The sequence below is a fragment of the Passer domesticus genome, chromosome 1 (assembly GCF_036417665.1).
Source record: "Passer domesticus isolate bPasDom1 chromosome 1, bPasDom1.hap1, whole genome shotgun sequence".
Classification (NCBI taxonomy): Eukaryota; Metazoa; Chordata; class Aves; order Passeriformes; family Passeridae; genus Passer; species Passer domesticus.
The window spans coordinates 19,387,296-19,528,488 of NC_087474.1; the positions used below are offsets into that span (position 1 = coordinate 19,387,296).

General features: G+C 37.6%; 3 protein-coding genes across 5 annotated transcripts; all 3 read right to left on the reverse strand.

Annotated features, from left to right (window-relative positions):
• Nucleotides 1-531: 531 nt before the first annotated feature.
• LOC135293960 (macrophage mannose receptor 1-like) lies at nt 532-31,870 on the reverse strand. Of its 2 annotated transcripts, XM_064408670.1 has the most exons (30): nt 31,682-31,870; nt 29,518-29,916; nt 28,092-28,265; nt 27,015-27,179; nt 26,610-26,726; nt 26,228-26,371; nt 24,702-24,884; nt 24,355-24,509; nt 23,461-23,574; nt 22,647-22,762; nt 21,692-21,840; nt 21,064-21,266; nt 20,563-20,684; nt 19,736-19,823; nt 18,908-19,052; nt 18,409-18,444; nt 18,151-18,320; nt 17,211-17,278; nt 15,459-15,559; nt 14,092-14,234; nt 13,034-13,148; nt 11,805-11,953; nt 10,201-10,303; nt 9,145-9,377; nt 7,516-7,681; nt 6,370-6,522; nt 6,004-6,120; nt 4,418-4,585; nt 2,489-2,530; nt 532-2,081 (listed from the first exon to the last, which is right to left on the reverse strand). In XM_064408670.1, exons 1-30 carry the CDS (start codon nt 31,740-31,742, stop codon nt 1,843-1,845), a joined length of 4,338 nt encoding a protein of 1,445 aa, XP_064264740.1. In that variant the 5' UTR covers nt 31,743-31,870; the 3' UTR covers nt 532-1,842. The 2 variants fall into 2 exon arrangements, with proteins under 2 accessions (XP_064264740.1, XP_064264749.1); XM_064408679.1 differs by lacking the exons at nt 28,092-28,265; nt 29,518-29,916; nt 31,682-31,870 and adding an exon at nt 27,538-27,653.
• Nucleotides 31,871-35,611: 3,741 nt separating this feature from the next.
• Nucleotides 35,612-87,813, reverse strand: LOC135293972 (macrophage mannose receptor 1-like). Its single transcript, XM_064408687.1, has 30 exons — nt 87,373-87,813; nt 83,246-83,647; nt 81,633-81,806; nt 77,859-78,020; nt 74,715-74,828; nt 72,523-72,669; nt 67,971-68,153; nt 64,801-64,958; nt 62,087-62,200; nt 60,671-60,786; nt 59,199-59,347; nt 57,577-57,776; nt 56,860-56,984; nt 55,711-55,798; nt 54,658-54,802; nt 53,390-53,431; nt 53,109-53,272; nt 52,126-52,193; nt 51,054-51,154; nt 50,402-50,544; nt 49,597-49,711; nt 47,553-47,722; nt 45,418-45,520; nt 44,308-44,537; nt 43,072-43,237; nt 42,576-42,728; nt 41,623-41,739; nt 39,998-40,165; nt 37,430-37,489; nt 35,612-37,037 (listed from the first exon to the last, which is right to left on the reverse strand). Exons 1-30 carry the CDS (start codon nt 87,431-87,433, stop codon nt 36,787-36,789), a joined length of 4,389 nt encoding a protein of 1,462 aa, XP_064264757.1. The 5' UTR covers nt 87,434-87,813; the 3' UTR covers nt 35,612-36,786.
• Nucleotides 87,814-107,105: 19,292 nt separating this feature from the next.
• Nucleotides 107,106-138,401, reverse strand: STAM (signal transducing adaptor molecule). Of its 2 annotated transcripts, none has more exons than XM_064408708.1 (14): nt 138,353-138,401; nt 125,182-125,266; nt 118,632-118,707; nt 118,451-118,546; nt 117,766-117,912; nt 117,404-117,494; nt 116,247-116,439; nt 115,782-115,876; nt 114,491-114,579; nt 112,881-112,968; nt 110,420-110,474; nt 109,925-110,078; nt 109,228-109,403; nt 107,106-108,112 (listed from the first exon to the last, which is right to left on the reverse strand). In XM_064408708.1, the coding sequence occupies exons 2-14, from the start codon at nt 125,247-125,249 to the stop codon at nt 107,863-107,865; spliced, it is 1,578 nt and encodes a 525-aa protein (XP_064264778.1). In that variant the 5' UTR covers nt 125,250-125,266; nt 138,353-138,401; the 3' UTR covers nt 107,106-107,862. The 2 variants fall into 2 exon arrangements, with proteins under 2 accessions (XP_064264778.1, XP_064264771.1); XM_064408701.1 differs by lacking the exon at nt 138,353-138,401 and adding an exon at nt 136,173-136,331.
• Nucleotides 138,402-141,193: the final 2,792 nt, after the last annotated feature.

Below are 141,193 nucleotides of genomic sequence, written 5' to 3' on the forward strand. Positions count from 1 at the left end.
CAAGCCAGACAGAAGGGTCCTTTATGGAAGTGTTAGAAGAGTGGATTAAATCTTTTTAATCTGCTCAGTGCTGTGAGGATCTCAGCTAAAAAACCTTATCTACTGGTGCAGTGCACTGTCAGAAGGACCTACATACCACAGCACAGGCTCTAGAAAGGAACAGCAGAAAGGATGAGAGACCTGGAAGATGTAATCAGTGAAATGCAGACAGCAGAGCTAGTGTTGCTATCAGCAAATATTGAGAGGAGATATGAAAGAGCTATCAATATATAAAATCTGTCTCAGAAACTACTAGTTCAGACCAGCACACAAGTACTCTTAAATTGCAACACTTCCATTAGACAAGTAAACCCTTCAAATGTTGCAGATAAAGAAGCAGTGAGACATAATTTCACAGATTGGTATGCAGCATTTAAGAGCATGCTAGACTAGGAAAAGTGGATGCTCATTTGTGTATAAAATTAAAGGCCCCATCCCTCCTTTCTCTTTTTCTGTTATGATTAATTGTTCTGTTTAAGAAGAGACACACACTTTTACTTAGAATCAGCCTTTTAATTCCCATTTAGTGAACAAATGCAGAATAAAAACTTATTTACATGTTTTTCATACACACACAAAATATTTTTAACTTAAACACAATTAAAACATGTCAGAAGATTAAAATATCAAAAAGTATCAAATTAAATAAGGACATCCACTGCACTAAGAGCTTTGAGCCATATGGTTGTTTGCATTTGGCATAAAAGACACTTGGAAAGTAAAAATTAAAAACGCCTGTATGTGAGCCTATTTTAAGATTTATGAAGCCTGAGAATATACCAGTAGACCAGTATATGATCCAATGTCATCAGCTCCATCATGATGGAAGTCTAGAATGAGACTCAAAGGTTTAAAACAGACTTGGACAGGGAGAATTTGGTTAGAAATTAGAAAAGACATTCTAAAGGTAAGTTTCATTAGGCTTTGACAAATTGGCCTAAAAAATTATGAAATCTACACTGGCATTGGAGATATCAAGAATACTTTTTATGTCAATGTTCAGGTGTGAATTAAATATAATTTCTCTTTCCTTCCCGTCCTTTTGCAGCATCCTTTGATATCCCTACTTGACTGTTTATGATAAACCACTATATTCACAATACACTCCCACCTCTCATCACAGTTGATCTTTCAATGCATATGTTACAGAATTACAGCAGAAGAAATACAATTTACACTTTGCCTTTCATCAGTCATAAACAGAGGAGGAAGTTATGTTAATTCTGATATTATGGGCAACACAAAGAGTTTCTGTGATACCTCAGTAGCAAAGAGAAGACCTGGACCCACAGCACTGGAGCAGGTTGCCTGGCTGAAGCTAGGACCTGGTCTTGCCTCAAACAGGGATCTGCACCAGGTGAGCTTGGACATCCTGTCCAGCCTGTGCAATTCTGCCAGTCTGTGCTGGACATCAACAGGACACTTTCATGGTACCTACAGGTCTGGATATGCTTTCTGGAACATGCTAAGGAGCATATTCTCATAACTGAATATGGTGAAAACAGTTCTTGTGCCTAAAGACGATGCTGGATGTGTGCGGCGGCTGGAGCTGCCTGAGTGTTGGCTGACACAAATAGCTCCAGGTCTGTGTGAAAGCTCAACAACCCTCCCAGGTACTAAAGTTTGTGAGCAGATTTCTGTATCTGCCTTGCAAGTTTGCTTGTCCCTGCTAGCAGAGAAAGCAAGAAGCAATCCATGCAAAATTAAATAGAATTTCCACAGGAGAAAATTGTTTTCCTTAAGAATTCTTGCATGCCAACACTTTAATTCTTTTCAAAATCAAGCCCAAGATTACCCAGCCTATTAAATTGTTGCCTGTTCATTTTCTTCAATATTGGTCACAAGACAATTTGATTCATGAGTTCCAAGGTCACCACGGTATATGGCATTGTCAAACCCAGCTGTAAACATCTGTCGATCACGTCTTCTTTTATAGAAACAATACAAGGTGAGGCCAGTGCCAGATAGCAGAAGGAAGACCAGTACAAAAATCATCCCCCCTAAACCACTTGAAGATGAAGCAGCAGCTTCGTTTCTTGATGCTGTAGAAGACAAAAGAGAACAATTGCTACAAATGCCCAGAGACTGCTGTGGCATACAACAAATATCTCCCTAAGCAAGAAACTGAGTCAAAACAAAAGTACTGAACAATCATAATAGCAGTTAAAATTGATGCATGTTCCAGCTAAATAATGCAAAATTTGGCTCAATCTGTTCTAATGAACATTATGTTGTACTACATATACAACTGGTAAGGAAAAAAAATAAGACATCCAGTTTGAGAGAAGTGCTCTCATTTTAAACTGATTTTAAAAAAATAATCCTTAAATTAAATAGGTTAAATGGGTACTTAAATTAAAGTTTCTGGGGGATATTCCACTTGTAAATAATGAATGGTTATAAACCTATTGAAATTTCTGGGTTTTTGGCTTAAAAGAAACCAACTTACCATTATTTACAGGTGAGTCATGGGTTGGCTCAATTTCAGCAACTTCAAAATTAAAAAAAAATATATATTATACAGTTTGAAAGTAACAGTTCAATGAAATAAATACTGCATAAAATAATCATAGAATCATAGAATGGTTTGGGTTGGAAAGATCATTTAAAGATCATTGAGTTCCAACCCCCCTGCCCTGGACAGGCACACCTTGCAGAGACCAAGTTTCTCACAAGCCCCTACCCAACCTGGCCTTGAACATTTCCAGGGCTGAGTACCCACAACTTTTCTGGACAGCCTGTCCCAGTTACTCACCACCTTCACATTAAAGAATTTCCTCCTAATATATGAGCTAAACACACTCATCTTTTTTATTTTAAAGTCCCTTGTCTTGTCACTACATGTCCTTGAAAGAAGTCTCTCTCCAGCTCTCTTTTGGGCCCCCATTAGGAACTGGAAAGTTTTATAAGGTCTTCCTGGACTCTTCTCTTCTCCAGACTAAGCAATCCCAGCTCTCTCAGCCTGTGCTCATACGGGAGGTGCTCCAGCCCTCAGATTATCTTCAATGTCCTTCTCTGAACCAAGCTGAGTAGGCTATTTCAAAAGTAGGTTATTTCAAATGGTTTAAAAATAACCTAGTTGAGTTTTTCTTGTGCTGGGAGCCCCAGAGCTGAACAAAGTATGTGCACATGAAAAATATATAAAAATTTATTTTTAGAAATTATGCTGAATCCATGAAATATACTTGCTAAAAACATTTGTAAAAGAAGAAAACCTCAGTACTAACTGTCATCATCTCACCATTGCTTTGAACACTTTTTATGTAAGGTAGATTGTGTTCAAAGTTTTTACTCTTCCACAGTATAAAGCTTAACACACACTTCACACACAAAGAATTCTATATTTTATGCTTCCAAAAATGAAAAGCACAGTTGTACTTATCACTTCAGCTGTATTTTTAGGCAGACTCCTTTTCCTCCCTCCATTGCTGGAGGGAGTTAATTGCTTGCTGGACTGACTGACTGGACCCTAAAACGCTCATGGATGACTCCATTGCCTACCCACCAAGTTCCACAGGCAGAATTGGTCCCTACTACATCAATTACATTTGTGTGGTTGGTCTGTTTGCCAGCAGCAAATGTGACCCATTCAAACTGTCTCCCAGCTGATGTGTGCAAACACAGCTAGGTCTGTGCACATACATTGACCCACAACAGCTGCATGTGTGCAGGTTTATGTCCTTCATGTTTTATGCAGTACTGCTGCGCACACAAGCAGGACTCACTCCAACCTGTGACATTTCACCAGATTTCTCATCAGCTGTCATCTAAAACATCACAGGGCCACAAGTAACCATTATAAATTAAGCACACCATGCTGTTTGGTTGTCCTGACATGTCTCACTGTGCCCCTGCCCGCAGAGAAATGAATTGGGCCCCATTGCCCACCCTCTGATGCTTTCTTCTTGCTCATCCAGCAAATCCCAGCTGCTTCACCATGGTGGTACTGTCCCCACCAGCAGCACCTGCCTTCTCTCTGCAGGAGCTCAGTGACTTTGCACTGCTTCCCCTCAGCTTACCTATGGGGACAGAATCTGCCTTTCTTCTCAGTGCTCTTCAGTTTAATCTTCTGTTCATCATCTACTGCTCCTTGCACTCTAACCATGAATCTTCTCTGAATTATCAACAGATAATATGTCCTTCCCTACCCCAGGGCCCAGAAATCTATGTTTTTAAACTGAGGGGAGGGAACAGTTACTCAGATTATTCTCCAACATTATTTCTCACCATTTTAAACAGAAATTACTCTTGTCTTTGATTCAGATGCACATGCATCAGCACCAATGCATGAAGCTACCAGTGCCTAAACGCTGATGACCTGATGTGTATCAACCCAAATCTTTGAAAATCACCTAAAGCACAGAAATTCAGAACTTACTTTTGGGGATTTTGCAAATAAAATTCTGGTCAACAGAGCAGTAATATGTCCTCCAGGTTCCGCTTGAGACATCCATGTCAACACAGTGTTCATCAAAAAGTACTGTAGGCTCTCCTTTGTCCCAGTTGACATATTCTACTGCACTTCTGTCCATCCATATCCATTCTCCTAAAATCAAACGTATTACCTAGTGAGTGAATGAAGTGGAGCATAACTTCTAGTCTACTGGCCACAATGACATATCAGATCAGATCTGGGATTTTTTTAGTTGATTTAAATGGTATCCCAGAGCACCTATTTCTCACTCTAGAGAACTTATTTCTCACTCTTTTAACAGCCAGAACTTTTCAGGGGGAAGTGTACCAAATGCAAATGCTCACAAAGTTAACTTTATTAGTGTTCATAGCTGTCACTTATATAAGGAAAACTTGTCCAGCTTCCCAGGGACCTTTAGCTGAAGCCTGCACCCAGGGCTGTGCCTGGAGACCTTAAGAAAACAGAGGACCTGTACCAGCCAGTATCAGCAGTGCCAGCATACAGAATGCTCAGGAGATTTTCTTTGTGTGTATATTCAAGACCAGTGAATGACTATTTTATTACAGCTGGATTAATTATCTTCGCAAATTTAATTATCTCACTCTTTAATCATCTCATCTGCTGACTGTCAAGCATCTCCCATCAAGTAGGAATAATAGCTGTCTTCCCTCCCTCTGTGTGGGCTTTTGTGGCAGCGTATCCTGGTGTATCCAGCTGCCTCAGTGCCACTTCCTCTGTCCCTCCCCTGCAGCTGCACCTCCCTCCTGCCCCTGCACTGTGCCACTGTAGGGGACAGGTCAGGAGCAAGTCCCTGCTTTTGTAGTGCTCATTTTCAGCTAGAACAGATCAGCCTGGCACACCATTCCTGCTGGTGACAGACACAGACTTGAGCAGAAGCTGGAGCCCAGTCTAGACTCAGTCTGGAGGTTTACCCTCAAAGTCTGCCAAGAAAAACTGGATTCAGAATTATGATCATATAGAATACAGTATCAAATTTGCAGTTACAGCAGTTTTAAAAAGCTCCCAAAAAACAAAAGAACCGCATTAAATATATTTGGATAAAAATGAAAAGTTCCACCAAAAATTTACAGAAAAAAGCACTGAAATTTAGATTAATAATTTTTTTCTAGGCAGCTCATATGAGATGCTATGCCCTGTGTTGTCTAGAAATAAATTTAAATTTAATTTAAAACAACATTTAATGATGACAACATTTTGCTTAAAATACTACAGTGGCTAAATGTTAAGTAATTTGAGGCAATAGGCAATAGGAAACATTTTTAGCCAACTACTGCAATGCTAAGCTAAAACCTTTTACAGAAAAATATACTCTAATTGCAACAATGATACAGAAAGCATAGACCTCTTGGTGGTTTATGTTTTTAATATATATGCAGAAAAGCTATTGAATGTTTATAAGGTTTTTTCACTGATTATTTATTAAATATTTAGCATATTTGTACTACTAATTAGTGTGTTAGTAGTGTTCAGTATTCACTCTGTTTACTTAGTATCTATTTTCATCTCAGTATACACTGTGAAATAATTACCATCAATATTTTTGAACAATCCTATCCAAAACTTTCTGAAGTCACTTGCAAGTGGAGACAAGTAAAGTAAGAGAAAATTCATTTCAGCCGAATCTTCTATGGAAACCAGAGAGGCACCTAAAAATATCAATTAAAGATTACATACAATTTCAGTGAGATTTTTCATTATAAATTAATTATCTCAGTAAAAATTCATTACATGCTCCATGATCATCATTGCCATATAGTAAAACTGCTTGATAATAAATTTAAATTAGGTGTAGCATATAATTGATACACACATTAAGTATTATAATTTGGCTCTGGATTAAAAAGCCAAACACACAAACAACCTGTAAAATATCCTAATTAAAAAAGGGCACTTACCCATTTGAATGCACATCATGGAAGCATCAGGCCAACTTTCCTCAGAAGTGGTGTGAACATAGTAACAGTGCCCACGGAAGGGAATCCAAGATCTACCACGCTTCGGTTCGGGACACTTCCCAGGAAGCTGAGGTGGCTCACTGGGGATTAACTCTATTAAGAAGACACACAGGTTTTAGTGGAGTTTTAAAACCTAAGGGAAATATGTACTCCTGAATCGCACATCAGACCTACAAATGTGACAATTATTCCAAGGAAAAGGAATATCCCATAGACTTAACTCATTACAAAGTATTGAATTAAGCTTGACAAACTAGTAATAAATTATCCTGGCTGGAGTTGGTTCTCCAGTCTGCTAAAGGAGCCTTACACCAGTCTAAGTGCAATTGTCTTCAACACTGCAATTTTTATCTAAAATTTGTGAAACAGAATGAGGAATGAGTCAGCATACATAAGGGATCTCAACACCACAACTCTGTGACTTGTGTCTAGCCAGTTTCTAGAAAAGTCAGAGAAGTTGTCTGTACCTGCCCTTGTACATCATGCATCCTAATCAATGTAAAAGCAGAATTTATAGCCTATTACATCACCAGATAAAAGCCAAAACAGAGATTAAATTAATATAAAATTTGCTGTGAATTATGGTGCAAAAATTATGAATTTTGTATATAATTTGCAACATGTTTGAAAATTGCATGAAATGTTTGAGCACTAAAGTATTTGGGCAGAAGCAACAAACTAATTGATTTGCCTCCTACACTGACAGAAGTTTCTTAACTCACAATATTTCAAAAGATACTTTAAGTGTGAAAGTATATCATTAATATATTTATAGTTAGGCTAAAATTGATTGATTATGTAGCTCTTGATAAATACGGATGCAAAAAACCACTATGGCATGTGGCATGAAATATTGCAGCTGTTTTTATGATGTGCATGTGTTGACTGGCCTGTGAAGTTAAGTGTCTGGAAATCACACAAGGCAGACTGGATAAGATTGGATCTACTCCTTAAAAATGTAAGAGTTCATCACAAGGCATACGCTGTCTATCACAACTTTTGCATATATGGAAATACTAAATTCAAATAAAAACATTAACTCAAATTCCAACCTCCCAAATAACATTTGTCCAATTCGGAACTTACCATTGGATTGCTTACAGAGTGATATAAATGTTTCATTGCATGATGCTGTCTTCCAAAAACCATCCAAATCTAAATAGACACAGGCTTTGTTTTTATTTGGTTCTCCACTGCCCCAGTTAAGATACCTGCTCCTCCTTCTATCTGACCACACGTATTGGCCACCAGTCTAAAAGCAAATCACAATTATGATTATGTCACATACAAGAGTTAGATTGGAAGAACATTAAGATCGCACATGATTGCATGCAAAAAGTTAGGGAAAAAAAATAGAATCATGGTTTCTTGCACAAGATTGTGTAATGAATATGTAAGAACTGGTCCATACTCCCACTCTCCACAGCAGGTAGGGCAGTGGTCCTACAGATGTTCAGCATGCAGCCTACATTATTTAATTCACACCATTCATCTCATGCCCTAAGTGGGCAAAGGGTCTTGAGGTAATAAATGTGAATATACAGATGAAGATTTCATCAAATGAGTCCACATATGCACACAGATCACGTAAAGATTGCAGAGAAACTATTCCTTTAACAAAGGCTTCTCTAGGTATTTAGAAAGCAAAGAGGAAAATCCGAGGTTTCACTGGAGAGAGAAAACTGATGAGGCATTCTTTGGGGTTGGACCACAGAACTCTGCTACCCGTATTAACTGTGCTTGTGGTAAGTTTGTGAGTCTTGCATGGGCCAGCTACCAGAGATGAGCTAAGCATGTATTTTATCAGTGGATTTCACCAGTGTTTGCAGAGGATAATTGACATTAGTCACACATGGCTTCTGCTCTCCCATCCTGTGCAGCCTAGATCCTTCCTCCCATCCTGTTCTTTGTGCCATTTCCTTTCCTGTCTGCTTTGAGACCCTTGGCCATGTTTCATTCCAGATTCCTGGCTAATCCCAGTTTCCCAGTGCTCTCACTGAGATGCAGCTGCAGTTCCTCTCACCTCAGCACCTGTGCCCTAGCTCAGACCTGTGTCCCACCAAGCTCTTGTTCTGCCTCTCTCCACTTGATTTCTGCCCAGCTTCAATTCCAAAAATATCCAGCTACATTTTATTTGTCCATGTTCTTTTTTACATGCCTCTGTTGATGCTTGCCATTTCAGACCTCTCCACTCTTAGCTGAGTTTGCTGTCAGTTTTACACAAGGCACCAGCTTCAGCTCCAACAGCCAGCCCAAGGAGTCCCCATTGCCAGAGCCCTGCTCTTTCCTCTATTGCCCAGCACGAGATCTTGTACTGCTGGGCTGTGACTTGAAACAAAAACTTAAACTCACAAAGAAAGAACTATTTTAACCCATTTTTTTCTTTGGTGTTCTCCACAGTGTGCCTTTAGAAACAGCACTGCTCCACCACAGGAGCATGTGGTAGACCATGGAGGGGGAAGTGAGAGCTTCATTGCTGCTTTTACCACTGAAGCCACTCAGGGCTGCAGCTACATCCTTGGTGGTCTTTGAAGTGTGGGCTCTGGCAGTTCTTGTTTACACTATGGGCAAACATTTAGATGTGTAAATCCCTTCAAGTGGAGGGAAATCAGGAGCCCTTGCAAGATTTTGATTCCTGTCACACATCCATGGATTTGACCAATAGTTTATCTAAGGTAATGCTGTGATTGTCACAAGCAATTGGGCTCGACTCACCATGTTGCTGTTAAGGCCAATCCATACAGGCTCTCCGTGCTTTAATATTTGTAGCCACAGGAAAGATTCAGCATAAGGATCCAGGATGCTGGCCAGTTCTGCAGACTGGTCCCTGCAGTTCTTCTCTGCTTTTTCCCAGCTCATTTTGTAGTTGATGACTTCGTAGCGGTCATCACCATAATTGTTAAAGCCAAACACCGGAACTGTGGGTTGGGAGTGCAGCAGTTTGGGGTCTGTAACAAGCAAAAGAACAACCGAAAATCTAACTTTATATTGGCTCAGACTTATAACACTGAGACACAATCTAATGTACTGGAATTGTCATGTAATGATGAGAAACTGCAATAACAAATTAAGATATGTCAAAAAATCCCTGCAATGATGAAATCCACATTTTCACGTACTGTGACAAAGTTTTCTAATACTTGTCAGAATTACCTTTCAGCATAAGTATCTGTGTCATGCCCAGAAATACACCTTGTAAGCACCAGACCTACCTAAATCATATTGTACCAATGCAGAACATTAAAGGAAACAATTTCTTCAAATTTTTCATTACATATTGGCATTCGTTGTATTTCTGACAAGGAAGAGGGTATGATAAACACACCATGAGCAAGCAGAGGGATGTGACTGCTGCTGCTGAAATGGTCTGAGAAAGAATGTAAAGGAAATTATGCAGGGCAGTTTAAAAAAAATAAAGAACTTGCAGTGTTTTTAATATACCATTAAAAATTCCAGTTTTGAAGATTGCAAAGACAATTCACTCAACCACCTTTAATTGCTAAAAATAGTAAACTAACTGATGATACATAGATCTATTTTTTGTTGTTGCTGTTATTTACTGTTCTAGTTTTTGAAATAGAAAAAATTAAGATATTTTCTCCAAAGAAATAAAATGTGTGGATCATCTTTTTAAAATGGTCCATAATGCATGTGATACTGTCATTAATTTCAGTTAGGTTAGGGCAGAATTACAGGAAAGTCACTTTTAGCACCAGTTTGAAATTACCACAATAAATCAGGTCTACTAGAAAGTGGTGAAAGAAAACTCACCAGAATTTTTTTGGCAGATGTAACTTTTGCTTGCTTTACACCCTTCATCTTTCCATTTCCCTGCCTGTTCAATAGGGTTCTTCATCAAAAAGACACAATCATCCTACAAGACAAGTGAGATTAAAAGAAAAAACTGTGGATAAATAGGAAGCATTCCTACTTCTTCTGGATACACTGACTCATGCATCACATACAGAGGAATAATATGAAGTTCATAAAACTCATACAACCAATGGTCAGGCACATTGTATGGCAATAAACCTTTGCAACTCAGCCCTAGGAAGGTCTGCCCTTGGATGATAGAGGGAGTTACAAGGCACAGCACAGAGGCAGGAGGATGTGTCTGGGGCTGCCTGGACATAGACAGCTCTGTGCATGGCCCTGGACGTGTGCCTGTGTGCAAGCTCCCATGTGTGTGCTAGCTCTGCCCCACAGGTCTGCTGCTGTTTTTCCAGCAAGTTGTGGGGAATTGCACTGAAGCTTAAATGGAGAGCTGAATTCCTCCTTGTGCCCCAGCTCAGGACTAGGAAGCAAAGTGGTCACTACAGTGTAGTAATGTAGAGGTAGTTTGCCAGAAACAACCTTTTGTTGGAGAAACTCCCACACCCTTCCTGCTGCTCTTTGGACCCTTTACCTTCCTCATTTCCTCCCACAGCATGGGAAGATGTGGCTTGGCCTCCTGCAGGGGGATGCAGTAGCTGTCCCACCTTGCCTCAGTATAACCCTGTGCTGCCTCCAAACCCCCTTCTGGCACTAGCCCAGGGCTTGCCTGCAGGAGACAGAAGCTGTATGTGCAGTGATTTCTGGAGGGGAATGGTCACAGCCTTCTGCAGAAAGCATAGGCCTGTGTGAGATGGGAAAGCCGTGGAGATTCCAAAACCCAGCTCTAGCCTGATGGTAGCTGTAGCTCAAAGAACTTTTTTACATTTTAACTGAATGTGAAACTATACTCTTAATGAAAAAAGAGAAACTTGGTAGAGCTAGCACAGGGGTGTAGAAACAATTCTATTGGGCAGTACTCTACATTGATCATTTCACAATTACTGAGTAACACTAAGTTTTATCTTACAATTACGCACGAAAAGTACAGAGATCCCAGAAGTTTCAAAGCACAGAGAAAGGATTTTTCAATATGAAGATTAGGGAAGCATAAAAATTAGAAAGGAAGACTCAGACTCCCTCTTTTGAGTATTTCATTTAATGCATTTACCTTGACAGGCTCAGTGCCAAGAAATGTCAGTGCGTGTAATTATCTGAGTATTTTCATCAAATCTAAATAACACTCACTGCATCCCAAAATGATATAGTTTATGCTAAGATTAATTTGAATATCCTGATGAGTCATGGTAAAGTGAGGGAAATTGCTCACATGTCTGAGTTTTGCATATTCTTCCAAACCTCTGTGTGAACTCATAGAGAACCAAATACAGAAGCTGAAAAAAAGTGTGTAGATACACCTCCCACAAGGATACTCTGCTTTTAAAAAGCAATGAGACAACAAAAATCTTCATAAAGGAAAAGACAGAAATACAGTAGTAGTTACATACGTTTTGTTCATTTACCAAGTTGTAATGTTCAAGTGACAAACAGAAATTGATGCTTACCATGCTATAATAACTTCGGGAACCTTTTGCCCAATTTGTGTAGTCTACTGGGCTTCCATCTGTCCACAAGTATGTGTGCTCCTGATTTATGTCATTCAGTCCAATCCAAGCATCAGTTGCAGCATTTTTTAAGAGGGACATAAGGAAAGCTGAAGGGAAAAAAGAAAAATTGTATTAGGAAGGAAACTGAATGCACTCTTCCCCAATGCCACAGACTTTGGAGTGCCTGAAACCAGGATATGAGTTTTCTCTTTATAATAAGGTGCCAATCTCATGACAAAAATAAAATTTATATCTATTAATGGATATTAAACATCAGTCATCTGAAGTTAAAATTGGAAAAAAGTGTATACAAATTCAAGGATGGGCAAATTTTTAATGAAACAGGAATTTATTTGTACATCTTCTATGTTGCTCATCATCTGAGGAAGCATGGAATATGTCCTATTACAGAAATTAACATGAGTACACTAAGACCTGGCACATAGAAATTGAGTCCACTGAGTGTGCACTTTCTTTTCTTCTTTGGTTAATCTTTTTTTATCCTGACTTAATAACTTAATTTCTGAACATGTATAACACAAAATAAACCTCACTTAGTAACCAAGTACCCATGAAGCAAGTATGTATGAATTTGTGGAATACCAGATGCTGCTCTCCTTAGTTCCTGCCAAGACTGACTTTACATTGAAATTATCTCCTTCCTCTGCTACAAAAAATAAATTTAAGCCACTAGCACTGATGGAGTGAGGTAGGAGATGGTCCATGTGCATTCCTCAGGACCTGAGGCAGCACATCTCCCAAGCAAACATGAGGCATCTTAAAACATTTGCAACACGCTGAGCAGCAAGACCAGCAGGTGCTGAGGTCCAGCAGAACGAGGGGAACAGGGGGAAGCTGGGACTCCAGCACTGGAGCCTTCTGCTGCCTGAGAATGTGTCCTCCACTGGCACCCACAGCATCTGGCTCAGCAGCTGGTGCCCAGTGATTTGGGTTTGGATATGACTCCTTTTATGTGCCATTTTGGCATAGAATCATAGCCTAACCAGAGATGGATGTCACCTCAAGGATCAGCATTTTTCCAAAGGTGCAATTCCTCCTTCAGCATAAATTTGTATTGATATGGAATAAATAGTTGCGTATATGGCAGAAGACCTAACATATTTTTAAATATTTTTTTCGGAAATTACATGATGTGCCATTATTGTCAGAACACTGGTACTTTATACCTTGCTCTTCCTTTTTGGATATAGTAACCAGATTTCCTCCAAGATCAATGCAGTTGTTTCGTGCAGCATGCCATGTCAATGTATCATTTTCATCAAAGCCAAAGACTTTAAAACACTGAAAAAGAGAAGTGTGCCAAATCTGAATCTAGATGCTGTTTTAATTTCTGATGAAAACATCTCTGTTTGTAACAAACAAAATAAACTGGATATTTTATGTAAAAGGGGAGGTTTGCTATTTTAACAGTACTTTTTAGCTTGTCTTTAGGTGTAAATGACAGAGAAGACCTGTACTAGAAAAAGAGAATAAAGCACAGTATTTTGGCATCTATTTAAAAAAAGGGATATGCCAGTCTATTGATCTCCGCAGAAAGGTTTAAATTGCATTAAACCTTCTGAGCATAATTCTGAGATGTGACTGTGAGAGGAATGCTTAAGAAGACCTCAGAATACAAAAAAAGGATATGTTATTGGAGCAAAATATCTCCTCTTCTGTTGCCCTATTTGCCAAACAGTATCTGGTTCTCACAGGAAAATCTCAGAAAGGAAATTATTCTGACATTATAAAGAAAGCCATGAATTTATAATTTCTTGTAATATGATCTTACGAGGTTTTAGTCATTATACAGATTTGTCAGAGTAAAGCAACCCAAATGTGCTACCTAAAGCATGCAACTGAAAAGTTCAGCAGTTAATTTGTGGAATAGTTAAGGAAAATGGAAGGTGGGAAGAAGTGGTATATAAACACTGAGGGAAGAGTTAAGGGAAGAGACTTTGAAGCACCTCTTCCAGGAGGTAAGGGAAGAGAGAGAGATTTTAGGTTGAGAGAGCACCATGAAATAGAAGACACTGAGTTTGCAATTTTTCCTCAGGACAGAGAGAGAAGGAAAAGAAGACAACAGCCACTGGATCTCAAACAAAGGATCTCTATCAAACTGAAATATTTTTACTCAACCAAATTTGTGATAACTAAAAACCCTGCTACAATTGAAAAGCTGATTCAAAGATTTTTTTCATTCTGCTGTTTTAAAAATACAGTATACTGACATTTCATACTTCACCTTGTTATCAAAGAGGAGCCAGTCTTCCATACACCCACCCTGTGGCGGTGGTGAAGTGGGAGCAACAGTGGGACGGACAGTGTTGTTAAGCCTTTCACAGATGAACAACTCAACACTGCCACAGTTGATATCATTCCACGTGCCTGGAAAAAAATTAGAATTAGAACAAAACAAAACAAAACAAAATGCAATCAAGACTGAGATTAAAAGCGTCCTTTCCTAAAGAAAATCTATTGTAGGGAGTAAAACTGGTTACAGCATTTGTATTTTTCTCCCCCAGGAGCAATAAGTTATTGTATGTCTGTTTCTTCAAAATATTCACATTTCCAGCAAAATTTAGAATATAAATAATTTGTCTAGAAACAGAGATATTTCAATATTTCAATATTTCAAAATCATTGCACTGACAAAAGGGAGATTTAGTTCAAATGCTTAAACCTCTCAGGTCTGTAAAGTCTCTGGAATCACTCTGTCTATATAAGGCACTCAGTCCTGGGTACCTTCCTACCTGAGCTTCTCACAGTCCTAGAGTTTTTTGTTATCTTTTCTGCCTATTGGAGTGTGATTTAAGAGGACAACATTAACATAACCATCCCCATTTTACAGATCAGGAATGAATAAGAAAATTACATACATTTCATTGGCTGCAATTACAAGTAACCACCTACAGCAGAATTTTTCACACCTAATGTTTAATGGAGGCATTGTCATTTAATTCAGAGAAGTTAAGGACATGACTCATCAAGGTTTCCAAAACAGGACATAATATTTGCTCCCCAAAAACATCCATATCCTTCCATTCACCTCTAAGAGAGCCTAGGAAGATCACCTCAGCTATAGATCTTGAGATCAGAAATGTTTAAAAGTAGAAGAGATTTAGCGGTCCAAAAAAAAAGACTAAGTTCTTGGCTAGCATAAACACAATTGCTTCCAGTTCTCTGTATTAATGGATGTTAAAGAATATTTTCTTTTAATTTAAATATTGTATAATATTGCTTAATAATAATCCAAGCCATGGCCAAACCCTCAGTTTTTAGGAACTGCAGAAATGAAAGCAGATAGCTAATATACTGGGGAGGCGGGCATTAAATGGACAGAGGTTAGAGGAGAAAAAATACTGACTGTCTGCCAATTGTCTGATGCTGACCTCATTTATTTTTTCACTTACCAATTTTCTTACAATGTGTTAGCTACATAGAGTTCAATTTTTTAAAGTACATAAATAAGAGATTGGAATTTATTTTCCTTTGCTTTTTGAACATTATGAAGCATCAGCCTGTTCAGTATGTTAACCCATCCAGCCTTTCCCACACAATCCTCCAGGTCCAAGGCACATTCTGCAGATTGAATCTTGTTACAGCACCCACCTGTATGGGTATACATGACCACACAGTTTTCATCATTATTTGCAAAATTGGGTTCGTTTGGAGCCCAGGCAACATAGTTCACTGATGTTCCATCCATCCACCTGAAAGAAGTAATTTGAGGGAATTATAAGTTGAATTAATTAATATTTCTTTTCAAAGGATACATTTGAGTTTTGTATTTTAAGTTTCACGTATCATAGCTTACGAACACGTTTTTCTCTGTTAAAAGGAAACCAAGACCTTCCACTTGGAATTAGTGAAAAATATTTTCATATCAACTGTTGTGCTGACTCAGACCAGATCTGAACAAATCATCTTTATTGGTGGTCCCAACCTTACTTGGTCTCTGAACATTGATGTGTGTTGGAAATGCACCAGTCTAGGACTGGACCTGGATTTCTCTGGGGCACAGAAACAGACACTTGAGCTTATTCTAGCAATTTCCTGGGTCAAAAGCCATAATATAAGATGTTGTAGGGTAAGAAAGGGTCTTGAACCATAGACTGGGAACTTCTTGGAATCATTTTGTTAGGCATAGGAAATCTTTAATGTTATTTATCTATTTGCTATTTTTCTCCAATTATGTATCAATTGTTTCCTAGCTTGGTGATTCACAAATTTATTTTCAAAAAGTAGCCAAGAAAAAAGTGAAAAGGTCTCAGTGTGCTGGAAGTCAAGTGATGAATCAGACAAGACTGACAATCTTCAGGCAATAACACCTCCAGGACAATCTAATGTTTTTCCAATTTTGGAGACAGAGTAAGTACATGGATGTTTTTGAAAGTAAATTACAAATTAGGAGTTCATCAGGATGCCTAGCTGCTTGCAAACCTCCTGAGTCAAATTAGAAAAAGCAGTACATAATAAACAAGGAGAAAGAATACAAAGCAAATGGTGGCACCTTCATCCAAAAGGGAAGAGAATGAGACTAGTGAGGGAACAAGGGAGGACTGGGAAAACAACGACCATCTGAGCAGTGAATGTGATGTAGAAAGCAGAATCTCCATGAGCTGAGACTACAGAGTCTCTGTGGTTTGTGGCCAACAGAGCAACCTGTGACAACAGAAGAAAGACTAAAATGAAGAGGCTGAGACTCATCTGACCAAGCTTTGAATCCCAAAATTATGTACTAGAAAAAGATGCAGCGGGAGAGAAGAATGCCACAGGAGATGTCTGCAACACATCCAAGGTTCCAGGGGACATATAAGATAATTCCAGGGCACTTTGTTTCCAAAAACAATTGTAGAAGAGTAACAACTCCATGTCACCTGCAGCTGCCATGCCCTCAACTCTGAGAGTACAACCATCTGGAAAACCAGACAAGGGCTCTCCAGGATTGATATTTCACCTCTAAAAACCCCTTTGGTGCCTCTCACTGCAGGTTTCCAGGGTTCTTTTTCTTTGATCATTTCAACATTAAGTAATACAAGTACTGTCTGGAATATGTTGGAGACCTCCAACCACATTTTCCTTTCATCTAACAAAGAAAATATGATGATGCCTGACTTACTGTGATCCAGCAGCCTTAGAATACAAAAGCAGAGTAAAGAATCAAAAGAGGTAGAAATAGATAGTAGAAATATGATAGGAGAAGTGCGTTGCTGAAGAGAAGAATTCCATTTCAAAACTGTGTGAGGAGATAAACCTGTCTACAGGTTGTGTCACTCATGGAATTTCAACTATCTCCTAGAGCCAACCATGTCAAATGTCAATACATTACGAGTCTGACAAAATTAATTTGTTTTTACTTACCGGAAAGTCCTGTCAAGGCTCACACTTAAGCCAATGTAGAAGTTGTTCCCCCAGTCTTTGTAGAAAATCTAAAATAAACAAACAAACAAATTTACTTAGCTGTAATAAAACAGATTTCAAGTAAAATAAAAAAAAGTTCCAGAAATGCTGTAGTTTCTGTTGGTTAATTGCATAGTGTGTAATGTGCAGGGAGTTGCTGGAATTATGTGCCCAAACTGCAAAAATGCATAATTTTCCTCCAATTTTCAGTATATAACTAGGGGAAAGAAAAAAATAAAAAACTAACACAAAAACAAAAACAACAACCAAAAAAATTGCAAATCATCTGAAAAAAAATGGAGGAAAAAAACTATGTTGAGAAGGCAAGAATGACCTCTTAGGCAGGCTTGTAACAATATTATTGAGAGTTTTAGGAAAACATAGTGAGAATTTGCTGAAAGCCTGCCAGTTAATTGTGGGGGTTTGTCCTTGATCATGTGGAGGAAAGAATGTAATAAAATTTTATTTTATTTGATTCCAAAACAGTATCTCATCACCAGGGCATTCTTTTCCTATAAGACAATATCCTAACTTAAACCTTTGCTGCAAATATGAGATCTACTTTGACAAAAAGCTTTTATTGAATTCTGTGAAAAGAATGAGTTGAAAAAAACATAATTAGTAATTGCAGCTTTCAGCTAAACAGAGCAAAGTCTTTGAAAGTTGCACCCTGAGAGCATTCCTGAAAGGAAGCTGAGAATTTTTCTATGTATAGCAAGTTATTAAAATAATGATTAAAATAAAGCTTTTAAGTAGATAAGTCAATGAAAGGATGAAAAGTGGAAGTGATTTTTTTCTTTTTTATGATGGGGGCCACTTTCTAATATTTCACAAACCAGTTGAAAAAATGTGCCTCAGTTCACAGAAAATGGTGCACTTTTCAAACAAGCATGTTTCTTACATATTTCCAAAGAAAATTTTTTTCAGTTTCATTCTCAATGACAACAAGGTCACCACCATTCTTCTTGCAAAAGCCTCTGGCTCTTTCCATAGACATTGCTTCTTTGCTGAAGTAGTATTCCTTGTGTTTGTATATGATCCAGTCATCCTCACCAACAACGTATTCATAACCTGCAAATGAAAACATTAATTACCTGTAATAGAAATTAACCTCATTACATGTTAATTAATTTTATTTCATTGGAAGCACAAGACTTACTGAATGTGGAATTAGGCTCTGGTTTCGGTGAGGTTCCTGCAATATAAATCAATATTTGAGTATATTATGTTTCTCAGCTGTCTCTCAATTATATTTACACAGTAGTTAGCATTTTAATTACAAATAATAATCTTAAGGGTTACTCAGTATATTAAGCTTATTTTTGTCACAGAATTTCTCAGAGTATCTGAAAAAACAAGGGCTACATTCAGCAAGCAGCATGTTAGAGCTCATTGTAAGTTAACCTTACAGAAAATGCTCATCTTTAGGCTGTTGTGTTTCTCTTCCCTAACATACTATATATACCTTCCAAACCTGCCTGTGTACTTCATGGATTAATTAATAGTTTTCAACTGCCTTTACTGAAATTATAGGTATAAACTATTTTATTGTGGTTGATGGCATAGCTGTCTCTAATACATGCAGGTAGTGTGATCTGACCTGGGAAGGAGGTTCTTATTTACCTCTAAAATTTGCTAAAGAGAGAAAGTTATCTTACCTTTTTTAATCTGGCAGACAAAGTCCAGCATGTGTTCACAGAATAAATCATTCCAGTTCATATTGAGATAGCCAGTAAACACACCACATTTTTCATTCCCATCATAATTATTTGGTTCTCCATGTGACCATTTTTCAAAATTTACCTGTAGTGAAAACACGACTTTGTTACTAGTTTCCTTTTAAAAGAAAACAGTCATTCTGCTAAAGAATGTACTTTATTTGATTTCATGGTCCATCTTGTTCTTTAATGCCAGACCTTTTAAGGAGAAGTGCATGACGCTTGAGCAGAATAACAATTCATCTGTGTGTTTATAAGCCATGTTAGTAAACCAGGAAACTCTTGCCCCATTTGTTACCAGGAGAGATTATGTTCTCCTGTTAAGCACTAAAAAGGAACATGTTTTCTGATTTCTGGGTTGTTTGTCCTGCTCAGATGTTCCAACCCAAGACAATCCATTGGTGCTGCCATATGCCTTGGGCCTGGCAGATCCTGATCTGCTTAAGACAATGAGGGCAGCAAAGCCAAGCTGGTGTAGGTGTACAAAATTATTTATTGCAGCAAATTACAAATGGGAATTTAGAGATTAGCACAATCAGACTTGCTTGAAACAGGAGCTAGACTACATCAACTTTTATTACTGTAAATGCTGTATTTTTGTCTATAACTATGAACTATTAGAAGATTTAAGACTAATTCCTACAAAGGAATCAGGTACTAAAGACTTAAGGTTACTTGCATTTTATATAGGAGATATAAGAGCTTTCTGCCAAGAGAGACTTTAAAAAAAAAGAGTCAAAAAGCTGGAATAACAAATTATTTACTCACTGGTGAGCCATCACTCCATGTAAATCCACTATCAGAGTCCAAGGCACTTAAACCCATCCAGTAAGAATAGTGAATATAACCTCTGTCTCTGAATGATTACAAATAAAGAGGATCAGGCACAGTATGAAACAGAGAAGTGGACTGTATAGCATTACATTATTGTCAACACACTTGATACTCTAGGTATAATTTGAGACAATCATATAAAGTAATCATTCAATTGTCATGTGGGGAAAACCAGCCTGGGACTACATGTGCCAGGAAACAGTGAAACACAAAACTTTATGGGAAAGATCACAAATGCCATAGGTCCAGAAAAACTGAGTTAAAAGAAAATATATGTAAAGGTCTTGGTTCCACTAAGTAGCTTAAGCATTCAAATTCAGACCTGCCAGCAGTCATGGACTTGATTTGACAAGCATATCCATATGGTCAGATTTTTCTTAGGCTTCCAATTTTCCCCCTTACTTAATCTAGGAAACCAGCGCAAAACATTCTTTTAATCAAGAGTATTTTATCTACTGATCAGCTACAAATAAGGCAAGAAGATCTGTTTTATCTCTTTGAATTAATTTCAATTAAAACCAATTTTGATGATACTTCTCTCAATTTTGTTTATGTTCAGGCAACTTTAGTGCAGGGCACCACCTTCCCAGAGGCATGTCAAGAAAACCTTTTGCTCACATCTTTTTGCCCATTTTTTCTCGCATTTTTACACCATCTTTGTAAAGTAGAAATTGATCATCAGAAATACTTTATGTCTTTCAGACAAGTATTTTTTAAATTTTTCTTTTTCTATTTAAATTATGGACTTTGCAGATACTTACAGTCTAGCTATCAGGTTTTGTTCTTCTTCACTGTGGATACATGCAAGATCTCCTCCAATAGTTCTGCAAAAATCTCTTGCTTCAAACCACGTTTGCATTTTTTCCCTTCCTCCCTGAAAAATCTATAGAAAGTGGGCAATTAAATACTGTATTAGATATTACAGATATTTGAAAAACACAAATATGGGCTTCTGTCTTGCTTCTGATCTTCTGGTCTCATTCTATTCCCGACTATGTAATTGTTCAACCATTCCACCTGTGGTTGTCTATCAAATTTGATTATTGCTTTTCCTGTCATCTCAGAATTCCTGTGGCTCCAAACTTCAGTTCGTACACATACAGATTTTTCCAACATTTTCCACTTGGGAAACGTTATCTCTGCTGGGCACGTTATCACAGACTGTCTGTCAAATAGGCAGGGTAAAATCTACCTCCCATGCATGAACAAAATATATTCTTATTTAAATGGCAAACGTTTGCATCCAGAAATGAAACACCTACTTTGAAGCAGAAGCTGCTCTGAGAAACAGACTGCCAACCCTCTGGGCAAAACAGGACAGGGGATGTCGTTGGAGGAGGCGGAGGGGGCGTGACTCCCTCCACCAGCTGCTTGCAGAGAAATGTGTTTGTCTCTTCACAGTTCAAAACATCCCATAATCCAGCTGAACGTCCTGTTGCCATGGCCACGCAGCCTGTCTCCTCTCCTTCATAAAACATAAAGTTGTTAAATCTTATTGGTGACTACACCTTCTCAAAATATCTGCAGCTTTTTTAAGAGTAACCTGTTCCCGCTGTGTTTGGACACCAGTGGCTCACAATAGCCCATATGCCTTCCTATTAAATCATTAAAAGATTTTCATAATGTAAGTTTCTTTTATGTTATTATAGGAGTTACTTAAAAATGCCATCAAACAACAAAAACCTAGTGACACCCACAGACATGTGCAGTCCCAAGTGGTCTTCTAGAAGGAGTTGCCACAATCCCTGATCAATTCCTTTAGCACAAATATAAAGCAGCATTACCCTTTTCACTGCTTTATGACAGAGAGTTTCTAAACCACTTTTTAGCTTTCAAACCCTCATCTTGTCATTCCCCAGAGCAGGAACTCAATGGCCCAATGGCACTTACCAGGCATTCCCACATTCCAGTGAGTGAAGGTGACGGGATCTCCACTAGCCCACTTGAATGTCCCCTGTTCTTCCACATCTGAAAGACCAACCCAGAAGTATTTTTCTGGTTTGAATCCAATTATGGAGGTCAGAAAAGCTTGTTCATATCTGTGAAGAGTAAGGACCAAACTATTGTATCACATTTTATCAGAATTTGTTCACTTATTCAAACAGTTGATGGTAGCAAATCTGGTAAATATAAGGTGATTTGTCAATATGTACAAAATGAAGCAAGGGTAATTATCTTACTTCTATAGTTGTAATTATCATGCAAAATAATTTTTCCCTTATATTTTGCCAAAGTAAATTATATCTAGAATTTAGGATGATTCTATTCATCTTTTAACTGTGCAATGAACACAAGCCAAACTATACTTAAGGTAATGTCTATATATTTCTCATTCTGTATTAATAAGAGATACAGTGATTTACTGAGCTTTATAATAAAGCTCAGTAAGAGCTTCTAGATCTTTAAATCTTGTAACTGTGGGGGAAAAAAATCTACTTTTATTCTAAAATTCTTCCAGACCTGGCTGTTGCAAAGAATTTTAAAAAAGGCTGAAAAGCTTGAATCCAAGAGAAATAAATAGTTCCATATTTATCTGTTTATTTTTAGTTCAATAAGTTTTAAAACAATCTGCCAATCTGTAGCTGTTGTGCAGGTGACCCAATTTTTTAATTTCCAGAGGCGACAACTGTGTGTGTAGTAACAATAGCCTGAATGATTGTATTGATGACCTAAAAGCCCCTGATGTATTTATGCAATACTTCATCAGCTCTACCTTAAATTTTCCTGGAAAGAGTGGTATCACACTAGATAGACATTATGAATAACTGCTAAGTAAGAAGAAATTTCTGTTTAACACTTCCATCCTTGTTATATACATTAGAGGACAAGAGTTATGTTTCCATACCTGTCTCTTACAGTAGCCAGGTAACCTTTGTTTTCTTCACAAACTTTTTTTGCATCTGAAAATGTTGTTGGCAACTGCACCAAGGAGTAACAGTAAAAGCCATGCTTTATCCAGCCCTGTCAGTGTAGAAGCAGAGATGTGCAGAGAGGCTGTCAGATTGCATGGCTTTGTGCACTTCCAAATGCCACACTAGTACCACACCACAAGTCTAAGCTGATCCCAAAGGCCAAGAAAGGAACCAAGAGGGTAATCAAACATTGCTTTTGTGACCATAACTCCATGGTTTTATCGCTTGATACAAGACACACCAGGGGTCTTTGCAAACAGTGACCCGTGGTTATGCCTTGGGGCTGGCAGCCACAACCACGTTGCAGTTCCCTGTGTAAAGCTTCCTCTGACTTCTCAGTGGATTAGCAGCTGTTACAAGAGTTTACAGTCTGCAAAACAGCCAGCTCAAATATTCCTGATTCCTGTGGCAGACTGATAGAACTGAGGAGGCATGCAACCCTTGACACATGTGTTGCACCCTGAAAAGATCGCTCTGCAGAGAGTGGCTTTTATGGGTGCAGTGATCAGCTCCACAGTAGGAGAGAGCTGAGTGAAATACACTTGTAAGGGAATAAAAAAAATAAGTCAAGCTCCAATTCAGTTAAATAAAGCAAAAGTTTCCCTATTGGTCTAAGTATCAATACTTATGAAATAGTTTTCTAGGCTCCACCAAGAACAGTCAAAATAATTTGCTTCCATTATAGTTATTATCATGGGAGTGAAAATAATATGCAATCACCTTTTACTGCTTTTGTTTTACACTTACTTTCTGGCAGCCTGGGTAAGTAATTTCAGCCTCCCCTGCTTCTTCAGCCAAGGGTTTCCTTTTACAGACGTAGCCAAATTTCATTTCACAAGCACTGTCAGCCCAGGATCCGTCCTAAGTATTGTAAAAAGAAACCATAAAGAGAAGTGAAAGCTAGAGACAGTTCAGGTCCAACAAGAATATCCATCCTCAGAAAGAACCCTTCAGTCTTCCTATGGCTGAGACTGTTTCAGCTCTCTTCCTTGCCTTGTTTTTTTTCTCCAAAACTCACATACAGTAAGGGACACATTTCCTCAGAGGTGTGAGAAGGTATCTATTAAAGATTCAGGGACTGATGAGAGCAGGAAAGAAACATTAGGTTCCTCTCTATTCTCACCAGCATAACATCTATTATGGTTGTATAACCAGATTACTATGGCAAGCAAATGCTTGATAAACCAAACATAAAATATGAAAAAAATATCTTGTGCAAGTTTTCCATAACATTACACTCTTTTTTTAATAATGAGTAGAAAACAAAATAAAATCTGGGTTTGTGCCTCCAAAGTAACTCTAAACCCCATATATTTTAGTAGTTTCAGAGAAAAAATGAGAATGTCTGTGCTCCAAGAATCTATTTGTCTATGATCAGTCATGTTCCATGTGGATGATGAGTGATTTCAACCAATTTCAGATGAGAATTTTCTCAGAGAAGACAAAGTCTCCATGCAGTGCACTGCTTCTGGTGCACCACACAGCTTCTGGTTTCGAGTATCCTTCCACAGTAAAATATCCTAAATTAAACCAAGTTCATAATTTTTTTTTTTTTTTTTTTTTTTTTTGTAATCATGAATGTTTTCATTTAGGAGGCAAAAAGACAGAAGAAAGCATGAAAGGGGGGGAAGGGATTTTTACCTGTCCTTTCATAAGGATGCAGTCTGCCTTATTCCAAGTGTGGGTTGGCTGTCCATGGTTCCATTTGGTATAAGTGACAGGTGTGCCATCACTCCATTCAAAGTACATTTGAATCCTGAAGTCATTTAGACCAATCCAGAGTTCATCATCTGGCTCTGGGAACACAAAGTTAATTGTAGGTATGGATATATCATAGAGTGGAATAATTACATCTCACACCTACTTTTGACTGAAGAACTTAAAAAAAAAAAAAGAAAACCATGGTTATAATAATTAAATGAATAGTAGCAAGAGCATAATCCCAGATTAAAAAAAAAGAAAGAAAGTGATCTTCCAGGAATACTCACTGTACCCGAGCTGTGACACTGTAAAACTGTACTCTTCAATATTATGAATGCTCGCCAGCTCTCCATCCTCTTTTCTGCAGGAAGACTGTGCTTCTTTCCATATTTTTGGTGTTCTATAAATTCGGTAGCAATGACCTGCATAGGCCACCCATTCCCTGGGGCATTTAAAATGCTTTGAATCACCTAAAAAAATTATATTATTAATGAGAAGTTATTTTTCAGTATTTTATTTACATCAAAAAGAAAGTTACCTGTACCGATATGAATTTGAAATATTGGAGTACATACTGAAAGAGGAGAGAAACCAAAGTCTGAGGGTACAAAGATTAAGAACAATTTTTTTCCTTCCTATTTGTGCTTGGACCTCCCAAAAAATTGTTTTACAGGATTAAGTAAATACTGAGTAATTTGGCATGCAAATGTGCAGGGCACAAGTCCACATCAAATCCCTCTCAGTGAGGCTCTGGGAACAGCCAGGTCCTACAGAAAAGGGACTCTTTTCCTACTCTGGGACTCTGAGTAGGAAGTTACTGAATTTTGTAGCTTTTTATATTTTTTTTCCTGGAAACAGCAGGTGCTCAGGAGCCAGTTGGAGCTCCTACACAGCCCAAATCATATCAATGTCCAAACACAACCACGTTATACCAGAAATGTTATACCAGGCATTCCAGCTGCACAGAAATGCCACACACTTTTTTCAACACTGATTTCTTGGTATGAATTCAGTATGGCCAGCCCATCTTGCATTGCTTGTAAAGTTCCCATGCTCTGCACCTACAGAGCAAAATGAAGAGGGGAGGATGTGTGCCCAGAATTGGTGTCTGGTCAATTGCTTTGTCTGATGCTCCCTGGGCACGGTTTGGACCTGGGCAAATTACGTTCCCCTGAGCAACATCCAAACATAGTTTGAAGGTTAGCAGGGTCAGAAAGCTGCCTGGATACAGCCAGAAAGTACAGGATATGCATGCTCCCCTGAGCTGTATGATCTCAGATACTCATATAGATTAGGAGAGTGAGGTGCTGTGAAGTTAGTTATGTGCTGGGAATTCCCAGTTAAGCAACTGCACACCTTTTTCTTTACATAGCTAAGACCTAATCTGCCTCAAGTAAAAAGAGAGCTCAACAGGGGAAAGGTTCCAGGTGCGTAGTCTGATTTTTTCCTTTCAGAATAGAACAAAAAGGGTCACAGAGAGCAGGGGAGCATGAACTCTGGCTCAGATCTTTTAGCAGGGCATAGGTTTAGAGTGTATATCAGATCAGAGGATATTTATCAGTATTTTATGGTCTGGATAACATGGCTAAACACCTAATCCTGCCTTCTTCTTTACCCTGGGCTCTTTTCCAAATGATGAACAGCATTTAGACATCATCTTTAAAATGAGCCAGAAAATTAAAATCTTCTCAGTATTTGACCCAGGTCAACAAGGGTAAGCAATGTGTTTTGACAATATGTTGCCTTTTCATGTATGACATCCTCACAACATTTCACTGATTGTAAAAGCAGCCTTAGCTTTTGACCAGCATACCTGAGGCGATGGTGAAAGAATCCAGGGAGGTGTTTCTCTTTTGGCAGATATATCCCAGTTTCCGATCACACAGCTGGTTTTCCCATTTGCCATTCCTACCTTGGAAGGTCCCACATATTTTTCCAGATTCCACAGAGGGATTTCCTTTAAAAAAAAAGCAACAGAATCCCTCTGTTAACAGTGAAACTTTTCACCTCTTCACAGGAGGGGGTGTGCATGACCTTTGCAGCTGCAAAGCCACAGGGGTGTTATTCTTTAGAGTGATAAATCCCAAGAGGTGTGACAAGGGAGCATCAGTGTGATGGGAACAGGAGAGGAGGAGAGAGAAGAGGAGGAAATTTTGACCCAGATATTGATCATCATTTAAGAAAAGTGCACTTACCTGGAGCCCAGTTGAGGTATCTGAAAGGACTTCCCCCAGCCCACTTCCAGCCACTGTCAAGTGCATCATAGAGACCAATCCAGAGCTTTGCATTGATGCCCAGGTCACTAGTGAGCCCTAAATGGCCAAAAGTCAGGTTTTAAACGCCACTGATTTAAGTTATTCAATAAAACTTGAAATAATATTTTAAAGCACAAGTGATAAAATTTTTTAGTATAAGTTAGATTATTTTCATTATTTTAATATAGGGTTCTGTGAGAAGAACAACTCTTGTACAAATGTCACTGGGACATATTTTAAGAGATAGATATTAGTATCCATGTTAAATCCTTGGATCTGACTTACGTTTTAAACAGTACTTTTTTCTTTTTCTTTTTTTTTAATTTTAGGGTATTTTTACTTTACCTAATAAATACATTTCTTCACGAAGGTCTGTGATGCTCAGTAATTCTGCATCCTGCTGCTGGCAGCTTTTTCTTGCTTGGTGCCATGTCAAAAGTGACTCTGAGTTTATCTGATAGCGTGTTTCTGTCACAGGATTTGTTTTCCAAAACTTTTTGTGGGTGGTGTCTATAAAAGATGATTCCAGCAATTTGACAAGATAATCATGTTTACTAACCCAGAAAATAAAATCTTTGCTGCAGACTAAAATTATATAACTGTGTGATTTGATAATTTTTACATATCTTTTTCCTCACATAAATATACTTTCGTTCATTCAGTATTAAAAATGTTTCAATCACATAAGGAATTGTTTATCCTTACAAACCTAATTTTTCTACATTGACCCTGTTCCTTTTTATTTATGTAACTCATCTACTTCTCTCACATTTCAGTCCACATTAACCCACTCATTGATAAATTCTATCCCTACAAGTATTTCTCTCTTCACCATATAGAAGTTTTGGTTTCCACACCCATTTCTTACCTTCAGACGCTCTTATGCTCTTCCAGACCACCCAATTAAACCGAAATTACCATTTCCACACAATCACATGTGAATAGGGGATGAAGGGCAGGGAATTTGTGTATGGAAGCACTGAAGGCAGGTGAAGGTCATTGCCTTCATTGTGTCCTGCACCCTTCCCTTCACAAAAGCCCTCCTGTTCTCTCCTCCATCAATTAACACAGCACAGTCACCTGATAAATCTCACCTCCCTCATCCAGTGCACTTCCTTTTGTCTCAAAACCCAGTCCTAGGGTTTTCCTCTTTGTTTACCCATCAGTCCCACTCACCACCCTCAGAATACTCCCTGTGAGTACCAGTCTTGGGGACACTGTAGGACAGTGGGAGTGCAGAGCAGATGGCTCATGTCCTTGTTGATGCCTCATGTCCCTGTTGCACAGCTCACCAGTGAACTAGGTGAGCCAGAATTCAGCTCAATGTCCAATGCTACTTCCACATCCCAAGAACATTTTGACCATGACAGTGGATCACACTTTTTCTTAACAGCTTTCCTGAGATTTTTATAAATAAATTACCTTTTATCGGGCAGTTTCCAAACAAATGGTCTTTATCAAAATCTGGAGAAGTTGCACACCAGAGGGAGTCTGCATCATCCTTTCCAGGGATGCATTCAGCATACCATTTCCCCTGGTACTTAAAAGGGAACACACAGGGTGCACCAAAGGCATTTCCTCCGAGGGTATAGATATCTATGGAGAAAAGCAGACATCAATACTCAACAGTCAGCTGGCATCAGATGCTCACCACAGTGACGCTCACAGCCAGTTTTCCATGGGCAAAGCTGAGTCATGCGGGGCTCAATCCACCAGTGCTTTGTTGTTCCAAACCTCTAAAGGGCTGTTGTGCCAATCAGGTATGGCTGTGGCACAACATTCAGAACTCAGACACTCAAACACTTAATTGGGCCTCAAACTAATTTCTGTTTAACTTTGTCATGGCATTGCTTTCTGGACTCTTGTGTCAGAGGTCCCTGTGACTCAGCTTTTCCCATGACATACATACTTCTGTCCTTAGATTATATGTATATATTCTCTTTTTTTCCCCCTGCATTGTTGAAAAAACTTGGAAAGGAGGTATCACAACATTTTTATTAGTCTTCATGAGAGGAATCTGTATCTTAAATTTGCAAGGACTCTGCTAGGAAGTGACCCTTCCATCACTCTTCACTCTAATTTGTCCATACAAAATTATGACAAACTTGATTCCTGTGCAACAGCTGCAGTGTACAACAAAAATTTATTCTATTGTTATTTAAATTCCCAACATACCAGTGTCACAACAGAAAGGAGATTGATCACTTTATCCTGAATGCCCTCTCTACATAGCCCAAGAGCCATAAAATTGTAGGAAAAAGAGGTCTTACTCTCTAGGTGTCTTTTTCCAGGATGATAAAGCATTGCATCCTAAACCATTTTGTACCATTTTTCCTTTTGGTTTTTTTCTACTTTTTGTTTTTACTAGGCCTGGAAAACACTAGGTAAATAATGTTAATTGTGGATTCATTCTATCTAAACTAGAAATTCACTTAGAGATTATTAGAGGTCAAACCAAACAAAGCCAATAATAAAAAATAAATATAACACAATCATCTCTTCTACAAATTGATCAGACATATTTTAAAACAGTCATAGATTTCCTTTTGTTGTTGTTGTACAAACAGAATTCCTATTCTTCCTTATGCTTGCATCATGGACCTTTGTAATTTTATTCTATCATTTGAAAGAATTGCCCCTTATAAGTTATGCAGAAATGTATACAGCTATATTTGCTGAAAAGTAAACAGATATATTCACCTTTCATTTCTACATCTTATTTATAATTAGTTCCTCTGCTGATGTCACCCTAAGAAAATGGTTGCTGCCTGTCAAGTAGGCAGTGTCATGCTTTGTAGGAAGGGGCAGTCAAGTCACCAAGAAATAGAGATGGAATTTCAGTACTCACCCTCATAGCGCTGAGAGCACACACTGTCTGCACTTCCATGGATTTTCCACCTGCTCCCTTTGCTGGATACTTTGGACAGCCTCATTTTCTTCCCCTTCCCCTTGCCATAGCTGAGAAACAAATCCTTGCCATAGGTTGCAAGTGTCTCATTTTTGCATTCCCACCACTGGAGTTCATTTGTCCTGTTGCAGGATTCCAAGGTGACAGCAGCCTCGTCGTCCTTGGCGAGCACTCCCAGGCACAGCTTGAGTGCCACGCTCAGCAGCTGAGTGGGAGAGACCCACCTGAACTTCTGAAACTCATCATGCTCATCACACGTGGTGGTTATGACTGAGCTGGAGTTCTGAGCTTGGGCACAGAGCTTGTTCTCTTCATTATAGATTGAAAATATTCCCCTACCTATAAAATAAAATTGTAATGCAAACACTTGAGGAGGGGTTTCTTAGGAGATAAAGGCAATTAGTTGCTATATGACAGTCTGCTACCAAAAAAAAACCAACCACCAAAACCAAAACCAAAAAAAACCAAAAAAGACCCCAAACCAATGAACAAAACCAAACCAAACCAAAAACCGCCAAAATAGTATATATAGTTCACAGAGAGATAAATCAAGCAAAGTTAATCATTGGTATGAAGGATATTTATGAAAATATTCTTAAAATGGAAAATCATAAGACCTGAAAATACAGCTCTTTCAAGAGAAATTGTTCTTCTTCATATCCCTTCTGAAACCACAGTGGTCTCAAAAAGCATGTCAAAATGACCTTCATTACATTTCATAATTTCTTCAAAGTTTCACAAAATCATATTTAAATGGGCTTTAATTCTGTATGGAAGGGTACTTTTTTGCTTTAGAGCTATTAAAAATTATTTACATACTCAAAATTAAATAATTTTTATATTTGGCCAAGAAAAACACTGGTTTTCAGCTCACCAAGAAAGTGTATTTTTCATTTTTGGTTAATTATCTAGGAAATTTTTAGCAGCTGGGCAAAAATTCATTTCTTCACAGAGTTTTACTTGTAGGCTTCTCAGGAGGGAAGCCACAACTTGCAGCATCAACAGTTCTAAGAACAGTTAAACTACACCAATGTCCTAAGTGCTATTAATAACTACTTTTGTAAATAGAAATGTGAGACACTGAACATCAGGGTTTTGTTTCTTAAAATCCACTTCAACAAAAAGCCTCCTCCAAATCTTCACTGTTTTTGCATCTCAGCTTGCATCCCTTTGCTCCCTTCTAGGTGACAGGCAACATCACCCAACTCACTCGGTTGTGCCATTGACCTTTACCCAAGGTTTCTTGCCAAGGCCAGAAACTTGTATTAAAATGGGCCTTCACAACCCTCCCACCCCAAAGCTGACAGGGAGTGCTTGAGCAGCCTTGGTATTGTTGCTCTAAAAGGCTACAGACCAGAACAAGCCAGATAATATTTTCCCTGACAGAGCTCTCTGGCTGCAGTGGTTCTTGGGCAGGTTGGCAGAGGATGGGATAGAGCTGGCTTGGTCTCACCCAGAAGCATGCCCAGAAGAAATTGCCTGTGGTGGATTACATCATTGATGCATTGGATGGTCCCTGTTGCCATTCAAGCAATAGTATTGGACTTCCAGAGTTCTCTAGCTAGGAACTTGCCATGGAAAAGACACAGTGTCATTTTTTTTTCCTCTCAGCAGTTGAAGGGTGTGAAATCTAATGGATGGGAGATGTTAAGGTCCTTCTTAAAGCTCTCAGTTTGGAAACGAGTTTTCAATATGCACTGATTGGTATGCTATGGTCTGAAAGAGCTGCCAAAAAACTCAAAGCACACATCAGCCAGTAGTTCTGTGCATTCTGAGAATTCGCTGCTTTGTACTGAACTCTTCTGGCCTCCAATGGGGTAAAGTTTTTGTCAGCTTTTGTCTGCATTCAGCTTTCTCAAGAATCAGCACTGACAAGGTTATGGCCACCTCTGCTGGCATATTCCTTTCACTCGTATACCACATTGAAACCTGGGTTAAGGAAAGAGAATGCCTATGCAGGTATCACCAAACTTCAAGTTGAACACAACATTTTCAAATCATATACTGTGACTAGATCTAAATTCACTGCCCACTAAGGGAGATAACTAGAACAGATGCTAAAGAACTTGAAAACCTCCACACTAAGCAGAGGACAAAGACTTACCAGACATTTGAAGAGATGTACTAATGGAGAGAAGAAAAATCAGCTGCAAGTAGAGAGACATGGCAAATATTTCACTCCTTTCTTCCCTTCACCTCGTATTGGTCCTAAAGACCAAGTCAGTGCCTTGCAAGAAAACCCCACTGCACTGAAATGGATTAACAAACCCTTTTTAAGACCAAACGGATACAGGGAAGTTCTGAGCTTCAAATAAGGAACTGTGTCATGTCACATGAGTAATTTTGAAATAATACATTAATGAGTAAACTTTGCTTCCTAAGCTAGTTTTTCTACTATATAAAAGTTTGCCATGGAAATATAAGATGTAACAGGTAAGATTTTAATGTGGATTTTTAAGACATACTTTATAACTCAGAACCATTATTTTTACCAAAAGGTGAGATTACTGTCTCATTTGCAGAAATAAATAAGAGAAGTAAAAAGGAAGAGCAAGATTTGTCTGTATCAATATATGATGAAAAAAGCCAGAGTGCACTGCAGTTTTGTGAAAAATCTGCTGGGACACCACACATAGTTACATCAAGTAACTATGACCCTGGAGTCAGAGAGAAATAGAATTTTCCATGCCTGAAATTCCACGGAAAAGAAAAAAATAGGCTGTAGAAAGTCAGATCTGCATTCTGCAGGAGACACCTATTATTTCTTTTGCTCCATTCTTGCAGGAATAATTACCCAGCTGACAGTAACCACTGAAAAAAATGGGAAAGAAAACACACAATCCTAGGAAGAAAAAAACCTGTAACTGGAAAATACTGCATTTTCAATTACTGCTAGTGAGGAAAACTAAACTGATGAGGAATACTGCCTCATTTTTCATCCCACTAGTCTGTGAAAGTTTGCACCCCATGAAGTGTACACCCTACAGGCATTCTGACAAAATTCTGATCTTTATTTGATAAAGCTTTCTCCATGATAGTTTAAAAAGCTCAAAAATCTTAGAGCACAGGGACAAGAAAAGGGACTCTGGTGGAAGCTTTGCATCAGTTTTTGTGTATGGACTTCGAAAATTTTCATTTCCCATACCTCTAGGAGAGGCTGGTGTGGCATACCTTCCCCAGTATTGCATCTGCAGCAAAATTGCTGCTGTTGCAGGTAGTGAAAAGCCTGGACACCCACATGAAGTTGTGGGATTTTGCTTCTATTACTCTGACTCAGATGTAGATGAATAACAGGGTCTGAAAATGTATGCAGGGAATTAGAGTAGAAAAAAGCCACAGCAGTGAGTGAGAATGGTGAAACCCCAAGGCCAGCAGACACAGCTAGAGCAACACCATGTAAAGAAGGGAGCCTGAAAAGGATACTGAGACCTGAGCAAAGTGGAAGAAATGAGGGCTGCTCCACAAAGCAGCAGAATCCAATTACTCACTAAGCTATGATCCATATAGAAGGATGGCTGCAGTCAAGCATTCTGGTACTTCCCAACACTAGAATGTTTGAGCATGCAGCCTCAATTTTCCATCTTTCCTTCCTTCCTTGTTCAGGAGCAAGACATACATGTCTTGTGATTCTGCTGTATAAAACATCTCAGAATATACAAATCTACCAGAGTGTAACAAGGACAATTATAACAGAGAAAAGGAAACTGGTTCTGTTCTGAACACAGACCAGTGGTGGGTGAGGGACTGGTACTGATAATCTGTTGAGAGAGGCTGAACAAGAGTAAAACGTACTGAAGTCAGCTTTACCTCAGTGTTTGTGTGTTTGAGCAGATTGCATCACAGCCCACAAAGCGGGAAAGAAAACCAGAGGACTGGGAAGATGTGCCCCAGGATCTGCCATTTGGCAAAGCACAGCCTGACATTTTAAAAGTGGCGAGGAACAAAAGCTGCTGGGGTTTGTGTTGAGTCAGCATTGTTCCTCTGGCAATCTCTGCTCCCAGGCAGGAAGTTACACTCACAGTGTGCAGATTCACCACCTTTCTTCTAAAGTCCAAACTTTTTCAGAGAAAAGGGGAAATGAGAATTAAACACAAGTGTATCAAGAAACACAGCAATGTGAAGAGATAAAACCTTACACACTATTGAATATTGCCATCAAGTCATTCCTCAGGTGCTCACAGAAATGGATGGGTGAGGCCATCTGGATTCAACTGGATGCTTCCCTATATTAATTTTTAAAAACCCACTTAAAATATGAAAGTAATTTTGTGATCATTTAGCCTGTTATAACTTGATATAAGATTTCAATCCAGAATCCCCACACAGAGGACAATCACAGTTTCCAAGCTTCCCTTGTTCATCATCTTGTTTTTCAAGCCATTGTGTTCCTTGTTTTTACAGCAAGTATATTTCAGAAAAGCAAGAACCCAATCCCTCTGTGAATATATATATGTATACAAAATACAGCCTGAGACCTCCCCTAAGTACTGTCATTTACTTGGGAGACAAAGTAAGAGGTCACAAGAACAACAGTTTGATTCTAAGGCACCTGACCAGCCCCAATATGAACAGCAGTCAGTAGTAGAAAATGGTTGAAAGATTTGGCGAAGGATCAGAATATGTAAAATATAAAATTAGTGTGCCCATATGAAGATGACTCATTTCCAGTAAGACACATTTCTTTTTTCCAGTCAAATAGAGAAGTATATTTTACTTATCTCTGTTCCTGGGTAAAAGCTTTCCATTTGATCTTATATTAATTAGATATTGTTTAAAGTGTTCAAGTTTGTTTGTTACTCTACCTTTTATTCAAAAATTTCTGTTATAGTTTGTATACAAAGCATCAGTGCTCATGTTCTGCTTATAACATGGAACTGTAATGATTTCCTGTGCTGTAAATGCTACTGGTTTTCTATCAATTTTTAATGGGAAATTTGATTCAATTCCGTTGTCTTGAAATAGGAAATACTGTAAGCCATGCAGCTTAAATTTCCCCCTCTTCTGAAAATCTTTCAAGTCTTTTTAACTTACACTCCTTCTAAAATGAGCAGGTTAAGCAGCTCCATCTTCAGAGTAGGGATTCTTATTTGAAACCTTCTCTATTTCTTCTATACTTGGTTGGACAGGAGAGCAGAACTGACACAGAAGCACCTACACCTTCTGCTAGCTATGAATAAGCATGGCATTTTTAACTCTCCTCAACTCAGAGAAGGTGCTGGATTTCAGGAAAAATAAATGGAACAGTGAGCTCAGAACAATCCGGGCTCCAGTATCTGGATTCCCTCCTTGATTCTTTTTAGTGATGTACTTTATAAGTATGGCAAAGAACCAGAAATGAAATACCCCCTCTATTTTTTTCTTCTTTGCAACCTTTGCATATGTGCGTGGGAACAAAGGTGATCTGGAAGAATGACTCAGTGTACAGATACCACTTTAAGATTGTGCAGGGCCCAGAAGAGGACTGAGCTCCTTTTAGGTGAGACTGCACCTGTTTGTTGCTTGCTCAACAGCCAGCACACTGAGGCTGGGATTCCAGTCAGGCTCTCTTGGCCTTTCATTGTCTGCTTCACATAAATTTCTATCTGGCACCATAACTCCCTATAACTGCAACAACATGACCCTTAATATCACAAACCACTCAGGAGCCATATCGGATGGCATAAAAAACCATTAGAGATACCAATCCTTGAAAAAAACATGCTTAAACAACTGTGCATTAAAAATGGAAACACCAGCAGGAACAGAGCAAGGAAATAGATGGGAGAAAGTGAGCAGTGCCAGAGAAAAAAGTTCCCAGACAAATTTTCCCATGTTACCTGCATACATCTGTAATTTCAGATTTTTACTAAATCACTCGATTCACATTTTTGTTTTGTCTTTAAGCAGATTTAATCCTGGGACAGATCCAGGGAAATATGGTTAATATAATACTTGATCACAACTTTTGCTGCAATGTCTCCCCTGTGGTATCATCTCCTTTTTCACTTTATCATGTTGAAGTGTCTTATACAGATGAGACTATAAAACGCAAACCTATTTTAAAAATCAAAGATAGTTATTTTTTTATTTCACAGAGCAAAATCTGACACCACAAAATCAATTCTAGCAAACCTTTGTAAGCAAGTGAGGAATCACACACCATTTACATTTTACAGGATCTACAAAAATTAGGACTATAAACTCCTTGGGGAATAGAAGATGTCCATAAATAGTAGCTGATTTAACCATTTTAGAAAGCAAATAAAATTAGTAGTAACTATTGCATTGGTAAAGCTAATTTGTTCTTTACTTGCACCACTCATCCCACAAACCTATGCTACTCATTGAGAAGCTGTAGAGAGCAGTACCAACACGTGATCACCATAACAGCAATGCAGAAACCTTCTGCTCCTAGAAACCTTCAGAACATGCACAGACAATCTCCCTCCCTCTCCTCAGTAACCGCTGCCTGATAAGAAGGAAGTTTTGCCATGACCTTCATCACCTCTCACCACCAAACCCGCTCGTGGCCAGCCAAAACTGGCAGCTAATGTCAACCACATTTTTCCACTCCAGAGGTCTGCCTCCAGATTTCACCTGATTAAATCCTAGAATACATAAACTGCAAGTACTACGTTAGTGGTTTTCTGTGTTGTATGAAGTTGTGGGAACTGAAATATTATAAAGGTCTTTTTCCCCACATGGCTCAAAGGGGAAATGTGCCCAAATACAGACTTATTCTCTAGTGACTATGCCTGTACTTAAGTCCACGGGGATACTTGAAAGATAAATTAGAAGGTAAAATTAGAAGATGTTTACTGAATACCTTTGAGTATCTGTTCAATAGCATGGTTTGAAAAAAATCTGATGCAGAAATATCAAATCTTATATATGTTCTTTAAGGGACTCTTAGATTTTACTTTATTTTATAAAGTTCTACTGTTCCATTTAATAATAGTCAACATTATCACTTTTCTTAAGACCCACATTCACCAATGTGATCAGCAAATCCTGAGACCTGAAATCTTTTACTTTATATAATGGCTACAAAATAAAATAACTGCAGTGTATGACATTACACACACACAGAAACAGGCTAGTACAGTAATTGCACATGAGAAAATACCTTTGGCTTCATTCTAATTGCATAATTTTTATAAAACAAGGCACATTTTATTTTATTACATTACATTTTATATTACATATTACATTACATTTCCTTTTGTTACATTACAGTGTTGCATGTTCATTCTGCTCTATGTTGGTCACAAGATCCTTTGTGTCACTAATTCCAGGAACTGCATCACCATTAAAATACAAATTATTCTCAAAGCTGTCATTTGTTGGCAAACAATTCTTTCTTCTTTTGTAGAAGAGATATCCTGCAAGGCCACTTCCAACTAGGATGATGATACCAACAATAACTATAACTCCTGTTTTGCTGTGGTTTAGGGTAGAAGCCTTCTCATCTTTTGTCATTGCTGAAAACAAATAGGAAGACATCAAGAGAATGCTACAGAAGTCTTTATCTGACTACTGGAAGCAACTTCTTTAGAATGCATGATCTTTTAAGAAAAAGGGGATCATTTGTTTCAATGTAACAAGAAGGAGAAGTAGCAACATAAAATAACTTGATTTTAAATCACTAATATTTCATGCCATATCAAAAATTATTATTTTTTTAAATCTGCATTTGTAGATGCACCCAAATAAACTATATTGTGTACTACTAGGAAACAGTGTCATCCTAGGAAACAGGTGCAGTACTTGGGTGTAACAGAAAATTTAAGAGGTATAATACAAAATAGAATATTTTCAGTTTATGATCTTATGCGGGACTATTTTATCTCTACTTGAAAGACAATATTCTTACCCATTGTAGAGATTTCAGCTGGTGCCATTTCAGATGCTAGCGGCATTTCAGTTGCTGGAACTTGAAAACATTAAAAAATAATTATATTTTTGTATTATTTATTTCTACATTATTTATTTTTATATTTTGGAACATACTGAAAATCATGATTAGACAAATATATGGTAATACAAACCACTAAATACTGATAACACCTGGGTTTAGTTCATACAAAGTTATATACACCTAAGGCATAGCACAATAGTCTAGTGTATTCTGGTCTCATATGTAGCAATTTACATAAACTAGCAAAAAAGGAATATCAAAAAGCTCCATGAAGACTGATCCAGACATCAGAGTGAAACCAGAAGAAAATCTGTATAGTATCTTGAGCATAGACATGGTCAAATATAATCCTCAATATAAGTAAAAATTCTTCCAGTACTTGTTATATAAACATAGAAAGTGTAATAAATTTTGTTTTCCAATAGACATTGATGGCTTACCTGCATAGACACTTGAAATCACTCATGAACTTCACAGTGCCCTAGCAGGTATCACATCTGAACTAAAGGGTTTGTAGCTCATTTAAATTTTAACATCAGCACCATTAAATCTGGCTTGGTGGGTAAATGGGCCATCATTTAAGATGAAGGTCTTTATTTTGCCATGTGGATATAAAATCAGTTTATTATTAAATCTTGAATCAGTACATCATGTTTCATTGTGAAAAAGGTAAGCTCAGGAATTTAAACTATTTTTACCCCTCCCCACTTGCATCTTTTCCATAGTGCTGCCCGGTGACAGAAGAGAGGGTGTGGACACCGCTGTGTAGCACAAGGATGTTCCCTCTGAATATTAGGAAATGCTTTTTCATTGTGAGCATGACTACACTGGCACAGGCTGCCCAGGGAGGTTGTGAATTTCCATCCCTGGATTGCCACTAGCCCTTATAAAGTCCCTCTCCAGCTGTCTCCTGAGCCCCCTTTAGGTGCTCTAAGGCCTCCCTAGAGTCCTGTCTTTGCGAGAATGAGCATCTCCTCACTTGTGAAATAAAGTTAGATACATTGTGGAACAGACCTGCTACAGAACTCTCAAATTACTGTGGCAAAAATTAACTCAACAAATGAAACAGAAAACATCTATTCTACGGGAAGACTTCCATCATGTTTTTGTGTTTCAGTCTCTTCAGAAAACAGCAAACATAGCCAGCAATAGCCAGTGCAACTCTGTAAAACCACGCTTCTAATGCTCCATTTGTTGGTCTGTAGCTATAACAGTTTGTTTAAATTCTGCACATGGAGCATTGTCACAGTTCTGAAAAACTATGCCAAGAAAAGCTGCATTTCTATGACAATGTCGGACTAGATTTTGTCCTGATTTGGGGTGAGTGTCTATATAATCCTTGCACTGAAACTAGAATTAGGTTGAATATTTGGCACTCCAGATTAGTAGACTAAACTGGCCAAAGCTAATCCTAGAAAAAATAACTAGCTTTCATCTGCTTCAGCTCTTTGGTCAGCATCAAAACAGGTGAATGCCAGTAGCAGCACAAATAATTGAACTGAATGGTCAAAAAGGAGCAGTGATGATTTATTTTAACACTTGGTGCCCACATCTATGAATTTTCTCAATGACAATACAAAAAGATTGATAAATGGACTCTGAAAGGGTGGATATACTGAGATGTTGCAGTACTTCCTGTAAAAGACACAGTCATCATTACAAGCATTTGAGTAAGTAAGAATAATTTTGCATGAGAACAAATTTACAGAAAGGATAGCAGAATTTCTCTCGTTTCCAGTATTGTAGAGGAAGTTAATATGTTGCAGCTACACATTTCAGCCTTCTTAGGAAGCATAAGTAAGATATTTTGCATGTATTGCAATATATGCTGAAAGAAATTTTTATGATGACTTTTAGGAATACATATACACTAGATGTTCCGACTGTCAAATGTGCAATTTCAGTTATTTCAGGACACCTTCAGTTCAGCACATTCAAACTATGCTATTTGCTTTTGTTTTCCATTCATTCACCTTTTTACAACAGGAGGCCACAGAGACAAAAGATCCCAAGCTGTTAAATAATTCATGCTTTATAAATACTCAATGCATAGAAACACTACCTCACACATAGAAAACACATGCACATGAGACTGGCAGAAGGAAATAAACAATGGCTACTCCACAAGCAGATCAGAGGGGATACCCTGAGGAATATGTTTGCATATAGATGAGACAGATTTGTGTATATAAGGTATGGTCCTCACATTGTGATTTCTCAAAAATTTTTGATAGAAAACACACAAACTTGTCAAGTGTATACTCTAGGTACAGCCATGATATGAACACAATCTTTTAAATGCAGTTCTTAAGAGATTTTACTACTGTCCAGAACTACATTCTGACAAGAGAAATATTCCATCATTCTATCTTTTTTTTTTGGCATGGAAATGTGCATCCTTTTTCATTTATAAAACCTCAGAACATCCAGCTGAAACGCATTGTGTGTAACAGCCTTCTACTAATATTAACCTACAGAGAGCATAATCCATACATAAAATAAATTCACAAATGCAGCACTTACTTTTTGGCTTTTTACAAATATATCCTTTGTAGGAAGAGCAGTAGAAATTATTCCAATACCCAGAATCTGCATACATTTCAACGCAGTGCTCATTTTGCTGAGGAGAAGGTTCTCCTACATTCCAGTTGACAAAATTCACCGCACTGCCGTCTAGCCACAACCATAGTCCTAATTGAAAAAAACATTGAATATGGGGAAAAAATAATCTTAATTTCCAGACTTTCACATGCTCCATATTTATTGCCTTCCTGAGAAATTTACTTGTCACCACTTTTGGAGACAGACCACTAAACAATTTACTTCTGACAAAAGAAGTTGCTCTTAAGCTTTATGTAAATGATATAATATCAGTTCTTGGAAAACGGCAGACAAATCTGGCTTAAGGTGTTGCAAAGGCAAGACAGTTCCAAGAAGAATCTCCCACAAGGGACAGCAACGTGCAGTGTCAATTATTTATTCAATTTATAGAAATAAGGGATGTTAAAATATAACTTCACCAGAATGCTCTTTATTTCAGTAAGTTGTAGGAAGTTTTTGTGTTACTCTTTTCAAATCCCACACTGAAGTCTTTCTAGGTCCAATTTTATTTCATTTGTTTTAGAGTTTTTACTCATTTCCACAAGCTTTACACAGACAATTTTCCTTTTTATAGATCTCCTTCCAAAATCTTGTGATCACTGTTGCTCTGCTATGCTTGGGACTTTCTACTTCTTCCTTCCGGTTCCTTTTTTTTCCTTTCTTTTAATAGTGCTATTTATTTAGAATAAATGTACTCCTTGTGACTGTAAGTTGTACTCAAGCAAATTCTTAGACTCAGCATGAAAATTGTATTTTGATTTTTATAAGATTCTACATATTTTGCATTTCTTTGGGGGTTTTATTTATAATTGCTGACACCCTTTGTGTGAGGACATGGCAAATGAATACAATCTGGATACACACATAAAGGTATGAAATTTAGCTATGCAGTTATGCTGAAATTGCTATAATCACTATCTAGAATGGTAATGAAGAGCTGAAGAACTCTTGTGTTTATGGTCACTGTGAGAAGTGTGCTGTTCCACACTGCTCTAGAACCACTTTAAGAAACATTTTTTGTGTCAGCTGACCACATGAGTAAACCCCAGCTTTCCTCTATGTGTAATGCCTATAAATGACTACCCTTGAATTCTTTCCTTTTCCAAAAAATTTCACTATTTGTGGTCAAGATTCAAGCAATGTAATTGAAAAGTTGGTTTTTTCCTAAGAAGTCTGTAATTCAACTGCTTGGGTAGGTAGTTATAAAAATAATCTTCCAAAACTCAAGAAAACCCCACCTCAAGTCACCTGAACTATTTTGCAGCCCTGCCACTGACAGTTATACTGGTAATTTTTATCTGAACAGTACAAGATGTACTTTGAAGTCTATGATAAGGACAGAAATATCTATTTAATTTAATATTAATTGCATTAATGTGAAAGCAATAATCATCAAATATTGGATTTAATTAAAGCAGCCTCTTGCCTATTCTGTCTTGCTTTAACTTCTTTATTACAGAATTGTTATGTGAAATTTTCAACACTCATGTCAAAAAGCTTGCAGTAATTATTCATTAAAAAAAATACATTGAAAGTAGAGAAAGTACCATCCACATTTCTGTACATTCCTGTCCAAAATGTTGATGTTTTGCCTTCAAGTGGTTCAAGGCTATAGGTCAGAAAGTTGGCTTCAGCTGTGTCTTCAACTGAGACCAAAGAGGCACCTGGAAGATACAGGGAAAGAAAAATCTCTTAGAGATGTTTCACAGTGGAAAACATTTGCATTGTCCTGTCAACAAACTGCTTCAACAAAATGCTTCAACATGAATATCAGAAAAGAGAGGGGGAAATCTTTTCACCCATTACCAGGTGTCTACATTTGCCATGGGTTTCACTGGTGGGTTCTTATTGACCACATGACAATATATACTTCCAGTGAAGATAAAGCTATAATAAATTCTGCTGGAGAGCGAATGAGATCTCTGCATAATCTGATGGGAGACCAGACACCTATGTCACATTGCCACTAATGCCATAAACAGCTACAGATGTATGAGGTCCAGCATAATCAATCTTCATTCCTTTCCCAAAGAAGGAAGTTGAGAGAATGGAGCTGCACAACAGCCCTAGATTACTCATATATTATCCAGACTAAACACCTTTCACTCCAGTGGTATAAAACTTCAATAATCCAGGGAGAAATTAGATCAAGAATACAAAAGATACAAATTCCATTAAGCTTCAGTGACTGCTGAGGATGAAGCTCTTTATCTCCTATCAGGGTCAAAGTACAAGATTTCCATTTTCATGATCTTCACTCCAGGCCACACAGCTCCTCTCATGCCTGGTCCCGCATGCATGAGACAGTGTGGGCCATAGGTTTTCCATTACCTCTCAAATTAGGGCAATAATTGGATGCAACTGTCTTGTCCAACACTTGGACCATCCTTGAAATCACAAAAACACATAACACATGTTCAGCTTTCCACAGTTAGGAAAACAACTAGGTTTTGTTACTTGATACTTTTGATACTTGGTTTAGGAAAAATAGGATACTCACCTAGTCGAAGGCATTCTAAAGATGCCTGGGCCCAGTTTCTTGAAGATGAAGATTCAATGTAGTAGCAATGACCTCGGAAAGGGATCCAAGATCTGTGTCCTTCCGACTCAGGACACTTTCCTGGTAGCTGAGGGGGCTCAGTGGGAGCTTGAACTGATTAAAAATAGTTTAAAAAAACCCATGTGACTACTTCCTTACATTCACTGCCTTTTGATTTTTGCAGTTTTTGACATTGCAATTTTATTCACTAGGAGAATAGATAGCAGAGTAGTGTGAGTCTTAACTTCGCAAAATTTGTCTAACACAACTGATGTAAAGTGATAGCTGTTCACAGTCACACTAGCTCTTTCTTACTATGTGTTTGCCCTAACTTTAAAGTAGCCCAATTCAACCTAAGTAAATTCTAATGATTTCATCTATTTAGCTCTGGAAATAAACCCCAGCATCTCTAATGAGTTGTTTATTAAATTGCAATGGTCAGATTTCAAGTTCTTACCATCAGATTTTTTGCAAACAGAGAAGTAGCTTTCATTGCAGAATCCTGTCTTCCAGACTCCAGTAATGTCAAGATAGACACAGCCTAGTTTTTGCTTTGGCTCCCCTTCAGCCCATTTTGTGTACTTCATTCTCCAGTTATCAATCCATTCATAACGCCCATTGGTCTAAGGAAAAAAACATCAGCTGGAATGATTAAACTCTAGAAATCTACTCTGTCTACACAGTACTTTGTGCTAAAAGGATTGGGGTTTTTCTTAGAAACCAATAACAGATACAAATGGATTAAACTTTGAAACTTTTGTTGTAACAGATATTTATTGAAAAATACATCAGTGCAACAAGTACTTTTCAGCAAAAGGAATGCAAAGTGTCATTGAGTTAATGTTAAACTTAATAATACCTTTAATTTGAGATTAATAACAATTTTATTTGAAATAAATTGAAATTTATTGAGAGTGAAATTCTGATAACTAATTTTTGCACTAACTCTTTCCCCAGAAGTTTCAAGACATGTAGAATATTTTAGCTTGAAATACATTTAAATCCATAATCATTTCCCACCAAAGCTGGTTAACTCAGTGATTTATCCTGCTGATTAATGTTAGAGTCATCTTTTGATTTTTGGGAAGTGGTGTGCTATGTTCATATATTTGGGGATTTTTTCATTTGCTCAGCCAAACAGAGTGTGTGGAACAAGTGTTTGTGCCAAGAAGAATAATACATTGTACTTAAAAATGCAGAAAGTATTAAAATACCAAACAGCTGAGAAGGAGGAGACAAATAAAATTAAACCAGGTAAACTAATTATTTTGATAACTATCCTCAAAAATGTTAAAATATTCATAGCAATAGCACTTCTTATACTTCTCAAAATTAGGTATCATTATTAAAGTAGATGTTTTCTTCTGTAAATTCTAAAATACTAGAATTTTATATCACATATATATCACACTTATACCTGAAATGTATAAAGACATAATCCAAGACACTAGACTAAAATGCCTTATTTGGAAGTGCAGAGTGGAATATCATAGAAAAAGTGTGAAAAGCATGTGAAATATATACAATTTAATCAGATTAATAGAAGTGGAAGGATTTCTCTGACAGCATTTTAAGTATTTAGGTCTGAGAGGTAAGTAAATCAGCTAAAGTAAAGAGCGATTATAAGACTTTTCAGTTCCTGACTTGTCCATGAGAGCAGGAGCATCATGTTCAATTAGTTTAATGTTCTTACCACATTACTGTTGAGACCAATCCACACAGGCACCCCATACTTTAATATCTTCAGCCACAGGAACGAATGACTGTAGGTGTCTAAGACACTGGAAAGGTCAAACTGATTTTGTTTGCAGTTTTTCCGTGCATCCTCCCATGTCATTTTGGTGTGGATGAACAAGTAACTACTATTCCCATAACGGATGATGTTGGATGGGGATGAAGTTGTAGAAGGCAGAAATTCAGCCTCTGTAAAACAAACAATGAATAAAGACCTACATACTTGTTCAAAAGGGGAGCCTGATTTCACTGTAGTTGCAAATAGAACTAAACAAAAGTCTTCCTTATTTCATATTCCCTGGTTTATAATCAGCATGGGTAAGATGCACTAAGCTTTAAGCCAGCAACAATAGTAAAATTCAATTACAAAGCTGTAGAAAGTAAAAAGAGCTGCTTAAAGCAAATTCTGATAAAGAGTAAAGGAGCATTCTGTAAAATCATCAAGAATAGTATTACTGAAATTATTTAGGATTAGGTCTTTTTTTTTTCATGAAATCTTTTTTCATCAAATGAAATGGTTTGCAGAAACTGTTTGGTTTCCCAAAGATTTTTTTCCAAGAAAAAAACGGCTACAATAGACCAGTCCTTTAGAATTACTGATGATAGATGTAAATCTTTTTAATCTGTTTTTTGGAGGCAATTTTTGTCAAGTTCAATGCAGATGGGTCACAGTTTCATTACAGACAGTTTATGCTACATGTAGAAGCTGGTATTTTCCATGAAATATTTTGAAAGCCAATGTACTCAGAAAATTAAAAAAACTATGGAACAAATGTCATATCAAGGGTCATACTAGACACAAAGATGCAGATACAAATTCCAGCTCAGGAAAACAGCAACACAGCATTTACTGGGAAGGGTCAGATGAGAGCAGTGACTAACTGGACTTCTGACACATTTGACTATTTGACTCTTTTCTTCCCGCCTGAAAAACAATTTGTGTATTTATCTTTATTGGAAGAAAAATCATATTTGAACCCACATATTTAAGCAATTTCCGGGGGGGGGGGGGGGGGGCGGGGGGTGGGGAAGAAGAAAAATGTTTGATTTTAACTAGAAAGAGAAGTACCTGCATTAATTTGGCATATATATCCTCTGTTGTTATCACAACTCTGATCAGCCCACTTTCCTGCTTCCTTAACAGATTTGTTTTTCATGGCAACACAATCAGCCTCGAGGCAAAGAGATACAACATCAGTTAAAAATAGCTCCAATAAGCAAATATGAAACTTTTGACTTTTGACTCTTTGATTTGCATCTTCAGACACAAGTAATGCTGTGATTTTAGTCTCATATCTTTGTAACATTTGAGAGCACAAGTTTTAAGTTACACAAGTGATGTGGAAGTTCTGTTCTTCTCACACTTCAGAAGTTTCCTTGTTACTTTCTGTTGCATCACTTGAGGTGTGTAAGAGGAACAGAGAAATTCTAGTATCCGCAATCCCCAGGCATACAGCATGGAGAGGAGTCACAGAAAATTTATAGAGAAATTAGATCAATCATTGTAGAAAAGACTGGATAACTTTGCCCCAGAAATAAAGCAGAACCTTTAAAGTGCAATGCAACAATTTATTGTTTCAGGCTGTAATAGTACACACAGCAAAGTTAGAACAGCTCCTGCCCAAAGGCAGCCACTGCTCTGTCAGTACCAGCCTTAGTGTGACATTTCAACTTCTCTGACATGGACTCAATAACCAGAAATTAGATTAGCACATATTAAATAAACAGGGATTTGTGCAAAAGCCTGTAGGGTTACAAGTGGCTTTGTGCAATGAAACATCCATATTTATTTTACTGTTTACATTTTTGGGGTTTTTTTCTGTTCATGAGAAGATGTTCAGATAATTACTTCATTTTTGGGTGAAAACAATTTGGATTTCAATCTTTCAAATTGATCAGTTGTGTACTAATTTTTACTGACTATGACAATATTTTTTGCTATGATCAAGTAAACTTAAAAATATATAAAATTTAAGTAAAAGGGACTTTATAAGTTGTTACATAAGACTTCATAAAATCCTATTACTTGACATAAAAAGAGACAAACTTTTTTTTTTTGAGAAGTAGGATTTTTTAAATATTTTGCTTTATAAATCCAAATTCTACCTAATTTTCTTCCTTATTTAGAGATTAGAAGCTCACTAATGCTACTTTCAAAGATACAGAACAGGATATTATGCATAAAAATAAAATTTCTACATTAAAAACATCATTCAAGAGAAGTAGAGCTAGCACTATAAAGTGCTGTAGTTCCAGAGTACACACACATGATAAGAGAGAAAGGAACTCTGCCACCTATCAGATCAGTTTGTTTAACAGAGAAATAGAGAAAGCGATTTTCTGGTGATTCGGGGTTATTTCCATTTAAAAATTGCATAGCTGTCTTTTTATAGACTCATGTCCTTTCTGCAGCTGTGACTGGCAGAATTTGCTTATTTGCTTTACAAGTAAGACACCTGCTTCAGGGGAATGTTTGTAACTGCCCTATTGCAAACTGCATGCCAGCTGGGAAACCTGCGGAGCTCCGGCACAGCTGCCACCAGAGGACCAGGAGGATGTTCTCATTGTTGTGCTTTTGGGAAAATGCCACGGGGCAGGAGAAGCACTGCTCCTTTTACACAGCCCATGAGAGAACACAAGCTGCACAGAAAAGCTGTATAGCCCTCACGAACTGAAAACTGAAACAAGGCTTTTTATGAGCACTCCACGGATCCTGACACAGGCACATACAGCCAGCAACTGCACAGGGCTGAAAAGCATTCACTCCACCTGCATTTATATCCCACATGTGTACAAGTATCAAAGTAGTAACTCGAGCAGTGACATACCTAAAATCATCACCAATGCATGAATTCAGGCTTAGGCAAGGTGAGTATTGATCTTTTTCCCTAGTATAACAAGTGACAGGACAAGAGGAAATGGCCCAAAGTTGACACAGCAAGATTGGATATTAGGAAAAATGTCATCACCAAAAGAGCTTTCAGGTGTTGGAACAGTTTGCCCAGGGAAAAGTGTTTAAGTCACTGTCTCTGGAGGTATTTATAAGATATGTAGATGCAGCACTTAGGTTCATGGTTTAGTGGTGGCCTTGGCAGTGCTGTGTTAACAGTTGAACTGAACAATCTTAGAAGCCTTTTCCAACATAAATGATCATATGATTCTATAAAATCAAATTTCAGTGAACAATTTGTGATTGCTATTTACCTGGCCGCTATACGCGTATAAACCCAAATGTCCCGACGGGAAGCCTTTGGCCCAGTTTGTAAAGTAAACCCCTGTTCCATCTGTCCAGAGGAACCTCATTTCATGATTTATATCATTTAATCCAATCCATGTCTCAGTGGCAAAATCTTTTAAATGGAAGGTGAGGAAAGCTAGAAAAAAAAATGCAAAGAAAAAGAGAAATAATTTTAATACAGGACAGTTGAAACATTTGGCCTCACTGAGATTGGTGATATTAAATACTTTTTCTGAAATACAGAACACTCCATTGCTGAAAACACAAGCAGGTGAGATGAAAAGGAGATGAATGCTGAGTTTGCTTTGGGCAAAACACTTTATCTGTGTATCTAAGCTGGTACTGGAATAAACCCCAAGACCATAACAGAAATTGTTTTTATAATGTCCCAAGACATTAATCCTAGTTCAAGACATTAACAGCTGTGGGAATCACAGACATTTTTGGTTATCCCACAGCAGTGGTTGCCCCCCAGTGACACAACAGCACCACCGAGCTCCTGCCATTTGTGTATCTGCATAAGCAGTGCTGCTCCAGAACCATGAGAGTGTTTCCTCCCTCCCTGGACAGCTGGGCAACAGCCTGCACTGCCTTGGCAGGGAGAAAAATACACAAGAAACATGCATCAAATGACACTTAACAAGACTATTAAACACAAACAAATCAATTATCACTGCTTTGCACAGTCCAGGTGGGTGCTGATGTGTCTTAGCTAAAGGTGGCTAGCTCACAAATCGAGCAGGCTAGGTCAGCTGATATTCATCCATTATGAATTATATTCGACCTACTAATCCATGCTACATCAAATGTGGTGATAAAATGAATATACCATGGCTTTTGCCAACTGCTGCAGTCATGGTTATGAACGTTTTTTCCTCTGAAAAGAATAATTTCTGCCTGCTCTGTTAATTATTCACCTTCCGTCAGCATTTTTAAATGTATGCAGCTTACTCCTCCAGAAATGAAACCTGTCGATTTTTTTGCCAAACATTGGCATTGTTGTCCTGCCAAAAACTGTAACAGGAACTTGAGCCTTTATGCCTGCACTTCCTGCAATGATAATAGTTTTGTTCTAATAGCTCCATTCCTCATTTCTCTTTTACCTAGATTTCAAGTCCTGTGCATGAATTAACCATTGCAGAAATAATGTAGAATAAGAATATAACTGTTTGAAAAAATGAAAGCTTGATTCTGCATCTCGTCACAAGTGGAAAACATAATTAGTACTAAGTTCTTATCAGCAGTTTAAATTAAAACTATTTAATTGCTCAGACTTCAATGCACTGTTTTACAATGGTTGAGTTTTCAATGTGCTCTCTTGAGTTCACAGACAGTAAATTTTTGCAGCATTCGTTTTTCATCACATTCACATGTAGGATAAAACAATATGCCTTAAAAAAGGGTCTGTCAGAGTCAATCTAACATCTATCAAGATCTTCCCCCCTTTTTAGTTTGGTCGTGTGCCTTGTTTATCCAAGCATGGAACAGCTTTCCCCCCTCTCATCTCCCTGAGGCATGGGTGCAGCTCTTGGGTTCATTGCAATAAGCTCCTCCAGTGAAAAGAGTGGCACTCCTGTGTGGAGAGCTCTGGCTATGAGTGTGAGCACTCAAGCCTGTTTCAAGTTGCCCACAGGCAGGTTCTCATTATAAGGTGTTATACTTGATTTAAAAGGAAAGCCATGCAGCAAGTTAATGCCACCTAGTGAAACCACATTGTTTGGAATGGAAATTGCAGGGTCCAGCTGGCATCATGTGCAAGAAATAAAAAACACTGCTTTGGCTGCCAGGACAATATACGCATATATATATATCTCTGAGCCAATACTAAAATTTGGTAAATTCAAGTGAAGACCTCATTGTAGATTTCTAAAAATTATATGTTTTAGAACAAAAATCAAATATGCAATCATTATTCAAATCTGTTTGTATTCAGACAAAAACCAAAAACCCCAGCCAGCCTTTAAGGATTAAATTCATCTCCTCTAGTTGCTACAAAACTGTGCACAGTACCTTGCACTTGTTCATTAGGGATCGAGGCCAGGTTTCCTCCTAAATTCATGCAAGCTGTTCGTGCAGCATGCCAAGTAACACGTTCCTCTTCTGTAGATCCAAATATTTTGTAACACTAAAATATGAACAAATTCACTATATATTATCTTCACTCCAATATCCCTCAATTGATAATCACTGTTTTAAACAAAGCAGGATGGGAAAAAGGCAGTAAAATAATGCATTTATCTGAAAAAATACATTCAACTTTCAATGAGCTTTTGTGTTGGTCCTAGTTCTATATAAAATTAGAAGTCTCACTAAAGTGTTTTACTCAACGACTAGATTTGATCTGAAATCCCTAGAAAATTAGCAAATCCTGACTTTTCTGTAAACAGCTAACAGTGCTAAGTTATGCATGACTGATCTTAGTCTGCCTGATTAATAATTTTATTCTACAACACATACCATGTTAGTAAAGTTAAGGAAGAAAAAATGTAGTCAGTAAAAAGGATTATGGTTTGCTTAAAAAAACACCAAGATCAAGGCATCAGTACTGACTAAATATGTATCAAAACATCTGAGAAGCTGACTAGAGAATTGTCTTTCATCAACTGTGACTGAACTTGCTTCATTAGAAGCATCAGAAAAGCATGTTTCCTGCAAAACAATGGATGGGCAAACAAAGAAAAGCATGCATGTATCATAGCTCTCTGCATAAAAATAACATTCTATTTTAATAAGAAACAATATGATTTAAAAATTCACTTGTTTTCTATTTAATGCTTTGCCAAATATCCAGCAAAGACCACAATTGTTATGGTACCTTGTTACGAAAAGAAAGCCAAGTTGGACGACATCCTCTTGGACTTGAAAATGTTGTTGGAGGAACAGTTGAATTAATGGAACTGTTGTGCCTTTCACATATGTAGGGATTTGGATAGCCGCAGTTTATATCATTCCAAAATCCTGGGTGTAAGATAAATGGGGAACTGTATGACAGCACATCTCAAGTTTGTTAATGGAAATCTGTTTCAGTCATTCTCACATACAGTGCTTTTAGTTGAAAGATAAGATCAAAGCTGTCTCTCAGTTTATTATCATTCAATATCAGTGTCTAGGAAAAATATGCCACTTTATACATACTGTAATTACAGAATGTTAACAACTTTGTAGAACCAGGTACTAGAAATTTCATAGTGACACATTAGGTCAATTTTAATAAAAAATATAAACAAGCAATTACAACCATAGACCGCTGGCCACAGACCTCTATCAGGTCTTCCCCATGTTAGGCTTCAGATAAGCACAAGAGTATGAAACTATTAAGTCATGTAAGTAATATTATGGTCTACTTAAATTACTTTTCCTAAAGAGAAAAAAGAAAAAACAGGAGGAAACGGTGCTTCTCAGAAGAAAAAATGTTGTGATGCAAACACACAAATAATGAAATTCATGAAAGCATATACAAAACTCACCTAAATTCTTATACATAACAACACAGTTTTCATCATTATTTGCAAAGTTAGGTTCATGTGGTGCCCATGCCAAATAATTCACTGGAGTGCCATCCATCCAGCTTAAGAAAAACAATTAAAAAATGCTTCTTTAACATAAAATAGAACTTCTTTTATGTTAAAAAGTAACTTTTCAATATGCTTAATATAGCTTCTCATAGTAAAATGTACAAGGTTTTTTGACCCAATTGCCTCTTTACTAGTTACACTAAACTTACTCTCTGCTCAAAGACATACAAGGTGAAATACCAACATTGAATAAGCTGAACATCCATGTAGATTAGGCAATGAAGAACAAAATTGTAACCAGGAAAATTATTAGAACACATCTTTCTAGTGGTCTGCAAGTGACACAGGTGCCCAGGCTCATCCTTCAGACACATGCACAAGGTACTTAAAAGTATATTCATCTTAGGGTCCCTAAAAAACCAGCAAGGCAGAAACACCTCATTTTCAGAGGCTCACCTAACATCCTAATTATCCTCTGGATGTCCCTCACTGTTACTGTGGACTATAAGGAGAACTGAGAACTACTAGGCATCTATCCTGGCACTTCAAACACAGACTGAACTGAATCCAGGCCTAAATAAACATAACCTGTCAAAAACAATGTGGTGCTGCATACTGACATTCAGAAAGGCTTGCAGAAAACCTGCTTGACTTCACAGTGCAACAGCTATCATTGTTCTAGAAAAAGAAAATAGGTTTCATTTGTTCCTTTATTAGAGTCTGTTCTCAACAGTTAAGGATGGGTAAAAGAACATTTTTACCTACAAAAAGTCTTATATATTTACAGTTAGAACATCTATTTATATTTTCAGTATAAATCACGTAATAAAGGAAACTAGAATTCCTGAATAAAAATTCAAAATACATTAGCTGTAATGTAATTTTTTGTCTAGCTTTGAGCAAATTCTATTTAGGAAACATGCAGCATTTCTTCTGGATAATCTAGAGCTAAATTAAGATGTAATTAAACCACTTGGGAATACAATCATTTTTGAATTATGACTCAAAATTGGGTATTACCTACCTTGTACGTTGGTCAATACTCAGTTGTAAACCAATGAAATATGCATCCTCTTTGCCATTTTTCAACATCTAGAATGCAAAAAATTAAAATTGTACAAATGCCCTCTATTGTCATATAAACCTATTATGTTACTGATGAGTAATATACCTCTAACTGACAGAGGATATGAACTGGATATATTCTCTAGCTACAACATTTAAGGTAAAGCAGCTCACAGCTGACAGCTCACAGTCAAACTTCACCATTGGCCAAAAAGTGTGGTCACTGTATCAGCACCTCCCACATTTTACTCAAAAGCCACTGAAATAGCAGCTATTGCACAGTCTCTGCAGTGGACTTTAGCTGACTAATTTCTTGCAAAGACAAGCCCCTTACTACATTTTGGATATATATTGATACATGTCCTTGTGTCCTCTCACTGTCACTCTTCAGCTAGCTCAGGAAATGTTCTGTGTAGTTAAAATATAACTTTTAAGCACATTCCTGATTAAAAATAAGTTGACCTCAGCCAGCATAAAAAGCAAACAATTCCAGTTATATAGGAAATAGGATTTCAAAGGTCTTTTTCATGGCAGAATCCATGTCCCAGTTTCTTCTCTCTCCATAATTATATTCTCATAAGAAGGAGGCAAAGAAGCAAACTTGCGGACCAAAAAGGGACTGCTACATAGACAATAGCCCAGATAAACAGGTAAGATCTAAATCAAATGTTCTGAGTGTTGCATGTAAGTCAATTGTTGCTTTGATCCACTACTTAAGATATCCTACACAATCATAACTCATCAGTGCAACATTTTTTGCTAAAATAAAACCACAGATCCCTTAAAAGTTAGCATTAGATTATTCTTTATACTAATCTGGCTTAGTGTAACAGCAAGTTCACTATTAAAATTTATAGGGGAGAACACCATGGTGAAAAGGATCTGTGCCCATGCTCACTTGTTTTGGATGGTTTATTCCATAGTATTAATGATTTTTCTTACATATCGCCAGAGGAACTTTCTTTCACTTTCACTCTCAATGACAGAAAGGTCTCCAAAGTTCTTTTTGCAGAACTCACGACCCTTTTCCATAGGAACAGTCTCCGTGCTGAAATAGTACTGTTTGTCTTCGTGTATAATCCATCCATCCTCAGTAGTCCTGTATTCTGTAAGATAATTGCCAAGCTAACTATTCTGCTCCTGAGATACAAGAGTCCTCTTTAATCAAATTTTAATGCTTTTGAACACAAACACACACAAAGAACAATAGCAGTAATACCTACCAGGTGTAGGGGATTCTGTTGGTTCAGGCTTCGCACTTGCCCCTGTGAGAAAAAAATATTTATTATGATTTTATACTTTCTGTCTGAAGAGAAGATATTTTCTGTGACTGACAAGCATGTTTTAGTACTGACACTGACTTTCACAGTTAGCAATGGATTCAACACCAAAATGTAGAAGGAACTAAATAACCTAAATCTCCTATTTTTGGTATAATATTCAATTTTAAATATGCAGTCTTGTTCCCTGAGGCTATTCCTTACATGCAAAGTATTATAAATACCTGTAACTTTACCTGAATCAAGTACTTTTTTTGGTCATTGAAAGCAGTAAACCTTATGTCCCAAAGCATTAACTCTGTTAAGACAATTGTCCTGGGTCTCCATCTCTCTCTCTTCCCCTGGCCACAAATACTTGAATTCTGACTTAAACCAGAGGCAGCAGGAATGCAGGCTGGGTTCTTGTGTGATGGGGTTCCCTAACTACTACAGGATGAGGTTCTTTCCATCTTCCTCTGGTTGAGAGTAATTTCTATCCTGATCTTACAAATTTCCCTAGATAAAATTTCACTGGAAAAGACCTCAAGAAATTAAGTAGTCCTTAATGAAAAGAAAAACTTTAGGCTAAAGAATTCCTGTTTGTTTTTGCTATGGCATCATGGAGATGGGATCTTAGATGCCATCATTAGTATCTCAGGAAAAGAATTTATTATACAGAAAAACTCTGTCAGTTTAGGCTTACCAATTAGTTCTGTACTAAAATGTAATCTTACTACTAATGACATTTATTAAGAAAATCTATGTCTAAGAAATTATCTTACCAGTAAAAGGCAGAGCTGATATTTATTGTCAATAATCTAATGCAAGATCTTTATTTTGCTCCTCTCCATCCCACTATAAGAATGCAGTAAAACACTTAAATGTGCTGCACTTTCTAAAAAGCTCAAATTTAGATAGATGCACTGCCAGTGAAACTCAAGTGTTCTCTAAATTATAAATATTGTCTTGATATCTTCAGTAAATAAAAAGCATCCAAACACATATTTCATGAGAATTAAGCAAGTAATCAACATGTGAATATAGAAATAAAGTATCTTGAATCCAAGATCCATCCTTAAACTACACATTATTATCAGAAAAACCAGCACCTGAGGCACGTGAAGGATGGAACTATTCTTATAAAGACGTTTTCAAATTTTTTATTTCTTAAAATGAAGATAAAAGTCAACCAAGAATATCTTATTACACTAATGCACAGGAGTGAGCAATACCTTTTCTTATTTGGCAAATCCATCCATACATATAATCACAGTGCCTGTCATTCCAAAGCATGCTGGAATCACCACTGATCTCTGTACAAAGTTCAACTCCTTGATAATTATTTGGTTCTCCAAAGCCCCAGTTTTCATACCTCACCTGTGACAGAAGAAGTTTTGTGAAGATTGTGTTATATGGAAATAAATTAAGGGAGAGGGGGAGCAGACAGCATCAAAGCACAGACCTACAAATTGTTCCTATTGTCAGGTTAAAAACTTAGGAGGAAATGAGAATCCTTTAATGCAAATGCTGACATTTCAAATTTTTTCAGATTGCAAATGGATTGCAGTTTAGGTAACAGTTGTTTCTGTACACACTTGGAAGCACAGAAACATTTTTGATGGGACCTAAATGCTTCAAAATACGTTTAATTACAATGCTGGGGCATGCTACATCTTGATATTAAACTAATTAAATATACAATATGAGTAGAATAGGATTTCATTTAGATGCAATAAAAATGTTGCCATTTGCCTCAGAGGTATTACTGCTATTTTATTTTTCCTATATAAAATCCAGTTTCAGGTTTCTGTACTGTAAATCCCCACCAATATATCTTGACCAACCTTGTATCAAGCAGACCTACATCTCCAAAATCACTTTCATTTCTACAGTTTTATACCTTAGTTTAAAATGCAGTAGTCCAACTGGCATTAAAAAGAGTCTTCATCTCTATGGAATGTAAGCCATTGCAGATAATGTGCAAAGAAAAGAACAACTAAAGAAGGACTATTTTACAGAAAAAGTCCTCACATTCATAAGAATATCCTTTTAGTCTGTATGTATTTAGTTTCCTTGTTGATTCAATGTGTATCTTCTTATCAAAAATAAGTACATTTTAGCCAAAAATATCAAGCCATGAAATTGCTATTCATTAGTTTGCCTAAAGAACGCACAATACAGAGGGTTATGATTAAGCATGAAAATTCACAGAAACACACACTCTACACATAAATAAGAAGCACAGGGAATGCAAAATAACAGTTGTGGAAAATTAAATTACTCACTGGAGATCCATCACTCCAAGCAAAGCCATCATCTGGATTCAAGTAGTATAAACCCATCCAGAAAGTCTGGTGGTAATAGCCATTGTTTCTAAAAAAAAAAAAGTACCAATACTAATAATGGCATTACAATATTTTTAACAATCTATCCTTTACTACAGTTAAGAGTTCTCTAATGATAACTTAATGCTGTTAAAAACAATAAAAACCAAGGTGGAAATAAATTAAAATGCAGCTGCTTCTAGCTGTTATCATTATGCATTAACTCAGATTGAAATACAGATCAAGAAAACTACCAGATACAACTCCTGTACATAAAGTGGCTTAATACCTTCATAATGGTTCACTGGATACTCTTGCTCCATTTCTCAACTCCTCATTTTCTCTGTAAAGGCACTTACAGCTTTCAATGTTTTCTGCATTTGAATCACATTTTAAAAACATCAACTAATCCTTGTTTGCAAGCAGACAGACTTTACTGATTAATCTGAATATATTCAGTTAAATTGTAGCAATGATGCATCTGAGAATTCTTCCTTACTGTAAATACACAACTGGGATTCTAGTATGGTCATAACATTTTACAGGGCCATGATGTTTCCGTCTTGCTTCTTGGTTAGCCAGGGATGTACAAGATCCTTGAGCCTGGTTTGTTCTGGTCGCATTGCAAGTGTTAGCTTTTCATCTTATTTAGAAATCTCACACCTGTTTTTTGCAGTCCAGGGACTTACTAAACTTATTTACCTTCCTTATGTAAGAAAAAAAAAAATCTGAAGTTTCCTCTTTTTTATTAGTTCATAAAAGTGACAAAAAATCAACATATTATCCAGATTTATTAAACTGTTACCATTTTTGTACACTTACGTGAAAACGACTGGCATGTGTAGTAATTTTATAATATCAACAACTCCACAGTACATAGCTTTACTTGAGATGATAAATGTTGCCTTAACTAGATATCTTGCCAACACCATTTCAGCGCTAGCTTTTGAGGTGGTTGCGCTGGTCATACAACCACTTCATCAGCTCTACGCTTTTGCTGTGTGTTTGACACAGACATGTAAAGCAGACTGGCTTATGCAGAAGCAAACGCAAAAACAGCCAAGAGGAAATACTTCCGGAAGCTCTGGAGGTGACTGAAGTGACACTCACGCGATGGAGCGCCATATCGCGTACTGCTCCTCCTTGCCGTTAATGGAGGCCAGGTCTCCTCCTATGGACCGGCAGAACTCCTGCGACTCCAGCCACGTCTTCTTGTGCTCTGCTCTGGAAAAAGGCTGAAGAGACCGTCTCGGCATCAGACAAAACGGACCATATAGAGCACAAGATCAAGAAATATTAGCTACCCCAAAGCAATTGATTTACAATTCTATTCTGTGGGGATTACAGAAACTCTGAGTACAGGGCTTAGCAGTGTTCTCTGTGAAACACAGGCTTGGAATTATCTCTTTAAGTCAAATCAGCACACTGCATTGCTGATAGGAGCATCTACTGCAAGACAACAACCAGACCACAAACCAGAACTGGAATTTGAGAACAAAAGGTCAAACCTGAAGATTAGTCTTTAACAGAATAAACAAAGCCATGAGCATTTCATTAGAAAGGAAGAAGACTTTTACAGATTATCTGGAAAAAAGATTATGAAACAATAGGACACACATATGCCAATTTTTATTGGGATTACAGAATATTCTGAGTTATAAGAGACCCACAGGGATCGTCAAGTCCAATTCTCAAGTGAATGGTGCATAATGGGATCAAACCTGCAACCTTGGCATTATAAGCACTATGCTCTGGAAAATTGAGCTAATCACATGTATGTGAAGCAAATAGAAACTACCTTAATGCAGAAATAACCAACCTACTTACTTTGAAACAGAAGCTAATACGATTGCTTGACTCCCAGCCTTCTGGACACCGGGGAACAGGAGTTGTTGTGGGAACTGGTGGAAGTGTCACTCCTTCTGCCCACACTTTGCATATGAACTTTGCTTTTTCTTCACATTTTATTACATCCCATAATCCACCTGCTTTTCCAGTCCTCATGGCAACACAACCTGGCTTTCTTCCTGATTGTAAACAGGAATGCACAAAAATGCCATTTACGGTGTTTTAAGAAGATAGAAATTTTCATTTCTATCCTGGCAGAAATAAAGTCACTGTAGAGAGTCAAAAATGTTTCTTATGTTAGAGCAGGTCCCTGGGAGGACCACAAAAATGATCAGAAGGCTGGAACACCTCTCCTACAAAGAGACACTTAGGGAGTGGGGTTGTTCAGCGTGGAGAACAGAAGACACCAGGGAAACATTACGTTGACTACTCAATAACTAAATAGTGCTTATAAGGTGAAGACTTTTTACCAGAGCTCATAGCGACAGAACAAGAGACAATCATTTTAAAATGAAAGAAGGTAGATTCAGATTGGGCATAAGAAATTAATTTTTTTATTATTATGAATGTAGTGAGTAACTGGAACAGGTTGCCTGGAGAAGTGGTATATGCCCAGTTCATGAAAGATATCAAGGTCAGGTGGGACTTAAATTTGAGCAACCTGGTCTAGTGAAAGCTGTCCATGGCAGCGGCTGGGGACTAGATGGTCTTGAAATGTTCCTTCAACACAAACCATTCTGTGATTCTATGATTCTAATTCATGAAGAAAAAAAAAGGAGAAAAAATCTGTAGTTCATCCTCTCTGAAATACTGAATTATGCCTTACACCAAATCATCTGCAGTGGCTGACCCTAGCTAGATCATAAGCTTAGATCAAGAAAGAATCTCTAGAAAGAAATTCTCCCCTAAAACTGAATGTAGTTAGAGCTAGTTTCTCAATGTTTTTCTAGTTTGACCTAAAATTTTCAAGAACTAACTAGGTCTATATAAGCCTACACAGCCTTACAACTTCACCTGATACATTCAAATCAGCAATTAGATACTGGAATTAAACAGAATCAGAGGACCTCCTGAAAGGCATATGCAACATAACAGAACTTTGAACACCAATAACCACCCACTTTCTGTTGTGATCATGTCAGATTAAATGACCTCCCATTGTTATATTTTGGTCCTTTTGTCACGCCTTACAATCCCATTTTCTCTAGGACTTGGAGATGCTTCATGCATGCTGATATCCCTCACACTCAGAATGTGCAGTGAACAAGTGTGCTATGAGATGCAGCTGGACTTCCAAGGAGGGTCACTAAGCCTGCAGAGGTTGCTCCTCCACAGCAGTACAGGCACAGACTTCCCCAGAACAGCTGTAAATCAGAGACTTGGTCTCAATGAGAACTTTCTTCCCAAACTCATACTCAAAACTCATTTCCTGCACTTGGCAGGAACTTACCAGCCTCACTGGGTTCTTGGGGAGAGCAGCCTGATGTATTTGGAAGCCATTTGCCATTATGTCATCAAGAGATCGCTAAGGAAAAATCTTCAAGCAGTGAGCAGCTTATTTTGGGCCTTGGACCCATTAAATAGCACAGAGTCATACCTACCAGGCATTTCAGAATTCCAGTGTGTAAATAAGACAGATTCACCATTAGACCACTTGAACGTTCCTTTTTCTTCTACATCTGAAAGTCCAATCCAAAAGTATCTTTCTGTTTTCAGTCCAACCAGGCTGGTCAGATAGGCTTGTTCATACCTGTCAAAAAGAAATCAGTTAATAATAAATTTAATAAGTTAAATTTATTTTTTAAAGTTGCAAAATGCTTGTTATTTTCTGAGAATTACAGCTGCTCCTTCTTGAAAGCCTAGCTTGAATGAATCTTCTTAAGAAAAGAATATAACAAAACCATTAAATAACAGATATTTTGTAAGCTTTGATATCAGAGTATTTTGCTTTTTCTCAAATGCCCAGTGAATAAGATGGCCTAATTTTTGACTGAGAGGAAATTGATGGTAAAGAAGAAACCTGACATTCCTTATGTTTTATACCAGTTATTTTGTGAGTTGCTAGTACTCTTGTATTTCATTACTTCTTGCTTCAGACAAATCCATAACTGAAAAAGGAATCTCAGCATTACTGAAGTTAAAAAAACTAGAGACTAAAGTATGGTACTAAATTATAAAACTAAAGAACACTGTAAATTAGATCCAATGATTGGGCAAGTCAAGTTATATTTAGCAAACAAACCTATGTAGATATAAAGCCTGTCATAGTTCACTATGGTGTTTGAACAAACATCTCCTAAGAAATCAGAGCAAATAAAAAAGTCTCCTCTTAACAAGGTGTAGTCAGAAGGCCACATTAATGTTAAAACATTTTTATGGCAGCTGCAGTGCTATGTTTATAGAGCCACCATTTGTGACAGCTGGAGCTCTCACAGTAGAACATACCAATTTTGATTATATAGAAACAAATAAGAGATTGTGTAAAGCATCAAGTCATCTGCAAGAAAAATATTTTGTTTCTTAAATTATTTATTTTTCCTATACTTCTCATAGAGTAATGTGCACCACTTCTCCAGAAATTTTGCACACACTGAACCTGGACTGTGCCAGATTTTCAGGTAGCAAGTGCTTTACATAATTTGATTTCTCAATTAATTTTTTTTCAGTACTTCAATTCAAAGACCAGATAGTTGGAAACTATATCATCTTGCTCATTTGTACTACCTTCTGAAAGAAATTCAGAGCCATATCTCTTCATTTAATAATCAAAATTGGATTCCATATTCCTTACTCAAGTTAGCCACCACAATTAAGAAGTAGAAGATATAGTTCTGCTTTTACTTGACAAAACCATCTATATCAATACTGATTTCACAGCCATGACCTACTTTCAGTATTAAACAGATTCCTGGATTTGAATTTACATGTAAAAACTGTGAGAAGTTCTGTATTGACAGATAGCTGTCCTCTGAAGCTGGATTTTTGGCCAGTCAGAGTCTTTATTCTGATATGTGGGTGATGCTAGAAGCCGAATCCTCATGTGACCCCCTCAGACAAGTAGATGTTTACATACCTGTCTTCAACTGTTGTTAAAAAAGCCTGATGCCTTCCACAGGTTTGATTGGCTTGAGAAAATGTTACAAATGTATTTCCAATGAAGTAACAATAAAAACCATGTCTTTTCCAGCCCTATAAAAATAAATGTGAAGAGATCACAGAGTGAAAGGGAAAAGGAAAGGGAAACAACAAAACAGAAAACTGATTGGTACCACCATTACCTAACCACTAGTCAAAGGAACAATGTAACTGAAAAATTCAGAGTGGAAGCAGGTAGGATCAAAGCTTTTTAGAATTTTGTTCCATAAAACAATTTTTCATATCTTATTTATTTTCAATCAATGTATTCCACTCACAAAGGGATGAGAGTTTTTTCTGTGCAATTTTTGCACTCAGAACAGGATTATAACCAGGACATAGGCATCATGAAATCACAAGGACAGTCTTGAAAAGCAACCTTCAGCTTGAATTTTCAGAAAGGGAATGACATCTCACACAAGTTTGTTTATTCTTAGTTAACATCAAAACTCACTCCCAAAGTTTTGTCATTCAAATACTGTTTACTCAGGAACATGCTTTCAGAGAACTTTGCTGTGATCAGCCACAGTTCACAAAAAATTTCTTCTGATTGTTTTTAATTTCTCACTTTTAAGACACTTTTTTTTCTACAGGCATGCACTTAGTTCTGTAGGCAATGATAACATCTGTAAGTATGAGGAACCCTTTATTTCCTCCAACACTTGTAAGGATTCCAGGTACTCTTTACAAATACTGGGAATAATCATCAAATACTTTTTCTGAAGTTGTGTAAAGCAGACTTGGAAGAAAAGGCAATTTCTTCAAGGACAACAAATACTCAATAAGATTTCCTATGGCATAATAAATTTCAGTAATTTTTTGTAATTACTGGGTGTTATGTCATTAGAAAGCAAGCAAGTAAAAAATAGATCTGCTGACAATTCAGAAGAAGCACGATAGATTAATTTTCTTTCGCGGTGGTATTCAAAGTAGAGAGCACTGCCAGGGACAACAGCAAAGCCCTGAGAACAGTATTTAGACAGGGACACTCCTCCTGCTATGAACAATTTTGTAGAAAACTGGAGCCAGAGCTGAAGTGCAGCTGATGGTACAGGCAAATTCCTTAGGGAAGCTTGAATGCCAGTCAAGGATAAATAGTCTGCTTCAGGGATAACAGGTTTGAGATTTGGTTTAAGTTCTGGAAAAAGAAAGTGAGTATTAAGTGCCAAATGACAGTCACAGATTAGATTTAGTCATATTTAGTCATTCTGCCATAGAAATGAGAAGGTAAACTCTTCTGATTATGACGAAACAGAACTTATTTTTCATGTTTTTTCTGCCACCTAGGTGACAGTTTCTCTTTTTTATCATTCTTAGCAGCCTATTCAGATCAGACAGCTTTTTGTTCACTTACTCTCTGGCAGCCCATGTCAATTGTTTCCTCTTCTGTAGGAGCATCTGACATAGGTTTCCTTTTACAGATGTAGCCAATTTTCTTTTCACAAGAATGGTCTGCCCAAAATCCATCCTGAACATACAAACAGAATCTCAGTCAACTGGGCTTTTACCTCCAAAAAAAGCTGGTTTCTCTTTCCAAGTATTTAATAATTTTTTGCTAGCTTTCAATGGAGAAAATCTTTCATCTAAGTTCAATACTTAATTCCAACATCATTCCTATCTCACTTCTTCTGGAGCTGATTTACCATTGACTTTCACTTTCTTTGATTATTTATTCTTCTGAAAAGCAATCATTTGTTAGTGACTGCAATATATCATCTTTACAAACACTGCTGATTTAATAATCATGTTGAAGGAAAGGGAGATATTAGCTATCCCTAGAGAAATGCACTCTAACAGCAAAAAAACAACACCAGAGGACTGCATTCCTTAGTTAATACTTACACAAAACTTTGAAGATGTGAAAAGTTCTTTGTCAAAGTTAAAATTAATATCCTTATTCCTCATACTGCAGGTTCTCAGAAGAAACAATGACATTCAGTGGAAGTTGTACTGAAAGTAAGGAACATCACACCATGCTCCCAAAATATTTTAGGTACATTTTGACTGAACAGATGAACTAAGATATTAGGAGACAAAGAGAAACTTGTGCACAATTCACCTGTGCCTTGAAGACTACACCTCTACAACTGTAATTTCACAGCAGTTGATGGCAATTACTTTTTTTTCCATTTGTTTTATTCTTTGAAACCACCCTCCCTGCCAAAAATGTAAAATAATCATAATCTTAATACACAGACACTTGTGCCACAATATTCCAAGTTCTCAGGACACTCAACAAACCCTGCTTCCAGGAAAAACTCTCCCAAAGCTCAACACTTCTGCTTACAACAACAAAGCCATGGATGTTCACCTGGTGCTTGTGTCTGTCCTGTGCTTACTGCAAGGAAAGTCCATTGGTGGTTGTCACATCATTCCCTACCATGTCTTTCTCATAAGGTTGGCAGACCCTTCAAATAATCACCCAAATCTCTGACCTTCTCAGACTGGGAGAAGCCAGCTTTGCAAAACCTTCAGACTTCTTCAACACAGGAAAATCTACTCTGAAGCTGTGGGTATCTGTAGGCACAGAGTTTGTGGTAATTGGGAGTGGGGCTGTGGCTGAGCTCACCCCCAGGGGGCACAGCTGTGAGCAGCACTGACAGCAATGAGCCTGGAGTGCCCAGGGGCACTGACCAACACCAAAGGGAACAGAGGGCACACGGGTGCAGTGCATGAATATGAGGGGTATAAAAGGTTGGGCTAAAGAACAAGAAGGGTAGATGTTTGAAGCCTTCTGATGTGATGGGATGTTATTCTCTGTGGGCAGACACCTAGTGTCTTCTGATGAGGTATGGTGTTAGCCTGTGTGGGTTGAAGCATTCTGATATTGTATGTGATGCTCTGTGTATCGTGGCCATCTTGACTCTGACCGATGTGACTCTAGTTGCAGGAAGAACATTTGCTGCCTTTCTGTAAGGCATATCTTCAGTGGGAAGTTCATGCAGTAATTTCTAGATACTTCTTACCATGTCTTATGAGCTGCCTTTTGCAAATATATCTCTGTTCTCTTACTTTCTCCTTAGCTAAACCCAAATGCTTCCTTGAAAAAGGTGGTGGTACAGACAGGGCCAGGCTTTGTTCCATAAACTAAGTGATAGATTCAGATGGCTTCCACCAAGGACTGATTAACCCAAAAATATCAACAATGGAAACACAAAGTACTTAAGCAGGTAAATGTCAACAAACTGAGAAGGTCAGCTTATAGTTGTGCATTGTTACCTTTGCAAAGTAAGAAAATTCCTTTGGTATGTGTACCTGCTTTTTTCCATCCTGATAAAATAGGCAAACTCTAAAGGAGATGGTAAGTTTGATACTTTTAACTCTCACAAAAAGAGCTGTCTGTGTACATCAACACAAACTGACTTTTGTGCTCAGTATTATCTCTGTTCCTGTAATACTCTTAGGTCACTGATCATTACCAGATTCCAGAAGACAGCCCTTTCAAAGCAGCCTTTAAGCTGTAGGTAAAGTCACTCAGGAAGGGCTTTCACTAATGCCACTGCTATTTACTACATTCCTCATAGCTCTTCATGTGCAGTGCAGATACACACATGGCAATTAAACCACCCAGATCCAAGATTTATAACTTTGCCTAGAAAAATTAAATTAAGATTTCTGTTTTCTTCTAAAGAGAGTACTTCTCTCTAGCATCAACAAAAATTGCTAGTGCAATTTTTTACCATGAATCCCATACTCAGTCAAAACAAAAGCCAAACATATCCAAAATGTCCTTTTAGTTTCCTGAAGAAACACATTTACATGTTTGTCTGCTTCCTGGCGTAATTATAAGATTCTTTTAAAACTCCACATGCACAAATTGAAATCCAGAAGTATGAATCTTAGGGGCAGTTGCCACTACTTGTCTGCTTCTCAGGGAAGACACTGAAATTTTCTGGAAACTTCAAACAGAGATCCTTCCTCAAAAAATTAATTCCTGGCTCCAAAATAGGCTGCTTCAAGCAGTAATATCCCCATTTTCAAAATTATTTTTATTTGCTCTTGCATAGAAAAAGCTAAAAATATAAAGGGAATCGTAAGACAATTTAGTCAATAGCTATGTGACTTTACCTTTCCCTTCATAACAACACAGTCCTCTTGCCTGTTGTTTGCATGAGTGGGTTCTCCACGAAGCCACTTAGTGTAGGTGACAGGTGTTCCATCACTCCATTCAAAATACATCTGAACCTTGAGGTCATTCAACCCAATCCACAGCTCATCAGATGGCTCTAAAACATACAAATAACAATTCTGTCACATCATGTGAAATTTCTTCTTTGCAGAAAAGAAAAAAATTATTCTCAGGAAGTTGACAAGGCAGCCAGGAAATTAGGGTTCTCAGCCTCATAGAGGTCAGACTGATTCTCATATACCCACTCCAGTCATCAGGAAAGGCCACTCATCAAAGTAGCAATAAAATAAGGGTGTTCAATTTCGTAGAAACAGCCAAAATACTCCCTTTTCTGAGTTATACTGCAACACAACTGTGTTCATGTTCTTTTCTGATTCAAAATTCTTTTAATGAGATATGAATAAACACCTAAATAAAACATTACCTCCTCTTTTCCTCCTACTTTTAGTATAGTGAAGAAAGAAATGTCCTATTTTCTAATGCTAAGATACCCAGTGATGTCTTTTAGAGCTGAAAACCAGAATACTTGCAAGTTTTTCCATTATATGTGTTCCTATATTTTATTTCAGAATAAAGTGAAATTAATGTTGGATTCACTTTACAGTTAAAAGAGTTAGCTGTTGGCTTTTGTCTTGAAGGAAACTGCAGGACTGGTCAAGGAATTTACTTCACACTGTTTCTGAGAGGTTTCCCATTCTGGCCAACTGATACTGCAAATATCACCCTCGCAGCCGGTCACTTGAATGACAGAGAGAGTCAAGTCTCTGTCCTTTCTCCTTCCCTCCCTGAACTCTCTTGCTTTTATTACACCTAAATGTGATCAGCCCTCATAGCTCATCCATAATTTCTTACCATCTCTGCACCCCTAAGCCCTCAAATTCTCAGGCTCCATTTTCAAACACACACCTTTACCCTTTCATGCAGACTGCATTTTATGCTCAGAAGTCTCCCAAAATTACATTTCAGTACCCTTGTTTAAATTGTCTTCTGGTAACACATTGAAAGCTGATCCAATTCTACTGCCCATCATGTTCTCATTCCCTCCTTGCCCACTGCCATCCATGCTCTTTAATTTATATTTTATTCAGTTACCTATTAAAATCTTCCTGTCCATGTTTACTGAGCATTTAGCACAGAGAGCCATTGTCGATGCTCAGATCTCCTACAGTGGTGGGCTCACACCATGGTAATATGAACAATAAACAACATTCTTCAACAAAATAACTACATCAAAACCATCTAAATAAGCAATGTAAAAAAAAGCCAGGAGTCTCTTCCTACATAACATTTTTTCTCTCACTAGAAGAACTGCTGCTTTTTTGCAATCATCTCTACAGCTGTATGACTAAATACCAAGAGAAGTTTTTTCCAGCAATTTGTAAAGCTGCTTCCCATTCTCAGTCATGCACTGGGCCACATTTGTGCCATGTCACATGCTGGACTTCCGTGTAAACATCCAGAATGCACTTCTTTATTCTTCATGTTCCTCTCTAAAGTTCTCCTTTGTGGGTGATGCCAACAAAAGCTCAGCTACCATGACAATATTCATCTCATTGTACCCCTTCTTCCTTTGTTTTATCATGGGACTGTGAATTGTTTGGCACAAAGATAGACTTTTGTTCTTTCTGTACAGCAGTGGTCTGAGGCAGACAAGATTTTTCTAGTCACTGCAACACATGGTATTCTCCTCTCAGTGGTGAACAAGGGTCATCTGACAGTCAGAAGTTGTCGTAAAAGGCTTCTTTAGTTATTGTAATTTTATTCCTCTGAAAAGAATGCTTTCAAAATAGTCTGTTGCAGCTAGTGTGTCATTTGTGAGAAGCCTGGTTTCCTTCAGGATTATTTGCCTTTAAAAAACACTCAATTTTACAAAAACAGAAGAGCAGTTAGTTCAGAAAAGGTCTTTCGAGGAGATACCAAACTATGAAATAACCTACTTTGCGTATGTAAGGTGAAAATACAACTAGTTTCCTTTAGAACCTAACTTCTATCAAATGTCCTAATGTCTCAAGAGGTCCCATCTTTCCTTAGGATATCTTTTGAAAGAGTAAAAGTTTCATGGAAGAACAAGTCACTCTTTCAGGAATGTGAAGATAAGCACAAGTTGCTGTGGAGGTAGCTAGGATACAAAAAAGTGCATCAGCTGTTTTATGATTTCCACTCCAGAACTGCTGCTATGCTGCACCTCAAAGCACATGGCTACACTCTAAGTGAAGGATAAACTAACTCATCTTTACCTGGCACTGAAAGCACACATAGGATCAGTCAGTGCCAAGAAGCACATGTAGGTGTGAACCTGCTTCTTCCATCAAAAAGCAGTTAAGTGTTCCTTCAAGCAAGAGCAGGCTCACATAAAGCAATAGCAACCACGAAATTGCCCCAGAGTCAGCATGGCTGCACTCTCCTAATGAACACATCTTGCACCTGCAGACTAACTTGCCTTGCAACAGCTCAAATATGTGCTCACAAACCAAGCACATAAATATTGTATTTGATATGGGGCACATCTGAATCCATATACTGGGACAGATGGATTCTTTTTTCAGGAGAAACACAACCAGCATGACTTGAGATATAACGCCATGGCAGTGTTAATAATATGACACAGATCTTCCCAAACTGTCTTGGACTAGCAGACCTCACTTCCCCCCATTTATTTTTGAATGTCAATTGTAAAATCCTTTTATGTTATGAAAAAGTTTTAAATTGCTTTAACATATACAAAAGAAGAAAGGAAGGAGAAGCAGACCCTAAGAAATAAGAGTTTGGAGATAATACAATTTGTGTCACTGACCACAGCTTTTTAATGGCAGTAAAGCCTGTTTGGATTTTGTGCTTGTATTCTGTGTTCTTGTTTTCTCTGATTTTTTAGTTTCAAACTAAAGTCCTTTTGTGCTGCAATCTGGACAATTATAAGATATTATTATATCCTCTTCTGTGTTTTATCTTCCTCTAATTTTTTTAAATTCAAAATGTAGCTCCTTCACACCCTGTGATCAGGACAATTAGTGTTTTTAAACAGTCTCCTCATTTTATTAGCAGGCAAGACATGTTCAAAACACCTTTACTTAGTATATATAGGTACATGTTATTGTGAAAAAATACTCACGGTACCCAAGTTGAGAAATAACAAAGCTGTATTCTTCAACATTATGGATGCTTGCCAGATCTCCATCCTCTTTCCTGCAAGATGTTAAAGCATCTTTCCATATTTTGGGGTCCCTATGAATTATGTAACAGTGACCAGCATATGACATCCATTGGTCAGGACACCTAATAGGCACATTAGTCTCTGAAAAGAAAAATTGCCATGTAGAGTTTCAGAATTCTGTTCTTAACTACAGACTAGACATCACATCAGAAAATATTTAACAAATAAATTTAATCATAGATTTTCTTCACAAAGAACAGCAGAGATTAAAAACATGCACAGTGATAAAAATCTGCATGAATGATTAAAAGCTGAAGCTTCCACACTGTTTTTAAAGAACACTACAATTGCAAACAAGTTCTTGCAACTTGAGAAAAGACAATTAAAACACAGTTTTGTCTTTTATAGGCATGCATATATATATACTAAAATGTAAGGTCTGCAGAATGGTGCTTTATAATTTTTCTACACTGATTTTAGCACCTCTCTTTAGCCTCCATGTTATATATTAAGAACTTGACTTTACAAGATATATTTATGAGAGTAATTATTTTCAAAAAAACCTAGGCACTTTATGGATTAGCCCATCTGCTAGACTACTGAAAGAAATACCTGATTATACATAATCCTAAAAGAACCCAAATAAGACTATTTAGGAATCATTTTCAGAAGCTTAACTGAGAAAATTATGTTGTCAAAGTAAACAATTTATGCTTAAAACTTGCTTTCAGAAGCTCAGTAGAAGAGCACCAGGGTATTGCCAACAAACACATTACTGCTCAGCAAACAATTCAACCTTGGGAGGAGTGCCACCCTAATGTATAACAAACAGGGTATTGCTGCTGTAGAAACAAATTATAATTCTTGCAGCTCTTTATTTATAATCAGCAGATGGGTTTAGCAAACACCAATATATAGAGTAGAATGATGACAGCAGGTATACAGAAATTCTGCTGGCAAAAAAACTATCTATCAGAAGGAGCAACGTGTTTGTTTAACAGTGTGATGTATCCCATAATAGGCACCCAAACTCATGACCAGTCAGGTCCTTGTTGCAGGCACATACTCAGTTTCCACTGGATGATACTGATGATTAATAGATACTTAGAGTCATGACACACATTCCTATTATAAACAGTACCTATTCTTTCAGACCTGCAACTAAAAAGTGCCAGCTCATTCTTACAAATTTTGAGTAAAACTAAACTTTTTTCCCCAGGACAAGGGGCTCGATGCTTGGTCAGAGACTTCTCAAGTCTGCCAAAGGAGAGGAAAAGGTGAAATAGAGGGTGGGGGAACCCCAGGAAAACAAAGTCAAAGTAGGTGGTGATGCTGGGAGAAACAAGCGAGTGCAGAGGTGACAAACGCTGCTGTAGAAGTTAGTTGATGCTTCAGACAACCACCTAATCCCCCTTACACCTGGTCTCAGCTCTGAGCATATGCATTTTACAGTGCTTTGCCACAAATCAGAGAATACACAACATACCATTCTGCAAGCTACAAACACTGCATAGAACAGAGATCAGCAGTTCAGACAACAGCCACAAAGAGTCACAAAAGTATTTATGTCTCAGTGAGTCCATGAGCATCTCTTTTTCAATTGCATGCAGACTGTGACAATATTACTCACTGAACTCACTGAACAGTAAAACAACCATGGCAAGACAGCAAAGCTTTTTCTTGTAGACCCAGTAACAAGAGGGAACTTATTGCAGGCCACAAAAAAAAAAAAAGGCTGTTGATGGTCTGGTTTCTTTGGTGTAAGTCTTATTGAATTACATTGCTGGGGATTTCTTAGTACAAGAAACTCTTCAGTTCTTCATTTCAGCTACTCAGCAAAATTAACTCTGTTCTTCCCCATTCTACTTTTAAAAAGACTAGTAGACAATTCAAAGTGATCCAGTGTACTTTTTCATCCTAATGGAAACAAGTACTACTCTCTGGACATCATTTCACTTAAACAAAAGAAGCAATGCAAATTACCACAAATAAAAGGTAAAAGATATTACATTAACATTCAAACAATATTATTCCAAATGTCAAGCTGATAAATTTATTGGCCTGTAACTGTAGAATAGTTATTCCTCAAATATAGAGCAAGTACTCTTATGAAGCTGACTCTTATGCAAGCTTAACTTTCTGAAGTCTGAAAACTCTCACAGTGCTTGACTTGTGTGTCTAAAAGAGTGAAAGCACTAGCTGAAGTCAGTCTCATGATTCTGACATTTCTCTCTTAGGCCCATCCTATGTGCTCTGATAAGACAGAGATGCACAGCATCTCAGCAATAACAGTAAGAGCATTTACTCCTTCTAACTGACTATTTAAAGAAGCATTTGTGAACAGTACTTTAAGATCAACACACTTTTTTGGCTTGGGATGAAATCTGCGTTGGCAGTCACTTGGTGGAGGTAGATAGCCTTTCAGCATTTTGAATTTGAAATTAACACATTTCTATTAATACACTTTGCTGGGTTTACAGAACAAACGCTCTGTAGCCCGAAGATACATTCATGTACAACATGATGTGGCCCCCTGCTGGAAAAAGATAGCAAATAAACAAAAACAAAACAATCCTGCAGGTGTTTACTTTGTGAAAATCCATCTGTAATGAAAAAAAATATTCTGTAAAGATTTTTCCCTACTTTGTTCTGAACACAAGTATGATTACATTCTGCTGTAAAACGTTCCTCTGTCCCCTATACTGCCCTGTTAGACACAATTATAACTTCTAGGGTTAAAATTTCAAAGGCTTTTCTTTGTGTTTAATGTCAAGTGAACAATGTATGAAGTGCATGTATGAATTTGGAATTAATTTATTTCTTAACTCAGGAAAACATATTCTGCCATAATTTCCTTTACACGTTTAGAAGCTGAGGGCACCCAACACCTTGCATGATTCCATGCTTACTCCTTTTATTACTTCCCCCCATGGGACATTTTGGAAAATACTTTACTGAGTGAACTCCTGCCAGTCTTTGGTTTAGCTGTCACAGTGTTTACTCAGCAACTTCTCTTTAATTGAAAACTTTTTTTCTCTTCCTTCAATTTGCTGGTAAACTTGGAGGGTAGAGGTGGGGGTTAGGAACAAAACCCTAATGCAAAAGAGAGTAATGACCATTAGACACACACCCCCCTCCAAAAAAAACCCCTGAATTTAAATATAAATAATATAGCAGCCTGTCTTAATCTGATATTATATTTATAGGCATCAGTGTTTCAGAACTGGTGTATGAAACCTGAAAAGCTGATCAGTAGCCAGCAAAACAATCTAAAACAACCTATATAAATGAAACTATTTGGGTATCACCTGTGTACATATACTAACAAAACTTTACATATTTAAATTAAGAAATAATTTTAGCACACATTGAAGTCTTCACAGCTAAGGAAATGAACATACTTGATTTCAATATCAAATCATCAATTATATTAATTAATATGTATTTCAATATCTAATTAATGAGACACCAGCTAATTCTTGTTTTTTTTCTCTTTGCAACAAAGCAAAAAAAAAAAATTAGGCAGAATTTTCTGTCCCAATTGTCTTTAACAGGACGGATTCTATATTGGCAAAAGCAGAAAAAATATTAAAAAACATCCACTGTTTTTTAAGCCAAATATCAAACACTGATTTTCCAAAACATCTGCTTTGCAAGTAGTGATGCATGTTAATTCATGAACTGGAAATCTAGTTCCAGTTTAGCCTTCTGCTTCTGAAGCCTATATAAAATAATATCAGTGGATTTAAGAGATACAGGTATGACCTGGAAAAAGAAAGGAACTAGGAGTGATGAAACAAAGGAGGAAGTTACAAGATGTTTATAGTACACAGAGATAATAAGGAAAGTGGTCCAAATAAATTTATTTCTCTTCTGTCTTTTTTAAGTATGTGAGGCAAGTTCCAGAGTTATGTTTCTTTCTTCTAAAAAAGTGTATATATATATATATATATATAATTTAAATAATGTCATAAATAATTGTATAAGCTTTTATATGTATACAAATAAATATTTTCATATTTCTATGTAAATTTTTCTATACTTATAAGACACATAGATACATTAAAAATATCTGATTCAAAAGAATTTTAAAACATTCTTCTACTCCACTACTGACTTGCTGCAATTCATAAGTAGTAAAAATTACAGGAAGAAGTGGGTTGGTTTCATTGTGCACATGGGGCTTCAGACAATTACATCATTAAAAAACATTAAATTCATTTTTTATTATTTTATAATCAGAATCTGACAGTTCTGCTTGGTTTTGGAAAAGAGTTCTAAATTGCAAAACTGTGGAGTTCTCAAGACAATTGAAGATTATTACACGGGAGATAGGGAGGCCAGAGCAAAAAAGAAAGTACACACCATTTACTTTTAGAGGGAATCTTGGTCAAACCACAGTCTACAGAGTCCTTTGCTTAGTTTTACTACATGCAAGAACACCTATTCCAGTTACAGATAAAAAACATTGGTCATTAACAATTTGTTGAGGGTTTATTACCAAACCTACCTCTAGGAATAATGAAAGAGTCTAAAGTAGCATTTCCTCGTTTACAAATATAGCCAAGTTTCTTATCACATTCCCAGTTCTCCCACTTAGCACCTTTGCCAGGATTCAATGCACCACAGATTTTTCCAGGTTCTGGAGAAGGATGGCCTTAAAAAGAAAAAATAAAACAAAACAAAAAACTACCACCACAAATCTCAACAACATAGTATAAGCAGAACATGGTCATCCTCCCAGCTCTCACATTCCCTTCTGGTCCATGCTTCAACCATAAAATGCATTAACACACAGACAGCTGTGGTACTCAATGGTCCTTTAGCCTGGAGGGAGAAGTTCATTGCTTTAAGAGAAAATTTTTCCACAGCAACCACAAGTTGCAAATTCATAATTTAACATCCTCTTTACATGTTCAAAGTCCTGGTAGGAGGTATTACAGTGTACGTGTTTATTTTCTTTGGGATTTTTTCCTTTTCTAAATGGAGAATGTGTAAGCTCCAGAGGACAGTTTTTAGATTAAAAAACTGTTCCGTAAGCTAGTCAAATTCTGTACTTGGTATAAGGAAAATAATAAGTGATTATTTTGCTGGTGTGAACTTCCTGTTAATTTGTCTAAACAACATGACAATATCAAGATATTTGTATATTTTTTGTTAGAGCTGGTTATCTTCTTCCCATAGGAGAAATAGATATGCTTCAAAAATACAATTTTGAATTGTTTTATTGCACAAAGAAATTTAGCTATTGGCAGCTAGATAACCAAAATGTCTAAGCAAAATCCATTTTGTTTAAACAGTTCCTTTTTATTTGTTTATTTATTTAGGGCTAGTGAGATGGAAGAAGTTTTCATAAATTCCCTTAAAATATGTTAATGGAAAAGAGCCAGTTCCTAAGCAACCAGTGTAATGGGGATGAGACAGAGAATGGCTGAACCAATGTAAAGTCATGAAGGAGACAGCACAAATATAAAATATGTTATATGGACATAAGTGTAGAGTATTAACTTTTAATGAAATTAAGGACTGAGAGGACTTAAAGATAAATGGAGTCCATTTTTGTTACATCAAAACCCAACTTAGCTATTTGATTTTTTTACAGTACAACTGAGTTGTCTGCAGTTTTAATAACCATGAACAGCTCCTTTTGCTGCTCTGGCTCCATCCCACAGCTGTGTTTCCCCCACTCCTCCTTGCGCGCAGATTCTCATCACTGCACTCAGACCACAGACCTGTAAATACCTCCACAGCAACTTGCAGTTCATCTGATTTCCTGTACTCACTCCACTGGAGAGTTATTTATAAAGTAGTTCAATTCACTCTTCAGAGCTTGCCTGCTCACAAGGTTTGTCCACCCAAAATGTTCTTTTGGCCTTATCTACACAAGGAAAGTCCTGGGTGATACACTGGAGCACGCACTTATAGTTACTGGTGATGAAATGCTCAGTGAAGATAAAGAACACACTGCAGAACTTCAGACACCTATTTTAAATTAGTATTCAAAAGCTCCCTGAATAGCCAGTGCAAAGGCACAAGGCAAGGTCCTGCAAAAAGCCATGATTACATAGGCACCCTGAATGGTCAACCAGAGATGCAGCCCTTCACCACATGCACAGATAGCTCAGAAACTTTTTAATGATGGCATCCAAGTTCAATACTGCTGCCACAGCTGTGGAGTAGCTGGGCTTCCATCAAAGAAGTCTGGCCTCAAATTTTCAGTTTGATTTGTGCTACTGTTGAAGGTAGATTAATCCTAAATGAAAATGAAAAGCTATTCTTGAAGCAAATAAAGAAAAATTAACAAAAACAAATGGGAAAGGAATTTAAAGAAAAGGAGCAAACAAACAAAAACCTCCCACCACTGATCACTCTAATCTAACAAATGAAGACTTCTACAACACTTGATTTTTTCTGTATTCAGAAATAAAATAAATTAGGAAGATATGCAAATGAAGTGTGAACAGATGACTTAAAACCTGCCTATGGATTTTGAACCATTTCTCTTATGAATAATAAATTAAGCCTGGGCCATATCCCCTAATATAAGGGCCATTACTCATAGCATTTATAATCACAATCAGAATCATTCAGCACCAAAACAAGCTCAATAATTGCAGGAGAATAAAGTGCTAGAAAATATATTTGTTACACAATGACCAAATGTTTGCCTTTTGAACTGAGTAGCAATGCACTTAACCTTACCTGGAACCCAGTTTAAGTACCGAAAGGGAGCACCACCAACCCATTGCCATCCGCTGTTGAAATTCAAACTGTTGAGACCAAACCAGAGAGCTGAGCTCAGCGTGCGAGTCAGACCTGGGTGACAGAGACACAGAGAGACATTGCAAGTCCACAGCAAGAGAAAACACTCCTCAAAACTTGAGAACTGAAATCTTGTTAAGCTTTCTCCTTTTTCCTAGTACAAGTTTAAACAATTTTTAACATTCTAGTTAAGGTGGTTATGCTAAACCTCATAAACCAGTCATCTTACATTGGTCAGTTTAGTTTTAGACTTTTGACATATTTAGGTTTGGAGAATTTTATTACAACATAAAACAAAATTACTCTGCTACCATTGATCACAAGCATGAAACTTGTTTTTTTTCAGAACTATAAAATATTAAATGGATAAAGTTGCAGAAAAGGTCACAAAACTAAAAATCAGTCTTCTAAAATGAAATATATAGTTTCCCAGGGTGTATTTTCTCTTCCATAAAATTAACAAGTGTGAATTTCACAGTGTAAAAAACCAGCTCTCATTTATCAAAATACATTAAAATACAATCATTACAAACATCTTTTTAACAGCATATCTTATGCATTTTTCAGACTGATCTGATTTCAGTTCTTTAGCCAATGTTAAATCAGGCTTCAAAAAAACCAGTACAAATTTATTCCTCTAGCTCTGAAAAATACTTGGAAATATGTATGGCCCTGCTGAACATCATTCATAGTCAGTACTAATCATTCTATATCTGCCCTTAGTATAAGGCTTGGAAGAGCACCTGGATGCCTGCTGGCTTTTTAATTTAGGTGTGTTTCTGCATAGTTCACAGAAAATCATTGTGCAAATCATTTGTTTCTGCTTCTATTGATGAAATCATGCCAAGACGTTGCAATTTGTAGTTGTCTTTGATACCACAATGATGGGCAGCACTTGAAGCATGGCAAACTTAAAAGGAGAGGTAGCTGACTGGAAAGAATTGGAATCTCAGACCTGATTTTGCACCAACACATTAACATGCTCTATTACTTCTCCTGGACAAACAATTTGTGGTTAAGAGAACTGAGAAGTGAGCATGACAGGAAATCCTACTACTGCCAGGGTATTTGTATAATGATAAACTGATCTTCACCTACATTTAGCAGCCATGTCTATCAGTTTGAATTAAAACACATCAACTAACTACCTTCTGTGCCAGCACCAGTTTGCTCCCTCAAGCACTAATTTCAACTGTAATTTTCTCACAGTCATTTAAAAAACAACCCATGTTTTGACCAAATCTTTAAATTGAAAACAGAAGTTTAGACAGAAGAAATTATTCATAGCATTAAAAGTACATTTCTCCTTCCTCTAAAGTGGAAAAATATGGATTTGATTGGTGGACTACTAGATGGACAAGAAACTGGCTGGATGTCTGCATCTAAAGAGCTACAGTCAATGGCTTAGAATCCAGTGGAAACCAGTAACAAGTGGTGTTCCTCTAGGGTCTGTATTGAGACCAATATTATCAATATCTATGTCAGTACCATAGGCAGTGTGATGGGGTGCACCCTCAGCAAGTTTGCAGGTGACACCCAGCTGAGAGGTGCCTTTGGCTCACTGGAGGGAAGCAGTGGCAACCAGAGGGCCTCTGACAGGCTTGAGGAGTGGGTCCATGCCAACTGCATTAAGTTCAACACAGCCAAGCACCAGGTCCTATCCCGGGGTTATGGAAATTCACAATATCAACATGGACTAGGGATGAATGGATTGAGAGCAGCACTGCAGAGAAGAACTTCAGGTGCTCATGGATGGAAAGCTGAACATGACCTGGCCATGACCACAGCCCAGAAAGCCAAACATGTCCTGGGCTGCCTCCAAAGCAGCGTGGCCAGCAGGGCAAGGGAAGGGATTCTGACCCTCAACCCTTCTCTGGGGACCCACACTCAGAGTGCTGCATTCAGCTGTGGGGTCCCCAGTACAAGAAAGGCATGGAGCAAGTCCAGAGGAGGCAAGAAAATTCATCAGAGGGCTGGAGCATCCCCCCAGTGAAGAATGACTGAGAGAGTTGGGGTTGTTTAGCCTGGAGAGGAGAAGGCTCTGGCGAGATCTTATCATGGCTTTTCAATAAATTAAAAGGGCTTGTAATAAATTTGGAGGAAGACTTTTTACCAGAGCTTGTAGTGACACGACAAGGGATAATAGTTTAAAAATGAAATAGAGTAGATTTAGATTTGATATAATGAAGGCATTTTTTACAATGTTGATGGAACAGGTTGCCCTGAGAAATTGTTAATCCTCGTCATTGAAAGTGTTCAAGCTAAGGTTAGATGGACTTTGAGCAACCTAGTCAAATCCATGATGTCCCATACCATGGCAGAGATGATCTTTAAATGTTCATCTTTCTACCCAAACTATTCTCTAATCCTCTTATTCTACAAATTTAGAGAGTACAACATATAAGTTATGGTATAGAATATTTTATATTTCAACTGATGTAACATATTCAAAATATTTTCTAATCTATTTAAGAGATGAATCAGTTAATTATTTTATGTTTTTACACAGGCTGAGAATGTATAAGGAGGACTTTCTCAATGCAGAATGTATTATATTCAAGTAAAATTTAAGAATTTTCTCATAGGAGAAGTGTGGAAACTCTTTCCAAAAACATTGAAGGAGATTGAAACTAAAAGAGAATATTTATGAGTTCTTTTGCTTATTAGTTCTTTTTCTTTTCATATTTTAGGATATATTGAGGATGCAATGGCTTTAGTGAAATAGGCAAAACTGCCGACTAATATACATTACAAGAAGAGTGCAAAAAAGGTGCAATCCTGGTATCTGCATCTTCAGTTTACAAACTGCTTTGCATTTCTCTGCATTCCAACATTCATTCTTTATTGCCCACATTACTTAATTGTTGTATTTTTTATGTCACTATTAGTTTATGGCAATATTTAATCATGATAAAATAAATATTATCTGTCCTATATTTCTAGATGAATCGTTCAATATAACTATTTCAATTTACTAATTACCAGAATTGAACAAATATAATCTTCAAGACGGAACATGCCATATTAGTGTCACTGTTGCAATAATACATTTTATTAAGGAAAAGATGGATAATATTAACCTACCTGTCAGGTATGTTTGTTCGTGTAACTCTGTGATGCTCAATAGCTCTGCCTTCTGCTGCTGACAACTTTTTCTTGCCTGATGCCATTTCAGAGCTGTCTCAGAGTTTATCTGGTACTGGACATTTGTTAAAGGGTCTGTGTTCCACAAATCACTGCTAGTAACTATAGGGAGAAATGAAAATGCTGTAACTCATCATGAAGACAGAGTCAGATAAAATATACCAAAAAAAATTGCATAGCAAAAGACACAAATGCCTGAACACTGCTATAGACAAGTGGTTTGAAAGGAATGCTGAGGTTCTCTAATGTAATAGTAGATCCAAGATAGCAGACAGGTCAGATGAAACAAGGTCACTTTTTTCTCTGGTACAAAATAATCTGCTGTTTAAGGTAAACAATAAATTGCTAAAAACCTGCTAAAAGAGTTGATTTGTGAATGTGGAGAAAAAGACTAAAAACTTTCAGGCTGATGCTAGCTAAAGTGTATATCAAGCTGACCTTTTTTCTGAGACAAACCCCAGGTTTTTTTTACTTATTTGGGTCACTATGTAAAGTGGCTATGGATTTTCTTACTGTGATTGTGGCAATCAGACCCAAGTGCTGAATGTAAAACTGACATCATCAGCATCAATCTCACACTTCCCTGCAATTCCTGATTTCTTAAGCATGTCTGACATGGCAGGACTTTCTCCTCTGCCACAGAGCCTGACTGAACTCCTTGAATACCTGAATTGGCATTTTCAAGCAATGCCAGTGAAAGCATCATCCAAAAGGACCCAAGAGTAGAAGCTGCCTCAGAAGGTAACACATTCTTTGCTGCAGTCTCTCCTGGCTCATCTCAATTGTTTTTCCATAAACAAGCAACAGAAAGCAGTGTGATCTTGTTCTGCCAAAAATGGAACGTACATGAGGTCCCAGAACTGAGCTAAATATCACATAAAGGGAATAAAGTTGCATGACTAAAGCAGAACACAGCAGAGATCACTGCATGTCTGCCAACGAGGAGAAAAAAAACTGAATTCCTGAAGCCTTTATCAGCTTCTCAAATTGCAATCTGAAAAAATTGAGAGAAAGAGGTCTTATCTAAATTCAGAGCGCTCGGAATACTTCATTCTGCAAATAGAGGGAAAGAGTACAATAAACAAAACTCAAAACAAAGCATGATACATATTAAATACCAGGAGGTCGCTTACCAGTTCCACTTTTTGCTGTATTAAATCTGATTATCTATAGGTAATATAAAGTGCTTATTTTCACATTATCTTTATTTTGAAAAGAAATAAAATATAACCTACTGTAATAATGACATTTCAGTAAAAATGGTAACTTTTTCATGTGATCGTCATTATTCCTCAAATCAACTTCTGTCCACAATATTTTATAACTATCAGAATCAAAACTTTGCTATACTATGTTCTAGAAGACCATAAATCCCTGTGCACAAGTCTGGGATAAAATTAATATTGCAAAAATAGTAAAACCTATCATTCAATAAAGAAAACTGGCTCTGACCTGATAGTGAGAGGTTTATAAATCTTGTGTAATTATTACAGCGAAGAGGTAAACAGGTTTCGGGCATTCATCCAACCTTCCACCTCAGTTCCCCTATCTCATAATTTATAGCTGACTTCCATATGGTGCTCTCTTGTAGAATTTTGGCCTTTCATAAAAATCAAACTCATTTCTAAGTCTTGGAAAATTTGCTTTTAAGTTGCTTGAGTTTTAAGAGTTCAAGTGCCTTCACAGAGCAGGATTTTGGAAAATCTGAATGCTATTGTTTAAAGCTTAGTTCCCCAGAGAAACAAAAAGATGAAACACTTCCCTGGAATAATATATTTTAGCACCTAAGCTAAATTAATGTTAAATCACACCTGTCCTCAGTATATAAGTAGAAAATTAATAAAAATCTGAACTCTATCCCTACACAGATTAATTCAGCATGCATTTATTTTCTGCAGGTTTTTTTTTCTGTCTTAGTCACTTGCATTTTTATGCATTACTTAATGCATAAAAAACCCTTCAGAATGGTTTCTGAATCCTTCATCCATCAAGAGAGGACTCAATGGACTTTTTCCCGCTGGAATAGAGCTATAGGTACATGTTGAGTCACTCTCCTGATGGTCTTACACTGTACAATTTGTTTTCTTCCCCAGCACCTTCTTTGAACTGCAGCATACAGTTCATGGTGTAACCTATAAAGAAGCAGCATTTCCTAATCTACTAAAAATTGTTTGCTGTAGCAACGCTGTTCAGTTCCTTTCCTTAGGGTTTAAGCTTCTGCTGTTACTGTCTCAGCATCTCTCTCTAAATCACCAAATAAAGGATCATAACCACAATTGTGTCACCTCCACCGATAAAATTTCTCCACCTCTATTGATTACAATAACTGTTGCAGGTACAGCCTCATGTTCTCTTCATTTTGGAGAAGAGGTGGTTTTAGTCACATTATGAGAAGTGACAGACATTTCACTGAAGGTCCTGGCCCCAGTATGAGCAGCTGGAAGAGTTTGCATCACATATTTTCATGCTTGCACCCTTGGTCCATTTAAGAAGACAGTTTAGGAAACAACACTTTATTCTTAGTAAATAAAGTTCAACACACACATTCTTAAACATTCTATTTTTAAAGGTGTTGTTGAAGTTTATTAACTTATCACACTCTCACATCTCATTCATTTATCTTTCATAGGGATGACTAAAACTTCTGCTTCCATGTCCTGTCTCTCACTAAAATATATGATCCAAACTTGAATATTTTATAGCTAGTACTGAAGAATCAGGAAGGAAACATGCAGGCAGTCAGCATAAAGCAGCTTTTTCCAAAAACAATCACTGCCATCTGAATGGATTTCCTTGAATTATGCCAAAGAATTAAACAAAATTTTTATGATGCCTCCTATTTGTTGTACTCAAATAATACAAAGCAGGGAGTATTCTTAAGTCTGCTTTGCATGTGCTTTCTTAGTGGGATTGATATTCTCAGCATGTTTTTATTGTCCTGAAAATGATACTGGCATAGAAGAAAAAAAAGTGCACTTTTTATTTTCTGAAATACTGAGTGCAACATTCATGGAAATCAGGCAAGGACACCAGTATTTTGTCATCAAACCAGTTAAGATCAACCCAAACAGTTTTCTTCACATTAAAGGAAAAGCATTTTTTTCTCCTTGGCTCTGCTTGCAGTCAGCTGGAGCTTCACAGCAAAACACGATAATAAAGAAGAAAGGAGGAAAAGTGCTACCCTTCTCAGCATGACAGAAAAAGCAGCTTGCAGACAAAACGTTTAGTACATATTTTACAGAGGTCCAGAGAAAATTCATTCAAATTTAAAAGACAGAACTAAAATATAGTACACAGATTTGGGAAACACTGGGATGTACTAAAGAGTTCATGAAAGTTCCTTCATGTCTAAAAGGGAACTCATTCTCCAAAGTAATTTTAATTTTCAATTAAACTGTATTCTAGCTTTCATTTCCACTTCATAGATTTCTACTTTTTGACCTTTTATATACACTTATGCTAATGTAAGCATCTAATTTACTTTCTATTTAAGTAAATGGTGTACATAGAGATTCCAGAAAACAATTAAAATACTTTCACCCAAAAATAATTGGGCCATGTTTTTTATGCTGGGTCCTATAATTGGATATTTATGTTGCTCTTAAAAGGAAAGCAGGCTAAACAGAGACATTTCAAACTATAAAGAACATGTTATGGACATATTTCCAGGCAGCTGAGTAACAGAACAGCGGAACTGTGAATGTAAAAACTTACATTTCATTGGACAAAATCCATACTTTCTGTCAACATCATAGTCCGAAGTGGTTCCACACCAGAACCAGCCATCTGATCTGCCAGCATTTGTGCAATCAGCATACCATTTACCACCAAACTTAAAAGGAAATACACAAGGGGCTCCATTGTCATTTCCTTTCACTGTGTAGGTATCTAAGGAGACACAACAATTCAAAAATGCATAAAAATTAATAAGCATGAGATATATAGGAGTTTGTTTTTATGATCCTGTTACAAAATATTATAGCAAGGAAAGCTTGCTAGCTTAGTATACAACTGTACTAGAATTGGAATATCAATCATTTTACTTTAGGTCTCAGCTGATACCCACGTTCACAGTGAGACAAATTTTTGTTGCTAAGGGAGACAACAGACCACAACTGACTGAGCTAATACAAGTATGTTCCCATGCTAAATTTCCCATGCATAACAATCAAAAGTATAAAACACACACACTTATGCCATTTTTTAAAGCACAAAAGACTGTTGAGTGTTCTCAGGTCAGTCAACTGCTGATCATTTGGGACATGGAAGAGCTTGTCCATGTAAACTTCAAAGATATATGCCACAGAGTGACTCCAGTATATTAAGGCAAAATAAGTTTTGTATTCACATGTAAAGATGCATTTTGTTTTATCAGAAACCTGACTTAATAGAACTGATGAAAGTAACTAAAGCAGCTTTCTGTGTGCACACATTTAATATACGTTCATTGATGGAAGGGCACAGAGGGGAACTGGACTTGGCAAGGATTTTTGGAGAGGTGGCATACCAGAATCACTGCCTCACAGAGCTGCTAGAAAACAGAGGGACAGGACATTATTACAACTCCCCCTGCCTTCTTTCACATAATTTGCTTTGCTAGGGTTCTTCTAGTCTGGTTTCTGGCCAAGGACTAATACTGTAATCAGCCATAGTGTAAACCACAGAAACTGCACCCATACCTCCCTCTGTGACCATTTTTGTTTATCAAAGAATACTAAATGGAAAGTCAAATATCTTTCCAGATACTTATCATGAATATATATAGAGATGTATCATACATATCTTTTTCAAATTTAACTATTTAAAATATCTTATTCAAATTTAACTATTTAAAATATCTTATTTCTTTGTCTAACATTTTAGCAACAATTCTGAGACTCCCTTCAAACACCTAGGAAATACTTTGCAATACACTGGAAATGAAGACATCAAGAGTTAACTAATATCTTACTGCCAACAGTCTACCAACAGACTAAACACTTGCACTATATCTTTCTGTACACATGTAATAAACAGTAAAAGTTATCATCCACTGCTGTGTAATAGTTATACACATGTTTTGAATAACCATAGAATTTTTTATTTTCTCCAAATGAATCACTACCATGCATGGTTAATCATCTATCAGCACTGACAAATTTGACAAAAATCAAACTGAAGTACTCAAAAAACAAAAAGCATATCCACTCAAATATGGTTGATTTCACCTGAATTCACTCACTGATCATTAATAAGATTAAAGAAATTCTTCTACACATATAAAATATTTTAATTATCTACACATAAAAATGAGTTTGAAATACAGAAATTAATTTACAGAACTTTACCTTCATAGCCTCGAGAACACAGATCGTCTGTGGTTCCGTAGACTTTCCACCTACTCCATAAACCAGATCCCTTGTACAGCATAATATTCCTTTCCTGTTTGTTTCCATAGTTGAAAAACAAATCTTCCCCTTGGATTGCAAAGAGAGTCTCATTTCTGCATTCCCATCGCTGAAGTTCACTAGCCTTGTCACAAGGATACAGAGTGATGGGAACCCAGTCTTTCTTCGAAGGCACTCCCAAGCACAATTTGAATGCTATGCTCATAAGCTGGTGATCTGAGACCCACCTGAATTTTTGTGACTCATTTTCTTGAACACAAGGAGCAGTAGTCACTGAATTAGAACTTTGAGCCAGTACACAGCGCTTGTGATCTTCATTATATATTAAGAAGATGCTAGTATCTGTAAGAAAAAAAAAAAAAAACACCGGACTGATTTGGTTTGAAGTAACCTTACCCGCTATCTAAATGAAATATAAATCTGGACACTCCTCTTGGTGTGAAAATCTCATCATCTGTTTAGCAAAAGAAGGTGTGGACTACATCTGTTAAAGTGGCTGCATGATGCAGCCAGCTCAGATGTGAGGACATTTCAACTGTTTTGTGTCAGTGAAAGCATCTACACACAAAAGTACAAGGCAGCAGAGGTGCACACCTAATGTCTCCTGTAGGTTTAAAGCATGGGTAAACTGAAGAGAGAAAACACACTCATGGTGTTAATCCAAGCTGCACCCATGGGAATTACTGAAATGAGGGAGCATGGACCCTGTAGGGAGCAGATCCCGACACTGAACTCTCCAGCAGCACTGGCTCCCAGGCAGGGGGATGACAACAGCCACTAAGTTCTTCAGGCTCCATTTCCTCACAGTGGGGAGCTCTGTTCTCAAAGCCCTGCTAAAATCTTTAAGGTATTAACTGAGGAGAAGAATATGCTTTTAAGCTTTATACTTAAGCTTCTTGTAGAACATATTTATTTTTCAATTCAGTCATCAGTGACTTCTTTCTTCCGTCTCTCCATTATGAATGAAATACCAACAGCAGTGGGATTTGCCATCACTAGTTATACCTCTTCATGACTTACGGAAATATACAGAACTCTTCATAGCTTCCCAGGTTATTTGTCCCTCTTAGCAAACAGTGCTTCACAGCATGCATTTTCATATTCGAGGTTGGTTTCAAAACTGTAGCCACTTGAAAATTTTAGCATCTTTTGCACTTGGATATGCTATGAATGTAACATTTCTTGCTGAAAGAGTGAAAATTTCTCTTCTCTGATCCACCTGAGACACCTTTTGGCACAGTAACTTTATCATGCTCTTTCACATAAGATAAAAGGATGCACAGAATTTTAAAACTGTATTTTAACTGGGCTATGAGATAGGAGGGAGAAATATTAATTTATGTGACTCTGGGGATGGAAGCTGATTAAAACACTATTTATTTTAGTGTGTGATTACCAAACTAAACAAATTCTATAATGGAGAAATAGTTAAGGGGAAAACAGGTTAAACCACAGAAAGTCTTCCCTTCTCTGCTGAGGCTCTAATGTGGAAATTATCATATTTTTCTGCAGAAGAACAATCTGGGAACAAATAACCTCTCTCTCAGAGAAAGAGCTGACCTAGACGTATCTCATCTATAGTTCAGCTTCCTTCTCTTGTCCTTTGGCTTCCAACTCACTAGGAAGTAATGTAAAACTGATGAGCACTAGAGGCAGAAATTGTTGTCTTTTGCCAATCTGTTTTACTCACAGACAATACAAGGAAATGTATAATTATCACTGCTGGTGACAACTTCTTTTTATTCTGCTTTTCTACTAGCATTTAGCACAATGTTATTGTAAACTGATATATGCAGTGCTTGCAACTCTCCTTTTCCTGAAATAATGTTTAAAGTTTCTGGATAAAAGAGATGTCAAACAATTTCACATGTGTAGAAAACACTACCTGATTTTTCAAACTGCTAAAATAGTATCTGTGGCCTAAAATAACAGTCCTTATTTTCTGGTTCTTGTGGTGTTAAAGAGATGCTATTTCACATGAAAAAAGTATCACTAAGTCAAAATCCTGGATTACTGCATCCAAGCATGAGAGGGTGCAGAGTTTTGGCTTCAAAAATGAAGTTAAAAAGCTGAGCAAAGCGGTCTGGCCAGTGGGGATGGGGAAGGGGACAAAATAGGCTCTCTACTATTCTGATGATGCCTTTGCAAAGCATTAGAAGTGTGTAACCCCAACACACCTGCTTACACAAGGGCATATTCCCAATGCAGGGAATAGTACATATGCAAGCAGGGAAAAGGCCAACTCAGCCGAGGAGGCATTGAAAATAAGCTGACACCAAAAGAGGAGAGCAGAACAGGAGGGAGCAGGATGCTGGAACAACTATGGCTGAGGCTGTAATTGCAGGATTTCCTTTCCCTCAGTGTTGCTCCTCTCTCAGCCATGGCCATTGAGCAGACTCATAACTTGTATTGCTCAAGTTTACAGCTTTATTTCTGTTTATTCTGCCATCTTGCTCACCGAAGGCAATCCCCACATAGCAGTATCTGTGTGAGTAATTAGATAGTCTAGAAGAAACAAGCCAGGTATTTGTGCAGCACTTCCTCTGCCCTGCCAAGTCCTCCCTGTAAACACTTGACACCACTCTTGCCAACATGATGAGCTGTATCTGTAAAATGGGCTGAGCAGAATCACACACAGCACCATTAGCTGTGTTCCACTGTTCTGCAGCAACATTTGTTATCCAACTCTGTAACAGGTGCCGCTCTTCACTACAGATGAACCGTGGGTGGAACACTTTAAGGTCCACCACAGTGTGCTCATGTGTACCACAATGTTAGAACTTTGAATTAAACCTATTTCTAACAGTAATTCATATTTTAAAATTTACTCCTAGAAGGAAGGTTTTTAAAATGCATAAGAACATGCCAGGCTTGGGAAACAACTTCACCACTACCAGGGCACAAGCAGCCATTCAAGGAGATCTAGCATCTTTTCCCTCAAATGTCCCCAGTAGATCCCAAAAGAGTTTTTCTCACAGGCTTTCATTTTTCTTTACTCACCACACTGTGATTATTTGCCTATCTATCTCTGGCCCCAAGTTGTATTTAAGAATTGTGCCAAGTACTGTAAAATCTCACTGGACAATATAATTTCCATAACGGAGATTTCCAGAATGCCAAACTGACTTCACACTCTACAGCTTTTCCAAACCATCACAGATTATGTGAGTGTAAATAAGGAAGAAATTAGAGCAACCAGTGAAGTGCTACCAGTGTTAAACACTACTGAAGAGCACCAGAAAATGAGACCCAAAGCCAGAAGCAGAAGAGGAGGGAGCAAGGAGGCAGATGCAGGCAGGTGACTGTCTTCCCTACACAGACTCTTGCCTACCAGACTGATAGCCTAAACTGATTGCTGCTAGTTACACAAAAAGGAAGAAAGGTTACAAGGCAGTGCTACAAAGATTTGCATTGCTAGATCTCAATCTAGAGAAAAGCGATGCTCAAAGGTTTTCAGAAAGGGCAGGTGCAAAACTTTCACTGAAAAGTAGCTGCGAGCTGGAAATCACGGCAAATCTCAGAGTAAGTGTGTACAAACTCCAGGTATCACCAGGCAACACAACTTCCCCCTGTTCTCACCCCTCTGTCCATCCCAGCATCTCAGCTACCCTAACATTCCCCATGAAAGCCATCTGTCAAAAGCAGGGCCCATCCAGGAGGGCTGGAAGACGGGCAGAGACCCAGTACCGGGCACTTCTGCAAACCTCTGTGGTCTCTGAGGGAAAGCTGCTGATGGTGTTAAATCAGTCAGGGACTGACCGGAGCGCTGGGGGAAACTGAGGCAGCGCCGGTGACAGCGCTGCTCGGCGTCCACAGTGCCACGGGCACCCAAAAGGCCGCCCTGCCAGGCAGCTTTTCCCGCCAGGCACCTCTGGATGCGGGCAAGGAAGGGGTCCCAAGGGGAGGCCGCCTGCATCAGCCGCCCGCCCGCCGCGGAGAGGCTTTAAATGGATGGTGGTGGGCTTCCCCCGCGCCTCCTGCCCCCGCGAGCCCCGGAGCAGGCGCGGCTCCGTGCCCGCCGTGACCCGCGTTGCTGGGCTCGGTTAGCCCGCACAGTTAGCACTTACCCAGCAGCGGAAAGGCCCGCGGGAGAGCTCCGAGGAGCAGCAGGAGCAGGGCGGGAGCCATCCCCGCCGCCAGGTCCGCCGCGCTCGGGAAGGGCTGGTGGATCAGGGGAAAACTCTGGGCTCCAAATGATAAGGAAATATCCTGTCACATGGGGCGTTTTGAAATAACAGGAATTCGCTGTTCAAACTTTGCTTTCCTAAGCTGATTTTTCTCCCCGTAGCGGAGGAAAGAGCGTTCTTCCAGGCATGTGCAGGTGATAAAGCGGTGACAGCTGAGAGGAGCGCTGCTTTTTTTGTTGTTGCCGTTGTGTGTGGAGTTTGTTGTTTTTTTCCTTTTATCCCCTTTGCGACTCTGACAGCGCTGCATCTGGGTCAGTGGCTTGTCTTCCAAGAAAATTAGCCAACCCCGCTCGGAGGGAGGAGGATATCCCTCTCCTTTTCTTCTGGGGTAAGGAAAGGAGAAGGATAATGGGTAAGAAATTCAAGTCTCAAAGAAAACCCCTACGCGAGCACCCGGGCTGCTCCTCAGAGCGAGGACTGCAGCAGGAGCAGAGACCTGCTTTTGGGAGCCCGGCTCTGGGCTGCGCCCCGGCCCCATCGCTGCTCCCAGGGGGGAAGGCAGGTCGGGCTCGGGGCTGCCGAGGAGGGGACGAGCGGCTTTAAGGACACTAAGAGGCATTATCTGCAGTCCAATAAATGAACTTCAGCCGATTTGTTTGTTTGTTTGTTTATCCTACCGACAGTGATGGCACTATCTGCTGCTAAGAGGACTCAAATCTTGCTCGTGAATCAGTGCGGGAAAGACAAAACCTTGCCTGCTGGTTTCCTGCGTTTCACAAGCTAAGCACCTGCCTGGAACTAAATGATCTTTCTGAAAAGGTGCCTTTAGAGCACAGTCAGCTTTGGTGATTTTACATCTTCTTGCTGTGCTGGGTACAGAGCAGCATGCTACTTCTTTGAGATCACTATCAATGTACAGTCTGAAAAGTCCAAATGGATTGAAAACATCAGTCTTACTGTTGCTTTACATAGAGAAATACTTTTATAACATGTGGGACTTACTGGGTATTTTGATGGGGCATACATGGGGCTCAGGGAGCACCTTACTGCCCTTTGCAGCTCCCTGAAAGAAGGGCTTAGTGAGGTGGGGGTTGGTCTCTTCTCCCAGGCGACAAGTGACAGGACAAGAGGAAATGGCCTGAAGTTGCACCAGGGGAGGTTTAGACTGGATATGAGGAAAAATTTCTTTGTTAAAAGAGTGATCAAGCATCAAGGCTGCTCAGGGAATTGGTGGAATAACCGTCCCTGGAAGTGTTTAAAATGTGGAGATTTGGTGCTTAGAGGCATGATTTATTGGTGAGCTTGGAAGAGCTGGATTAATAGTTGGACTCAATGATCCTAGAGTTCTTTTCTAACCCCAAAAAGTCTATGATTCTGTGAACCTGTAAGGCATCAAAACCTAGCATGTGTATAAAGCCTGTTGTGCAGCAGGCTGTACCCCTGTGTTGTCATGTACTTGGAAATCGCTGTTAAGTATCAAGAAATCATGAAAATCTTCCTTGGTGGAAGTTCTGGGTGGGAAAGTACAACACATTCAGGTAAACACCAATATGAGATTAGCATGGAATGAGGCAGAACAGAGTTAGAAGGTACTTTGACACTATTATAACAGAAGAATAAAAAATGGAGATTAAAAACAAGCTCATTTGAAGTCAATGAAACTCCTGTTAGCATTGGAAAGGATTCCAGCCAGGCACTTCTGGTGTGCTGGGTCCACTTGGGGGCTACATGAGGGGAGTAAAGAGGAAGTGCCTCATAATTTCTCTCAGCATCTGTAGAACCACAAAAAGGTCAGGAACAGCCTGGCCCAGGGATAGGATGTGGGAAGTATTTCAGCCATAATCAGCAATGTTCTGTATTGTTGTGTTGATGAATTGTCTTGTGGGAAACTTAATCTCTTGCTGTTGTGTATGGGAGATATTTATTTTTCCCTAATTATTTGCAAAACCTGAAAGCCCAGAAAAACATCTAGTGTTAAAAGGAACAAGTTAGAACACTCAGAAAAGTGCTGCTGCCCTAATAGAACACTGCTATTTCTAAGACAATCACTGAAAGTTTGGGTATTTGTGGTATTCTTTTGGCTCAAGATAAACAGAGAAGGGACATGCTGTGTGAAGTTCAGTCCCAATGTAAAAAAAAAAAAAATAAAACTGCCACCAAAGTCTTTACGTGGTTATGTAAGACTGATTATATGATGATTATGTGCAACAAAGGCTGCATGTAACTTAAATGAGTTGTAAACTTAAATGAGCATGTAACTTAAATGTGTTGCACAAATAAGAAGAAAAAGGGAATTAAGTAGATGAGTAGTGATACATTTCTGGCTGTCAGTGGCTGAATGAGGAATGAGCTATTCCTTGAAGTGACAGAAGAAACTGTTTCAGGCTGTTCTTGGAGTTTCTCAAAACTGAACTGGACAAGACACTGAGTAACCTGATCCAAGTCAGCCCTTCCTTACAGAGGAGGTCATGCTAGATGACCTCCTAAGGTCTCTTCCAACCAAAATGAGACTTCAGAAGAGCTACCTCCAAGTGAAGTATTGCAGCCTCCCTTCCTGATCTGAAAACTGCCTTTTTCTCACTGTCCCTTACTCTCACTGGATATATATACTGGAGATATTACCAGTTCAAATCCATTTTGACACAGACATGTGTGATACACACTTATATGTCTATGTGTGTATACATAGTCTACACATAGCCCCTGTCTAGAGCAGCACTGGTCCTGATGAGCTTATCCACATATTCTCTGTGTCTCATCTGCAGCACACTCATCAGTAATTATATCTGGATCTGGCTCCCTCTTTCATCGTGAATCATGTATTCTGATCTAATATACTCAAAGGGAAAGAATTTCTCTCTTCTGAGACAAAAGTATTCAGCCAAGCCTCAAGCTGTAGTAATTTGAAGGCAAAAAGTTACCAAAAGCTCAATCTGCTAAACAACAAATGACAGGGTACATGTCCTAGATAGACATATGTTTTCATCTTTCCCGTGGGTAGGAAGCCAGCTGACATTTACACAGAACAGAAAGGCTTGAATTCCTCTGAGACAGGTCAGACCTAAAACAGCACAGACCAGCAAAGTCCCTCCATACACACCAGTACAGACCCTCTCTCCTTGTGGCACATCCATATGCAGTTCTTGCAACTGGTCATTCTTCCTGGCAAAATACATTGAAATCCTGAAGCCCCTTGACTTTTATAGCAGAATGGAAAATGGAAAGTTCAGTCCTAAATGAAATCATGTCCAGACTCAAAACATAATATGTGTGGAATAATTGTATGTGTGGAAGGAAATCAAGTGGATTACTATCCATGCTTTTACATTTGCATCCAAGGTGTTTTTTGATGTTTCCTGTGGGAACCTGTATCTCTCAGATAGTATTCAATAGTTATCTACACATTACTAATATTTGCATGGGTGCTGCAGCGGGTTACCTGCAATGGAAGCCTAAAACCATTTTTGTATTTCATTAGTTATCTTAGAGTATTCAAACAGCATTCTCACACTACTGAATGATTTGGGAGAGATAGCTTTCTAGAAGATTGTACTGTTGTAAGATAATTAAAATTAGATACTATACTGGTTTTGACTGGGATGGAGTTCATTTTCTTTGTAGCAGCTCACTTAGTGTTATGTTTTGAGTTTATGACCAAAACAGTGCTGATAACACAGGGATGTTTTAATTATTACCGAACAGTTTTGCACATCCTGAAGGCATTTTCTGCTTCTCATGCTACTCCATCAGTGAATAGGCCAGGGTGGAGAGAAGCTGGGAGAGGACACAGCCAGGACAGTTGATTCCAGTGGACCATAGAGATATTCCACAATCTTTGATGTCATGCTCAGCCATAAAACCTGGGGCAATGAGAAGGAAGTGGGAACATTCATAGTTATGGTGTCTGTCTTCCCAAGGCTCTGATTTCCTTGGGAAGTAGCTGGACACCTGTCTGCCACTGGAATATAGTGGAAAAATCTTTCTCTTTTTTCTTTTTTTTTTTTTTTTTTTTGGTTTTTTTTTTTTTTGTTTTGGAGTTTTTTTGGGTTTTGTTGTTGTTGTTGTTTGGGTTTTTTTGGGGGGGGGGTTTGTTTTGTTCATGTAGCCTTTTGCTTTCACTATTAAAATATCTTTATCTCAACCTATGAGTTTCCTCACTTTCACCCTTCTGTTCTCTCCCCCATCCTGCTGCAGGAGAGTGAGCAAGCAGCTGTGTGGGGTTGAGCTGCCAGCTGGGGTAAAAATATGACAGACACAGATAAAACATTATTTATTAAGATGGTTTCAATAACTTTACTGTTCTATACATTCTAATTAGTATTTAGGAGTAAGAGATTTTTTTTTTCATTTAAACCAGAATATTTCAGGATCTAAAGGAGTTAAAAGCTAAGAGGAAAAATCACAGAAAATGGACAGAAATCTTGAATTTTCTCAAAGAATTTTCAATGACAGTCAAACCAAATGTATCTATCAAGCTGAGGTAAAATTGTTTAGCCCATACAGTGTTGTGCATAAACTAACAGAGCCAGGACACAAACCTGTGAACACTGGGTGTGAATCAACAGCCACCACAGTTGATTCCTTCCAAGTGTAGCTAAAGCTGAATCAGACACAGTTCCTCCATACAGGAGCCAGTAGAAAGAATAGTTATGAACACTTTGAGAACTATTCCATCTAATTTCTTGCTTTGCAAGGTTTAAGCTCATTATGTTGACTTCTGCAAGCACACAACACAGCTAATAGGAACAATGCACAAAACAACATATCAGTAAGATCCAGTCCAGCACTGGTTTTACAATACCATTATCTTAACAACAAATTGTGACTGCTAGTGAGAAAAGGAAGAAAAGAAAAATAATGCAGTAAAACACTGCTAAGAAAATAAATTCATTGCTCTGTAATCACTTTAAATTCCACATGTCCTAAAACTGCTGTACAGTCATTCTAACCTCCCTTTGTTGTCAGTGGATGAGGCAAAGGAGGAGCAACAAATAGAGGACCAATTTAGGTGCCATACTCTTACGCTTGCACTTACCTAACTTGAGCCTGAGCCTGCATTCCTGAACAGGATAGATACATCATTGTGCTAAGTAGTACAAAAGAATAAATATTAAATTAGAATAACTTTTCAATTTTTTTCCTCGAGACAACACCTCAAGCCTTTGTTGTGAATCCCTACATGTCTTCCTTTTTAAAAAATACCTTTTTTAAATTACATTAAATCCATACTACAAATCCCCTGCAACCAGAAGGCAGAAAGGGATTTCTGGAAGCATTTTTTGATCTTCACAGCCTATTCCACTTTCTTGCTCATTCTGTAGTAATAAGTCACTCCTAACTATCACTGTGGGAATTTTTCTTTCATTACAGTGTTCTACATGTTAAAGAGCTGTACACACCAGAGCAGTGGGACCCATGGCTCTGTTATCTAAACCTGAGACAAATACTGGACTGCCATGTCTGTTTTGTCTAGGTACAATAAACCTTCTGGTAAGACTACTTCTCTAAACAAAATGAGTACATATCTTTAATCCTGGTCCTAACTTTGTGAGTGCATCAGTGATCTATAAGGTTTCTCCAAGCACAATAATCACAGAGAACCATCAAGTTTGGAAGAGACCTTAAAGATCATCAAGACCAACCATCAAAGTAACACCACTACAATCTCCCCTAAACCAAATCTCCAAATCCAGACATCTCTTGAATTCTTCCAGAGACAGTGGAAGAGTCCAACACATCCTTGGCCAATTATACCAATGCCTAACCACTCTTTCAGTGGGAAAAAAATCTAAAATCTGGAACTCAGTGGGAGTAGAGCAGAACACACTTGAAATTAAAATAATGTCATAATGTACTTATAGCAGTTACTGCCTTGAGTTGTATGTTCATTTCCAGATATTTATCATGGTTAAAAGGATATGTAGGAGAGGTGTTGCAGTAAATATATGAAACAGGTTGGTTTTTTTTAAGTGTGAAGAGGAATAGTTATTTTTAGAAATGAATGGCAAAAGATGATACATGATAGGAAAAAAGTATCAGACGATAGGAAAAGATCCAGAGCTGATTTGTATTTTCTATTTGCCATATCACAATACATATGCCAAAGAAAATCCAGTTTAATTCAGAAACAACTATTTTCATATCCACTGTCATTATCAACTTAAAATAGAGCCATGACATGAGCACAGAGGTCATTCAAAAACCTTTAGGAGCAGTAGGAGAAAGCATTTAAGAAGAAACATCCAAGAGGGAAGTTAAGAAATCAACAGGTGGAGAGTTACTTAGAGTTACTTGTTTGCTTGAGCTTTTTAACTTCAAATAGTCAAATTTTGGATTAAATTATAGACCACATTCCTTAACCACAGATTTGATGCTGTCTCATTAGAATAGGAATACTCTGGCATCCCTGTGAGTATTAAGAGGATACCAAGAAATCTTAAAGTCATTATTTTAGCAAATCTTCTGTTGAACTGTTGTTGAGCAACATTTTAACACCCTGTACTATAAATAATAGTCTACAACCATGATGGCATAGCCAGTAAGTCTATGCAACCCTGAATATTCATTCAGGATGATTACAGTAGCAAAATACCACACACCTGACTTAAGAGAAAGGAAACAGGTTTCAGTGCAATTTCCCAAAAAACTATGAAATTAAATACTAATATGAATTTTTAAATGCATATCTTTTTAAAGTAGATTATACTATCCCTAATGTCAGTCAGATAATTTTTACAAATTGCTGCTAGCCCCAAATTTATGAGATGGTACCCATGGTATAGGATTTACCCACAGGCAGCATATTACATATTTATATGGAAATATACCTAATTTCAGTAAAGGCACTGAAAACTGCAGTTTTGTATTCATGATTTAATGTTTAAACTTGTGTGATTCAAGAATTCTTTATGTTTATGCTGTCTGCATCTAATAATTTTTTGCAGAATTAATTTTTAATAATTTTTTGCAGAATTAGGGGTTTTTTTCAGAAAGAGACTGAAGACTGAAATATTATTAATTATTATGTGAACTAAACAGTCACTGAGTATACATTATTGAAGATTCAGCATAGTAGAAGGGGAAATTAAATTTTATTTCACTGATCATGTTTATATTTCGTTCTAATTTCAACAGCAGTATTTTTATTTTGGCAATATCTCCTGCAGAACAGAATAGAATTTCCATGCCTCAGTGATTTCCCTTTAGGCCAGCTCCAGCACCATGACATGGCCCCTGTCCCACTACAGCTCACCTTCTGCTTTACTCACAAAAGTGCTGGGTTTGTCTCTCCTATGGCCAAGACTGAAAATGATGTTTTTATTTGACATTGTTTAATCACCAAATAATGTCACTTGTTTTAGTCCAAAATTGTTTATGCATTCAGATGCAGCTCATCCAATTTGTTTGGAGGGTGATTTTCATGCTGGCTCCACAGGCAGGGGTGATCCTTAGACCACAGCAGGCTGCATTAAGTCTGTGCAGAGCCAGGGGTGCCTCCCACAGAGCATTTCAGACCTGCAGCACGAGTCCTGTCACTGCAGCCTCACCCAGGAACATGGCCAGCCCCATGAACACCCACAGCTGAGCACAAAGCCCAGTCCAGGTACCGAGCCTCATAATGCTTAACTCATCCTTCAAATGACACAGTTACTATCTCCTTCCCCTTACTAGAGAAGCTGATGGGGTGAAATGTATATTGAATACTCAATATCACAAAATTTATGAGCCAAAAAGTAGATGAGATAATCTCAAAACTGTTTCCCCCCAGCCTGCTTCCAGTGAAATAAAGGCAATGTAAAAAACCTGTAGATTGTAGCCTAAAGAGCTGTGTGTGAAGGAGGGAGACCTGTGAGACAGCGCTAGAGGGAGGGGAGCTGGTACCTGGTGGGGGAAGCTCTGGTAGAGGGAGCAGAGATGCTGGAGGTGAGGAGGAGCTGCTGAGTGCTGCTGTGAGAAGGCACACGCTGAAACACGAAGCTGGGACTGTTGCAAAGCACATTTTGGAGCTTAATCATTCCCTGGATCTCAGGAGCCTGCTGGAGTTGCAACAATGAGCCTTTTCACTTTTTACTCCATGCACTCCTCTGTAACTGAATTCAGGGCAGTGTGGCTCCAAGAGAGAGAGAGAGTTTAGCACTTCTTCTTGATGTAGTGTCTCCTGCACAAGGCTTAATTGGACAAGATAAAGAGAAAAAACATAAGTTTAAATTGCTCTCTTCGTCTTACGAACTTTTGGTAACATAGAAGGGGTGAGCCTACGTCTGTAGATAATAACTTATGTGAAATTCAGCAATCTTGCCTTGAATTTTCTTTTTTTAGCTCCAAAATTAATAAAAAAACGTAGCAATATGTTAAATACAGGTAAGCACTACACCACCCTGTAAAACCTGCCACCTGCAAAGTTCTGGGTGAGCCAGCACTGAAGTGACTCAGGCCAGAAGCACCAGAGTAAGGGACTCAGATTCCATTTTTCTGCATGTTCATGGTACGTGGCAGTCAGCACGTGCCTCATTTCTCCAGTTTGAGACATGCTGATGTAGTGTCCTGTGAAGTCTATCAATACTTGCAGGATGATGGCAACTCCTGGGTAAGATGGTTCCATCATGATAAAACTTGTTTGTAGATGGAGCAATTAAGAACAATCATGAAAGCTTCCCTCAGAAGAGCAGAGAGCCAGGTGGGTCTGAAAACCACATAAAAACCAAAACAGAAGGCAGCAGTACCTGGGTCCTACTTGAAAAATGTCCTGTCCAATAAAACTATTCGGGATACAATACTCCCACAGTATTTTCTGTGATTATTATAGCCTTTTTGCACCAGCAGTGGAGACCAGCCCTCACACATGGGGCTATTGACAGCACTACAGGGCTGAGGAGCCTCCTACCATCTCCTCATCTCTCCTACAAAATAGTCCTGTACCTCCTCCTTGACCAAACAGCAGCAGTTCTGTTACCAGGAAGGCTTCATCTCCTGTTTTCATACAGACACAGGTTGTCTTTGGGTGGGCTAGACTCCAATTTCTGTTGGTATTTCCACAGAAAGAATTCCAAACCAGATAGAGTTTGGATTTGGTATCTGCCTTTCCTGGTGCCTTGGCTAATAGCAAGAGATCAGCCACAGTTGTGGCAAATTTATTTTGATGCTTCATTTCAGTGGGAGTTATTATACCTAACTTTGAAAATATGAAACCTAGATGTTAGTTTAATCCTGAATGTGAAGTTGCATGACTGATTAAATGGCAGTTAAATAAGAAAAAAATCAAATTAAAATAATTACTCTGGTAAGTTAAGAATAGTTTCCTGACAGGGTAGATATTTGCCTTTTTTGAGACTTATTTTGTCAAATTCTTTTCTACAATTTTTCATCTCCACTATTTAATATAAGAAACTTTTAAATATTTCAAATTACTTCTGTTATTTCAAGCACCATGAGAGCTCCTAAATAAAACAAACCAATTTTTCACTGACTAGTAGCCTGCTATGCTATCTGCATTTAAACCCAAGCTAGGTTAGCTCCACTAGAAATTAGATATCTGCAGCATTCAGCCCAGTACCAGAGGATCTCAGAGCCTGTTTCTGAAGGTAAGCAGCAACTGTGCCATTTGCTGTGTTCCCCAATAGTGTGTAGCTGCTCAGGCAGCCCCACTGTGGCAGCCTGCCAAGCAACCCAGACAGCAACGAGACAACAGCTTCGTCCTCTCTGTGCTTCATTCTGACATTGTCACCTTATCTAAGCTTTCTCTAGAGTAATGGGGTTGAAATCACGAACAACTCAAAATATCTGTATTTTCTGAGAACAGCTTCCTTCTGCAGTATCAAAACAAGACATTTGCTTTTTCTTCCTAAAATAAAAATACTCACTTCAGCTCTGTTCTGCATGCAGGATTTTAATGGACTATTCTTCTTAGGAGTCCTGGCAGCTCTTCCTGCCTGTTATCTATGACCAGAAGTGAGCTGATCCATCAGTTTTCACAGGAAACCAAATCAGCAAATGTCACACAGGCAGCAAAGCAGGATATAGTAAACCATGCTCCACATATACATCCTGAGCTTCCTTTACACGTTTAAAGCTGAGACCCAAGTACCAAACAGAAAACATAGGTATAAGGGGGGAAGAAAGTTGAAGAGCTTCATAAATCTTAAAATCTGATTCTCCCTACAAACCACTCAGAGCAAACGTAAACAACTGAATGTGAACATTAAGTGCTCAAGATGTCACATGCCACGGGAGTCAAAACATGGTCCAAAAAGGCTTGTCCTAAACATCCTTAAATTTTGTTTGTTTTAATAATTCTTCTGGGTGAGATGTTTAACTAATGCACCCAAAGCAGAAAACTTCTGTAAAACTCTTGAAATTACAGAACATGCCAATCAGAACTCTGATTTCACTCTGAGGCCTGATTTGCTTTTGACACAGACTTAAAATACTGCTTGGTTTACAAAAATTAAAAGGTTTATATGGATGAATCCTCTCTATACAAAGCATATGTGTCCTCCTAGAAACCAAGCTTTATTACTAAAGACTCATTTATTTGCACAAAGTTTTATTCCTTCTTTGTCTCTCCTAACTGCATCATTCACCTCAAGTTCCCTCTTGCTTTTTTTTTTTTCAACCTCTTCACCTTTCTCAGTTCCTAGATACCCTGCCCCACGTCATGCTCAAACAAAGTAAACCACATTGGCAGTAAAGCACTAGAATAGGGACTAAAAACATTTCATTATGGTCTCTTGCTTGTCATTGCTACTTCAAAGTAGAACATTATCTAAAAATATTGACTACTACATTTCATGTTTTGCCAGATATACCTTCAACAGCTGCCTCTTGTGTTCCTTTCTGCAAGACAAAAAATTTTACAAAATAAAAGGCTGAATACCTGTAACAAGCTATGTCTGTCGAGTCCAGCTGAGAAATTCAGACAAAGTATTTCTGGTTGATTATGACAGACTGAATCTGTAGTCAAGATCCACTTACAGAACAACATCCCTTACAGTTTTGCATTGGGAGTCACAATCACTGAAAGATTGAAAAATCAGTGAGGGAAATATTATCCACGCAAAGCATATGCCAAAAGGTGACATCTGTATCAATACCTGAATACAGCATTCTCCTACCAAAGAAGACAAAGATCCTTTCTTAGCAAGTTTCTCAAATTAAATACAATCTCTTTAGTCTTGTGCTGAAGATACTGGTCTTATGCAAAACTGATTATTATTGTTAATAGAAATTAACCCAAGACTATTGTACCTCAGGGACTGAGTCCATTATTTTCCAAAGCACTTTGTAACACCAGTGGGGAAAAAAATAGAGACAATTTTTGATATTCTAGCAAACTCTGCGTACAAGGCAGGCTTAAATATTCTGTGAATGTGTAGACAATGCTACAGCTGACCTGAAGGATCCCAGAGTTTAAGAGGCAATCATTTTTCTGACTTTGTTGATAGGAAAGATTTTTAAACCTACAGGATTTACTGTTGTGGAACATGAAGTAGGGTTGTTGATAAAAACCAGCAGTGGTGGGCCAGGAGATCATATTCCTTAATACAGCAGTATTAAATTGAACATGTAGGAGGTCAACATTTTTTTTTACCTGACTGCTGCCTACATGTGAAACTGTAGTGTAGTGCAGTGTAATAACAACAATTCTTAACAACAGTTAAGAGCAGGTTGTCCAGGGAATTTGTGGATGCCCCATCCCTGAAAGTGTTCAAGGCCAGGTTGAATGTGGTTCTGAGAAAGTGGAAGGTGTCTCTGTCCACAACAGGAAGTTTGGAACTAGGTAATCTTTAAGGTCCCTTCCAACACAGACCATTCTATGATTTTGTGACTCTTGAAAGGAACACACAGTGTATGGCAAACTACTGATAAAATTTTATGATGGACTTGCCACACATACTACAGTATTTGCGTTTCTCAGTCCTGCAATAAATAAAATGAGCAAGTAGGATGGAACTATCAGCATGTATCATTAAACAACTTGGAACCAAAGTTTGATCCCTAAGAACAGAGGTGCTTCTTTCCTGGGTTGAAATCTGGCCAATTCCCTTGGTGAAACTGCACCACTGATGAAGAGAAAATAAAGTGAGTAAGAAAGCAACGATCCCAAGTTAATTGGCAAGGTGCTGTGTAGAGGATACCAGATAGGCCAAAGGGATATTGCAGAAACATGAAAAATACAAAGCCCAGTCACAGCAATTGTATGACCAGTGATGAGGGACACAGTACTTCAGAGGTTAAAGATCAGGACTGTCTGCATTTCAGAAAACAAGGTAAAAGGCTGCATAAGACAGCTGTATTATGTGGAAGAACAATCTGCAGATTGGAAATATCCAGAGAGAGAGAGAGAGAGAAAGATTACATGTATGTGTATATATGAAATTAATTAGATTTATGATTAACCATTATAATTTCTGGGCATGCTTGCTGTAAACATCAAATATGAGAAAGCATATGAAAGGAGACAACCATTAGGAACTACTCATACTACATGAAACTGATTGAATATATAGAGAGGAGAGCTAGGATTTAGACTTTCTGCATTGCTGCAATACAGGATCTCACTGAATGCTGCTCAACTCAGTGCTGTTCACAAATACACAAAATTGTTTCATGCTGCCTACTGTCTGTCTTGAATAAAGAAAGCTTTGGAACAAATGTGGTGTCAAATTGAGCCTTCTGAATGGACAAATTCAAGGAGTCTAGTTCTTGGAAGAAGCAATTAGGAACTGGTCTGAGCAACTAGGACACATAGCTGCCCCCTGAAGTGATCAGCAGGATCCTGAAACCTTGGAAGGAACAGCTAACATTTACAGAAAGCCTTGATTATCCGGAAGATAAGAAGTGCTCAAGTAGAAAGCATGTCTCTTTTGAGAGAACAAGCTTACTAAAATAAACAACTAAATTAAAATCACCTACTTTATACTTAAGTGAGCAGGAAGAGCTTTAAATATTCCTAATGCTACATCCCAGTGGATATAGTGGAGTGTCATTAGCCACACAATCAGATAATATAACTCATGACAACAGAGAAACTGCAAGAAACTAAAAAGTGAGATTGTGGACTTGAATAAAGCAAAAAATTCTTCACTATTGTTTTGCCTCACCCCACCAGGAGGAAAGGGAGTTCTCTGAAAAAACACACCCCTAACAAGAGTTTTTTAGACACCACCCATGATTTCTCTGAAAACAAAACCAACCAACTTATTTGAGAGTTTCAACAGCACATTTCAGTGAGATGCTTGCTCCTGACCCTGTGTTCAAACTCTGTTTCAGAGAACCATGGCTTCTCTGCCATTCTCTGGAGACTTCTCTTTGTTCTTATGTAAACCAACATATTTTTAATAATAATTTATAGGCAATACAAAATCATTGTATTGCCTATAAATTATCAGGTCATATGAGTTTTGCTAAAGGATTTGCCTAACCATTCTTCATCATCAGCTATGACAATATTTCACAAGGCAAAGAAAAAGACTAATTTGGGAAAATTTTCACAAGTCTAAAAGCCATTAAAACCAAGGGAACTAAATGCTCACACTCCTTTAAAAAGCACAGCAATTTGGGATAGTCTGACACACAGACTGTAAAATAAAGCACATCTGCATAATCCACAAATACCTGAGGATGCATGAGTCAACAGGGGTGAGCCATCACAACAGGCCAGAAATAGATTCCAGTGTGATTTCAGTAGCAGAGTGTCATTAGTAAATCAAGCTTCAAAACCGTGAGTGGTCCAAGTATGTATGTATTGAAGGCTTCCATTCCTTGACATGTGTGCTTCCTGTAGTTAGAAAGTGATAAACAGAGACACTGACCAGGCAGTTTGTGCTGCTGAGCAGTGTCCCAGTGCCATCAGGCTCTGCCAAGCACCCTCCACCTTCCTGCTGCACTCTGCTCCTCTCCAAGGGCCCGAAGCACAGCTGCCAAGGCAGTGGATGTCACCAGCATGGGAACATGGGGCATAGGCAGCAAGCTACAGTTTGTTAGCAATCTAAGGTGCATGCAGAAGGACTCAAACCCATGCTGAACAGGGTTAAGCAAAGTCAAAGCAAAATATTAGGTGACACAATCACCACATTCCATGTTATATCAGAAGATTGTATGCTAAAAATGCTCTAAACCTTTAACTCAAAATACATTCATCTTTTTTAGCCCTATATGATTATCTGCATTAGTGTGTGCTGCCCATGTACACGCCCAGGGTTGATGTGAATTTTAAAGAATACAAATCAGCCTTAATCAGTGGAAGTTCTCCCACAGGCTCTCTCATAATGGCTTCATTCTCATTTCTCACTTAAAACTTAGATCACAATCAGTATCAACAAAAACAGACTTACTTAAAATAATCTAGAAATTTAAAAATATTGTGAGAGAAAAATCTTTATCCTGCAACAGAGTAGAATAAGATTTCAAAAACTAGTTAGAGTAACATGAAAATTCATTAATGTCTCCAGCTTCATAAATGTGATATGAAGTGAGCGCTATGAAGAGAGACTACATATGAACCAGTTCTTCAAAAGTTTGAGTTGGCACCATCTCCTTAAATACAGACTCGTGCTTATATTACCTCTTGCCCAGGTTCAATGGCAACAGATTGTACCATAAACTTAAATACTATGAAACAAACTCTCAAAATCTATTTTTAGCACAGGCATCTCAACAGAAATGCTTTCTATCTAAGAGATAGGCAGTAAAGCAAACTCAACATTAATTGCCCCTCCCTGTTCCAAAACATAAGTTCCACTTCTACACAATCTGCAGAACTTTTAATTCTGTTCACTGAATAGATATTCTCTTGAAAGACAAAAATTATCCCACTGCACTAACCCACAATCCACATAACCTCTTGTTCTAAGGGGTTTGGCTCACATTTTTAGGAAGAGACCCTAACAGGCCAAACTGATACTGCAGCCCACTGCTCCCAAAGTCCCATGCATGGTGTCTATATCAACTTAAGCAAGAAAATTATGCTTAACATTGTTTTAAAAGCACAGCATACAGCTGTCAAATCTATTAAGCTTCAATTCTGACAGCACTTTAAGATTCATAAACCAGGTTTTAGCCTGATCTTCAAGACATTTCACATCAATCAAAACACCAGGTTCTACACTTTGTGTTGCTGTCATCAGAAATGGAATGAACTGTCAAGCTACCATAAAATCAGCTTATTCATCTGTAACCAAAAATATACATCAGACAGTACAGACACAGTTGGTTCCATTTGTTCTTTAAAATACCAATGCTGTATTTACCAAAAGATAGAGGACATGCAGCATACTTGAAATAAGATCTACAATGGATTATCTGGGTTAGCTGAAGGAAATCAATGACAGATTGTTTTTAAAAAGATAATGCAATTTATGTGTAAGCATCAAACAAGAACAAAAAACCTACAAATTCTCCCCAACCAGAACAAACAAAAACCCCACCTCCATCCCATCTGAAACCAGAAAATTTAAGTACTTCTGACAGACCTTGCTTATTGTATCTCTAAGTCCTTCCAGCAAAAGGAGCCCTTTTCAAATTATTCTTCCATAAAATTTATAAATTGACTTTGCAACATAATGAACTAAATACTCCAACTTTAATATTTTGCATTCATACCAAAAACAATTAACAGTTTTTACAAATAGTGTTATTTACTAAAACAATTCTTGTACAACAGTGCAGTATATCTAAATATATACATATGCCAACATCAAAGGGAGCATCAAAACAAACAAAGCCAAACAAAAATGCACTTTGCTACTGTGTACACTTTATTAAAACCAAAGCAGATTGCAGCAGGTTTTTCTTTTCATGACATAGACAAAAATTATTTGGATTCCAGAAGAACATGCAGGATAGAACAAAAACTGCTACCACCTTTTTGCCAAGGAAGCAGCATGAAAAGGGAACTTTAGATCTGCAATTTACATAGTAGCAAATGGAATGTTTTTAAACACAACCATCCTAATTTAAGAAACAAGGCTTCAAAAATGTACATAGTGTTTTTTACATACTGAAGCAAAAAGTTCAAATGTCAAGACCTTCTCCATGTTTTCCTATGGTGTTGGACAGTGTATGTATGAAGGTCAATATTCTTCACTGCAGCTGAAAATGAGAAAGGAGTAGCTGTAGTGTAGAGTTGATCAGCTTTACTAAGATTGAATAACAGAGTAAAAAATGATTCTGCCTGCTGTTGGCAATGAAGGTTTTTGTAACTTTTATTCTACCTTTATCTTTAAAAATATCTCTTCCAGTTCTTAACTGGAAAAATGATGCTCCCTTGTTCTTCAAAACAGATACATACGTGTTCTCCAAAGGAAGGTGCAGTTGTGTAATTCAAAGTGCCAGTGTAGCTGCTCTAACTAGAGATGCCTTTTTTTCATTCTGTGAACCCCAGCAGAGAAGGAATAAGACAAGACCTCTGTATATAAAGACTGCACAGATATCTTTGAAACATAAATGAAAAATAAAGTGATATTAGAGAAAACACTAAAAAAAATTAGAGAATGAGGTATTAAGCAGTTCTCCAGTGTAAATCTGATGTTCCTGCCATCTAGATGAAATCAGAGAACTATAGTAGCAGCCTAGAGTCAATAGCAAAATATGTATATGGTACTAAAAGCAAATCTATCTCTGTTACACCTAACTATTTGCAATCTGGCAGAATTTTCTGAAGTTCAAATTTATTTCAGTTCTCCCTGCCTCAAAATCCATGAACAGTATTTTGACATACATACTGGGACATGCTGCTCCACACCTGTTGAGAAGCATGCAGGAATTCTTACATTTTGCTCCTTTTTACTGCTGTCTCTATGTGCTTTGGCCAATGACATTACAGACACATCTACACAGCACCAGTTATTAAACAGAGTTGGGCAAATTTATTGTGACTGTTCCTGCAGCTGCACACTCTGGAACACACTGCCATGATATCAATACAGAAAACTTTAATATAGTATCCCACGATTTTTCTTGGGAGGTTTTACAGTAAATCTTGGCACCTTTGTTGTGCCCACATATATTGAGATGATGCACATGGCTAAAAAAATTTTGCTCATAGAAGTGAAATGCACAAAAGGCACTTTCCAGAGTTTGCTCCAGTTCATGCTAACCAAGACACTGAAATGCCCCTTCTGAAGTTAATTAGCACTATTGTATTCCTTAATGAAAGGGTTAAGTAAAAAAGGGTTATACAAAATATCTGGAAGACATTTTAGCCTTAAACTGACAATTTGCATGTAAAGAAACAAGACATTCAAAAATCAGGTCTTCTACTCAAACATGAATAACATTTCCAATGATTCCTTACTTTCAAACAGTTTACATTCTGATACTATTTAATTGCTAAAAGCTTTTCCACACAGTAGCTGTATGTGTACTTTTCCCTGCTCACTAACATTTCAGTGTTCAACACCATAATAAGGTAGAACATAAGTGAACATGGTCAAAAAAATGCATAAACAAGGAATCTGAGAATAAATCATGGCAGAGAAGCACCAGCAATGGCATCTCCAGGTTCATTATAACAAACCAGCAGGGAGGAGGTGAACTGAAGTATCATTTCTAAGCTATAAGAGAGAATATGAGAGGATGACTGCAGGAATTCATGCAGTGACAGCATCTAGCAAAGTAGGAGAAGGCATCACTTCAGAGTATCAAGCATACAGGGCACAACCAAGCAGAAAAACATTTTCTGATTAAAAAAATCAATATGAAGTAATACAGCCCCAATTCAATTTAATCTGAAAATTGCACATGAAATGGAAAATGTAGGTTGCAACAGAAACACTAAGACTCGGAACCTAAAATTATAGTGACTTACCTCACCAGTTGTAGACAATGAACTTTGATTCAAAGTCACCTACAATTCCCAGCCTGCTACAGGAGACACCTTAGAGCAGTGACTTTAATAAAAGTATGAAGGAAAATAGAAAATGTCTATCTTTTTTCACAACTTTCATTATATTGAATTTAAAGGGGCACTGAATTTTAGCAAGTGGGGTTTTTTTTGCATTATGAACATGAGAGGTGATTTTAATTTTCATAAAAATGGATGAATGACCAAAATAAGCAAGTCAGAGAGCAGAAAAACTGTGATGCACATAAGGGTTCAGTGTTCCAATGAGAAACCAGAACCCAACATTTCTGTAAATCAAAGAAAAACTTCAAAAGTTTTAAAAACAATGACATTACTAACAAAATGTATTTTTTCTGGGTCATTTCTGTACAGAAGTTTCACATTAGGGAACATGTGACACAACATGTGAAAACCTAAGAATACAATTGTTAATACCAAAAAGACTATCTTGATGCTTCAAGCTTCTCCTTGAATCTGGGACTAAGAACAATGGAATAAAAAAACTATTTTCACTTTTGTGTATAAATTATACATTTCTATACATTGACTATCTGATTTTGTAATAAGATATCTAATGCACACAGAGAACACTATCTAAATTATACTACAAGTCCTTTCTAAAGACATCACTTCTTCAATCCATAAAAAGTCATCCATGACACAGTATGCCAATTATTATTTTTTTCTTTAGTATTTCCTTTCAAATTTCACAGACTTTTGTGATCACGCAAAGTACTGAAATAATTAATGAGAGTTTGCAAGGATTCTTAAAAATTTTAGAGAAAACAAATATGTGAAAATCCTAGCATTAGATCAACCAGCTGGCTAGAACATCCCCAACTGGAACAGATCAATCAGGGGCATGTTTTGTAACCACCCCAGTCAGAAGTTATGCAAAGCAGTCATCTGAAAGTATCTGGCAGAACACTGATGTCAACTGAAATAGTGAAACAAAGGCATGTCAGGTAACTGTGAACAGATGCAGGAGTATATGGGATAACAGAGCTCATTTTATAGTACAATGTACAATTGCAACATTTAATTCCAGAAGCATCACACTAAAACACAGTACACAAAACAAACAACTTCTGACATACACACAGGACTAAAACCAGATCTGATGTTGAAACCACCCAGTATTGCTCCAGTGGAATTAGAGCTGCTGGAAAATATAAAACCAGGATGTATTACAAGATGGAATACAAGCACAAAGTAACAACAGTCTTTATACAAGAAACTCTGCTCAAGCACATATGAAATGCTGCCTTCCATTACCACATTTCTTTTGCAGCACCTCATTCACAGAAAGAAAATACCACGCTTTACAAAGCCATGTGGCTAAGTTACTGAGGAACACAAGGGTTTAAAACAGGCTGATGCATGTTGCTGCAGAAGAGAATTTAAAGTAACCTAAAAGTGGATTTAGATGAGATGCCTCATGAACTATTCAAACTATAGAACGGCTAATAAACTCAAATGGTACAACTGGAAATTGAAACAGACATTTAAGGCAGAAGTGTTTGTGTTAGAACAGTAAACAGAACAAATTGTTAAGCAAGGCCACAAGAGATATAATGAAGCCCTGAAGGTTTGTTCAGCAAAGTGATTTACATGTCCATAATTCTCCACGTTCTAATTAAGAAGACTTGAATAAAATAGTGTAATTCATGTTGTGTGTTCCAGTTTAAAACTCCATTGTTTCTCTTTCACATCAATTCCTCTGTCTTTCTTTGGTGTAATCTCTACCAACACACATAGAATACAGTTCTGGTTCTCATTTTAAAAAACAACTTGGAAAAATAAATTACATGTTTCTCATGATAAAATGCTGTTATGTTTCATGGTCCCATGATATGTTTAGCAGCCTCTGAATAGTTGTTTGAAGTTAGTAATTATGTCCGAAGCAGAATCATAATTTGCTGTTATCCCCCCAAATTCTTTACTAGTTAACAAGTTTACTTTGGTAGATAAGCTATCTAATAGTCATGATACACTTGTGTTCAATTCAAGAAGTAGTGAAACTTAGTTAAGTTTATAAATTCATATATAGACCTTAGCTTGTAATTGCAACCATGATATGCAGAATTACTGTTTTTCCTGCACTGGAAAAAGACATTGCATCTGTCTTAAAACTAGACAAAACTATGAAATATGGTTGTCAGTTCATGATTAAAATAAAATAGTAAAGCAAATTATTTTTAAACATTGTGTTAAATATATTCACATGACCACCATAGTTATATGAAATGGGCACTACTGCAATCACACACTATATGTACATAACATATATGCCACAACAGTTTGCAATGGTTGAGTTTTCACAAACTAGCCAATTTAACCATACATAAATAATCTTGTACCAATTTTAGGCATTTTAAAAGGAATTAAATTTCCTACATATATCAGTTCTTCCGCAAAATTAAAAAAAAAATCCTAAAAAGTCAGTGCAAATTGAACTTGTTCACCAAGAGAGATTCTTATTAAGCTGAGGATAAACAAAGTTTAAGAGATTAAATGAAGGAACTCATAGAATCGCCAACCGCCTTTAGCAGAGGTTAAAGAAGATTAGGAATCAGAAGTCCTGGATCCTATAGCAGAGCCTTCTGTGAGTAACTGTGCTGTGGTTGTTGAGGTGGTGGAGGCTGTGGTTGTTGTGGAGGTGCTTGCTGACTGCCTGCTGTCTGTGGCAGAGCTGTAGATGCTAAGTTATAGTTTGGCACCTGGGACAGATTAGTTCCAGCATTCTGATAAGCAGCAACATCAACAGTACCAGGTGGTGGACTATACACTGAAGGCTGGTTAGAGAAGGTACTTCCAGCAACAGAACCAACCATTGCACTGAAAAGATATTAAAAAAAAAAAGACAAAAATATTTGAAGTAGAATTAACAATTTACCAACAGAACAGCAAAACATTATTGTTTCTTCAGTTGTTCTATTTATACACAGAAAAACTCTGGACACACTGCATATTTAAAACTGTAGGCAATGTGTATTCCCATTAAAACTCAAGCACACTCCTCTGACTGTCTACCAGTAGACAGTCCCCATGGATTTAAAATTAGACCATGTATCTGTATTTCTGATTTATTTTAAGGTGCAACATGGAATACCATCTATCTTCCAATCTATTCATGAAAAAAACCGAAACCCAACAAGCTGTTTTAAACAGCAAAACAAGTCAGATGAATATGCAGAAACTCATTATCATTGTATGCTTTGTACTATCCCAAAAAAGTACCTTTGGGGACAAGGACTAACAAATACATTAATGACTCAGATAGATGTCTCTCCCAGTTTTTTAGAATAAAATTACTTTCCACAGAGAGTAAACAAAAACCCCAAACCAACAAAACACAATTAACAAAATCCCACAAACCTTTCTACAATATAGGTAACTTAACCAAAACTTAGCATCTTTGGCCATCCAGCCAATGTAAAAAGCCCCTTTTAGCTTCCTTATTTGGATAAGCTGTATGACCTTAGTCAGTACTCATAGCCCATTCACTTCTTTCCCAAAATGAGCAGAATTCTCCCCATTCTTCTCTGGTAAAATATTTGACAAAGAAGCAGTAGAATTTACACTCTCAGAAATTATGCAGAGCCAGCCAGAGCAACATATAATCTTCATCATTAAAACTATATTAAAAGTTACTACTAATACTACCAAATCATGTCTGTATAATTTTCTCTATTTTATATAAAAAGTATAGAGCTACATAAATTACATATTTTGTATACAGAAAATTAAAAACTATATAAAATTTTAAAAAACTATTAAAAACTTAGGAAGTTTGTCAGGAATTTTTACCAAATACCCGACACCAATAAAAAGCACTCTGGAAATGATTGCACTAAAGTATCTTTCAGTTGTGTCTATCATTCTACTTCTGTAATTTAAAAAACAGTCTGTTTAAATTGATTTAACTTGAATAAAGAAATGTTTAAAATTACTTTGTGTAAGACGTCTGTGCAGGCTGCCCAGGAATTACTGAGCTGGCAGATGGAGTAACTGTGCCTTGGCTGAGAGAAGGGAGCTGCTCTGGAGGAAGATTGTAACCTTGGATGTGGCCCATCTGTGCACTCCCTGCCACCAAATATGCATTACCTTGAGGTTGCCCTGGATAAACCTAGGAAGTTAAATAAAGCAGTATTAGAAATAAAATACAAGAAAATATGCTATTTAATATCTGACTTTAGAACTTAAAGACTTCTCAAATATTTTTATTTCTTTCTTCTTTTTTTAAAATACCAGTGAAAAGCATTTAGCATTTAAATTACTGAAGTTAAAAATGGTAATTCATTCTTTCACAGCATCATTTTCATGTTGAATTATCTATAAGGAGATAGGGAGAACTCGTACACCTTTGGTTGTTTATTTTCTTTGACCCACTATGCAAAGCCCTGGCAATTTTTTAATTTTATGCAACTTAAAGCCCAGGATGGCTTCTTCCTTGATCAAAAGGAACTGAACAGAAAAAACACTAAAAGTGTTAGAACCCACAAAAGAAGAGCATTCAAAGCTCGTGGCTGAAAACAAACATTTTTATTTTTATTTTCTTTATATACTGTGCCAAAAATCTAAGAGAAAACACTGCTCACTCAGAAAGAACTTGATAAGGTCAATGGCTATTAAAGGTTACATCCATACCTGAGAGCCAGAAACACTAGATGACTGCATGTAATACTGCTGGTTTTGTAGTTTTGCATACATGGAATACATTGGGTCCTCATTCATCAATTTGTTATACAAAGAAAGAGCTTCCATTGCTTTAACATTGAGCTCTGAAAGTTCTGAATGTTTCCTAGAAAATATATATTACAGTTATAATATAATTCATTTTACAATTTAGATAACTTTATTTTAGGACAGACAACACAGAGTAATTTCATGAAGTGTGTTAAGTAACATTTTTTACTGTGAAGTGATGCCTGACAAGTGCCAGAAATTCAAATGGTACAAGACTATAAATTATTATGTGACTATGCAAAAAAAAATCTTCAGATCTCTTCTCAGAGAAACTACTAATAAATACAGATATTGTCCTTGCCAGTATTCACAGAAATTAAGATATTATCAAGTAACAACTCTGGTTTCTAAGGATGAATTTTAATTTCAGTCAAAGCACCTGACATTTCTTCTTACCTGTCTATATCCTCCAATTTTTCATCTATGAGAGGTCCCATCTGATGGCACATTGCTAGAATAGAAAGACATTAAAATGTATCAGAGTAATAAACATTTCCATACTACAAAGTCAGAAAGCAATAAAAAAATTAGAAATAGATGCTAGTCCAATTTTGTTTTAGTTCATTACTATAATTTCTATGTCAAAAAATTTTTAATAACAGAGGTAGTGTCAATTTAAGAATGTGACCCAGCTAAAGTTTTCAGTACTGGTACAATTAAAAAAGTATATTTTAAAATAAAAGTAAAGTGAAACAAAACACATTCAACATCTAAGAAGTATAAAACTGAAACTATTTTACATAAAAGGTTCACGTGAATTGAAAGGTGATCTCTTTTTAAAGGAAGAAGATTTGGTGCTGCAACCTAGATCATGTGCACATCCAACTTTACTACAAGAAGACTATGAAAATAATGAAGGAGAAAACTGGTTGCAATGATTCAATCATCTGCACATCAAAGACACTAATAGCACATTAGTCTCTATGGAATTCTAATTGGGGGAAGGGGGTTTTTCAAACCACTGACATGTACAGAAAACAACACAAAATCTTACCAGAATCAGAATGAAAAAGCATTAAAATAAACAAAAAATACACCCCATGCCTCCTTTCAGCACAAGGACATGGGGCTCATCTAACTGCCAAGCAAACCTAGCAAATGGCTAAATAGCAGAAAGGCAGAATTTGTCAAATGTAAAATAAACAGACACAAAAGCTGAAAGGGAAATTTAGGATATTAGAAATGCAGAAGGCTCTGGAAACATCTGATACATGATGAGTCAAAGGACATCATTATTGAGTTCCTTAAAGGCAAGTCTATGTCAAAGAAGAGTTGTATGAAAGGTACCTATCTGCTTTTTGGAAACTGGGATCAGTAATACATTGGCAGAAACACTGGGCAAAGATGTAAAAGCTGTTGAAGTCATTCCTGCCTGCTTTGATGTACAGCACGAAGTGTGGCAAAAGGCATGACAAGGATTGTTTAGATGTTTGTTAGCCTGATGACTGCTCTGCTGCCAACCACAAACACTGGGCTCCTGAACACATTAGGATGAGCTCTCCATTTCAAACAGATTTATGACTGGACATGTGGATTGCAGAAGAAAATGAAGGGATTGATCAGCATCTGCCACCACTGGTAGGAACCAAGGACTCAAAACACATCTACAGCAAAATTTTCAGAACCTATGCCAAAACCAGTAGCTCACCAAAACCTAATTAAGTGTAGCGCAAGTAATCTTGAATTAGCATTGTAGAACTATATGTAGCCATAAGTTTGGCGAGTGCTGTTGCAGGTAGCTGGGGAGTAATCATCTCACCACACTACTGCTTTCAAATTCTAGGATCAGTTCCACAGTTCAATATAAAATTCAGCATTGCTTTAATGATCTCACAATGCATTTTGAAGCAACTCCTAAAGTAAGCCATATCTGAAGGCTGGTTGACTAGCATACCTTTAATTTCTCTGCCTCTGTCCTGGATCAAACACAGGCAATCTGCTTCTTAGAGAACAGCCTCTAGAGCTATATTTGGGACTTGAAATAACAAAACCAGTCATGCTTCTTTTCACCTCTCTTTATTTTCAGTGGAACTAGAATATGTGCAGACATGTTGCTGATGTCAGTTTCTAAAATGGGATTCATTTACAGACATGATGAACCAGATGGGTGTGGAAAGATGGGAGATATCCAAAAGTTTACAAACCTATGCATTTTTTAATTATTAACTTCTAGATAGATGTAGAAACTGCTATTTTCTTAACAAAGTCTGGTGTCATCTGAATTATCAGTTTAAGCCTACGTTGTGTCTCATAATTGGGAAGTTTCCTTTCTTCCTTCCAAAATTTTAAAAATTTTGGTGCATCTAACAGCCTAGGTAAAATGATCTATAATATCTCTATGAAGAGGTAGTCTAAACAATGACTCAAAGAGTAGGATAATTTGTAGCACTCTATGAGTTATTTGTTAATATGCAACTCCTCCAGAAATACACATACAAGTGAAAAGCTTGTGAGACACCCACAGGTCTATTCTAATCTCCCTAGTATTTCTGCTCCCTCTCACGGAATCTTCCTGACACTCCTTTTACTACTCATGCTGTGCTACCCTGTGAAGGAAAAAATGATGAATGAATATAACCAAATTAAGTATTCATGTGTCTTGAAGAGGGTAAATAATTTAGAAAACAGTTTTCTTTAGATAAAGGTAGATTTGTTTTAAGTGAACATTTTTGACTTTGGTCTCATAGATGTTGGAAACAAGAAGTGAGAAGATAATTATGGCTCAGGCACTTTTCTCAGGAGTGCTTCTCACATGTACACAAAGCTGAAGTAGTTTCAGCTTAGTTTCAATTTGTGTTGATACAGAAAATTGCCAGCGAGGAAAACAACAATGAAAAAACTCATTCTTTTCTGTTACCCTCAAGATGAAGCAGCTCTGGGAGGTCTGGCTGGTCATCAGATGGATCAGCACTTTGTAACATCTGCAAGAGTTGGTCCATTTTATCCTGGAACACAAATTGTATTATTAGGGCAAATGTGGCAGCAAGGGAATTAGCACTTTCAGGACAGTAATTAAAGCAGCTGCTCACAACAGCCATTTTGATCTCTTGGCCCTTGAGAATCAACTAGACTAACTTTAAGTAAATACAAATTATACAGGAATGAAGATGCTTGAACAAGGAAATGCTAAATGAGAAAAAATAGTGGTAACAAGTGGAATGTCCTTTATTCCTAAAAGTCCTTCTAAACATGTATTGTTTTCTGAGCAGTTTCTATTTTTCCAGCCTAGATATTACATATGCAATACCACCACCTAGTGGGATTGGTGGATATATTTTAACAGAATACATTGAGAAAGTACTTCAAATTCACTGAAAAGCAATTTCAAGTGCATGAGGCTTGTTCAGTACATGAGCCATGTCATTACCAATGTAATGAAGTGTTGTTTTAAGATGATGTTTGGAGGCATCTCAGGGTTTACTTCAGAATAAGTTGAGCATAAGTAAGGAGTTTAAGTGCAACCCTTTTATAATAAAAACCTCAAAGGTTAGAAAACAAACAGGCATAAAGTCTTTGAACAACATGTCTTGGACTGAAATATATTGGTGAAAGTACAAAAAACATTACACATAAATTATTTTTAATCATTTATTAGCTGAGCACTATCAAATAAACAGCCTTTTTCACATTGAGTTATATAGATTGTATGAAAGTAGAAAATCATGCTTGGTCCTCCTTAAACCATGGAAAGGCTGGGAAAAGTCAAATTAACTACTTCCTTAAAAATTATACTGTGACCAATTTAAAAAAACAAAAGAACACTAAAACAAAAATCAACAATGGACTCACAGAAAACAAAAGCTGGAATGCACCTCAAGACAGGCCTCAGATAATCTATTTCAGCAGGCTACAAACTAGTATCTCCTGGGAAGAAGAGTTTTTGAAGTGGGATTTCAATTACTTCAGCAAGGCAGTCACTGATTTCTCATTTCAAAAAAACAATGACAGAACCCAGGTTGAGGTAAAAAAAAAAAAAGAGGGGAAAAACTTCCTGGACTGAATGTTCCTGGAAAGCCTACAGGATCACTGTGGTGAGATTGCAAATATCTTACTAAATATTACTTACATGGACTTTTCAGGGACAGAAAGAGGGTAGACAGTGATGGTTACACTGGAAATACCCATCTTGACTGCTCACTTAGATTTATCTCTATGAAGTACTGAAGTACTTTAAGCAAAATTTGAAAGTAGATGTGCCACTCAGCACTAAGATTCTAGCTTGGAGGTAAACAGATGTACAACCCTCTAGTAGGGTCCTAAATGGACCTAAATTCAGAAATTCCTAAGAAGTTTGAGACTCTTAAACAAAAGAGAATACTGAAGATTTTATTTATTACTTTAAAGAAAACACTCTTTCCATGCTCTTTTTATCATATTTTTGAAGTATAAGATAAAAGGGTTAAACATCATATATTTAAATGCCCCAGCAGTGCATTTTATACCAATCAGTATTTTTGCCATGCTTACTTCATCAATATAAACTGGTTCTGGCTCAGGTTCTATTGTCTCTACTTGAACTTCATCGCTGAACTGCACTGTTTTCTTCTCAGCTTTCACTGTAAGATAAACAGCCAAATTTAATTTTATGAAAGAAAAAATAAACAATTACATAAATATTATATAACCTATAATTTATAGGTTCCTTGCATTTGAAATCTCTACTGTGAAAATTTTAAAAATTAGTATTTTATTGACAATTGAAAGCCACGGACCTAAATAGTTTCCTTATCTGTAAATCACACTGTAAAAAAAATAGATCAGTTCACACAAGCTCAGCAGAAATATATTTTAGCAAGTAAACGGCTTTATCATAGTCTCCCTACACATAATATATGTTAAAAGGTCATCAGGATAAAAGACTCAGAAAGAGTGATTGGAAACAATAGGGCTAGCAAGTTTCAGATAAAACTGATAAAATCATCTATGACAAACTGAGCCTTTTCCCCAAAGCAAAGTCCACTCTATTTCCTCTTTACCAAACCCTATACGCAAAGGACCTCATTCCTCTGTAGTGGAGACCAGCCCAAAAAAGCTCTATATTTAGAAAAAAGCCAAATATTACTCTTATTAGATAGACTTAGCATAGCACAAATGACTGGTAGAGCATGTAATTCTGCTGACCTGCTCATACTTCTAACACCCTCAAACTGAGATCACAGAAGATAAATCTTGCAAACCTGTGAGATTTACAGAAATCAGCTCTAGAATCTTGAAGTCTTACCTAATATTTAATATTCTTATTAAACATTTAAAGTAGATTGGATGGATCTAAATAAGCTGCATGCAGAAAATCCCTCTGTCCACGATGCACATCTACATATCTACAGTAGTTGGGTTTCTTGAACTATTTGAACATTGGTAGTCTGTCTCCAAGTCCTATCTGCCATGGGACCTTCAGTTTCATCTCAATTAGATAGACACCATGGCAACTGGACAAAAAAGTAATTTGGAAAAAAAGTTGCTGTTGCCCACATTTATTTAGGTGTCGATGGAGTGATTTCATGAGTCTCAAAGAACCTCCTAACAGAGGCAGCAGGAGACAGCAGCATTTTTCAGCAGATTCATGATTAAAATAAAATAGTAAAGCAAATTATTTTGCAAAGACAGTTTGGGCAACTCGTGATAGCATAGCAAGGGCTCCTCAGTTTTAATCCAACTATCACATTAATTTGCAACTTAACTCTAGCATAAGGGAAAGGAAATCACCCATGAGCCATGGCAGTGTTAAACATATATACATAAATGTAGTGTTACTTACTCATTTCAGGCTCAGCAGAAAGATCAGCTGTTACAAAATTAGATGGAAACAATCCTATACCCTGATGAGTTTCCCCTTTCCACCAATTTGGATCACTAAAGATTAAAAAAAAAAAAAAAAGTAAAGCCCTCATACATCAGAAATCCCGTACTCACATGGAACTTTCCTAGGAATTGCACAGCAAAGGCTTTTATATCACTAGCACATAAATATAACTTGCATATATGCAGAAATCCTTCCACAAGAACTTTTATGCAAATACATTTATTTGTAAAAAATTGAGAAGATAACAAAATAAAGTATTAATACAAAAATTAAGTATTCATAAAAATACAAAATAAAGTATTAATACAAAAAATTTCCATTCATTGTATTTCAAGGTATGCTTCAACATAGAAGATATAATTATTTCTAATTAATTTTTAGAGTTTAACATAACTCTAGTAGGCTTTCTATATAACTTACCTGTCATCAAGTATAGTTATAAGTTCTCCAGCTTTAAAAGTTAGTTCGTTATCTTCAGCAGCCTCAAAATCGTAGATTGCACGAACCTTTCGTCCCTCATGTTTGTGGTTTGTTAAAAGGCCTGAGGTGCTTGGATACAGACTGGAAAGTGTTGTTTGCTGTTGCCTTTGTTCTTTTAGTGACAACTCAATAGCTACAAAAGAAGAGTTACTCAGATGAAAATTCCCTATAAAAATGGGTTGATTGATATGAAAATTTAATTCTGTGAAAATTTTTAGTATAATTCTATTCCTGTTGCATTTTAATGACTTCATGTCTTTCTCTTAGAATTAATGGTAAATAACAGAGAGCAGAATTCTGCCTATGGATTTACTGAACCTTCCAACATGGACAGGATGAATAAATAGCATTTAAGAACAAAGAGAATAACTCCACAAAATCATCCAATTTTTATTACGATATTATTGTTAACCTTGAACTGATGTAAAATATTTACACTCTTATTTTACCTCTTACACCATGTTGAGCTTTTCCAGACTGCTTGAAACATTAAAAAGATACATCTGTTCCAGTGCACACTGGTTCTCTGTTAGACAGAAGCCCTTAGCCTGGATTCACAGAATCAGATTTACACAGATTGGCTGAGGTTGGAAGGCACCTCTGCAAGTCATCGGTCCAATCCCCTGTTCCTGCAGGGTCACCACAGCTTACTGCCAACAACAATTTGTTCACGTCTCCAAGAAAAAAGATACCATGACATCCCTGGGAAACCTGTGCTAGTGCTTGGTCAGCTTCACAGTAAATTCCCTCCTTAATTCATAATTAACAAAATGATTTTTGCTTAAACAAGAAAAATTTGCCCCTTGAATAATTTCACATTTCTGGGTCATTTTCAATTAAGCTTGACTGAGCAGAGAAGTTTCACTCATATTAAACTCAGCTCAAGTTTGCAGAAAAAAATTGATCATATTTAAGAAGGGGCAGCGTGGACACAAACATTATGAAATTCATGCAGATATGCTTTTGAGACACAGACCTCTTTAAAAGTAGACTTTGGTGGGTTGACTATTGAAGAAACCATTAGTAACACATACAGATTGGCTACTGTTCATTTAAATAAATCAATATGCATCATGTCAGCAAATAAATGCACTCACCTTTAGCTAAATCCTCCTCTTCCTTTTTGGTGGCTGCTGCACCAGGATCTTTGGCAACTAGAGCTGGACTTGCTTTTGCCTGTTCAGCAGCCTAGCCAAAAATAAAAGATGCAAAAATGAATCCAATAAAAAACTGACAGTGCATTAAGTTCACCATTTTGCTTTGTATTCATCTGCCACATAAAAATCTAAAATTATTTAGAGCATTTCACTCCACAAAGAAAAGTTTTATTAAGACAAGGTAGCTTTCATTTTGTTTGCCAAATATTTTAGAATTCAAGACTACAAACTGTAAAATACTGAGCTGAGGATAAAAAGAATTTGTGACACACTTTGAGAACAAACAGAAAAATCTAATATACCTGTGAACCAATAGCTGGGAAAGTAACTCCTTGCTCCTTAAGGTTTTTTATCATAGCGGATATTAAACTAAGCTGTGGGTCATTCTTGAATTCATCAGTCCATTCCACCATAAGGGCTTTCAGCTTTTCACAAACTTTTGGATGACCCTGCATGAACAGTAGAAACTAGTTAACTAATGTAAGAATCTGACCTTAATTTCAAATAACTGCATGTTACTGTCAATATAAAACATACAGATACCTTACTTTGTAGTCAAGTTTAGCACTCAGTCTTTATTAGAATAATAAAATAAATAAAGGCAGAATAATACATCAGCATTTTGTTTGTGCCAGTAAAGTATGTGCTAGGCCCATAATAAAATAAGATTACACAGAACCCCTGTTCTACATCCATTTCATCATAGTTGTATTTAATGTTTTACTGATATTATTTAAAGTGAAAATATAGTAGCTTATTTATAAATTAACATGCCACACCTCCCCCAGACAGAATACCTTTGTTAACTAGGATGAAGTGGCATTCAGGAAATTCTGAGAGCCACAGTTTTTACAGTAATCTTCTCTCCTTCCCATTCCCCCTCTTTCCAGTCCTCTAAAAGTAAATTCCATTCCACTTTCAGATTACCCCAACTCTCTATCTAATTTCACTTACAGGTGAAATGTAAAAGTCAATGTAATACATTACCTTATTCAACACATTGCTTACTTCACTGGCAAAATCTCTTGAACAGACTTCTAAATGAAAGATTTTGCCACAGTTTGATACACATGCTCCTAGAAGCTAATGAAAGAAAGATTAAAACTTAGAATTTTTTTTTAAATATAACTTTTCAGGAAGAAAATGAACTATGTTAAAAAGAACCTACTGTTAATGCTTGCATAGCGACGTGTGGATCTTTATGGTTCACTCTCTTCATAATAGAGCGGAGACAGTCTTTAGGCCTAAAAAACACAAGATAGCTTTAAAAATATGGAATGGAATGAACACTCCCTATTGCACACATGACAATGCTGACAACATACAGATAGCAAGATCTCCTGAACACCATGAGTAAATTTTTTAGTAGCTTATAATTTAAAACAAGAACATTAAAAATAAATTAAACACCATAAACAGTTATAGCCATTTCTATTTCTATCTGTAGGATCTATCTCTCTTCATTATCAAAACCTCTCAGTAATTTATATTATTTCTAGTACTTTGAGTGAATTACTGTAAATACTCCAGAAATGCATAAAATCCCTTACAAATAGAGAACTGGAATTCTCTGTAGTCCATGCACCTACTCCTTTTTATTTCAAATATATATGTAAGAACACTTCCTTACATACTGATTTACCAACACCCTTTTGCTACTTTTATTTTGAATTATCACCATATTCCTCAGAGTCTCTTTTAATCTACAGAATAACATTTATAGAGAAGACATGTAATGAAACAACAATTTCTAAAAAAAAACATGTTAGACAATCTACATCAAAATTTCAAAACAATTAAATACAGAATTCAAGTCTTACCTATGTCGTGGTATATAGAAATAACATAAAAAGCAACTTCAACAAAGAATTTGAAAGGGGACTTCAGAAAGTTTAGCATATTAAAATCTATGTGACTTGCTGATTCTTTTTTCTGTCTATAAAGTAGTGGAAAGCTGAGGCAGGCTGAGGTAGGAAATATCAAGGGCATACAATCATTATTTGTGGAATAGACCTGGAAAGATAACCCTGGAAGAGGATAAGTAGACAAGGAGGAAAATAGAAAGTAAATCTAAACTACGAGATTTTACACACTTATGAAGTTTATACATTTATAGCATGGCTGTCTTTGGAAGCACATTTTTCTGTTGAACTGTTATCCAAAAACTAACATGAAACTCAGGTATAAGTTACACCACTGCTTGGCTATACTATATTTGGCAGGGTCTACATTTTACAGAAATGTCCACCTCATATTTAGTGGCACTAATTATAGAAACTGCTGTCATGCAGCACCAGTACATATCATTCAGTGTATACCTTCATATACCAATTATTACAGAAGAAGGCTTTAAGGCAAGTACTACCTTTTATCTATTAATTATCCAAGACTTCTCACATGTTGACTTTAATTGAGAAAGAATACAGGCTAAAATTGTTAGAAATAACTGCTTTCTTTAACCATGAGTTTATGAGTAGGATTAACAATGTGACATGATTCCAAGCTCAAAAAATTGCCTGCCCATTGTGAAGCCAGTATTTATAAAGGCAGGGTGCAGGATCAAGAGCTTAGCAGTTCAGGAAGAGGATCATTAGCCTATGATGTTTTGTACAAAGGAATCCAAAGTCTTATTAAAAGTAACAAGAAAGCCTCAAAGCCATCATCATCCACATGTCTCAAGTACAATCTACTTGTTCATATATTTAAAAGAAATTATCAATATTTGAGTGTTAAATGTTTTTAAATACTCAAATGTTTAAAATAAGAAATCTTTTGATTACATGTAGGTAAAGAAAATAATCCAGGTGCACCAATCTTTAGTGACACAGAGTAAGAAAACCTATTCTAGACAGGCCTGTAATTCTTATTTTTACTTCTAATTAATTCATCATACAATTTAGTGTGTAAATTATGAGAAGCACTATGCAGAAACCAGAGGGAAGCATGCACTCTATGTGTAGAATTCTATCTACTTATTGGGCATCTCTCCAAATTGTACTATATAAATATTTGGCCACAGCTCCACTCCAATGATGCTATGATCATCATTTCAGAGGCACCACAATGATCAGTAATAACAAATAAATAGAGTGAAAATATGGCAAGATACAATAGAAGATATGTATCATATGTGGCATCATATGGTATCATAAACCAACTCATATAGAAAAAACACTAATTTTAGGTTTAGTTTTAGAAAGTAGGAAAAAATCAGATTGTATTTTATTCAACAAGGGCACAATTAGCAGCATTTGCAATCTAAAATACTACTCTGCACAAAACATTTCAAATATGTTCAGGAATGTATTGTTTATTTACAGGCTAAGGTAACTCTGTAGGACTCAGCTTTCCTCCTTGCTCCTTCAGAAACAGACTGGTCATAAAGTTTCCTGGTCAAGCTGCTAGACATACACTGCAATTACAATGTTAAATGCTACTGAGATTGTATCATGTGAGGGGGAAAAAGAGGAAGACACATCGGAAAACTATCAAGTAAGCAATTTTGCTGTTCTCTCTTGCATGAACAGGCATAAAAACAACCAAAGAAGAAACAGGTAACCAGAACACTCACTTGCTGAGGCAGTGATTAATCCTTCAGGAATCAAGACAAAGTTAGGCAAGCAGCAATATGGACAAACCATTTCCCAATGAAAATTTTCCAATACCCACCCCAACAGAGAGTGCAATGAACATTTCTATTTTCTCAACCCTTGATGTAGCCTTTCAGCCACTGCCTCCATTTCTTTCAGCCATCTTTTTTTTTTTTTCCTTATTATTAAGTAACTTTTCTGGAAAAAAACTGAAGTTGTGAAAGTTTTAATGTAGACTGATATGTCTCATGAAATAAACAGTACAAGTGTCTCAAAGCCAAATGCAAACCCGATTGAGTTAGGAACTGGTTTGCACTGAAATGACTGAAGAAGGGGGGGCATCTTTGCTAAAATATACAATACCTATCCATTAATTTTCCTTTTATTCTGTTTAATGAACCATCCAAATTTTAGAGTGTTATTTTATTCTGAGATGATAAACTATAGATTCAGTTTTGTAAGTGTTTTCATTGCAGAAAAGCAATACTGCAAAAACCAATGCTTTTCCTGTAGTCAGATTTAAAATGCCAGTCAAATATACAGTCATAGAACATCCTGAGTTGGAAGGCACCCCCAAAAACCATTGAAGTCCAACTCATGGCCCTGCAGAGGACGGTGTGAAGAATCACTCCATGTGATAAAAATTTTAAAAATGTTTAAAACAAACAAGTTTTCAAGAATGCTGTACAAAACCAGGAGACAGAAAGGACTGCTTCTAACAATAAAAATTTTGTTTCTATGCTGAAAAGGCAACTTGCTCATTGAGCTAATATTGGCAAAAAACAGGATGCAAACAATGTAATGTGGAACTGCTGAGCTGTATGACTTTCTAATGGAAATTCAGAGATTAAACAGTATTGTCTCATAATTAGACAAATTTTAGATCATCTAAGAACCTGATAAGTGAAACATGCAGAAAATGTTAATTCTATACTACACAGAGTGGTATTTAATATAAGCTATTGTAAACAAGTCATATTCTTCAAAATATTGACATATTTTCTTTCTTGTGTTTTCTACAAAAACACTAATAGCAACTCTGATTTTGAAATTCACAAAAAGCAGAGAAAGTACTCAAAGAGAGGGATTAAGTGGAATTCTAACTTGCTAAAAATCTGTTTTAGTTGTTTGGCTTAAAGGAAGCAAGATAACATTTTCAACAATTTGTAATTCTCAGTATGTAAAGTATAACAACATAAAAAATAACAATAGCAATTATGTTATGGAACTGTAACTAATTTATCTTATGAGAAAATGCAACACCTTTGTAGTATAACAGGTTTCCAACAATTAATCAGGATACCAACAAGTTTGCAGACAATATGCTATACTAGAAGTGCTACTTAATGAATAAGTGTTTTGCTAGGCTGCTGCGGCTTCAGGTGTAAGGCAATCCACATCTAGAATGCTGCAGGATGCAATGGAGCTTACAGACTAGTACAAAGAAAATCCACAAAGGAGAGATTTTTGTAATCTAAACTTCTGCCAAGAACAGTAACAAACAGCTTGTACTGGAGCAGAATTGGTTAAAAGATTACAACCGATCCCAGTTAAGAAGACTTGCATCCTTGTCAGAGGAACTTAAACTGCAGGAGAATTTCAAACAGCTAAGCATATCTCATTTAAACTTCTTAATGGGAAACACTGTCTTGCTTTACCTTGCTACTGCACGACATAATCTATTAAAAACAAAGAAAACCCACTCTCAGCAAGTTTTAACAGAATCTGAATTTAAGCTACAAGTCAGCTGGCAGCCTATTAGAAGCAGGATAAATATTACAAAGGTTAAAGTCCCACTTTTCCAAAACAATTTTATTAAGAAAAAGATTAAAATACAAACAGGCAGAAGAAAAAGACCAAAACCAACACAAACAAACCTTACAAATCCTAAGAGGAATTTAGCTGCACATTACCAGAAGATCTCTAGATTTATCTGTACTGCTGTCTCTTGCAGCTACACACATTAGAGCACTGTTCAGGCTATGTTGCTGTGAGAGTAAATTTCATCTGTGGAAAGGCTTTCAGTGATCAAATAGAATACTGAAACATTCAATAATATAATTACTGTTACAAGTTTGGCATCAACATGCCGAAGGAATAGAAATGCAGTTTTACATATAAAGACTAATATGAAACATTATTAACAACTTGCCAACTGTTATCTTAACTACAGTTATACACAACAACCCAGAAGTCTCAATGTGCTGTGTTATTTTTATGTTCTCCTCCAGAGACCATCTCTAATCCCAAGGAATAAGCTTATTTGCAAACCTGTCCTTGGGAACAAAAGTCCCAGGTGGAACTTTGCTGTCTGGCATCTCATACTGTTTCTGGCAGTTCTACAAGGCAATCAAAGTCATTCTCAGAGAAGCCTTCCACAGCATCAGTGGCAAAACTTTCTTCTTGAGTTTGTTCCATTCCTAAATTTTTACAAGAAATGCTTTGAGAAGATGTATTTAATACTAGTCCTAATACTACACTGACCTAAAGCACTACAAATACTCTGAAATTATGTCTTTAAACTGTATTTTTTAATTGTTAGTTCAAATTATACTTTATCTTTTCTTGTCCAAGAAGGAAGTGCATGCATAAATTCTATGAAAGAGCTCAGTAAATAATCAAAAAAGGAAATATTAGCAGCCCATATTAAGATGTGTTTAATCTCCAAAATGTACATTTTTCAAAGCCCTGCTGACAGAGAATAGCTTCTAAAAACAACGAGAAGAAACACAAAGCCTTGTTGTTTTCTGTAACAGACACTGGTGGTCTGATGCAAGAGCAATGGAGGGCAGCAGATATTTTATACCTTGGTTTTAGCAAATTTTTGACATACAGCTGAAGCCCATGTAGTGTCCTTATCACACAGCTGGTAAATAAAGGGCCGGATAAAGAAACTGGGAAGAAACTGGTCTCCTAGGCTCAAAGAGTTGTAACCTGTAGTGCAAATTCCAGTATCCTTCAGGGATTTCTGCTGGGAGCAACAATGCTCTCAGTAACTTAATGATCAGAGCAAGTTGAAGGGGAACAATCAGTACAGTAGAGGCCATGGCTAATGTTCAGAGGGACATGGACAGGCTGGAGAAACGGGCAGACTGGAAGTCCAATAAGAACAAGGATAAACTATGGCATTTTAAATGAAGCCAGAAGCTGACCACATGAAAAGCAGGAAATCATCTGCAGGTCCTATTGGGTGAGAGGTGTCAGCAATGCAGTCTGGCAGCTAAGACAACCAACCACACCCCAGCTCAACCTACAGGTCAGCACAACCAACAAGGTGAGGAAAGTGACCCTTTCCCTCCATTCTGTACTTGTAAGATTGCATCTGGAGCATTTTGTTCACTTTGGGGCTCCCAGTGCAAGAAGGCTATTTACCTAAGTTCAATAGGTAGCTGCCAGGATGGTCAGGGAGAGTCACATACAAGGAAAAGATGGGAGAGGTGCTTTCAGCTTTGAGAAGAACAGCCAAAAAGTGGGGCTTACTGCTTTCAACAACCAATTAGTCAGAGTATACACTGAAGATGCAGCCAGATTCTTTCTTAGAGCTGCACAGGACAAGATGCAACAGACAAGTTGGAACAGTAAAAATTGCAAACAGATTGCAGAATTATTTTTTTATTTCCTTACTTAGTAAGTAGAACTAGTTAAATACTGAAACATGTTGCCCACAGAAGTTGCAGAACCTTTGACCTTGGAGGCATTCAAGACTCGACACGGTCCTGAGCAACTTGATCTAATTAGACCTGTTTGAAGCTGGGGGGGTTGGACTAGATGACCTCTGGAGGGCACTTCCAACTCAGATTATGATTCTGTAAGAAAAATGCCTCATGAAGCCTCCTGGGTTTACAGGGATACTGCTAAAACATATCAATTTATCTGTTACACTGGCAAAAAGCTGCTGTACACAAGTCCTAATTTTAACACATCAGCCAGTATATCCAAAGTAAGGATTGCAAAATATTTCAGCAGAAACCTCATATATTTTCCTTTTACTTGTAATCAATTTAAGTTAAATTCAGCTGTTGCAGAGGTTTATAAAAGATAACAAAAAATTCACTCCTCTCACCTGGGTATGAGACTGAAATAACAGAATTAAAAACATTTGGGGAGGAAATTCCTGAAGTTACTTACCCTGTGCGTGACTGTCCAACTTTATCACAGATGTCTAAGATGAGGCCCCAGTCCTCCGCAGTGTTCATCTCACTGGTTGCTTTCTCTGATAAATAAAGTATAGGTAAATCAAAATACAAATTTTAAAAAAAATATTTTAAATTGTCAATGAAAATTTTGCTATATTACCTCTTGGTATATTTCTAAATGTATGAAAAATCCCGATACTTAATAAAAATCATATATTAACATTGTCGTATCTAATTATTTTTTATTTTCTAATTTTCACTTGTGACCATAAATTTTAATTAATAGACAAACATATTTTGGGGTTGTTTTACCACATCATAAAGGTGCACACAAAACATGATACAAGCAGTATAGCTATCAACAGATTTTTTTTTTCCATTTGAACTATAAAGTTTAATTGGATATGAATACCCAAAGCATTGGTTCACTGTTTGCAGAGTCAGATACAGCTGAATTTATCACCTTCCCAGATACTAAAGTGCTGTGTCTTGCATTTCCTTTCATGTATTACATTTCAGCAAGAAGGATTTAAAAAGTCATCATAATCACTAAACTTCTATATTCCCATTCTTACTTCTGCTTTGGATTACATATTTCACTGTTTCTTTTCAGCTATAAAGACTGCTAAACCAAAGTTACTCTCAAAGAAGCCCTTGTGACTCTTCCTTCCAAATTTTTTTAATAGGACAAGAGTCCCTGGTGAAGACTAAAGAAACAGAGAGAGGAGGTAGAGAAGAAATAGATTCAATGTCAGAAGAAAAAATAGACTCCCTCCCTATTTGTCCCCCACAAAAGTTTAGTTACAGTAAGGATAACAATAAGTAAAAGCATTAAAGGAAACTGAACCTTATGCTGCAGCTCAATAGAAGATTATCTAAACACTGATACATCAGCTCAGACTGTAGAACATAAAGGAATGCACATGCATTTTTAATTACAAACCAAACAGTAGGAGAATAGGCATAGAAAAATACAAAAACTTTGTTTCCATCCTGGCTCTTCATCTAATGTTTACAGCTTCATCTACAAAAGACAAAATATGCCTCAGCTGTAAATACTAGCCTTCAGGGAATGTCTCAGACTACCTAGTTTTATGAAAGGAACCAAAGATTTCCCATAAAAAACCTCTCTGCCGGGAAAGATTCATTATCTAGATTAGCACTGGCAAAATTGCAAAGACAAAGACAAAGCAAAACATCTAATCTCCAAAAATTACAAGGATTATTCATATCGAAGCTGATGGCTTTTCTTATGAATGAGCTTCTATGGTCTACAAATTGATGTAGGTTACAGTTAATTAATTTCTTAATTCAGAACAAAAATGCAGAAAAGCAAAACTCTATGGTTATGTGATCCCAAAGTATTTCTGAGGAAAAATTCAACACTGACATATACACAACTGAAATGATAACACATCAGCTGTACTGCCTGATGCAAGGAAAACAGCAAAACAGTACAGGGAAATCCTAAATGGAAGTTAGTTACAGTTCTGTATGTTCTCTCAGATAAAGTAGAGGAACATTACCTCTTCTGTCTAAACACTATCAGAAAACTTGTTTGGTTATAACAGAAATATAAAAAATTATGGGTAGATACCATGCTAAAATCTAGCACTAAGATATACCAGCTGATCAACCAACCACTTCATTTTCCTTTCAGTCTGCTCTTGTTGCAATTCATGCTTATGACTAACAATCATAGAAATCTGTGATTTTAAGGTAAGACCCTTGAACTCAATGCCTTGCATGAACCATCACAGACCAAGGCAGTGTTCTGAAATTGCAGGCTATGCACACAGCAGCTGTTTTGCTCCAAAGTCAGCCTCAACTCTGCAGCACCAGAACTGCTTTTTTGAAACACAGAGCCCGAGTTTCCTACACTTCGTTCCTCAGACTGAAAGCAGCTGATAAGCACAGTGCAGACACACAAAACAGACCACATGGAGGCAGTTTACTTCCAGGACTCCACTGCTTCAGTTCGTTGCCTGCTCTACCGGAGCTGGACCAGCTCCAGTCATAGAGTGCCCGCACAGTTCCCTCCAAAGCCTCAAGTTCCTGCCAGGCTCTGAGCTGCACAAGGAGCTCACAATCCCAGACTGGTCACTCGTGCCTAATGCTGCATTTCAATTGGCACACCCTTTAGCAGAGAGATGAGCAATCCAATGGAACTGAAACCTTGGTCTTTTCCATTGTTCTACATAACAGACAGTTATCTGTATTTTTGACAACAATTAATCCTTCTTTCCTCACAATGTCAGCAAAGAGAAATGACACAGCAGTTATGTCTTCTGCAAACTAAGAAGTAAACTAATGCCTGTTTAATGTTTTAACATAACAGCAAACTGTGCTTTATGCTAATTTAAATACTTTGGCTAAAACTACAAATAAGATAGTGATTGATGAAATCCTGGATCCACATTAACCACACCAATTATAGCCTTTATTTTTATTCTCAATGAGAACATTTTGCCAATCTATCCATGAGTACAATTACAGGTTTTTTGCTATAACCATGTTCTTCCTTGGCAGTTGAAGTTAGTCCTATATAAAAAGTGCCTTTTGCTTGTAATGCCTTCCCCTAGGATACTTCCTCCACCAACAAACACTAGATTGTTTCTTAGTAAATTTCAGTCTGAAACAAAGATTCACTGTATACTTACAGTCTTCTGTAATAACAATCATCCAATAAATCAATCAAAAAACCCCAATAAAATGGAGAGGAGAGGAGAGGAGAGGAGAGGAGAGGAGAGGAGAGGAGAGGAGAGGAGAGGAGAGGAGAGGAGAGGAGAGGAGAGGAGAGGAGAGGAGAGGAGAGGAGAGGAGAGGAGAGGAGAGGAGAGGAGAGGAGAGGAGAGGAGAGGAGAGGAGAGGAGAGGAGAGGAGAGGAGAGGAGAGGAGAGAAGAGAAGAGAAGAGAAGAGAAGAGAAGAGAAGAGAAGAGAAGAGAAGAGAAGAGAAGAGAAGAGAAGAGAAGAGAAGAGAAGAGAAGAGAAGAGAAGAGAAGAGAAGAGAAGAGAAGAGAAGAGAAGAGAAGAGAAGAGAAGAGAAGAGAAGAGAAGAGAAGAGAAGAGAAGAGAAGAGAAGAGAAGAGAAGAGAAGAGAAGAGAAGAGAAGAGAAGAGAAGAGAAGAGAAGAGAAGAGAAGAGAAGAGAAGAGAAGAGAAGAGAAGAGAAGAGAAGAGAAGAGAAGAGAAGAGAAGAGAAGAGAAAAATTGCCTGTGAAGTTCTACTTAAATTCTGTCTCAAAACAAGGGAAGTTAAAAGTTAAGAACATACTGAGAATGTCAGCAGCACACTGTCTGAGCTGACTGTCCACAAAAAAGGCCTTTTATTAATGCTATGTCAAACACAAAGGAAACAGGACTACATCACAGCTCTGTTCCATGAAGCTGCACTACTCAAATTCAAGGCATTGTTTTCAGAGCACAAGCAAGGCCTACAATTGAACATAGTAATTTTAAGCAGGGCAAGACTGTACAATCTTATGTTGCATCAGGTTAATTTGTAGTAATTAATAGTTATTATTAATCTGAATTACTATTAATAGTAGTTTTAAATTTTTAACAGGTTTTTTCCTTGTTTTTTTCTTTTTTTTTTTTCCATTACTTGTCTTTACCTCCAACCTTGATTTTTGCAGGAGTTATTTAATATTCTTTTTTACCAGTAATTCCATAAAGACACACACACATACTCATAAGAGCCATAATTTCTGAGGAAAACAATAATTGGATGAATGGGTTCTTTGGTCAAAAACAACAATGATCGGGCACAATATAAGAATTCCTTTCTATATTATTTCAACAATTTATTTAGTTCCCAAAACAAACACAAGAGAGACAAAAAACTTATATCATTTTTTGGCCACTTTGCAAGGTGCAGACTTTGGAATCACCAGGCCTTGCTCTTTATACTTCTGCATTCGGAACACTGGGCCAGACCAGTTCCATCTTGCCCAACATTCAGTCTCTAAAACATATATTATACCTAAACCAGACACCTAGGAAAACATAAAAGAGAACAAGGTAGGCATTAATTGTACTTCCCTACAAACACATCTTTCAGTGACCAACAATTTGCAGCTTCGTAACTCCTGAGTCAGAATTGGTGCTCCAACCACACAAACATTGTCATAAATCACACATAGAACAAATAAAGCATTCTGAAGCAAAATGCATCTGGTTTGATGGAAATATCAGCTGTGTTTGTATCTTTAGCTTCTCATTAATTTGTAGAATAAAATGTCCTTTTAATAAAGCACCTACACGCTGAAATCATTCTTCTAGACATATATTGTATCTTTTTTCATGGCACTGAACAGCACCTGGCTTCTAAGAAAAACATTGTTCCTCATTACAAAAGAAATAGACTCTCACTGAAATACTGTACCTAAAATCCAGAAAAACAGAGTTACACTTATTGAATGAGAAGCCAGGCCAAAAAGATCTAAATATATGAGTTTAATTACTTATGCATTGGTTGAAAGTACACAGGCTATTGCACAGGCTCTTTTGGGATACCTCAATCACCCTGCCTCTCCTTGTGTCACAAGGTTCATTAAGTGTGTTGAGGCCTCATTTCCCTCTAATTTACACAATCCTGAATACTTGGAGCATTGATAAAATTCTGGTTGTTCCTTTGTTTTGTACATTATTTATCAATTACAAGCAAAGTAAAAAATATTTGCACTGTGATTCTATTTGAAGTTCCCTATTACATACAAAACACAATTGCAGTTGATTATTTTAGGGCAGAAGAAAAAAAAAATAAACCCTTTTCTCAGAAGAAAAAAAAAAATTTCCTAAAATACATGCCTGTCCTAAAGAAATTTATCATCAGATTTACAAAGTACTATTAGACAGAAGAAAGGTAGTGCATGCTGAAAAAAATCCATTGCCAGATTTAGTGGTTGATGCTTTAGGTGCTGGTAAAAGGAATATAAATATTGCTGCAGATTTGCCATGGAAATATGTGCTAGTCACTTAATTTCTCTGTCTTAATTCTGTATCTTAACAATAGCATTTTACTGCCCTATCAGAAATCTGCAAGAGTAAATACTCTCATGACTGTTTGGATACTGCAGTGAACCACATGATGCATTTCTTAAGGCAGAAAACTTAGTCACTACCCATTGCTAACATCATTTTCACAGGGAGTTCTTGGCAGGCCTAAGCTTCCCAAGCTTCAGTTTTTACTGACATTTATTTTGAAAGAAAAACCCCAGCCTAAGAACTGAGCTATTTTTCTGCAACAAAATCTCAAAGATGTTAATACTAGTAGAATTTTAATAAAAAACAAATCTAGATCAAAATACCTTCAAACCTAACACTTAAAATGTACATTATTTGAAGCAGTTAAAACAAGCAGCAGTAAAAACTGTGAGAAAATTCTATCAATATAAGATTTTCAACCATCCTACTTATTATTTGCTATTACTCTATACTTGGATGTAACATCATTTTCACAGTTGGACATCATTAAAATGAAATAGTGAAGTTATAACTTCAATTACAAAGAAACAAATGGCTACAGAAAGTCTTCAAAAGAATAGCTAAAGAAAGTCTTCCACTCACAGACTCGTACTACAACCACCTTCTAACACGATAAAAAATGTCAAAAATCTGTTATGTCATTATAAATAACACAGATTTAATGAAAAATTCAACACCCCCCAAGCCTTTTCTCCTCTTCTGCTCAAAGTTTTCTTTTCTTCACAAGGCTAAATAAAGAATTTCCCCTTCCCTATGAAATTGCAAACACTAAAATTCCAAAGCAATATAGTTTAAATCACCCTTAAAGACTGAAAATGACTGCAAATTTTTCTTTCTTTTTGCAGGCACTTGCTGAGAACTTTGGATTACATGCCATTCCACATCACTGAAGTTAAACGCATTTAAGTTTTGCTCTTTTTGTCTGTCAAATAAAAAGAACAAATACACTTGTTGGTCCATTCTACAGAAGGCACGACTTGAATATCAACCACTTTGCATTTGACTAACATGCTCAGAACTGCACAAGAAGAATATGTCCAACCAGATTCCATTTAGACAAGATTGAAAATACTCCTAACAGGCAATGACTCCATAGAGAGAAACTTGAATTCCATGTACTGTTAACTTTAATAAAGCTATTAACCAACTTCTGCAGTTTAACTGTACATGTGCAGTGTTCCCAAGCCCTTCTGGGAGCAATTGTAGAATGTGTGTGCTGTGAAAGCCCTGCAGCTGATCTGAGGCAAAGCAAGCAGCAGTGACTGAGGCCACCTCAGCCCATTCCTTCAGAAAACCGTGTAGGATCTCAGTGCTTACAGTGGCCCAGCAAAAATGAACATCACTTAGCTCAATGAACTGAGCAGAATGAAGACAAAAGGATTTACAACCTGGTTAAAAAAGGCTGAAATAGTAAGACTAGCTGAGCAAAAATAATTTAGATGTTAGATCTCTCACACAAACCCTAACAAATCCACAGAACTCACACTACCTTTTACCCAGAAATATTACAACACAACAGGAAGGTGAGCAAATTAGAGATATATCAGAAGGATGAATAGTCTGTAAACAAGGTGTATCACAGGCACGTCATACAAACAAAAGGTACCAGGATATTTTTGCAGAAGCCCTCAAGCCAAGCCACAGTATAAGACGCATTTCAGAAAATCACCAAGAAACTTCATTTTCCACATCAGGTATGCAATGCTATTTTTATCAGTTAGAGGAACAGATTTTACATGCTGAAGATCTACTTTGATTCTTCTAAACTTTGGTATTATAATACACACTGTCAGAGCTGAAAGGAGAAGCACTTAAGTGACAGTTCTTCCCTGGGAGGAAAGAAAGAGAATTACAAGAAAAGTACAGTCTTTCACTATGGAACACACTATGTTGGCTTCAAAGTGCCCAGCTGAAGTGACAGCCTGCTAATTGATAGTGGAAAAGATTTTTTTTTTGTTGGTTGATACACTGAAGGTGTATTCCACTCAGTCTTATCCTGTCAGCATTGCTATTTTTCACTGAGGACCTATCACCAAAGGTATCTTTAAGTAAGAAGTTCCTGTTTTTCATAAATATCTACAAATTACCAAAAAGGGGGGTTGCTACAGCTCCTTTTCCACACATTTTCTACTTGGTCTCCCTGCTAGCTCACAGTTAATGTCCTTTGTAAAACAAAGCTGAGAAAAACAGTAGGCAAATTCAGGGGAAAAAGTGCCAGTCTCATGACAAGCTGAACCAATCCTTGGAATTCATCTTTCTTTGCAGCCAGATGTTAACTTACAATCTACAGTCTCCATAATGATCTGGGGTCAAGAAACTCATCTGTGACAATTTTCCCTTCTTTTAGCAAACCTGGCTCAACAAAAAAGTTCAGCTCAGAGAGATATGTAATTGGGTGTTTTGAAAATGTTGACTAAGCAAGGGGATAAATCTAAAGAACAATGAGCTTAAATAGCATGAGGATTTTATTTCAAGAAATTGCACCATGGGAATAATGGTCAAACCATTTCTTACATTCTAAGAGCATCAAACTGTAGGCTGATCATATGTAATTCAAGCATATCATTAAGTATTTGAAGAGTCAATAGGATAAAATTATCAACAACAGCTAGAGTTATTAAAACATGGGGAAAATGATTACAAGTCACATCAAGTTCTACTATCTTACTAAACCACCTGCTTAATTTCTTATTACTGTAAATAACAAGCCTGAATTTCTTCTCAATCCTGTGCTGCCTCAAACCATCAGAGTAAGAACCAGAGTAACATTCAGAGCAAATGGAAATACTTTCATCCTTTACTATGTGTAAAGAAAAAACAAAAACAACTCAACCCCCTCCATATATTTTAACACCTTCTCCTAATATCACATGTGATTTTTATGACACCTTATACCAGCACCTGAGTTACAGATTACAGATTCTTGAGAAAATATCTAAATGACACTTGAGAACTGCTTTAGCAGTAAGCTCTTCATCAAACCTAGCCTAAGCACCACTACATTACTAATAAGCCTGTCATGACAGATTAGTAGACAGTCTTTTGGTTATCAAAGAAAATTTCACCATTATTTTACCTGAGTCAAACTTACAGATAAATCTGTATTTCTCAGGAACAATTCACTGGGAATAATTTTATGATTAGGATTGAGAAATACAGCAGAAACAGAAAACTTACAAACCTAATAAGAACACTTTTAATCCTAACCCCTTAAATGGAAGATTAGAGTTTCTTAATTATACTCTTAAGAGGCCCAGTTCTTGATGATTTTTTTTTTCTTTTTTTAAATTCCATTATTATGTTCCTTACTTGGGCACATTATCAAAGGTTCCCCACCTTGATTGTGAAAACTTGTGTCACCACTGATTAGCATCCCTTCCTGCTGAAATATTCCTAAATATGGTAAAAAAGAAACTTCAGAAAATGAAAAGTATTTGGGCTTCATCCAGAGATTTGGACTCTTGAGGATGACAATGGTTAACTTTCTCAAATCTCTGAGCATTCTTTAATATAATTAATTTAATAGCAGTCTTAAACAACATTCTTTAGCCAACTACACCTGAAAAAAACAGTTGTACAAAGTTGGTACAAATGGTAAACTATTATGGATGACCAGGTTCCCTGCAGCAGCATGCTAAAAGGACTAGCCAAATGCTGCTAGCTGGCCAGACAAACTGAAAAAATTGTCCTGAATGTAAGACATACTTATGCTCCTCAAAATGATGGAAAACAATTTCATTCCAGATATGTTCTCTGCAATCCTTTACTCTAAATGGTTCCAAGAAAATTTCCAACTACTCCACAGCACTGATGAGCTGTTCAGTAGAAAGGAATGCACAGCTACTGCAATACTATCAACTACTCCAGTGTCCAAATTCATATGAAATTCAGAATAGCTGCTGACTGCCTTTCTGTTTCGAGAATCTGATTTTAAAAAGAAAACTTTCTTGCTGGATAAGAACAAAAGCACAGCGCTCAACTTTCACTCACAGAAAACAAATGAAAAATAGCACTATGGCTTGACAACTTTTGGAAGTTTCCTGAGAACATGAGAGCTTACTCCACAGCTGATGCTATCTTACGAAGCCTGCCAAAAAATTCATCCAGATAATAGCAAATTCCCAAAGGGCCCAGAGAAGAAGAGCCCAGGGACACTTTCTGGGAGACTTCATCATTCCCATCTCCCTGGCACAAATCCAGTTAAGTGATGGATAAAGGCAGCAGGCTACTGAAAGTAGGCTGTCACCAACTAACAGCCTGCTGCTCCTTCAGTCTCCCTCAGGACACCATGAAAGGGGCCAAAAGGAAGAGACTGTTTACCAGTGAAAATCAGCTCATTGCCCGCTATCTGCTTTTCCAATCACGATTTGGTACTGAGTGGTTATTTCTCTCTCCTCATACAGTTTACAGACTAACACTTTTGAAAATTCTTCACTGTTGATCACAACAGGTTGGGTGTTGGCATCCTCTGCACCTAGAAAAGAGCAAGTGAGCCACTGAAGTAACTGATGGGTGCTACTGCCCTGCCTGGAGACTGGCAGTGCTGAGGAGCACATCCAGTGAACTGAGCTTCACAGACAAATCCTTCATCAGTCTGAGCTTCCCTGCCAGCCAGAGGCACTAAGAAGAAAAAAAGTGAACACCTGCCAGAACCTGAGTCTATCACTTTTTAATCTTATTAGTTCAAATAATTCTCTATTAGTCCATGGAAAACTGGCAAGCAGTACAATCTCTTCCTCACTTTCAGCTGTCAAATTACACTAGAAGACAGCATAACAACTAAGAAGAACTATTTATTACTTTCCAAAATAAGTCAGTCAAGTTTGTTACCAATAAAATCGTTAACTGAAGCACAGTCTTCAGCTTAAAAGTGTTAACAGTTCAAAATGAGAAGACCGAGCTATGTCTTATTTTGATGCAATAGACTAAGAATTTCTGATAACATACATACAGACTTTATATCTCAGTACTTTGTTTATGCCTTAATTCTTTCTCCTAAAAGGCTACATACTTTTCAAACAGTTTTGACTTGGTCTTTCTTGGAAGAGATGGAAGAATTGAATTGCAGCCTAAACGTCTGAAGTTTGATAAACATTAAGAAACAATGTATCTGCAGTTGAAAGTTACAACTGGTTCAATACTATTAAAGAAATTGGTTTCAAGAGACTTGTACAATGTTACACTTCTGTAGGAAAATAACCAAAGGGGGTCCTTATCCACATAGGAGAAAAATTCCCTTTATATTACAGGATTCTCCAGACAAAGCCTTTATGGCTCAAAGCAGAAGAGATGTCAGCAGCAGATCAAAAACAAACCATATTACACAATCTCAAATAAAACACACAAAACTAATTATTAACTGTCTATATGTTATCTTCAGTTTCGACACATCAGGATTAAGTACAATTTATTGTCAAGGAAAAGCAAGATATTTCCTCTCCGTCCAGTCTGGCCTTGGAACGAGCAAGGTGGGGATAACACCTGAGCTCAGCATGTCAAGCTTGAAAGGAAAAGAGAAAGCTCCCACAGGAATCCCCTGTAAATAACTAAATACAAAACGCTTTAATGGTTTTCTCATGCCTGTCTGCGAAGCAACTGTAGATGGTGCTTTCTACTGTTCATCCTTCCAAAAACACTCCAGCGCGGACCTTTCGCGCTGCTTGTTTTGCTGCGCTGCAGCGTTGCTCGTGCTGAGCAGGCCAGCTCGTCCCCCGCGAGCATCCCCGCGCTCGCCCCGCGGCCCGCAAGGCCAGCAGGGCCCCGGCGCTGGCCCCGCCGCCCCCGCCGGGACGCGGCCCCGGCCCGGCCCGGCCCGGTCGCTCCCGCCGCACCGTGGCCGCCGCCGCTGCTCCGGCTTCCCGGCCGGGCGCCAGCGAGCCCAGCCGCGCAGGGCCGGGACAGCGGGCCGGCTGCCCGCGGGGACGGAGCGGGTCGGAGGGCCGGCCGGCCGGCCGCGGGGTTCCCTCGGGGAGAGGCCGGGCCGCGGCAGCCACTCACCCACATCCTGGTCGAAAGGGTTGGTGGCGAAGAGCGGCATGGCGGGGCGGGGGGCGGCCGCCCCTCCCGGCGGCGCGGCGGCAGCGGCGGCGGCGGCGAGAGAGAGAGAGACAGCAGCCCTCGGCGGCGGCGGCGGCGGCGGCGGCTCCTCCTCCCGCCCCGGGCAGCTCCGCCGCCACCTCCTCCCAGCGCCGGGCGCCGCCTCCCGCGCGGCACGCCGGGAACCGGGGCTGGAGCCGCCGCGTTCCGCGGCGCCCGGCCGCGACAGCCGGGCCCGGCCCGCCACACCGCCCCGAGCGAGCACTTAGCCTCGGCCCAGCTCCTCTAGGTTTATATTATTTAGTTACGTGGAGCTCTTTCCTCCCCTCTGCTTTCCTTTTCCGGTTTTGTACCCAGACATGCTTGCTTTCTGTGGAAGATTTTTGGAGCTTCCCTATACGTTGGTCTGACTGAATCTTTTCATTGGTAATGCCATGGTGCTTGTGACATGGGTTAGCCTGACGGCAAAGGGCAGACTGGTGGTTGTGCCAGCATCTCTCAGAGCATCACACCAGTCCTCCGCGGTCACATCCCGTGGAGAGCAGTTGCTATCAGCTGGTCACAGGGCCTGGAATGTCCCCTGGCCTCTGGCTGCCTATCTGGGTGCTCCACTTTGTCAGCCTATGATGCTGGCTTCAGTGGGGTGTGTCCCACATTAACAATATGACTCATTGGATAAGACACGTTCTGCCTATTCTTGCAGTCACATAAAACTCAAGTCATTATTCTTAAGGCCTTTCAGTACTGTTTGATTACTCTGAACTAGTTAGATTGCAAATTAAGTAAAACTAGGCTCATGTATGTACTTGGGGAAAGAGTCAGACACAGCAATAGGGGCATATCACAGGCGTGCAAGCAAGAAATGAAAAAGGTACTATGACTGTTTGCAGGGCAAACACTAAATGCAGTCAATAGCACTAACCATGCTCAATAATGAATGTGATTGCATGCATTAGGCAGACTTCTGACACTTCAAATGAAAACTGTGCACCAAGCCTCTTCCCACAAGGATTTACAGTCACTAGGCACTTTGTTATTTTACTAAGGTTTTTTTTCCAGAACTCTAGTTCTGCTTCTTTACCTATCCATATCAACTGTTTTCAGCAACTAATGCAGGTCAGCATTGATCTACTGTGTAGAACTGACTACTTGTAAGGAATTGCATGTTTTCTTTGGATTCTGCCTCAATTCAATGACTAGATATCCTCAGAGGATGCTTTTCCTCCTCCCAATTCATCATCCCCCATCATGTTCACAAAAGACATATAGTAGATGCTCTCTGAGCCTGTTTCATCCCCTCCTTTCTCATCCCTTCTTTCTGATAGGTGCAAAACTAGTTGTAGGAAACCTTTCAAAACAGGCAGAGCTTTTATTCAGTAGTCCTGCAGGAAGAGCTAACACAACACTCATGGGGAACTGGGGTTTTAGACTGTCCTCAGCCTAAAAGCACCCCAACCCAACTTTCCTTCCCAGTATCCTACTCAATTTTTGAAAAAAGGCAGTCTATACCAGGAAGCATCTTAAGGGTCTGTAAGCATGGCTCATATTTTGATTCTGTAATGATTTTTTTTACTGCAGACACAGTGTGAAGTCCTTCCAAAACTCCATATTGTATTGTATCTCCCTCTTTTCCCTGTGTCATGGCTCTATCATTTTTTCCATGGCACAGAAATGGGTGGTAGGTAGAGCACTCTCCCAGGGAGTGTGGGGTTTGCCCTCTCAGACATAAATGGCTATAGAAACCAGCTTTTCCACTTTATGTGTGAGTAGAATAATGAATATGCTATTAAAAACAGGTGTGTTAATCTATATGCTATTAATAAACAGGTGTGAACTGCATCTTTACTGGATGTAGTTCAAAATGCTTTTATTATTTCCTACTGCTGCCTAAGTTAGCTATCTAAAAGGCGTATAGATCAAAGGTACAGGCTCAAATTGCATCTAATTTTGGGGGATCTACAGCTGAAAGAGAATGTAGCAACACTGCCCTGTGCCCACAACTATGTGCTGCCACCACATTTCTTGTATTAGATTTGGAATTTGATCCATTTCATTTGTGGTTGCACAATCAGCTGATCCAGCTGAAAGCTACCTCACTGCAGAGAAGTTCCCTGTTGGATCGTGTCACACCTCTGACTCACCTTGGAATTAGATCAGGCATGTGAAGAGGTGGGAAGGCATGGCTGGGGACAGTACTTCAGCAGTCTGGGTCAGGAAAAACAGGCATGTCCAGGGGATTATTCATCTGTTCTATTTTGGACCTCATTCTGAAGAAGGCCTCTGCAACAGTGACTCTGTTGATTTCACAGAGGAGCCTATCTGTCCAACAGTTCTCTGACTTAGGGCTTGTCTCTAGACAGCCTTATAGCAAGTTTTAAGTAGGGTGTTTTTTAAAAATATGTGCTACTTTTGTCTGAAGTAAGCAGTCTCAGATGACTGGTGCAGACATTTATTTTTTCTTAGCACACTTCTCTTTTTATATAGTACTGTTGTTCAGATACAGCAAAGAGATCATAGAATGCCTTGGGTTAGAATGGACCTTAGAGGTAATCTAGTTCCAATCCTAGACACTTTCCACTACACCAGGTTGGTCATACCCCTGTTCAGTCTTTGAAGCACTGCCAGGTTTGGGGCACCCACAACTTCTCTGGGCAACAAGTTCCAGAGCCTCACCACCCTGACAGGAAATAATTTCTTCCCAATATCTCATCTAAATCCACCCTGATTCAATTTAAAGCCATTACCCCTTGTCTTATTGCTGTGTCTCTACAATGTCCTTGTTAAAAAGTCCCTCTCCACCTTTCTTGCAGGCATCCTTCAGACACCAGAAGGCTGCAATGAGGTCTCCCAGAGCCTTCTCTTCTAGTCTGCAGAGCCCCAACTCTCTCAGCCCATCTCCATAGCAGAGCTGCTCCAGCCCTCTGATCATATTCATGGTGTCCTCTGCACTCATTCCAGCAGGGCCAGATCCTTCTTATATTGGGGTACCCAGAGCTGAATCCAGTACTCCAGGTGGAGTCTCATAAAGGCAGGTATTCAGTTAATTTCCAGCATAACATACTTCCTAGATTTTAAAGATGTGACATACATCTAAATTTGATTAAGTGTTTTATTTATATTTTTTGTTTATGTAAGTTATAACTTATTTTTTAAATTGTGACAACCTTATCCATATGAAGGTAAATTCTGGATTCTGGTGATATACAATTATTCATTTCTCTATAGTCTTAAGTAGGAAAGGCTACCTAAAAGGAGCAGATTGTAAATAACAATCTGCTGGGGAAGTTCTGATGTTCATCACAATCACTCAATTGACACCCATCTGCATTAGAAAAGCATTTTCTTAAAATAAGACAAAGCCATTGTAGCCATGGAGGCCCACTGCAGCTCCAGTTTGCTGGGGTAGCATTTCATTTGTCATGCCCATTTATTTAGGCATATCTTAGTTTTGTAGCTGCTGCATTGTAAAAGTAAGGTGTATGATGCCAGTAAAAAGTTAGGCCAGTACACTTCTAGCAAGGAGACAGATATGAAGAACAATGATTGTCTCACAATCAGTCCCACTGACCTTTATTTTAACTTCATTTTCATTATAGTCCACTGTGTACATTGCTTTTGGAACTGGAACCTGTGAAGAAAGGATAATCAAAGGAAAACAGAAAGGCTCAGAATAGAGCAAGTGCCAGCCGTCCATTTAATCACAGCTTTTGTCTTTGACAGGGCGAGTACAAAATGTTTTGGATGGCATGCAAGATGCTGTACTGCATAATGATATGATAATATGACGAAGACAAATTTTTTCCCAGTTACAGGGCACATGTAAATGCTTTAGCTACTGGACCACAGTGATTTACTTCCCATCTACAATCTTAGTGCATATGTTCTAATATTTTGCAAGTGTCCAAGCAGCATGGCTTACAGTATTCTTATCTATTTCATTATGTATAGAGAAAATATATGAAACTCATCAATACAGTAAGTCTGGTGTCTACTGTTAGGAAATCAGGCTAAAATTATTTAATTGTCCCTTTTTGCCTTAATATTTATGAAGTATGCAAGTAGAATTATATGAAGCATATAACCGGAATTCCTTCAAACCCATGTAATCTTAGAACTAGGCAAAGATTCTACCAATAAATTTTATAAAATAGTTCATTTTTCCCCAGCCACATTAAAAAATTGTGATGTGCAACCTGCTAGGTAATATTTGCACACAGATGCCAGAAACAAGGGTTTCTATGTACCTTAATCTCACTGAATTCAAAGCAATAATTTCAAAGGAACTCACATGAAGTAATACTTCATATATTTGCACTTAAGTTTTGTTAAATGATTTTGAATAACAAGTTCACTGAAGTCAAACACAAAAACGTGTTTATGCTATTTGCTTGAGTACTCTTATGGTAATGTATTCTGATACACCTGTAAAAGGCAGGTAACCTGTAAGGTGATGGCTCCTGGGATCTCTGGGTGCCTGGGCTTCCCTGGGGATGCTGGCCAGAGCATCACTCTGTGCCAGCTTCCTGACACTGCTGTAGGGAACCACTTGTCCTCGTGCTTTTTTTGACACAAACACCTGTTCTCAGTGTGGCCAAACTGACTACACCCAGTATGGTCACTTTTTCATGCTGATAACTCAGACCAGTTTTCAACCAATGATGAGGTTAAAATTAATCTTTTCGTTCTCTGCCACTCTTTGAAGAAGGAAATAGAAATAATTCCACTGACCACAGCAGGCATTAGATTGGAACACTACTCACTTGATAAAGAACCCTTTTTAACTCAAGCTCCTGAAATAACAAGCTTAGATTGTGCCTGCTCTGAAACTAATAATGAAAGTCGTCTCCTCTATAGAGATTGTAGCTCTCACTCTCACATAAGCAAGCTACCATTGAAATATACATAAAACCAGAAGGAATTTTTAATATTATTGAAGTATGTTTTGTGAAACCCTGGGAAAAATTTGCCTGATACTTGTTGGG

Coding starts and splice junctions, on each gene's coding strand:
- STAM (XM_064408701.1), bottom strand. CDS start 136,212: ATGCCGCTCTTCGCCACCAACCCTTTCGACCAGGATGTGG. Junction 118,547..118,631: donor TCGCTATGCAAGCATTAACA/GTAGGTTCTTTT, acceptor TTCTTTCATTAG/CTTCTAGGAGCATGTGTATC. Junction 108,113..109,227: donor GCACAGACGTCTTACACAAA/GTAATTTTAAAC, acceptor ATATCTTTTCAG/TGCAATGGTTGGTTCTGTTG.
- LOC135293972 (XM_064408687.1), bottom strand. CDS start 87,433: ATGGCTCCCGCCCTGCTCCTGCTGCTCCTCGGAGCTCTCCCGCGGGCC. Junction 81,807..83,245: donor GTGTTCTCGAGGCTATGAAG/GTAAAGTTCTGT, acceptor GTGTCTCCTTAG/ATACCTACACAGTGAAAGGA. Junction 53,432..54,657: donor GATTTGCCAAATAAGAAAAG/GTATTGCTCACT, acceptor TTTTTCTCACAG/GGGCAAGTGCGAAGCCTGAA.
- LOC135293960 (XM_064408670.1), bottom strand. CDS start 31,742: ATGTCTCTCTACTTGCAGCTGATTTTTCTTCTCTCCATTAGTACATCT. Junction 24,885..26,227: donor TTCTTTCACCATCGCCTCAG/GTATGCTGGTCA, acceptor TAATTTTTTTAG/GTGATTCAAAGCATTTTAAA. Junction 6,523..7,515: donor ACTCTGTAAGCAATCCAATG/GTAAGTTCCGAA, acceptor TCTTCTTAATAG/AGTTAATCCCCAGTGAGCCA.